The following is a 144,179-nucleotide window of genomic DNA, read 5'->3' on the forward strand; positions in this document are numbered from 1 at the left end:
GACATTTGCGTTATTGAATTAATTTCCTTTATCGAAATATTCAAATATTTCCCCGATGGTATAATGAATGTCATCGCCCTTTTTATGTCTATTTTATTTAGCCCGAGCGTAATCTGAAAAGGCATATATCACATTTAAAGGTTAAATTCCCGTAGAAACAGCCATGTCAAGTTTTGCAAACACAACGGTTTTTGTGTTTTATTTGTTTGTTTTGTCTTTGCCTTTTGAAAAAGATTCATTGAGTGTCGAAAGCGCTTAGGCTAGTTAGATACTAGTTTTGCACTGTTTGTTGTCAGTTTATTGCACACACACACACACACACACACACACACACACACACACATATATATATATATATATATGTAGGTAGGTATGTATGTATGTCACTAGACACCACATCCATCAAAAGACCCATGTACGATACAAGATTTCTGAACGGAGTAGGAAGCACAACTGTTGGAGCATCTGAAAAGTTATAGGAAACCTTGGTGTATGCAGATTAAACTTTAGCTTTTAATTCCTCGTAAAGCAATGAACAACTTGACGTCCATCTGGCTGCACAAGTGGGTTGGAAACTCCTCTCTTTAAATATATAAAACGATTTCGACACAAATAAAGTGGAATCGTGTTGTGTATTAATTTTTATGCCATATGATAATGTGCGGCATACTGAAGAAGATTATCCTGAGAAATCTGAGGACGTCAGCCCTGATGATGAAACAGAAAATGTAGTAGGCATGCTTGGTAAAACATCTGTGTTGAAAGGCTGACGGCAGCGTCCCAAAGATGGTGGGTGATGTCTGTAAACAAAAAATCTTGTGTGGTGCAGGCTGGGTCATGTTTGTGAGTTCCTGTTTGCTTCTGGTGCAGTCTTCACCACTGAAAGCAAAATAAAGAATCAGAAATTCCATTATTTAACACCTGACCTGGCACACACAACATAACTGTCAGTCATAGCACGTAGTGTGAGTCTTGTTGAACCAACCTTGTTAATTATCGCAACCGTATCCCAATTATCACAGTTAAATATAACAGTAGGTATTTGTCCTCTGCAATGCCAAAGGAATGGTTGTATAAATATCAAAAGGGGAAAGAGAAAATGGACCTAAAAGATAACTTCTCTCGAACTCTGTCTTCAAAAATTCAGACACCATACTTCGTTGTTCTTTCCAACAGAATTTATATACATAAGTACATAAAATTGAACAAGAGATATAGAGTATTTAGCATCAAGCATAAGCTTTTAATATTTACTTTTAAAATGTATCAGGTGTGATTAATGAAAGCATAATATTGTTAATATTCAAACGTGATAATGAGCTATGCTAAGAAAATTATACATACAAAATTGTAATGATGTCAGACGGCAACTAATATGCGTGCTCATTATAAACAATATACTGTATATTTGCAAATCAAAACCAAATGAGACAAAAGTGAAAAAGAATACTGATGTTGGCAATGATGGAATGGCGTGGATAATGGAGTGGTTTGGGGTAGATAATGGACTTCTGAACTTCAGCTGGTATATATTTAAATTAATACAAATACGCACCGGAGATATAATAGCTATAGTGAACACGTAAGAAGTTATCAGGCATATCTCTTAGTTGTAATTATGTCATTATGGACCACATTGAAGATCTCGTTGACCTCAATCGATTGCATGGGGTTACCCATCAATAACTGAGATTTATATGTAATATTGGCAACATTCATTAATAACTGAGACTTATATGTAATATTAGCAACATTCATTAATAACTGAGACTTAATGTAATATTGGCAACATTCATTAATAACTGAGACTTATATGTAATATTGGCAACATTAATTAATAACTGAGACTTATATGTAATATTGGCAACATTCATTAATAACTGAGACTTATATGTAATATTGGCAACATTAATTAATAACTGAGACTTATATGTAATACTGGCAACATTCATTAATAACTGAGACTTATATGTAATATTGGCAACATTCATTAATAACTGAAACTTATATGTAATATTGGCAACATTCATTAATAACTGAGACTTATATGTAATATTGGCAACATTCATTAATAACTGAGACTTATATGTAATATCGGCAACATTCATTAATAACTGAGACATATGTAATAATATCGGCAACATTCATCAATAACTGAGACCTATGTAATATCGGCAACATTCATCAATAACTGAGACTTATATGTAATATTGGGAACATTCATTAATAACTGAGACTTATATGTAATATCGGCAACATTCATTAATAACTGAGACATATGTAATATTGGCAACGTTCATTAATAACTGAGACTTATATGTAATATCGGCAACATTCATCAATAACTGAGACTTATATGTAATATCGGCAACATTCATTAATAACTGAGACTTATATGTAATATCGGCAACATTCATTAATAACTGAGACTTAAATGTAATATCGGCAACATTCATTAATAACTGAGACATATGTAATAATATCGGCAACATTCATTAATAACTGAGACTTATATGTAATATCGGCAACATTCATTAATAACTGAGACTTATATGTAATACTGGCAACATTCCTATTGTTCGTTTTCTGCGAGTAACATAGTACATTCTAAGAGAAAATGGGTTGTGGTTTCTGGTTCAAAGCATGCACGTATACTGCTAGATTATAGATGGTTTTTGAAAAGATTGTCGTTTAATAAACAACAACCAACCGGAAGTCTTGCGTGCATAAGTGATGGATTGGGACTTTCCCTAGATTGTTATTTAGGTGTGATTTCAAAGAGTAGAAGGACTGGCTGTCTCGAATTTCAACAGAGAGAAGAGTCCAGTCTGCAAAGGTCTTTGCTAAAAATTAACCTTGGTATAGATTTGTCCTAGCGTTTGGAGGTTTCTTCCATCACGACATTGTTTATTACTAACATGTTGGAAGCGTGTTGGAATCCACACCCGCATGTATCACGGAGCCATGCCATGATATATTTTAAAACATGGTATTATTCTTTGTTTGTAGTGCATTGTTGAAGGTCTTTCCCATTACGTCTCCTCCAAAATTCTACAATCTAATGTAGATTTTGTTGCCGCACAAACAAATCTACCTGTTTCAGTTTATATTGTATCTATTTCATCTTTATCATACTGGGTGCAGTTATCCTAGATAATGTATCCATACTCCAATGAGCTTATAGAAAAGTGAAATAAAGAAGTTCCATTGACTTTCGATCAAGTTTAAATTTCAAACCTTACAATATGTCTAACCTTTTCCATGCTTTGTGCAATTTCCTTTATATGTATATGCCAAGATAAGGGTTATTTTAAAGTTAGGACCAAGTGTTGTTGAGAAATGACAACAGTGTCGTTCATTAAAAGTTGTGGGTCTTGGGCCCTTGGGCCCTTTTCTGGACATGGTCAATGATTTGGTTTTCTTCTGATTAAATCAACTAAGCATTGTTTACCATGTAAATTGATTTTACCTAGGTCTTCGTTCAAAACACCAGCAGCTAGGATTAGGTCCTTAACGACGTATCTTCAGTGAATAGTCTTTTACTAGACCGAATATCAGTCACAGCATCAATAATGTAAGTTAAACATAAAAGTGGTCAAGATTCCCTGGGACACACCAGCCATGCCATGTTGCTGGTCTGAAGAGCAACCTTCTATTACGACATTTTGAGAGATATTTTTCAAACCATTCCGAAAGTCCACCACCAGTTCTGATTTTCTGTTTTGCTTTAACTCGGTTTCTAATATCTCTGAATTTGGCACGATTTAAATAATGATTTGTTCTTTTAGGCAAGCAGTGGATTCTTCTCCGTTGCCGAATTAATTTTCTAATAATATTGTCATCCAGGGAGGAGATCCCCAACGAATTGTTATTTTTGTTTATAATTGGGAATACCAGAATGGACAGCCTTTAATACATTGCAAGAGATCTTGCACGCTAGTTGGTCCACTGTATCCCTTTACTGTGTCGGTACATCCGTAGTTTAGGTCATTAAGGAATGTAAGAAAATTCCGGAGTAACTGTATTACGAATTTAAAGATATTAATAACATGTTTTCAATTTCCCCCAAATAGAAAATTAATTTTTAATATTACAAATATAATTAGGTTCATAATCTTTTATTAACATATTGGACGCGCACCACATTAGGACGATAAATCAGCCCTTCACCCGTGATGATTTTAATTTTCGGGTAAGGGGCTGATATTAGGCTGATAAATCAGCCCTTTATCCGTGTTGATATTGATTTTCGGGAGAGGTGCTGATATTACCTATTCATTAAAAGATGCAATTATCTGCATACAAAGCTGGCTGCTAACATCAGTGTATATTTTATACACTTACCGGTATTTCTCGTAGCTGTGCAGCTACCGTCGCCTGTAGGGTTCTTTTGGTGACATGTAGATTATATTTTCTGAGCAAATCATATGTTTGGTGACTTGTAAATCCACATGGAATAGCACAACCATCTGTCCTGTGGCCATTTTGAATTTCGCGCTTGATACGGCTGTTACCAATTACCGGTTTGTTCCGGAATCATTTGCATGCAGCAAAATCTCATATTTTAATGAACATGTGACATCGTACCCACAACATAGTCCATCAGTATCAACAAAGATTTGTGGGTTGATTTATCGGACTAGGCTGATATCACCTATTCATTAAAAGCTGCAATTATCTGCATTCGAATTTGGCTGCAGACATCGGTCGGTGTACATGTTATACACTTACCGGTATTTCTCGTGGCTGTGCAGCTACCGTCGGCTGAGGTATTCTTTTGGTGACATGTAGATTATATTCCTGAGCAAATCATATGTTTGGTGATTTGTAAGTCTACCTGGAATAGCACAACCATATGTCATGTGTTCAGTTTGAATTTCGCGCTTGATATGGCTGTTGCCAATTACCGGTATGTGTCTAAAATGTATGCGGGTTTGTTCCGGAATCATTTGCATGCAGCAAAATTGCACATTTTAATGAACAGGTGACATCAGATCCATAACATCGTCCATCAGTATCAACAAAGATTTGTAGGGTTGATTTATTGGACTAGCACCACATATGCCTATGTGATGGCGAAATGGGATGATGTTCTACCCAAATCAAACTTCTAGAATAATTTGGGATTAAAAAAAACAAACAAGCAAAAACCACGGTATTTTTTAGTTATCTGCTAGGGTTTGTTAATGAGCTAAGTACATGTATTCCTTTGTAAGACTGAACCATCCTAAGATTTTTAGGAGAGTAATTATTTTCTGTTTGAAAGTTACATAATTTGTCTAGTCCACTCGAAATTTTCTCTTTTGTTGACTACGTGTGTTTTATGTTTAACGACCCTCTCATAAATATCTTGACCAGATGTTGGCATCTCACTCAAAGTTACCCTGTCTGTTGCATTAATGAAGTGGCTAGTAAATAATAGGCTTCATTGTGAACATTTTCTATTTTTATCAACAAGCTCTCTCTCTTGTCAGCAAAATGTCTTTCACATGGTGTCAGCTGAAGTGTATGCTTGATCAACCCACTTTAGTTATAGTTTTAAATTACCACTTATACAATAATTAACATAAAAATAGCAAATTCATCTACTATGAGGCACGGAGCTTTAAATGTTCGGGGATGGAGGCCTGCAGTTTTCTTTTGAGCTGAGATATGTTATTTTCTTTTATCTCAAGATAATTATTTTCTTTCAAAAAATATCATGAATATAATATGGTTATAGATCAGAGCAAGACATCTATCCAGTTATTGACAGACGGAGATTTGAAAAAGAAAACGTGTCAGGCCCATGACCCATACTATTGACTAGATGGTCCCTAATACAATGGTGGTATGTTCAGAAATATAGATGTAAACCGTGGACCCAGCTCTAGCCGCTTGATAGCCTCATGCTTTCAGTTTAAAACTATACTGCCGATCATTCAAAACTTTGTTGAACTTTAGACAGTGCTATGATCGCTACAAAAGTATCCAAGACCCTTGTTTCTTAACAATTTCATGTACGAGTCATAAGTATTAAATTCATTATTGTGTAGCTATGATTAGTAATTCTTGTTGTTTTAACGATCTTTTGATTTAAATTAGGTGCATTTATAATATTTGTAATATTTATACGTCTACTGGATACCGGGAGGTCTTCTGTGAAGTCTCTAAGATGGACCCGAGATCGGGTGAAAGTTCAACCAAAGTCCAATCATCGAATCATGGATGTATATTAAAGTTTTAATTAAAAGTTTTCATCAGAAGCCGAAGTATAGTATTTTGAGTCATTTGGGCTTCAAGGTTTGGTATTAATAAAGCCTTCTTTTCAATAAAGGGGATTCCTGTTTTGAAGTAAATAGTTACGGCATCTTCATTTCTGTTTCTATCGACACAGACTTGTGTTAGGAAATTCTGTACTAACATATTTACTGTTAGAATTGATCTAACAAAGTCTCACTCGGTATTAATATTGAACTCGGTATTTATATCATGAGTCCTATGATACATATTTTGACTATTAACGTGATTATGATACATATTTTGACTATTAACGTGATTATGATACATATTTTGACTATTAACGTGATTATGATACATATTTTGACTATTAACGTGATTATGATACATATTTTGACTATTAACGTGATTATGATACATATTTTGACTATTAACGTGATTATGATACATATTTTGACTATTAACGTGATTATGATACATATTTTGACTATTAACGTGATTATGATACATATTTTGACTATTAACGTGATTATGATACATATTTTGACTATTAACGTGATTATGATACATATTTTGACTATTAACGTGATTATGATACATATTTTGACTATTAACGTGATTATGATACATATTTTGACTATTAACGTGATTATGATACATATTTTGACTATTAACGTGATTATGATACATATTTTGACTATTAACGTGATTATGATACATATTTTGACTATTAACGTGATTATGATACATATTCTGACTATTAACGTGATTATGATACATATTCAGACTATTAACGTGATTATGATACATATTCTGACTATTAACGTGATTATGATACATATTTTGACTATTAACGTGATTATGATACATATTTTGACTATTAACGTGATTATGATACATATTTTGACTATTAACGTGATTATGATACATATTTTGACTATTAACGTGATTATGATACATATTTTGACTATTAACGTGATTATGATACATATTTTGACTATTAACGTGATTATGATACATATTTTGACTATTAACGTGATTATGATACATATTTTGACTATTAACGTGATTATGATACATATTCAGACTATTAACGTGATTATGATACATATTCAGACTATTAACGTGATTATGATACATATTTTGACTATTAACGTGATTATGATACATATTTTGACTATTAACGTGATTATGATACAAATTTTGACTATTAACGTGATATGATAAATATTTTGACTATTAACGTGATGATGATGCGTATTTCAACTATTAACGTGACAAACTGACAGGTCGCTTTGCGAATTAGAGTTGATGTGTGGACCCGGATTAGTCCCAATGTCATGAGCAAGTTAGAGCATTAAGCGGACAAAAGGTGACACTCCCCTTAATTCTCTTATTTTTCCACAGTCACCGTCGTGATTTATTGATTATAAAAGTTCCGACAATAACATTTTGCTCAATGGCAATATATAGGAAAAGGACGAATCCCCTATGATAAAAGTGATATGTTAGTAACACACCAATTATTTGAAAGTATCCAATCATCTTTTTTCTTGCAGGTCTGGTACCCCTTAATAGTAACACACAACCAGACCCCTGTACTGCTCAAGATCAATATTCATGGGGTTAGGTAACACAGCTGAAAATTATCGTTGGCTTGGTTGTTTGCGAGGAGTAAGATTGTTTTTACAACCCAGACTTTGAAGTGTATGACCATGCAAGTCAACAAGGAACTCAACGTGTCTATATTTAGGTTGAAACCTCTGCTATCATACAGTGACTCGTCTATGCTAGTCTCAGAATTACGGTGATTGAACTGATGTAAAATATATAGCAACGTGCATGGTGTATATATATATATATATATATATATATATATATATATATATATATATATATATATATATATATATATAAAGACCATTCTTTCTTTCTTTATGGATATTTTTCTTGTCCTTTTTGTATAATGTGTAAATGGACTGTTTTATTCATAAAGTGCGGAATATTTTATAGGTCGTGAAAATTGCTTTTAGTTTCAGACATAGCGTTTGCTTCACTAGCAAGTTTTCTTTGCCTCTACAATTGATTAATATTCGTAAAAGCAACCGAACGTAGGGTCTTAGTAGGTATCGTCAACCTTAGAGCGTGCTTTTCCAAAGAGTCACCATAGGCACACGTGCCATAGGTTGTTGACACCTGGTATATACTATCTAGACGTAGATCAGAAGACGACTGGTCATAACCTGTTAATCACATGGACGGTTAGTTACAATAACTATGGATTACAGGAAGTTTGATCATATCTCATGAACCTTTTATTTTAAATTCAACCTCCTTTTTTGATTGATGCAAAAGACGCAATTATTGACATAGTACAAAACAGGTAATCTTTTAACTGAGTATAAAGATGCAACAAATATTTCCGCAATTCGTACATCATAACACAGCTGACAATAAGATTCTCACAGACATATCTTTTTATATAGTTTTAACCTTTATCTTTTTATATAGTTTTCACCTTTATCTTTTTATATATAGTATCGAAGAGAGGAACGATGCGCTGATACATGATTCTAATTCTGGTAGCACCGCGCCAATATCGAGGGACATGATATATGGCTTTGTAGTAAATATCGACTATATAGGTGCAGAGCTTCAGTTATACCTGACGGACTGGCAACTCAGAGCAGTCACAACGAGAACGTGCCATCAACGCTCGCTAGGCTGTTCTTTGTTAACACTGTTCTGTTAATGCATGTCGATAAGTATAATTAGTGCATGTCAATAATTATAAAACTTTAATGATTATATTCGTGTTACTTTGAAAATGTATTAAAAATGACTAAGTTATATAAGGTGTTACGCATGCGTCTTATCGATCGATATGTCGCCTTGTCTTTCATTACGAGAATTAAGCGCTCCTGACGAACTTGATTTATCCACGTATACAGAATACGTGCATACACGACTGGGCGGGATTATTTCATTGGCCAACCATGATTTATCCGAATTTAAATTGTACAAACTCAGACCACTCGGCTGCCAGGGGCCACGAAATAAGAAGAAAACATATTCCGCATTTCTGTGTTCTTTGCACTGAAATTTGTACTAATTATAAAATAAATTGAAAAAATTACAAGTATTAGCAAGTACAAATTTATGTACATTTCTGCTTTTTGACAAAAAGTAGCCATCTTTCTCTCTCTCTCTCTCTTTTATACACACACACACACACACGTACACACTTCAGGTTTCTACTGCAAAAGATTGGCAACTGCGTGAAATAATAATAATAATAATAATAATAATAATAATAATGATGATGATAATAATAATAACAACAATAATAATAATAATAAAATATTATTATTATTATTACTGTTGCTGTTTCTGATGTTATCCTTTTCAATATCAAATAATATTACAGAGGCGTCGATCCAATGGGTGACAATTTATTAGACCACCAGTACGAGTAGCTTACTTGATGTTTTCTAATTGTGGTTTATAAAGTTGATTCCTGTATAGGTTAAACATAGTTTATAATGATCAATTTGCGTGTGCAAAACGTGTGAAACAGGTATGAATCCAAACAAATTAAATGTCTATGGATAAATTATTTTAATACTTACATTAATTCATGAATGTTCAATACAATCATTTATGGTAAGCATTAAAAAGTTGTCTACCAGGATTTAACATCAGTTCTGGTTGTGTAGCTTTAGTGGGATATGATAGTGCTCGTTTTTTTTTTAAATATTATTTTCGTTTCGTTTCTTTTAGTTTGACAGTTGGTCAGTCTACCCAACGTGCTGTCACTTCCGGGTGAGAGTCGCCGGTTGCGAGTTAGGAACCTGTAAAGAAGCATAGTCAACACTATGTTTTCGGCAGCCTTGGGAAATTTATGTCGCATTGGACGATACTGTGCAATCAAGCAACATCATCTTTTCAGCATATTCTTCTCGCTGTCACTGTTAGGTCAGTCCTTTGGGATTGGGGAAGTTGTCTGGGCGGTGAACTGTGGAGGAGAGGCGCACACGGATATCCATGGCATACGCTTTGAAGCGGACCCATTACAGAGCGAGGGAATATCATCCGACTACGGAAAGAACTTGATGATACAGAGGGTTGTACCCCAGGATCAGATTCTGTACCAAACGGAGCGGTATCACGTGTCAAAGTTTGGTTATGATATTCCTCTTAAAGGGGACGGGGACTACGTCCTAGTGCTCAAGTTCTGTGAGGTCTGGTTCACAGCACCTAATCAGAAGGTAAAGACGGTTCAAAACCTTATCATGGTTCAGGGTGCATTGCTAGAATTTAGGATTTTTTTTCCCTCCATATCCCCACCGGCACACTAAACAAAAATTTGTTTCATTGATGCTGCCTAAATTTTACTGATCATGCTAAAACTTAGCCCTAAAACGTAAGACACATCACCCAATATTTTTGTTGGGGAGGGGAGGGGTAGGTGACAGGTTTTGCCGCCTAACTAACGGAGCGTGTTAAGCGTGTTTTGATGTCGACTAACAGTGTAACGAAAGTAAAAGTTTCAGGAATATCACACACAACTGGCAACCAGTAACGACGCTTTTCTACAAAGTAAAGTTATAATGTTTTTGTCAGACTTGACTTACCATCTCTAATAAATTCAGTTTCTCACAAAAGAAATGGACCTGTTTTCAAGTAATGTTGGCCTACATTTCAGTTGGCTGGAAAGCCAATAATGCTGAAATCAGGTTAAGTTGAAATATTCTTTAACGGAATGAATAAAAATATATTGGAACTGTAAGCAACGTTTCTTTTCATTCAAGAAACATATCCACCAGATGAACCTACTTAAACATACTTCATCATACCTTGACTACCATCACATTGCATCAAATTCAAATGTATGTCAATGGAACATGAAAATACGTCCATTTGCTAGTGTCATATTTTCATTCCGCCAGATAAAGACAGCACAGTAAGTATATTAATTACACATAAATTAGTGGAAGAGTGTTGATATAAGCAGCCAAGTGTTTGAGATATTCCTGAAACTTTGACTACTCATTCCGATGTCAGTTGACATTGGAACAGGCTATTCAAGTTTGTTATTTGGATGGTAAGGCATATCACTAAAACAAAAACAACAACATGTGCTATGTCTTACATTGTAGGACTAGCTAAAACTAGTCATACAGTGTAAAACATTGACCCTGATATTTGTTTTGGGGGTTGAGGTCTTACTGCATAAATAATGGTGCAATGTAGCGTGTTCCAACTCATCTAACATTGGAACAAGAAGTAAAAAAAAATCATAAATCTCACACACTTGGTAGCCCATATTGAAGCTTTTCATCAAATTGAAGTAATAATGTTTTTGTCAGACTTTGCTTACTCAGATGTCCTTTTTCTGAATTCAGATTCTTACACAAGCAAATGGATGTATTTTCAAGTTTTGTTGGCCCATATTAAAGTTGGCTGGAATGCTATAGAATCCGTGAATACTTAAGTAGGATTAAGTTGAAGTATGTTTTTTTATGAAACTATAAAGATATATTAATATTAAAGAACATGTTCAGATCACTTCATTTTGTTCAAGATGATTATCATCCTTTTTAACCAGTTTCTGCATTCCCGGCTTTGATCACATTCAGGTCAGTATGACTTTCAGTTGTAGAAAAGCATCGATATGGGTTGCCAAGTGTGAGCTGTTTTGAAAATTTGAATACTTGTTCTGATGTTAGTTGACATGGAACATCAGCACTATTATTTAGGCAGTAAGACCTTGACCCCCAAAACATAAATATCAGGGTTGCTGTCTTACATTATAGGGCTAGGCGAAATCAAACAGCAGCCATTACTATACATATTGTACATTACCAAGGCTTGTGAATGAAGTTACCACTGCTCTTTTGTGTTTTCTCTGAAAACTTAGTGCATAAAGTACACAACATACTGGGTCATAACTTGGACATTTGTATTAATTTTCCCAGCATTCTGCTGGCACTAAGTATATTCTTTACATGCAGGAGTCAAGCAAGACTTAAATTTTAGAGAAAGAGTGACTTTGGACTGATTAGGGAGAACTGGCAGCAGTGTATATGTGTGTGTATTTTTTCTTTATATTATTTGAATTTTGTCCTCTATTTCTCAGTACCCATTTAACTTTGGTTTAAGCAATACTTTATTTTCAAGTTGAAAAATCTTTGTTATATGTTTATTATAAACATATTTAGTACATGCATACAAATTATTATGTTCATGCCCATTGTATTCATATCTGAAAGTATATATTTTGATTCAGATATCTGCAGTGTATTTTGGCCATATGACTTTAAAAGAGCACATGTAATTAATATTTACTAAAAGGAGTAAGGAGATTATTGTCTTACAATTGGAAAAATGCATTAAAAAAACTACCACTTAAATGTTTTTTTTTTACTATCTGAAAGTTCTGTATAAAATGGCAGTCAAAATGGTTTCTAAATTATTTTGAAACAATAGCATTTATTTATGCAAAGGATTTGTATAATGCAATCAGGATTTATTTAATATCCAATGCTTAGGATGAGGGATGGCATCGTGTATACTTAGAGCATAGGCATTGTTATTACAGAGTAGTTCCCCTAATCTCACGAGCTCTTATGCAGTCTCCATCGAGCTCAGCAAGATGTCATCCAGATGTTGAACCTCAGTGCTTGTTGCACTAGAAAGTGATCTCCAGATTAAAATGGCATGCACTAATAATCACTTGCCAAGAAGGGAAAGAAGCAGAACACAGAAGAGTAACTATGGATCTAACTTTAATGAAAAATGGAGAAAATAATTCCCTTGACTGGAGTATGCACATCCATTGGGATTACCTTTGTGATTTTTGATCGCATGATTGCGAAGACTACAAAAGTGAATAATCCTTTCATGACAGGATTTAAGATTATTAAAAAATTTACCCTTGCTCGCTACAAGGTATCTAGAAAACACATTATCACCCAAGGCATTCATTCACAACAAAGACCAGTGAGCTTGCAGAGTCAGATGTGTTATTTGGATTACAAAGTCAGAGAGTTATTGCAGATTTTGTTGGTTTTTAACTTTGCTATAATAAAAGAAAGTTTTAAAAAGTTCAAGTGTAACTTACTAAAAAGAAGATGAATCATTAGCCTCTTTGATTTTTGGATAAATGTGTTCTAGGATGAAGTACAATGAAACCAATGATAGTACACATTTTACAACAGGCAGTAAATTAACTGCCATTTGGTTAAAAAGATTTATTTGGGTTTTTGTATTGGCTTATATGTAGTGTGTTGGTCTATAATATTGCTGCAAAATTGATTATAAGGAGACTGTTAAAAGTACAACTTTCAACTAAAAGGAAAATGAACTAATACAGTTATTTTTTTTAATGGACAATGCATTTGTTAATTGTGCATGTTGGTTTATTTGTATTTTTAGAGAGAGAAAGTATGTTGTGCAAGTTGAAATATCCTATTTCTAGCTGGAAAAGTACGGGTCAGAAGAAAATTTGTCAGTACATTTTTGACCCCCTGTTCTGACACCAAGTTTTTTTTTTAAACCCTCAATTTTACAACACTGGGGGATACACTGAAAGGCGCAAGTAACTGCTTACTATACTGTTCATGCTGTTGTCGATTAAACATTATGACAAGATAACGAAGCATTCATGTCAAAATATAACTGAAATAGACCCTTCTTTCCAACTGAATCATACAACCAAAGTATATTCTTAAAACAATGACTATTTACATAATTGATGTTTAAGTATCGCAACAGAAGTTAGTGTGTTTTCATCCAGTGGTGGGCCTAAGTTGCTGAAGTCATGCACATCTGTGAATGTGCAAGAGTTTGTCAGCGCAATTGGTATCGACACTGCATACAATACATTTTGCCTTGGGCCATAACACTACACTGGCATAACTTCCTGGTTACAGAGAGGGAGCATCTAAAAGATTATAAACTACTGTAACTTATTATACATTTGTAAAAAAAAACCTAGGGTGAATTCGTTTTCACTTTCCTAACGGAAAAAGATAAAGTTTACATTCTTTAGACAACTTAGTTGCCCACTTCACCTGGTAGCTCAACCCCTGACATATTTGTGACCATGCTTGCTCTTGTCATCTACTAATTTCTGCCATTTCGATGGTGGCTGCATACTTTGTGCAAAAAGACTTTCATATGCTTACAATCTTCAGTATATAGTGCATTGAATGTTTATGGACAATGATAAAAATTATTAAAGCTCTTTGTTCTGCATTATTCATTGAGTTGATTAAAGCAGCATTTTCCAAAAGGTCAGTACATGTACTAGTCAGATACTCTGTTATCATCAGTGCTTGTTGACGTTACACTGTTTTGACAATGATCACTGTAATGTACACCAGGAATGGTTTAACACCTGTTAATTTGCACTCTGGAGCATTTTATTATACATCATGAAATGTGTAGGATGTTAGAAAATTCTCAATTAACAGTAAACAGATCAATTAACCATTAGAGGAATTAACCATATATGACCACTTGTTTACTGTTCTGATAGTGACATTAGACAGAAGTCTTTTGAACAGATGAACTTCCCCATCTAGCTGACAGGAACCAGGCTGGAAAACTCAACGTTAGGGAAAACCCCAAAATGCAAAAACAAGATTTAAATAAATGTTTGTTACAAATTCTTTTTTATTGCAATACAGCACAAACAAACCTTTTGGGGACACTCTTACACATTAAAACCTTTTTCTATTTTTTGGCCATCAGGGGTGTGTGGGCACCTGTATGGTATGATAGTGACGGCAGTCCCTTTCAGTGTTCCAGAGGATTAGTTACAGCAGGGTTTTAGTGATACATAAGTAATTTCATTAACTTCAGGATAGTAGATTAGCATCAGTTTTGATCCCTGGTGGTAGTTTGTAGATTTCCATGCAAAAAATAATTATGCACATTAATTATTAAGACCTTTTTAGCACTTTTAACTCACTATTAATTCATTCTTAAATGTTCAGTAAACTACAAGGTTAACACTTTGTGTTCCTCCTTGGAATGTTAAGGCATTGCTTGACTACTTAGAAAACTAAACTGATTATTGACAGTATCGCTTAACACACTGCTTCTGTGTTAGTGCCAGTTGAACTGGACACAAATATTTATGGAAAATTGCCCTACAGCAGGGGTCACATTACTAGGCCAAGTTGAGCGGGGTGGGTGGGGTGTTAATGGAAATATTAATGAGTGATTTTGAGCATGAAATGGTGTTAAATACGAGTCGGATGTACATGCTGGATGGATAAAAAATAGACAGCATGATCCTTTCAATAATATTTCGAAGTTAAATGTACAAAGAGCAGATTACTGCGCCTAAGTAAAATAAAGACAATTTAAAAGTATAATGCAATTTTCATTTTTTTGAATTAATAAAATTTTGCCCTGCAGATCATATGGTACAAAATTATATGCATGTATTCATATCAGGGGTAAGATAAATTGAATAAAATAAGGGTTAAAAAATGAAGTTAAGAAGTCAAGATATTTATTTAATACCTCTGTCTGCACAAGCATTGATGGACTAAATACCCTTATACAGTATTATGGAACAGATAAGAAATTTGGCATGGTAGTCAGTAAACTACTGATTTGTGTTAGAGAAAAATACTCTTTTGGAGCAGATGTATCCAAAAGATAATATTTGCAAGCTCTGGAAAATTGTACATAACAGTCACAAAGATCAGTTTCCCAACATATTGAAGCTGACAAAGCTAGCTATTTATATGCCCCCTCAGGAAGAAGCACAAAACAATATTGGTACAAAGAAAAGGAACAGAGTATGCTCAGAATTAATTAACAGATTAATGCTTATACTAGAGGTGACATCTGTCAAAGATGTTGATTTCAGTAGAGCTCTAAGAAAGTGGAGCAGGAAGAAAGAGATATATATTGAAGTTTAGATAAATATTGACCTATGGCCGATTTTTTTCTCCCCCTTTTTTTTTTTATAAAGAGGGAGGTCTCCCTTAAGATAAAATGCTGTCACCATCTCTTCTTAAATTGTACACGGGGAACACATTTGAAATTTCTCTTTTTTTATGCTGAGATATTTAACCAGTGATGGAATAAATGAATTTATCATAGAATGAGCTATAATGCAGATTTCAAACTTAAGTTTATCATTTTGTGCAAGTTTTAAAAAAAAATTATAATAGGACTGGGTGTAGTCAATAGTTGTTGTTCTTCATTAACAAATACAACTACCTGTGGCTGCAGCAGTCTTTAGCATCTGCAGGAAGTAAAATGGGATAGTTGTTGTTGGTATTCAACCTTATTCACATGCCCGAATTTGTTCTAGGTGAGATTTTATTTGAATGAGGAAATTGCATTATTTCTTCTGTTTTGAAGATAACATTGTAATGTCTTCCACATGTAACTTAGACACAAAATTGGTAATAAGATGTTTTCAAATCATTCATGTTGTACAGAACAAAAGGAGTTAAATGGAGCCACTAATTAATGGCTTAAAACGTTAGACAAAACTCACTGCAACCAACAGGTAGTCTGTTTGAAAGTATTATTGTTATCTTCTCATAAATGAGAGTTGCATGTAAATATATGATAACTATATGTCTGTAATCTGCATACTGGAAATAGGACCAGAATGTCAGTATACATGAAAGGGCACCACCTACCTTCCAAAGATGGAAAAGCCATCAAGTTCCTATGTATTGATATGTATCGTATCACAGGCTGCATATCATGAATTGTATCGATATGCAGCACAGGTGTATTGTTTCGCTCCTAACCACATTTATATATTTGACTTTTGCCTCCCTTCACAAAATGTTCCTTGTTAAAGCATGGAGACAGTGCAAGGAGACAAAATATTGCCTAAGGTTAACTTAGTCTCAATTGTTTTCAGGTTTTTGATATCAGCGTAAATGGAGAGATAGTGATCAGTGAACTTGATATCTTCAGTAAAGTTGGTCGAGGTGTTGCTCATGATGAATATGTCCAATTCTCTATACATAAAGGAACGTTGAAGATGAATGGAGAAGTACATGATGTGAAAGATGGCAAGATAAGAGTTGAATTTCTAAAGGTAAGTGTTTGATTAAAAGTTTCTCTGGCACATGTACAATGACCCTGATGGACCAAAAGAGCTCATGGGATGGTCTGTTTGTCTATCTATCTGTTAGCACAAGTTATCTCTACACAGATTCATCCCATGGTCCGGTTTGTCCTAAATGAAAATGGTACCACTTGCAAATCCAATATGGCCACCACAGTGTCGAAAATGATATTGCCTTTCCTGATTGGATGGTCATATTAACGTGGGGTTTTCACTGAAAGATTTTTGTATGTTGTCCAGTTGCACCTAAATGAAAATGATGTCCATCTGATGTCATTCATCTTGAAAATATTGTTGTCACTACGCATATCAGTATTGCATTTCCACTGAAGACTGTCAAGTTAGTCCTGAATGAAAATGTTGCCAATGTGACATCCAGTATGGTGGCTACCTTGAAAATCATCTGATGGTTCCTTTTGAATGGATAGTTGTATCAACATGGGATTTTCAATGAAAGACATCTTATGATGGCCCTAGATAAAATATTGATGATCTGACATCCTATATGGCCACCATGAGAGTCATATTACTAATTTTGTTATTACTTGAACAGAAAGTCATATTGACATCAGGTATTCACCAATAGACTTTTTATGATCTCCAGTTGGTCTTAAATGAAAGTGGTGCCAATTTTACATTCTATATGGCCACCACAGCACCCATTTTCAAAGTCTTGTTATTGCTTTTCTTGATAAAAAGACGTCTTGAAAATGGTACTGTCTCTATTTCTCTGCAAATGAAATGCTTTATCAGCATGGGGTTTTCACTAATGCAGGGCTATTAATACACATATACCCTTGGGTTTTGATGGTTTGAATTTCAGTTTAACTTGTTTTTGAAACATGATAATTCCAGAATGTGCATTGTTATAACATGTTGATTTGGGCCAGAGTATCAGTCTTAATTGAACTTAATTTGCCGCTGGCACAATTCCCTACTAAATGAACACTGTCCTTAATAACATACTATGTACCAGTGACTGGCATTTACTGTAGACTACTGTTTACAATTTATTTGAGGGGCCCCGAATGGCCGAGTGGCCTAAGGCACTCTCCGTTATGGATCACTGCCATCTCACCTCTGTTTGCGTGGGTTCGAGTCTCAGATTCAGCCAATGTGGGTATGTGAGAAAGCTTGCCAGTAGCTTCTCGTGGGTCGGTGGTTCTTTCCGGGATTTTCCCGGGTTCTTCCTCCACCATTAATACAACGTATAGCCTATCGTGTGCTGAAAAATGGTGTTAAACCCTACAACAACAACAATTTATTTGCCAGTAATATTGCACCTATTCAAAATATATATAAACTGGGCAGAGCTAACATGTCACAGATGTCACACTTAGGTGGGCATAATTGAATCTAGGTTAGATTGTTCTGATGTTATCTTTGAAGTTTATGGTAATTAGAGGAAGAGGAATCAGTTATAACTGCACTAACGTTTGATCAAATATCAGCATTTGTTGGTCTGCCCATCAATATACATACTCTATTGATGATAGGGCAAAAATATTGTTTTAAAGTCTGACTGTGGCACATACTGTTCTGTAGTTGAAATCTACCCTACTGCTTTTGAAAATAATTACTATTATTATCATTATTATTATTAGTATTATTATAATTTTAATACACAATAATTGGTATATATGTGTGTTTAATGGTGGTTAATATGCTCAATTAATGTCAATTTGCCTGAACATACACTTTCTCCCAATGCTAAAAAAAATGCTGGCTAAGAAGTATGAAATAGGGAACATATCTCATGTTGAACTGGGAGGAATAATGGAAAGCAGTCTGCAACCTCAAATAAAACGATGATATTGCGAGTCTGTTAAGTACAGTTAATGTCCTCAGTGGTCACAAGTCAGTGATCTTTTAGAAGGACCCTAAAATTGTGGATTTTATTTACCAAAAAGTCTTTGCAGTAAACTATGAGATACACACCTATTCCTTTTTCAGCGAATTGTCATACACTGTCTCATATGAATGAATCATTGGATGTTGTAATTTCTTCTGTCTCAGAAATGACCTGCCAGTGATCATTCCAATCCTCAGACTAAAAGGAAACAGAAAGTTAGTAACAATTGTGAGGAGGAGAATAGATCTGAAATTGTAAGAAATCTTAATCATCTCTTTGCTCCACAAAACACAACAGTTCCAACTAAGCTGTCAAAAACAAAATTACTCTTGAAATTTCAGTTTTGACTCGTCAGACTTTGGTGTCACGGGTCGAATGACTGTTCCGTGGTAAAATTTATTGAGAACCCTGCCAATAGACATCTTATGATACCAGGTTGGTCCTAAAAGAAAATGTCAGTTTTTGCGTCCAGTAAGGCTGCCATAACAATTGTCATGAAAATCTTCTTATCACTACTACCCCTGAATGGATGATCATTATGACTTGGGGTTTTCACCAAAAAAATTCTAATGATGTCTGCTTGGTCATAAATGTAAATGTTGTCAAGCTGACATCCAGCGTATACAGTCAGCAGCCAATTTGAAAATCTTGTTTTCGCCAAAGAATATTCAAAATGGTTTCGGGCACTTCATTCATAATCCCTTTGTTTTGAGCATATCTTCCCAAGAACATAAACTGAAGATTACCTTGGTGGTGATCCTCATTCGCTTGGAGAGTCAGATCTTAGCTAGGGAATGTTGTTGCCCTTTAGGTCTTATCACTGCAGTTGTTAAGCATCTTGCCTTATGTTATGAGACCCTAGCAGATCATCATTCTAATCCATTGGGGGCCAAAACTTGCAAATTGTGTAAGTTCCAATCCGAGGATCAATCCATTTTGATGGTGGTTAGCTCCCAGCAGCAACCACCAAAAATCATAGCCTGCACAAATGCCAACATGCCTCGATACATTGCCCACATCTGGCTCTGCTTTCAAGTGAGCCACATTTGGAATGTTAAGGAATGCTTATGACATTTCAGGCCCCGGAAATGAAGGCCTTTGCAAACATTTCAGTCTGGACATGTCATCAATAAAAGATTCTCTCATTCTTCACAGCAACTGTACTGTCATCAATTATATAAGAACAGAAGAGAGAACCAAATACCCAGACATCTGCCTTCCCATTTGGACTTTTTCTCAGGCAGTGTTCTTGTCACCAGATCCATGATCAAGTCTGTCACATCCCTGGTTGTCTCAAGCTTCTGGTGGACTCACTCTCTTGATGGAATCAACTGGTCCTCACTGCATAGTCCTTTGGCAGATCTGCATCTGCTGGGATTGATCTCTTACAGACCTCATTGCAATGAGATTGAGTACCAGGCTCCTCCTGATCCTTGTCTCACCAAACCCAAAAGCCTGAGCAGCCTGTGCCTTTGCCCCAAAGTGAAAGTCTCAAGGCACATACTCTTATCCTTCTGATACCCAACATGTAACAGAAACTTACAGAATATGAATGCTGACTGTCTTCCTAAGTAAGAGAAAATATGAATCATTGGCCTCAATGCAGAGTCATGGGTTCTGAAAAGGGTGCTGCATTCTCCTTGTTGTTCAAACAAACTCCATGATTTCAGACACATTTTTGCTATAATTTAAGGGAGGCTATAGCTTCGAAGAAAGAACTTTTTAAGTGTCAGTGTGTGTGTGTAGATATGTATGTCTGCTTACATTACACATAATCCTTCTCATCCATCCCTGCAATGTGAACATCCTTTAAAGTCGCATTCAAGTAAAAACAACTGGTATAGCCACCTATCAGGTAGAAAGGGAAGATAACCCATAAGAGTTGTTTCCCTTTGTCAAAAAGACGGTATTGTAATGTGTTCAGGAAAGTTTTATAGAAGAAACATTTACTAAAAAATTTGCTTTCTTCTATTGTCATGGAATATTGATTGATTTGAAATGGATTTGCGCTAAACCTAATATAGAAAAAAGTGTAATCTTTTTCTTGATTCCTTCTAGTTGTATACAAAATTTAAAAATTTCACAGTAATGGCTTTGAGAATTATTATACATATATTTGTAGCATCACAAACAATTACAATTGTCATGGTTATCAACTACTTTATTTTTTAATTGATTTTTTTTATGAGACTACTTCACAATGAACAAGCATTAGAAATAAATATTTGTTACACAGCAGTATTCTCATTATGTTCTAAAACTCTGCAACAGAAAAAAGGTATCATTATTGGGATTGCGGTTTATTGCTGGGACTGTGACCTATTTCAAGAAAGCAGTCCTGTTATCCAACTATCCGAATCCTGCAGAGAACCCTCACTATATTCACAGATCTCCTCATTGATTATCTGTTTATTAACAGTATTGTACCTGATGCACAGTGTTGTTGTACAATGGCATTGCATACATGTATTTTTCAGTATTTGGTGGTACCGTAATGTTTGAACAGTTACATCAGTTCTGATGCATACAGTGTAGTGACATTTGCCATAACATATGATTGCTGTTGCTATGCCTGTAACTAACAACTAACTATTCTTCTTTAGATATGTTACCTTGGAAGTATGACCCCTACCTTGCAATATTGAACTTTAAAAAAAATCTGATAGAGTCAGGCAAGAGTGATCCCCACCATAGACAGGGATTTGCATCAAATCCCACACTGTGACAAGTTGGTTTGCAAAAGTTACTTGTCCCATCATTATACTCAACACAATAAAGTTCTTAAGTGAAACCTTTCAGAAACCTAAATGTCATAATTTTCCTTTCAAACAAGCTGTTACACATCTTTTACAGTTTGATATGGATAAAGTCAAGCCTCTGAGAATGTCAAACTTGTGTGATTTTTGTCTGGTCAGACATTGTTGTACATGCAGCAGATCACTGGTATTTTTAAGACTGAACCTTTATTAATACACTTTCACATAAAATTAAGACTCCTGTGGATATTTATATAAGTACATAATTACTTTTCACAAGAAAATGGCAGTAACTTACATTTGAATGAAGAATTTTAACCATTTGAATTTCTACAACTTTCATACTAAATGATCCATTTTGGTTAAACTCTGTTCTAGGGAGCTACACATAAAAGAGGATTACCAAATGGCCATACAAATTAAAACATTACAAGGTCATTATACCAACTAGATTTTCACCAATTACATTGTCAGCTTTATACATATAAATAGATAATAACAGAACATATTGTGTGAAAGTTGGTGGTAATTGGCTGAGATAATTAAAATACTCATTCAGATGTAGTATGGCAACATTTGTCTTGTGAAAAGTAATTACATATTTTGAGAAATATCTGCTTCCGCCTTACCTTTGGCATCACAATGTGTCAGTCAGTCCTGAAAATATCTGTGACCTTGGACAACAGTAGAATTGCCAGATCAGGTGAAAAATTGCAACAATTTTGAAATTCTCTGTCTCCTGTCAGATTCTGATTCATATAGATAAAAGTGTGTGATAGCTCATCAAAAGGGAAGCTTTATCCACATGAACATGCCTAAATTGCTGAAAGTGTCACAGTAAATGTGAACATCATTAGGAAACATCAATTTAAGTATCACAGTAAATGTGAACATCATTAGGAAATCTCAGTTTAAGTGTCACAGTAAATGTGAACATCACTAGGAAATCTCAGTTTAAGTGTCACGGTAAATGTGAACATCATTAGGAAATCTCAGTTTAAGTATCACAGTAAATGTGAACATCATTAGGAAATCTCAGTTTAAGTGTCACAGTAAATGTGAACATCATTAGGAAATCTCAGCTTAAGTGTCACAGTAAATGTGAATATCATTAGGAAATCTCAGTTTAAGTGTCACAGTAAATGTGAACGTCATTAGGAAATCTCAGTTTAAGTCTGAAACTGGAACATACTGTTCTCAATATTTACCCATCTCAGTGTGAAGCTTATACGAGTTATCCATGTAAACATGTTGTAGACTGACAAGTAGTCAAATTAAGCAGAGGTTATTTCTAACTGATGCATGCCAAATGTTAAGTGATGTGGAACTTTCAGCACTTGTTAAGGGTAGAAAATGCACTCAGATTTGTTCTCAAGGTGTGAATCGGCATCTAATCAATCTAGGATGAGTGGGCAATTTCCTTAAAAGAAGAGTTGTCTCCAGTGAGCAGTCTTAACCAAGGCCCTGACCATATATGAGATAATATGTGATATATATATATACTAGATATATATGACCATATATGAGATAATATGTGTGATATATATACTAGATATATATGACCATATATGAGATAATATGTGTGATATATATACTAGATATATATGACCATATATGAGATGATACGTGTGATATATATACTAGATATATATGACCGTGTATGAGATAATATGTGTGACATATATATGAGATAATATGTGTGATATATATACTAGATCTGTATGATGATATATGAGATAATATGTGTGATATATATATATATATGAGATAATGTGTGATATATATACTAGATATATATGACCGTGTATGAGATAATATGTGTGATATATATATGAGATAATATGTGTGATATATATACTAAATATGTATGATGATATATGAGATAATATGTGTGATATATATATATGAGATAATGTGTGATATGTATACTAGATATATATGACCATATATGAGATAATCTGTAATCATTTCAAGTTAGAATATTATACTCTGGACAGACATTGCATCCAGTCTGCAGGCTTTGCAGGATAACTAGAAAAGACCAGGCCTTCATGCATTGATTGACAGAAGTTCTTTTTTGCTACTGGCGGTGTTTTGCCCACCATCTCCAGAGGTGTACAGAATCACAGCATCTGTTGAATTCCTTGTGAAAATAGACCAGCCCATATTCAAGTGGTTAACAGTCTGGTCAAATGGTGGGTTTATTGCATTGGCAATTACTAGACCTGAATCAGTTTCACAGATGGTGGATGCAATGAACAACATCACTCAAAACACTTGCCAGTGCCGTGACAGTAGCCAAGAATCTACAGCTCACAGCAAAAGATGTGTGGCTCTTAACTTCCATTTTCCTCAAAGTGCATCACAAAGCTACACTAAGATCACAGCCATTACCATCAGACCTGCTCTGGTCAGATGGAGGAAGTCTGTAAGTAGGCCCCTGCCTCCAAAGCCATGTCCAGTTGGAAAGCTGCCTTTCTGGCCCTACATGCATTCATGTTATTGAGGGCCAGTGATGACAAGAAATGTGTAGGTAGGGGTCATTTTCACCAGTTTTTCTCCCTGCCAGCATCTTTCTTGAAAGAAATTACACCATGTTCATGCTGTGGTTATCACATAGTATGGAAATGAGCTGGTTATACTGACATTGTTATGGAATAGGAAAGACTTGGCTCTACAATCCATGGATTCTGCAGATCACATTCAGTACCCCTCCTACATTGTCAGGGCCTTTGTTACTACATATGTTCCAAATGATCCATTATAGCCTTTATTCTGCAGGAGAAAATAAACTGTCTTATCACAAAACACAGATTCTCCAAATTTCTTTTTTCAAGACTGTTCTTTATTGACAAAGGGTAGTGGCACACTTTGGCCAGTCATTGACCTGAGCTCTTTCAGCCTCGCCATATAGGCACTGTACTTAAGAATGGAAATGCCAAGACTGGTTCCAAATGATGTTTAGAAGGGAGACAATCAGTCTAGAATGGCAGTATTTGTACTTCCATATTCCAGTCCACAAATCCTTTGGGAAATAGCTGACATGTGCTTTAGGGAATACAGTATTCTGGTTAAGAACACCATGGACAAAGTAGGGCCTAACTTTAGGTCCATCTCCATAGCCATGACACCCAGCTATCTGGGAACATGCTACAGATCCACCAGGTGAGTTGTGTTTTTTTTTATTCGATCATGCTACAAAACTATCAGGCGAGTTGTATTTTAATTTGAGAGATGAATTCCCAGGTTTCACTTCTACTGCGTTTTTTGTCAGCTAGAACAGAAGCAGTAATTGTCCTGTTTCAACATTTCACCCAATTGGGGATGGAGTTAAAACACTTGTGCTTATCTCCCTTAGGAACATGCTTTGAAGATCCTCAGGATGGTGTCATCATTCCTCACAAAGAATTGTATCTCAACCCCAGAGCTCCTCTGTCTCTTCGATGCGTCAGGAAATCTTAATGGCCTGGGACACCTGTTTACAAGACCATTGCAAATGATTTGTTTTGTTGTCCTGGTGGTCACATGTCAGCCTCTGTGAGAAAGTCACTTGGCTTATGGTAGGTATTCCCTCATACATAGATCAGGCCTCTCAGAATCACAGTTTGTTTTCATGGCAGCACAGCAGTCTGTGTTGCTTACCTCCAGCCAGTTTTTCAATTACAAGCAGGTTGTTGTATATCTGTCTCCTGGAGAGGAAAGCCAGCATTAATATATTTAATTGATGGAAAGACATGCTAGATGGAAAGGGCATACTTGTTAATTCATCGTTTACAAGAGTTATAGCTCCTGATAGGCCAGCAGGTCCAAAATTCGATTTTCCAACAGACATTCTCCTGCTCTGCCAAACAAGATGTAGAAAGTTCTCCCACTGTGATGCTCCCATCGTTATGAGCAGTATTTGGGTTTTGTTTGTGATGTGGTATTTTATCATTTTTTACATACTTGCTTACAAGCTGCACAGAACCAGATCTGCAATCTTATAATGTGTAGGCAGATCTCAGTCATGCAGTTTTTTAGGAGTAATCAGTAGAAAAATACTGTAGACTCTGATCCGCTAACACATTTGTATGACAGCAAATCAGTTTCTTTGTTGTTGTTATTGTTGTAGGGTTTAACACCATTTTTCAGCACAAGATAGGCTATACATGGCGGCCAGTATTAATGGTGGAGGAAGAACATTGGAAATCCTCGGAAAGAACCACCGACCCTCGAGAAGCTACTGGCTCAGTTTCTTTGTTGTTTGCATTTAAACATCCTTGTAAGTGAGTATATACAGTATTTGTTATCATCCAGTTGGAGCATTTGTTACATCTGAAAATCCATAACGGTGTTTTTATCTAACCTGGATTAGCAGTTGACAAGACTAAAGGAATCCACCATATAGTCCAGAATTGGGAAATCCCGCCCAAGGGTAAGAATTTGTAGGTAGGAATCGATTTTTTTCTTTTCTTCAACATGTGGATTATTTTTCCTTCTTTGATAAAGTGTGAATAAGAATTGCTTACCCAGCAAGGACAAGACTGAGTGCATATATTTTGTTTTTGATAGTTCAGTATAGCATAGATACAGCATAGTTTAGAATAGACATTTTGTCATAGTCACATTTGTTAAGGCCCAGATATGTTATGTTTCTTTCAGGGAGACTTGGACAATCCAAAAATCAATGCATTGTATTTGATGCGAGGAACTCTAGATGGTATGTATTTGTAGTGTTTGAGGTGCATGTAATTTACCTTCATTAATTATCCTTGAGATGGGGAATTGTTGAGTACCTGAATTTATTATCAATGAGCATTAGAATTGTTGTGTATAGTTTCACCTGCATTAATTATTATTTAGTAGTAGAATTGTTGAGCTTGATTTTATGTGTATTCATTATCTTTGAGTAGTAGAATGTGGAGTACCTGCATTTGTTATCCATGAGCAGTACTTGTTGAGTACTGTAGTGACTTATATATTGAGGCTAAGTGCAAACTGAAAAGATATAGATTTGCTATTGCATACAGCATTGACAGATATGGCTTTATGCAGTTTGTTAGGAGTAATCATTAGAACAAAAAACATAGACACCGAGCTGCTGATGTATGATGTGATGGCAGAACTCTGTTTATGTTGTTTGCAGTTGGACTCAGCATATAAGAAAGCATATACACTAGGTTCTGATCAGGTATGGGGTCATTTACAATTGTAATCAAAATTGATTGCAATTGATTACAGTGTTGCGGTCTGAGGTTTATGGTCTCCATGCTGTATGATGCACTGGCAGTCCAAGTTCCAGTTGATGGAGCTGTAACAATTCATTGATGCACACTGGTATCATGATATTTCTTTCCACCTATGCATGTATTAGTTGAAGTCAGTAAGTTCTGGTTCATTGCAGGTTAATACATTTGAAGTAAGACAGTTCATAAAATATCATACATCATAATATGCATCCTAAGAAAATGAGAAATATAAATTATCCTCAAAACAGCCATTTTTTACATTTCTTTCAAAAGAAGCAGAGCATATTACCAATAATTAGAAAGGTGGTCAGCTTGATCTTTGTACAGCTATTCTTATTCATCTAAACATTGATATATAATGATGCATATCACATTGCAAGCTCAGTGTGTCAGAAACTACAAAGCAGTACTATTACAACTCTATGGTCATAAACAAAGTAATGTAAAAGAGCAAAATGCAACAAGTTTTGTAAAATTCAAGAAATAATTTATTTCCCTACAATGCAAGAAAAATTTAAAAGTGTGATAGTACTGCAGATTAAATCCCAAATAGTCCTAGAATGTCTAACACAAGTCCAATGAATAAAGTTGTGGATATACTTGAGTGATCTTTCAAATAAAATTTAATGCCAAAGATGTTGGCATGCCTGAAATGGCTTGTTGTCTCAAATGTACTGAAATACTGAACACAACAATGAGACTGACTGATTCTATTAAAGGATCTTACAGTACAAATAAATAATTTTCCAGTAAACAATATAATATGAAAGACAAAAATAATAACCTTTTTGAGGGCCAAATGTTAATTTCTAGAACATTTAATTATAATTAGGTCTTGTACTAAGATAATACTGTTTAACATACACTTGCAGAATAAAATAAACTGTTTTGTTTGCAGAATAAAAAAAATCAATGATTCTGGTCAGGTAGACAATGAACTTGATTTTGGACAAGGTCAGCTACAAAATACAATTTTACAAAGCTCACAGCATATAATGAATAATGCAAATTGAATATTTATAATATTTTTCGTGATACATATTATTTGATTCACTGTAATTTGGGATTTATATTTTGACAGTGAACAGGTCTAGAAAATAAACATTAAATCGTACATAGAATTAACAGCATGAAATATAATCTGTTAGCATGTCATGTTGCAACAGATTTTCTCATTGGAGTGCACCTTACATGTCAAGGTTATATACTGACAAGGACAAGTACTTTATAATTTTTAAATCAGTCAACCCAGTGGTTAAGGTACTGGACTGGTCACCAGAATCATGCAGGTTTTATTGGATGAGTTGCGATCATGTACATAGTATGACCATTTTGCTCTGCTTGACTCATTAATCTTTAAAGTGATGCAGTGCTATAAACACCAAGCAAAAACCAAATCCACTTTACCCTTCACCAGTGTCTTTATTGGTTTATGTAGCACCATTGCTATATCTATGTTTGCAGATGTGCCAAAGTTACCTGCCCTGCCTGGCCAAGACATTATTGAAAAAGATGATGAGGAGGAGGAAGAAGAAGTAACAGAGACAAAACCAGCGAAATCTCACCGTCCTTCTGGGCCCAAGGTCAAGGACCCTTATGCAGCAGACGACACCAGCACCATGTTGCTTCCTGTTTTTATAGCTGTTGGGGCTTTCATTCCCCTTCTATTTTGTCTATGTAAATTGTGAATAGGTATGCATAGATAAATAAGCTGAGACATTTGTATCCTGTATCAGATAAAGAAAATTTTCAATTTTTTTATTACAAACCTACCTTTCTAAATTGAAATAAGAATATTTCGTCTTGTTCATTTGTATGCTTGTATTGATATCTCAGCAGATTCGCAATATTTCTTTCAAGAACATAAATGAAATTCTTCTGTTTGATTTTATGATTTTTTTAATATTCCAATATGCTATTGTTGAAATGTTTTCTAAAAAAATACATGTCTCCAAACCCATTTTGTGTTTACTGATGTGCCTGGGTTTGAATTTGTTCTCTGGTCCAGAAAGGCCATATTTGGAAGTGTTATATTTTTATATGACATTATGATACTTTGTTATCTTATCACAGAAAATGTGTATTGACTACATAATACAGAAAATGTGTATTGACTACATAATACAGAAAATGTGTATTGACTACATAACACAGAAAATGTGTATTGACTACATAATACAGCTTAACCTCATTATAACAGTGTAGTCTGAGTCCATTACCACCAGCCATGTTATATAACAAACCACGATTTATATGGATTCGTGATCAATTGAAAATAGTGTAGTATATAGAACCGTGGTATAGCAGGCACAATCAAGTTTTCTTTCATCCCTTATTATAAATTAGTCATGGGGTCCATAGTTGTTCTGCATTATATCTGGAATTACATTATAATAAGGTGCATTACATTGGGGGAAAGCTGTACATCAAGTCCTGGTATAGTGTATGCAAAATATGTGCTTGACAGATCATTAGGTAACAGATAATCTTCATCTCATTAAAAATCTCTTATTTTACTTGATGCTGAATATATGTTGGCTGTAAATTATAAGCACAGATAGGGTGAATAAAACTTGTAGAAATGTGGGACCATAATTTCCTTTTTGTTAATAAAATTTCCGCTTCACACCCCTTCCCTGAAATAAGTCTAAAGATGATATTCCAGCTTGTACTTTTTAGAATAGTATGGTTGGTGTATTTTTAATTTAAGGGTTTTTGTCTTTATCTTTGTTTAGTATGCCTATTGTGTCATACCTTAACTTGCACAGCACTATATAGCCTTGATTGTAATGATGTGCTGTTAACCCACTGACCCCATCCCCCAATACATACATACATACATACATACATACATACATACATACATACATACATACATACATTTTGGAAATGAAGTCATGTAGATTCATTATAAAACAGCCGTTGCACATGTTGCATTTTACATGTTAGAATTTCCTTTGTGGAGTAAACTTAATGATTTAGTTCTTGATGTGTAATCAGCTAGGCATGATTTCAGGATAAAAATGTCCAATAGTAAAAGCTGCTTTAATTAATCTTTATTTAGAAACATTTTAACTAGTCTAAAGACAAAGATTGCTGTCGAAGTTTTCAATAATTCATTATTTCTGATATTTGTTTTCTATGTGTTCACAAATAATCAAACTTCTGAAAGTTCTTATTTAACACCAAAATGAGCTTAGTCTTGAAAAATAAAGTTAGAAAATACTTGAGTTTCATTAAGATTTTAAACATAAGTGCTAAATCTACCTTTTATTAGACATTTTCAAATTTCCATCATTTTTTCTCTAAAACTTCATATGCCTCCATGTTAGGGACATTTACTATAATTTTGAATGTTTGTTGTTGGTTAAAGTTTATGTCACTTTTTAAAATTTAAGTTACCTTTTACCTTTACCCAATTCACTTTGTATATATAACATGTTAGAGTCACTTGCTTTCATTTGTTATTGACCCTGTGTCATGAACATTGATTTGTGAAAATTATGCAAACAGTTTTGACTGTACATCATGTCTTGTTTAAAACACAGTTCATTTTGTTAATTTAAGCTGTGAAATGATTTTAATGAAACATGCTTGTATTGAGATTTTGAATGAATTTGATAATGAGAAACAACCATGCATATCATTAAGGTGAACCATGCTTGTAAGCTTGCAAGTCCATGTGTCCATGCGTCCATATGTCCATTCTGAAAAGCTTGTTAAGAAGATGCTGCAAAACCACACAAAGTTATCAAATGAAATTTGATAGGTGTGCTTTTGTTGATATTTGCTTGACACAATTAAATTTTAGAACATTACAGGAGTTTTTTGGTTTGTTCGCTTTACTGGAAAATGGTAGAGTTTAGGGGATGGCCTGTTCTTTTTCTCACATTTCTGAGCCATAAATGAGCATCTAAGCCAAAATGATGTGGATACTGACGTAACTTTAAAAAATCAAAATGCCTATCAATATTTCCTTACCTTTAGATAGAGTATAAGTTTGATTTACATGCAAAAAATAATAATGAGTAAAGTAAGATTGTTTAAACAGAAAAATAATGTTTTAAGAAATTGCTTTCAAAGAACAAGAGTTGAAACAGCTATGGTAATGGCAATACACAGCATCTGAACTGTGTTGTACAGAAAGCTTGAGCAATGAACAAGTCAGAAAATAAGTTCATATCTTGCCCATAAGAATATTCAAGACGGGCCAAAAAATAATGAAATCATCCTCAATTCAGCTTTGATTTACTCTTCATAACTAAATGAAAAAATGAGATTATGAATTTAATTACAATTATAGAGACAGCTTTTGTAACTTGAAATTAGACTGGCATGGTCAGTCGGGGCGTATGTTTTCAGAACATTTCTACCACTACATCTTTTAGAACATGCACGTTTTGCAATTAATGTTTTCCTGATTATTGTTAAAGAATGCTCAAGTGATGGCAGAAATTTTGAAATTTTTGCAACTTTTTGCACATTGCATGCAGTATAAGGTCAAGAAAGTTCCACAAGTCAGAATAAAGGTCACATGTTATGATAGAGCTATTCTGCACTAGTTTTGCACACTAGAAGACATGATCATGTATGAGAAATAATGTTTGTTCACAGTAATTCTTTTGTTGGTGACGAATTTTGCAGGAAACCAGATGATAAACCTGTCTTCTATGATAAGCTTCAAAGAAAATTTTAATGCTATATGTCACTGTTGCTAAGTGCATATGAAGAATAAGCACAAATTACCTAAATTAATTTTTATTTTATTAAAAAAGGATATTTTATTCACTTGTTAATAAGTTTTGTCAGTAGTGTAAAAGTGTAAAAGAAAATTTTATTAATCATTTGCCAACAAATCCTGTGAAACACTAGGATTCAGGCATCGTTTTATTTTATTTCTGATAGTCCAATTAAAAGTGTAGCTACTCTGATGTTGAAAGTAACTTTTCATATATTTCTTCGTCATCTTGTCTTGCTTTGCCTGGAGTTACATGCAGTGGTTTCCAGTATTTTATCTGGGTCCCCGAGTGGCCGAGTGGTCTAATGCGCTCACCATTCCAAATCACTGCCATCTCACCTCTGTCTGCGTGGGTTCAAGTCCAAGGCTCGGCTAGCGTGGGTACGTGGGAAAGCCTGCCAGTAGCTTCTCGTGGGTCAGTGGTTCTTCCCTGGGTTTTCCAGGGTTCTTCCTCCACCAGTTATACTGGCCGCCATGTATAGCCTATCTTGTGCTGAAAAATGGCATTAAACCCTAGAACAAGTACAAGTATTTTACCCAAATGCAGTGTGCAACCAGTTGCAGAAACCTTTCTTATTATGGGTGATCTGTATGTACATTATATGATCGCATGTTGAAGATGTTAAAACCGACTTTAGTCAGATATTGATTTTCCTATCAGCCAGTTAGAAGCATGCTTTTAGAAAGTATCATTGTTTTGTGATTGGTTAAACCAGAGTCTCAAGCTCAAGATTTATGATTTCCAAGCCCGGAAAGTACAGCATTATGCTTTCGAATTCTACAGATTCATCCAGTGGCAAGGCAGATACTGGTAAGCTAGTATTGTTGTGGTGATGACGAGTATCATTTTCCTTCATTTTATGTGAATGGTTAAGTTGGATCGCAGTATACTTCTTGATTAACGTGACACTGGGACTAGGACTGTTGCATTTTTTTTTATATAAATCTGTCTTGTAAACTTATTTAAAAAATCAATATTCTGTTTAAAATGTATTAAAAATTTTTTATACCTAAAGCGTGAAAACAGTTTTGGAAAATTGATAAAATCAAAATAAGCTTCATGTGTCATTTATTTTTACATTTATGGGGGTCTCCAGGTGGCTGAGTTTTTTAAGATCACTGACAGCTCACTTCTCCCCACGTGGGTTCAAGTCTCAGGCTTGGCCATTGTGGGTATATGAGAAAGCTTGCCAGTATCATATCTTCTCATGTGAAAGTGGCTCTTCCGGCTGGTTTTCCCAGCTTCTTCCTTCACCAGATATTCTGGCTATTGTGTGCAAAAAAACGTCATGAAACCCACAACAACATTTATAGTCCACTATTCTTTAAATAACCTAGATAATATCAGATATACTTTGTACCATATGGTATGCATATACATGTCAGAACTGTAAGCAGAGAAATTATATTAGTCAAATTTATATTTAAAGTAAAACATTTGTTTACAAAATGATGTGTTTAGTCTTGTTACTATAATAATTTTATTGATAAACTGCTTAATCTTTAGATACCAAGTGAAAATGTGCAAAGTAATGTACAAATGGTCAGGTTCATTTAGAAGTATTTCAGTGTCACTGACATCTGTTAAACTTGTGGATAAAATCTAACAAACTTATGGAGTTTCTTTTCAACAATATAATTGCATACTTTAGCAATATTTCTTCTTCAACATCAGTAATAAAGGGACTGGTTATTACTTTGACTTTTCATGCTAGAGAAAACCACTATGGTTGGCTGTGACAGTTTAAGATGATGTGTAAACAGAATAGTTTCGTCTCTTCAGAAACTTATTGACATTTACAATTTGTGAATATGACTGCCTTATTTGTAGTGCAGCAGCACAACGCTGTCTTTGCAATTCCCAATTTATAATGTGCAGCCACTGGCAGGGTTGATGTGTGTTTATAGATGTTTGGTGTTTGCCTCTTTAAACCAGAAGCTTTCTGTTGTTGGATGAAAAATTTAGGTACTTTATCTTGGAACTGGATTTCGAACTTCTGTTCAAAACTTTGCCAGCAGAAGTCTTTAAGTTGATATAATTAGGTCAAATGTGTGCTAAACGCAACTTCCTTCTTTACTGCAGTTTATTGTAGAAATGTGCACTGCAGCCACCAGTTGTAGGAAGCAGACGGATAAATAAGATTTTATGTCTAAAGATATAAGTATTTAAATATTTCACAGTTGCGGGCTTTTAAAGCCATGGAATCAAAATAAAGTATTTTGGTAGAGTATTTGAGTTTGTTATTATTTTGTACATAACTATGTATATTTTTCCATAGTTGATGTAGGTTTGTTTTGTTTTTTAATGCTTTGTTATTGTGTAAGTGTATCAGTATTTGTTTTAGGAAACCTTCTGCTTATTATTTAACTTAGCAATAAGCATACACTTTCATTTGTATAATTGCATTTGTGAAATTTGTTTATATAGTCAATTTTGTTATTTTATTGCTCTGTTGCTTGTCATTAAAAAACAAAAAAGTGTTAGCATGTAGGCATCATATCAAAAACCCAGGTTTAATGAAATTTCAAAGGTTTCTTTCTCATTTGAGATTTGTATCACTGTCACCACCACACTACATTTCCTCTACCCCAAGTGCATGTATATCTCATCTGCTTGGCTGTGTATCATGTATTTCTCAAAACACAGTTCTCAGTATTAAGTTGTGACCTATTTTAGATGTTAGAATTTTTGCTGATACAGAATTATTTGAAAGATGAAAAAAATATCTCTCTAGTTATGCAATTTTAACAGGAATATTTTTGTTCTTGGAAAGGAAGATTCTCCTGACAGAACAAGCTGAAGCTGTTTTTCAAATGAAAAATCAAAATATTGTGACTGTATTTTATAGTCCTATGTGCCTGTTGGGTATTCATTTCATTATTGTCAGTCGTGCAGTTGGAAAGATTCTAAAATATCTGAATTTGAGGAAGATAATTTGAGATGTTTAGTGAACCTGGGGTCTGGGATGTGTCATATATATTATATATATATATATATTGGATCAGATGCCATGAATGTAGTGTACCGTAAGACATGCTTACTTCTTAAACATTCCATGTTTTGAAGTCCCACTTTACTTCAGTTGCCTCAGCATTGAATACCTTGCTTACGTCACTCTGCTGTAAAACAAATAAAAAATGTCCAGTCTAAAAAGCTTGTTAGGAAGATTAAGAAAAAACGTTGACACTTAGTAGTAAAATGAAATTTGGTATAAATTTTTAGATATCTATATGAGGTGATTAAATTTTTAGACCATGGGGAACATCCTAATTTGCACATGTTTATCTTGCAGTCCATAATAATGCAAAAAGCAACTGTTACTGCAGACTTGAGAAATTTGATAGTTAAGTTTATATCCATATATGAATATGTAAATGACTTTTTTTTAGATTCTATTCCATTTAAGTAATTTGTCAGTTTTATTGTACTTTTGGGGATTTAGTCATAAATAACAATTAGTAGTCATTTAAATATGTGTATGTCAATGACATCGGATTTTTTGCAGTATATAAGTACATATACCATTTTATTTATTTTGGAGTTATTTTTCTTTTTTTTTGAATTTTTAAATGCAATACACAACTGTTTCCATGGCAACATAAACAGCACCATTATCAGCAATTGTGTAGTGGTTTGGGTTAAATTTTTCATTTGGGCCAAACATAAAGGCCCTTTTCTTTATTATTCACCTTTTTTACTTGATCACAAAACTGACCTGCAAGACTTGTTTGCCAAAAAAATAAAATGTTACATTAACACAAACATTGGTGTAAAAAAATGTTAGAAACTTACCCCTTGTGAATTAGGGTTGATTTTTTAGTGCATTCTGAAAACTTCATTAAAATATTTTGATGTTGTGATCATTTGAATTTGTATATGATATATAATGGCAGTCAGGTGATACAAGTCCAGAATGCCTGACAGTCATGTGATGCATCCAGGTGATATAAGTCCAGAATGCCTGACAGTCAGGTGATATAAGTCCAGAATGCCTGACAGGTGATACAAGTCCAGAATGCCTGACAGTCAGGTGATACAAGTCCAGAATGCCTGACAGTCATGTGATGCATCACACTGTTGCTGTCTATAGTATTTCCTGGTAGTCAATAGGTATTGACGTGAATCAGAAACCGACTGGAAGATGGTGGTATATTAATTATGGCATCAGTCCTAAGCTTCTTTTAAATATTCTCTTTATCATATGATACCATCGATGTAATGGTGTGATGCATTGCTGATGTTTTTCATGTTAATGTATGAAGTATTGCATATAACCCTACACTAGGTAATTGTCTCATTAATGATGGTATTTTCTGATAAGAGTTATTGAAAATTTTGACATTTTTTTAATTTGAGAAATTTACTATTTCTTTTGTTTGTTTTTTTTTATAAATGGAATTTAAGCTTGTAAGAATATAAATTGTTAATTTTGAGTCAGAAATTTCATTTTAAATGAGCCTTTGTACAAAAAATCTGTAATTGTATGTAGGTTGATGAATATCAGAATCATGTGTAATGTCTTTGAAGTAGATTCATTAAAGTAGATTGCCTAGTGTTAAAGATAAAGAAAGGTTTTGTATGATTGGCAGCTGTTTAGGCATTTCTGGGGTGTTTTTACAGGTTTTTTTCTTACAATTCATGAAGGAAGCCATTACTGCTTTGGGAATATTCAGTTATCAGCTTTATTATTTTAATTATTTACATTACCAGTGTGTAATGTTGATTACTTGTTTGACTGATAATCATTGAAATATTTATTATGAAAACACCATGACATAAAATGAGGTATAAAACGACTGAAATAAGTAATGCATATGAAAGAAACATTGTTGCAGCTTATACCCTTTTCAGGCATATTAAAGAAACATTGTTGCAGCTTATACCCTTTTCAGGCATATTAAAGAAACATTGTTGAAGCTTATACCCTTTTCAGGCAATGGATGAAAATTAATGGGGTTATCAAGAAATTGTATGCTTCTTCAGCTTCTTTCAACCTCTGATACTACTGTCTAGAAGAAATGGAACAAGTTATCAAAATGTGTGTGTCAAAGACATGTAGATGTTAAATAAGTATATAGATGTTGATAAATTTATTCCCATTAAGTTTTTTTTTAAATAACTAAACTGGTAATGTGAATTAGTTTATCATTTATTTTTGTGAGTGTCAGTGGTAGTGATTTTATGTAAAATTATGATTTTGTTGGTTGCTAATGTCATGGATTGGGGAAGGGTCCTATTGTTTACGCAGAAGAATTATTGTTCATTGTCTTTAAATTTATGGTTTCCAGCAACCACGAAATCCAGGAAAATTGGTAACCCAAAATATAGATGAAAATTACTATCCCACAAAGTCCAAGATAATTGCTGTCCCAAAAATCCATGAAAACTTGCTGTCCCCATGAAAATTACTATCCCATGAAAAATAGCAAATTCATAATGTATCTGTTGAAAATGATTGTGATTAATAATTTTGAAATTTAGAAGCATTCATGAGATTCAGTTTAAAAGTTGTGGTTGATATTTTGGATGGAGATAGTTACATAGACTAAAGTCTTTTGAGATCATGGAAAATTTCAATATTGAAAACTGGCACCATCACGTGAAACGCATAAATCTTGAACAGTCATTTAAAAATTGAACAATGCTGTAGATAACATTAGTAACAAGTACCGCTATGTGATAATTCTGAATATCTGTAAAAATATCCCAGTATATTCAAGATTTTTTTAAATGTATGTTGTGTGTTCAGTTGTTTGAAATAAATGGTCATGAAATATAGATTTTTCTCTGTAATTGTTTATTGTTTGCATTTTTTATGAACACCTGTTTGATTATACCCCTCTGTGTTGATGGAGTTAATACATTGTTGGGAGGAGGAATAAACTTATTTAGCTTTGATTTTATCGATTAGACTTATATTTTGGTTTCATTTTCTGGTTCTTAAAGAACCAGGCTGTTGTGTAATTTTTATTTTGAATCAGGTGAACATCATTAAAGACTAGACTTAGTGGTCCCAATATCATGTGTTCTGTCTGTCATATGTAGTTTCTTCTTGCAATCTTTCTTAAGAGGAATTTTGTCTTGTTTCTACAAGAAGAGTATCATCAGATTGTTATATAACTGCAACTGGAGGGAAGGAGAACATGCCTAAAAATTGAAGGGAGATGCATACCTTGAAACTGAAGTCCAAGACGTCACAGGTTTTAATCAAATAGAAACATTTTGTCGCCTCAACAACAGGAAGGTGGCAGAGTATATAGCAGTTTTCAATTCTTGGTTCTTTCCTTGATTCATTCCGTCATTACATGTTCATCAGACTTATAACTCAAGGTCTTGAGATATGGATGGAAGTAACCAAAATTTTTAGTACAATTCAATAGTTTTCCGAGAATACAGAGTAAGAATTCAAGGACAGTATTGTGAATTAAGTTCCAAATGATTGTAGCCATCGTATCACAAGTCCGAAAGTATAGAAAATTCTAAAATTTGTTCCAGTAGTCTTATATGTCCTGATATTCCAATGGTCTTGAATGTCCTGATATACTAAGGATGCAATCCTGAATGTCTTTGAATGAATTCTTAAAACTTCCAAGTGATGTGTTAAGCCAGTCAATGAGCACTTAGTAATTCCAATGAATGATTTAAATAAATAATTATTTTAGAATTCTATCTTAACACAACTATACACTATAATCACAAATAGATTCCAGAGACTGATCTTAAGAATGAACTATTTGTTGATCAACCCCTATATATAATATACAGTTTTTAATTTGGCCTACGACACAATAGACTTTTCTGGAAAACTAATCATTTCAAATTGAAAACCCTCTAACTCGTAAACAAGATTACACTTTAAACTCAAATTTTAGCAGACATATTGTTAACTACTTACAATCTTGGCAAACGTGAGGGATGCAAAATCTCCATCCACAACCCTTAGCCATGGACAAAAAACTGAAGCACATGATATAGAACATCATTGATACCTTGGACACCTTTTCACATACACTCCTCAGAATTGGTGAATGCATCTAAAAAATATACCTCACCATGCCAAAACTAGGTCACTGTTATATTTTTCATGCTTCAGTGACTTTCAGAGGTTCATTATATCTGTATATTGGACCTTACAAAATCTGCATTGATGTAGATTGATTTGTGAATTAATCTCGAGGAGGCTTATTAGAACGATTATTGGTCAGCATAAGACATCTGATAATGCAATGACCCATGTTAGCTCTACTGGTCATAGACAAGAGTTTTTGGGACAGTTTGCTGTCAATCCTGCGTCAGTCTGTCGTCTGTCCATTCGTTAGCACAACTTTGTTATCACTGCTTCTCCTAAAATACTTGCAGGATTGCCATGACACTTTGCAGACACATTCATGTCATGGTCTAGTTGGTACATGAAAATGGATTCCACTCAGGTATCCAGCATGGGCACCACAGTAGCCATCTTGAAAGTATTGTTATCACTACTCTTCCTGAATGAATGGTCATATCAACATGTCAGCCTGATCGTAAATGAAATGTGACTGATCTGATGTCCATTGTGTCTACCACAGTGGTCATCTTGAAAATCTTGTTATTGCCATACTTCCACCAGTAGACCTCTTATGAGTTGGTCCAAAATGAAAATGGTGCACATCTGATATCCAATATGTCTGCCACAATGTCCATCTTGAAAAGTTTACCATCGTTACTATTTTAAAATGGTGATATGAAGATGGCATTTTTACTAAGACTTCTTATGAAGTCTAGTTGGTCCCAAATGTAAACGAGACTGATCTAATGTCAACAGATCAAGTTATTGCTACTCCACCAAATGGGTGTCATATTGACCTTTTATGTACCCAGCTGGTCATGACTGAGAAAAAATGATGCTGATTCGTTGATCAATATGACCTCCAGAGCTTGAAGATCTTGTTATCACTACTCCTCCTGAAAGAGTGGTAAATATCAAATATGTTGTTTTCACTAAAAATACTTTTTTTTATGAGGTTTAGTTGGTCCTAAATGGAAATGGTGCAGTCTTTTATCCAACATGGACACCAGAACGGTCATTTTGAAAACTTGGTTTTGTTCACCCTGCTGAATGGAAAATTAATTTTGCCTTGTGTTTTTCACCAATAGACTTTAATGATGTATAGTTGGTCGAAGATGGTTTCAATCTGATGTTCAATATGGCCACAATAGTGGCCATCTCATATACTGATATTACTACTCTGCCAGAATGGATGGTTGATGTACAAGTTTTACTGAAAAACAAATATGCTGATAAAACGAGGCCATTAATGACTGATAAAACGAGGCCGTTAATGACTGATTAAACAAGGCAGTTAATGACTGATAAAACAAGGCCATTAATGACTGATAAAACAAGGCCGTTAATGACTGATAAAACGAGACCGTTAATGACTGATATAACGAGGCCATTAATGACTGATAAAACGAGGCCGTTAATGACTGATAAAACGAGACCGTTAATGACTGATAAAACGAGACCGTTAATGACTGATATAACGAGGCCATTAATGACTGATAAAACGAGGCCGTTAATGACTGGTACTAATCTTTTCAGTATTGATGTTGAGACGTAAAAGATGTATCGTGGCATGAAGAATGAATTAAAAACATTTCACCAACAGTGGCAACCAAAATGCAAACTATCAAGTGTAACGCATATTAATAAAATCGGTACTTTCTAATGATGAGTGGAACGTTGTATCAGTTCAAGAGTTTTGTTTCATAAAATAAAAGCTTCATTCACAAGAGAAAGACGAAACAAGTCTGCCGAAGTTTGCAAGATATGTGCAATTAACAGAATTTAAAATATACAAAAGTACAAATTGTTTTTTTTTTTAATCACAACCAGTGGCGTCACTCGGGTTGGTGTCACCCAGTGCGGTAGCTCATGGTGTCACCCCCATGGTCCTCCTTCCGTAACAGACCATACAGAATCCTTAGTAATGTCATTTTGGTGTCACCCCCTTTGATGGTGTCACCCGGTGCAGTCCGCACCCCCCGCATCCCCCTAGCGACGCCACTGCTGTGCCTGCTAGTCATGTATTTAACTATGATCGGTTATCCGCTTATGAAATCCGACTAGACCCAGCAGTGTGTGCTCTGTAAAATTTGCAATTTTTCATTTTGGTGTCACCCCTCTGAGATGGTGTCACCTGGTGCGGTCCGCACCCCCCTAGCGACGCCACTGATCACAACCAAAATTATAAGGTAATGAATTTGGTTAGATGTAAAAGTCATAAAAACGCATAATATTAAAAAAGTACCACTGTCCGTATATGACAATAATCCTTCATCGTTGACATGGTAAATATATGTTAAATGCATACACCTGACCATAGCTTTCTCAGTTTATCATTCATGATACTTTATTAAGTATGCCTTGTCTTAACTGAATCGGATAATCACAAATCTTTGTATGTTATGAAGTTATTGTAATTGTTCAACTTGAAAAGACCCTAGCTTCTATAGGACGAGGTAATATACCTCACAAGAACTTGAAAAGACCCTAGCTTCCATAGGACGAGGTAATATACCTCACAAGAACTTGAAAAGACCATAGCTTCCATAGGATGAGGTAATATACCTCACAAGAACTTGAAAAGACCATAGCTTCCATAGGATGAGGTAATATACCTCACAAGAACTTGAAAAGACCATAGCTTCCATAGGATGAGGTAATATACCTCACAAGAACTTGAAAAGACCCAGCTTCCATAGGATGAGGTAATATACCTCACAAGAACTTTCCATTCACTTTTAGCATCTTACGTTACCTTCATATCAAACAGTGCGAGAAAGACTATATTGTACATCAATATATGTGGACATAGCTTATAGAAGGAATGCTTATCTGTAAGGTTTGCCTAGGTTGAATGTTTCTCTGTTGTTTGTGTGATATAATTATGTGTTGGACTCGAGTATTTAACTCCTTGCGGGTTATCTCTGCTTTTGAGGAGTCGTGTATTTTCCGTGCATTTATATATGTACTGTTTGTTGTATGATAAAACATACCTTCCCTTCTGCACAATCTTCCACAAAACGACCCTACATATGGTCTGTCTTTTTATACAGACTTGTTAGCAACAACACTCTAATACTCATCGCACTTATAATCGATATATAACCGTAGTTTACCTCTTCATCAGTAGATTAGTGGAAATCATTCAGTTTGGCTATCATGTTTTTTTCATATAAAGTTTTCTCCTATTTGCAGTAAAATTAGATGCATCAGTGTCTTTAGTACTGATTTTCGATGTAATCATTTAAATCCTTTCTCATTTAATTTTTCTTTATTTGTGTGTCTAATGTACAAACACTGCCTTCTACCACACCGATGCTGTTAACCAGTTGTCGATCAACATATTCTTTCTTGTATAATTTTGATTTTTCAACTACAGCATGTAGCTTCTTGTCAAATACAATCAAAATAACATCTTTTTTATTGTTTGGATCTTACCATTCAAATATGTTATAGATAAATATTAAGTTGTTTTGCTTTATTCATACTTATTTTTACATATTTTGTTTTCGAAATTTTTTAAAATAATTTTTTTACCTCTGTTATATTAGTCTCGTTATAGAACTCTGACAGTGTGTTAATGTTTCCAGGCATAATATTGTTCATGTCAGTAATTTATTAATTAAGTTAAATATCATAATTAGCTTTTTAGTTGTTCTGCTGGATTTCATTATTCAGATCTCTCCGTTACTCCAGTTTTTATGTAAAGTGTTAGAGTCGTTAACAGGTGTTTTTAAACAACTTCTTCATATGTCTCCACAGAATCTGTGTCTGTTCATCCGCTGCCGTATTGTTTGTAACTATGGTTGGATGTTAGGCATGGACCCTTGTGCATTGCACGCACTTCCTATGCAACCTGCCATATTTGTACAGCAGTAATTAAAGTCTGCGTGTCCGTGTAAAATATCCCAAACATAAACTATGTTTCTGTTCTTATCAATATGTTCGTGTTAATTTGAGTTTTTTAAAGTCTTTTTCATTGCCACTCTGTTAAATAGCTGTTATTTATTATCAGCTTGTTTTCTTCGCGTCTCAGTATATTCAAATGGTTTTCCTACAAAATCTTTAGTATTGTAGTGTTGTTGTTGAGTTGAATTATAGTGGCGTGCGCACAATTGTGCATGTGCCACTATTTGTAGTGTTAACACGTCCCTGAACAAACTGTATATCAGTTTATTTTACTGGATTCATGCAAATTTGGGAAATCACAGTCTATTCCTTGACGAAATGATATATATATATATATATATATATATATATATATATATATATATATATATATATATATATATATATATATATTACTTTAAATGCTCAGAAAAGAACCTATGTCATTCGGACCTCTCAGAGGTGTTCTACCTTTGATATAGATAGTCCTACAACATAAGACACATCACCCGATATTTTTCTTGGGAGGCGTGTGTGCTAGCACTAAAACAAAACAATAGGTGCTATGTCTTACATTGTAGGACTACCTTTGATACTCCATGCTTTAGCACGAGTTCTGTGAACATTAAATTATTAACTTAACGTGGAAAATACACGTCGCAGGCTTACCGTAAAAATCTATTTCGTTTCCTTCTCCATCTGTTATGTTAATGATATTATATAAGTAAAACGTACCTCTCTGTAATTGCTTGCTAAGGTCATTAAATAATATGATACAGGGTCTCCCTGAAGAAAGAAGAAACTGGTTGAGAGTCTAGCAAATACAAATATTTGCTATGAAAATAATGGTATTATAGATCTGACTGTGATAACTATACATTTTTAGGTGTCGGCAACACATAAACCGTATCCCATTCTTTGAATTTCTTTATAGAACTGACTTCTAAATTGTAACAGATGTATTGGATTATGTGCACTTCATAACTATTGCTCGGATTGTCTAAATTATCGCTCGGGGAAAAAATTGCTAATTAATAAAGTTACAAAAAATTCAGTTTTGGAGGAACGAGTTCGAAAGTTTATTAGCTGTACCATTTGCGGAGATCTCATGTGATCTTGATTTGTCTCTCGTCCATTGTCTTCAAGGTTTTGTTTCAGTAAATTTTTACTATTTGTCTCTTTGCATCTTCGAGTTGCAGTAATCTATGTTCCATTCATATTTGTAGTTTTCAAGTTCCATTGTTAAATGTTTTGTTTGAGGTTCTTTGAAGACAACCAAACATCCTAGATGATTTTACAGTTTTTGTCTTATTTATTCATCGATAATAAAATCGTCACTATTAAAAGAACCTAAACAAACGGCAGAAGATATAGAAGATTTTGTAAAGAAATAATACGAATACCCTTAGCAGGAAGATGATGATTACAAATATATTGAAGATATTCCAATCGCATCAACGACACTGTCAATCTTGCTACTGATTTTGATGAAAGCCATCTAGGGTAATTTGATGCTGGACAACAATACAAATAGAAAAAAGAAACTAAAATATAGGAATTCTCTCAAGAAACTTTGATTGCAAAAAGACATGGACTTTGTAAGCAAATGTGCAAGATTATTTTATGGGTGATGTGCACATCAATTCCATATGCAATGTCCGGTAATTTCGTTTATTTAAAGATCACCAAAATATTATTGTAAAACTTATGCGCCTTTCATTAAAGAAAATACTGCAAGTTTATGAAAGAATTAAATACAGGGGATTTATAAGATAGACAAACTATTACTATTCTGTCAATAATATGAATTTCGTGGTAAATTACATGGACTTGGAGATGCTGATGATACATCCGAATTATCCGTTAGAACCTACTGTTATATATATAAAAAATCCAAACATGTCCCTGAGGACTTTAAGATGCAAATAATAGACACGAATGAGCCGTTTGATCAACAGGTACTTGATGTAGAAAATTTAAGGATAAAAACCAAATTAGTGAACAGACACCTGCATTGAAGTTTTCATTATTCAAGAGAAAGGAAGATTAAGGGGTTATGTAAATGTTGTAGCAGTTGTCGATCGGAAGTTATAATATACGAAAAATGATGTTGAAACGTATGACGAAAGGCTGCAGAGTTTTTTTCTTTTCTTTGGTGAGTGTGTTTTATTTTCCTTTATATTACCCCATGCCATGTGGGGTGCCAAGTTGGGGGGGGGGGGGGGGGCTTTGGTCTCATAGTTTACAATTTCGAGGAAATATGAGTATGAGATATCACAGTAGTGGATTCAAAATTAGCGAATTAGACTATTTCTGGTATAACTGTGTCAGAGGTTTTTACTGAGAGAGAGAGAGAGAAATAGATAGAGAGAGAAAGAGAGAGAGAGAGAGAGAGAGAGAGAGAAAGAGAGATAGAGGGAGAGAGAAAGAGAGAGAGAGATAGAGAGAGAGAGAAAGAGAAAGAGAGAGAGAGATAGATAGAGAGAGAGATATAGAGAGAATATGCATAAATTATTACATATAGTATTTTTATATTCTTACATTTCCATTTCTGTTTTTTGGGATCATCCACCATTCCATCCATTTATGCAGACACATGTTTATTCATAAATCTATACAAAAATACCTTACATATTTAATTGTAACACTCTAAACACTTATACATACATACATACATACATACATACATACATACATACATACATACATACATACATACATACGTACGTACATACATGCATGCATAGAATGGCAAATGTCGATAAATTTAAGTATTTAATTTAAGAGCAACATTTTGTAAAGTTGCAATGATGATTTTAAAAAATTCCCCATATGCAGCAGAAGACTGTAATTTCAGTTCTTTCTTAATATGCAGTTACATATACCTACCCAAGGTGTATGCAGTTACATATACCTACCCAAGGTGTATGTAGTATGTAGTTACATATACCTACCCAAAGTGTATGTAGTTATATATACCTACCCAAGGTGTATGTAGTTACATATACCTACCCAAGGTGTATGTAGTTACATATACCTACCCAAGGTGTATGTAGTTACACATACCTACCCAGGGTGTATGTAGTTACACATACCTACCCAGGGTGTATGCAGTTACATATACCTACCCAAGTATGGACTAAATTACATTTGATTGATACAGCAGCATCTGTTTTTTAAATTTAACTCTGTTTCCGTATTAACTACATGGTTTCTTGAAAGTTTTGCTATTAAAAAAAGAAAGTAAAACCTCAATTTTATCCAAATTCCACAAGTAACCGTTTTATTTCTCTTCTATCCCCATTCATGATGTTCAGTGTAATATATATATATATATATATATATATATATATATATATATATATATATATATATATATATATATATATATATATATATATATATATATATATATATATATATATATCTGATATTAATGGAAAGCTACGTAGCTGACCTTACTGAAAAACATGCCGCTTTTGTATCTTGTCAGGTTAATTACAATTTTGACATATTTTGACGAGATATTCTATTTTACCTACAACCAAACGAAAAACAAACGTGGGAGGTGGGGGGGGGGGTTTGCATTACAATATTAGCGTACTGACATATTATTTTATAGGCGAAAGGAATCCAATTAAGCAACCTGGCGAACCAATTTGTTTTAATTCGATCTGAAATGATCTGATAGAATGGAGTCTCAGTGGTGAAATTTAATCAGGTTTCAAGAAAGTATCTGAGATAAAATCAATATCTGTTCTACTTATATTTGGAAGAATTTTCGCGCAGTCTAAATTTCGCGGGTTTCTCTCTGGTTAAAAAGACCTAATTGAAAAATATATCATGCACGGTGTTATAGTCATTTTGTATCGATCTAAACGTTTAGTTAATATTGGAGATTGAAGGGATATCGGACCAATTAAACAGGCGCCATAGTCAATAAAAGAAGTGGGCACAAAATTTGCAAGCAAACTGACAATTCAAACATTTGATTGTTAAGAACTTTACTATTGAAGCACAATTACGAAAAATTCTGAATTTTCCTAATTTGGCTTCGAATTTAGGCATCTCATATAAGAAAGCAATGTAAAACTGTTTTTGTTCTTATTTTATTTTTAATGTTAGGCGGCTTAGTCACCCAGGTCCAAGTTTAACTGAAGTAATATTTTTTACATACCACTCCGGTGGCCAAGTGGTTAGCGCGTCCGCCTCGGATTGAGGGGGTCGTTGGTTCGAACCCCTGCTGAGTCATACCAAAGACATACAAATAGTACTAAAAGCTGCCTCGCTAGTCGCTCAGCATTAAGAGGTTAGCGTTAGGACTGGTCGGCCCGGTGCCAGGATAATGTGACTGGGTGGGACATCATGCTACATGTCTGCAGCATGATGCCCCAGTGCTAGACATCACTAAACTGCGACACTGCAGACATCGTGGCGATATGACTGGAAATTGTTAAAGCTACATTAGAAAACAAAATCAAAATATTCTTTAAATTTTGTTCTCAGCATTTGTAAATAAGCATACCCGTATTGCGAAAACCGACTTTAAATGAAATTTATATATTTTATCCCATTCTGTTGAAAGCGGCATATTATTTTAGTTGCTAACTCCTAATTTGATGTAGGGCTCGGATAGCAAAATTTAATCTTTTCATGATAATGGACTTGTACGCTGTTCAACAAGCGACAGTGGTCAGTACACTTAGGATTCAACCACCACAGCATCATAATCTGTACGCCTGTATCACTGATCTGGCAATAGCTGCTTCCCACGAGAAAATATCTCGAAATAAAATAACTCACGTGCCGGATAAATATTTTAATACGTGTTTAGCAGAAATCGATGATAATCTAAACAATAAGGTTTAGTTAACAAAAAAATGAAAATTATCCGTTTAGATTGATGAGAAATATTTCGTTGCAGACGAACAAGCGAACCTGCTCTATCAATTTTGTTTTATTTCGGTAGACAGTGGTGCGTCTGGTCTGTTTTATGTTGGTACAACACGCGCATGACCTTGTATGATTTTGGTACACTGTGTGACTGATTTTGTCTTAATTTGGTACACGTTGCGATTGGTGTTCTATATTTGGTACGCTGTGTGACTGATTTTGTGTTATTTTGGTACACATTGCGATTGATGTTGTTGTATTGGGTACATCGTGCCACTAATATCTGTGACCGCCCCGGTGGCCTAGTGGTAAGTGCGTCCGCCTCGGATATGGGAGGTCGTGGGTTAGAACCCCGGCTGAGTCATACCAAAGACTTTTAAAAATGGTACTAACAGCTGCCGCGATAGGCGCTCAGCTTTAAGAGGTTAGTGTTAGGATCGGCCTGGTGTAAGGATAATGCACTGCATGGGAAATCATGATTGATACATGTTTGCCACACTACATAGATTGTAGTGACATGACAGAAAAATTGTTAGAGCTACGTTAAAAATCCAATCAAACACACACACACACACACACACACACACACCCCCCACTGATATCTGATTTCGATACACTGCAACTGTCTGAGTTTGGTACATTGTGTAACTGTTGTTGTCTTATTTAAGTACGCGGTACACCTAATTTGTCTTATTTAAGTACGCGGTACACCTAATTTGTCTTATTTAAGTACGCGGTACACCTAATTTGTCTTATTTAAGTACGCGGTACACCTAATTTGTCTTATTTAAGTACGCGGTACACCTAATTTGTCTTATTTATGTTAATATTTTGCAAATACTTGTTTAGCTCCTCCCCCCCCCCCCTTACACAGGAGAACAGCCTTGCAGATCAATCTGAAGAAAGAGGATATCGGCATAAACGTTCTGATACCGTGACCTTAAAATACCACCATCTCAGTAATATCTGTGTCGCCTTTTGCTTAAATGTGACGATTTATGTTTCAGCACAGCAACCCACACTCCACCCAGCTCTACATTTTACTACAGTCGTCATACATAAAGACACATCATCCCTCATTGGATAAAGTGCTGGAACGCTGTGGTGGTGGTTTGGGGTGGGGGCGAGCGCATTCAATTCATACGGGTTCAAAATGTGTATAATTTGCGTGTACGGATTACTTCTTTGTGCCTGGCACAGGGTTAAATTAATACTGAAACGTATTCTGTCGTGGTAGTAGAACATCTTTTTACAAGGCAGTGGAACAACTTTTCATCTGGTGAATTTAAGTCGGAAATATAAAAAAAAAAAATCCAATTCGAATAGGATACTTATGATTGCGATATTAATTTCACTGTTAAAGATAAAGACTAAACAAGAGGCAATATGCCTTACATTTTGCATACACATGGGAACTTATGTACATCGCGTGTGTCAAACCTTCCAGTAATCTTGATTTTCTTCAGTGTCAATATGAATAATAAATATTACATGCATATATGTAACTCGATCGATATCAGAGTTGCTTTTTAACAAAAATTAGTTGTGGATGGTACTGTTAATAGCGAAGAAATTCCGAAACGTGTCAAATATATATTGTCTTCTGAGTTATTTCTTTGTTTGCTTTTCACTTACTTGTCCTCTGTCGTTACACCCGTATATAGTTACGGAAATATTAATCCGCCGAACTTTATATCATTGGATATTATTAGTAGTTCTTTCTAAATTAGCTAAAAATCATAAATATGTATTATGTTTCTACATAAACTGTACATATATTGATTTTGCTTGAAACTATTAGCACTATGGGGAGTATGTTTCTTCTTGTGTGAGAAGGCACTTCCAGCGAGATAAGAGTGCGATTCGATAGAAGAAGATCGGCAATTATATGATAGCCTCGCGGGTTCTTTAGTATCGCGGTACTCGAGGTTATCGGTCATTTTCTGCATAGAGCCACCTATCGTGTGATTATCTTATATACCACACTGGATGACCATACGTTATTAGCTCTGCATCACCAGTTTTATCTCGGGGAAATGTCGGTACTGCTGGCGAGTTCACTGTTGTAAAAATACACCCGTGAATTTAACTTTTGCAAAACGTGGCCGTACTCCATGTTCTCAAACAAATCTATATCTTCTTAAAATATACGTCACCGTAATGAATCGGTTAACCGGTTTGTCGTCTGATAATATCCAATGATTTTATGTAAGAGTCAGATCACAGGATTACAATTTTTGTGAATAAGCAGGAGATCGAATATATGGTAGTAAATAAAGTCAAAATATGAAGGATGTTAATGTTGTTGTTTTCTGGTGGCTTTCACAACTGACGTGTGTTGATTTAAGAAGTTTGTTGTACATGATTTATTACTTTTCATTGTATGTAACACCCGGTTTTGTTTAAACAGTCTGTGGTTAACATGTACTTTCATGCTCATGTTGGTGTGCCCATTCTTACCGACTATTCTGACACCACTCCCCGTCACAGGTAGTTACATATGCCCTGTTTAATCATCTGACTTAAACTCGAAATTAAATGTATGTTAATATGGAGCTCAGATTACCAAATAGACACATATAATATCTTGAAGGTCAGTGTCATTACTTACTTATTCGCCGATCGCTAACTTTAAGACCCACGATACCAAAGCACTCCAGTATTATCTATAAAAATTAAGAATTGATTAGGCAAGATATACTAGAAAATGCATACTTTAGAACAGGGTTCTCAAATTCGAACTACCCCGAGGGCCGCATGAAGGCATTTGCGATGGACCAAAGGCCTCACCACCTTGGTATCTCTCATGACACCTTGTGACGACAATCATTTTGCGGGCCACAGCATACGGCTTGGCGGGCCGTAATTCGGCCCGCGCTTTGCGTGTTTGAGACTTCTACTTTGGTGGCGCTATACAGTTTCGCATTTTGCATAGGTTTAGGATTTTAAAGAAAAAGAATTTTCCCGGCTCTCCTCACTGGTTATACTGGCTATTTAAAAAAGACCTTGTATATCTTAGGTATAATGCAAAGAACCTTTAATTCTCTTTATTTTGGTGTGAGATTGATGGGTGTACTATGGGTTATAGAGTATACAGCTTGGCCTTACTTCAAATGTGCATCTTTCAAAAAGTGCTAGCTCTACTTGGTCATTTTCACTTCCTGAACTTCAGAGGTCAATTGTATAAAAAAGAGCCGATAACTTTTTTTTACATTTTATATATTTGGTAATTCATTCATTGCGCTTTCAGAAGCTGGTATTGTCTAGTCTGGCAAAATTCATTTTCCCTATTTTAATAGCTGCTATGTATAGTGCACTTTAGACTAATTCAGACTGATTTTTTAACACAAGGGAGCAGTCATTTTAGTTAGCAGTATACTTAAATCATGTAAAATTTCCAAAAGTACAATATCCAAAGAAATATCATCCACATTACATTAATGTAACATAGAGGTATGCCAACATTCTCTCCACTGTGCATGTTTTAAATGCGAACTACTTCACCTTACATATGTCACTCTCTCAAAAGTACATATTATGTGGTGAGCGCCACCTTTAGAAGAAGGTAGTCTCTTCAGCTCTTCTGGATGTTACGATTCTCACCAATCGTAAATTGTAAACATAGTGTAGCGTAACACGGTTAGAGTGGTTGGGTTTTCTGTGATTAATGCCATTTTTCAGCACATGATAGGCTATTCAAGGCATACAGTTATTTGGTGGAAGACCCCGTGAAGAATAACCGATCAACGAGAAGCTACTAGTAAGCTGTAGCGTACTGACCGGGGGGGGGGGGGGACAAGGTTTCCCATGGCGCAAAAAATGTGGCATCCAATATATTGGATAAACTAGTTAACAAGTATCTAAACGCATGAACCAACATAAATCAAACATAAAAAGAATTACATCGATCATTCATTTTAATCTCATGTTGCTGCACATGTTAACGACAGTTCCCATACTTTGCAAGATTTTTCCATTCAATCTGTCGTTATAGCTGATTCTAAGATGGAACGTCTGTTAAAGAAAACATATGGGATTCACCGTCTTAATACGGTATATCCAAAAGGTCTAAATTCCAAACTCCAGACGACCGTAATAGATCATTTGTTTAATATGATGTGTTATGTTTCTTAAACTATGTCAAGGATTGGTTTTTGAATTGTGTCCCCTTTTTACAATTATTTAAGATATTTTTATATTAATCTAATTTACAGAATAACTTAAGTAGTGAAAGTGTAAAGTAATAACATCAAAATAAGTTTAATAATTAATTTAAAAAGAATAGGCATTATGAGGTAAATTTTCGATACCTTATGAGTAATTATTTATAGAATACTTATCTATTTATATTATTGTAATTATTATACAGATCATAATTTTTATTATATAATTTGAAGTCTGATGGAATAATGAACATTCTTCAATATTTTATCAAGATAAAATATTTTTAAAAAAAAATACATTCTACATAATATATGGAACAGTATCTTTGTGCCAGGAGGATATCTGCTGGAGATAAAGTTACCAATATTGTTGTGTACTGCGTTTATATTCAGCATAGCAGGAAGTTGCGTGATTTTAGTCGTCATAGTAGAAAATAGTCCGTAGACATTTTGGATGGTTACAAAATTGTTATAAAATGATAAACCTATAGCTGAAGTAGTGCGTAATTGACATCTGAACTCACTCTGCTTTAGCTGAGGGAGACCGGAAGACACCGAGAATGGTGACAGTCTTGTAACTTTGCATGCTGAAGACTCGTTTTAATGTTGTAAAGCGTTAATAATTTTTGCGTCTGTCTTCTAGTCTGCAGACTTCCCCACCCTGTTTCAAAATAAAGAGACTGTCTACTAGAGCATTTTGGACGAACTATTCTTGATGCTTCAACTGGAGTTTTTCCAGCTTTCCTGAATCGATCAACGAACATCCATCAAAGATTACACTGGCTTATTCCAGGATGGGCCGGATACAAGTTGTATATAGTTTTGATAAAATTTGCCTGAAAAGTTTATATTTTAGGTTTCGAAAATTGGTTATTCGAGATGATGATGCTTTTTAAATTCTATCAATACGAAAAGTCCATTTGATATTTGATGAAAGTTGCAATCCATGATGGTGATGATAATTCAGATACATAAAATCAATATTTTCAAAAACAAGCTCAGGAAGATATGTTACGTTTGTTTGTGCAAAACCTAGCCACTGCTTTTGTCTGGATTAAACTTTAAGAGCCATTTGTTAGACTATTTATACAACTTTATTAGATAATTATTCATGACAAGCTCTATCGCAGCGCAATAAGGAGATGAATGATGCAGAGGTGAATCGCGTGCAACCAATGTGTGAGAAAGCTCATACCATCGGCAATATCGTTTACGTAAATTCGAAACAAGAGGGGCCTAAGTACAGATCCTTGTTGCGCAACAGCATTTGTAATCGTTTTATTTTATTTTGTGTGGAAAAAGTATCGTGCAAAAGGACCGTTTGTTTTCCATTACTTAGACAATTTTCAAACCATTGTATCAGTTTGACTTAAACACAATATTTGTTTAATTAAAAAAAATAAGCCTCTTTGCTAGACCCGAACAAAAGAAGCTTCCGGTAGATCGCAAAATACAGTATAAAAATGTTGCGATTACTCCAGTGAACTGCATGTACTATGATATATTTTAATAAGCTGAAAAACAGTGGAGTGGCCAGGAACGAATCCCAACTGACACTTATAAAATGAAAGTAATTATACACATGTTTATAACTGCGTCTTTCAAAAATGTTTGCGACACAGCTAAGAAGATTGGTCTATAATTGGCAACATCGAATACATCACCTTTTTAGGAATGGGAAGAATGTGCGCAAGATCTGCAAAACTTGTTTTCCTTTGTTTGAATTTATTCCAGTCGATTGGTCTCCCACAACTGAGGGCAAATTTGCATGATCAGTCCCTTTTCCTTATCGATTTGCTTAACTGGGAATCAAACCGTGGCTTATCGGTTAGGAAAATTGTTACCGTTTTACAATGAATACACGAAGCTGTGAATTAGAATAATTTAGTTACGAATATATTAGTTGCAACATAAATATACCTTGGTGTTAATAATAGATATGCCCAGTTAGTTTCTGTTATTATAGCGTTTAATTAGTAAAATCCACTTTGCTGTAAATCCACACTCGGCGCAGATAGGCCGCATGGAGGTGCACGTTAACTCTGATTTCTATATTAGAAGCATCGTGGTTACTATATTCTCTATCAATTTTTAAAACGTATGTGTGAAGTATATTTGTACCAATACTTACAAAGATTGGATCAAGCAAGGTTTTGGTAGTAGAAGTAGAATTATTCGTGCATGATTTATTATCCCATTTCGTAGAATATATCTTAACATCGAAGCAACTAAATCTGCAGAAATAGAAAGTACAAGTAAAATTTATAGGAGACTACTTTGATCTATACTCTACCCCTACGGCTAATTTATTCGAGGGTAACGTAATCTCAACACACGTTAGTTCAACGTTAAGACAGCCGAAGTTCGAATCGTTAAAATGGTTGCAAAATAGCTTGTCAGAAACTTATACCACGACGTCGCCTTCGTGACAGACTGTCTTTTCACCGAGTTTTAAACCATCCCTATAAATGCAAGACTTTAAATGGGATTCACTAAAGCATGAAATTGAAAACTCCCCAGTTATACTTTCCGAATTTCTGAACTTTGTAATCTCAATATTCTTATAATTTTGTGTTTGTACCTATATGTTTGCAATGTATGTTTTGTGTTGTTTCTTCTTATACATTTTTATTTTTTATTTTTTGCAAAATAGTTCTTACTTGTGCGTTTATTTACTTTATAGCAAATTATGTAATTGTCTATGGGTAATTTACATAAATAATTTTTCTTTTTATTATTATTATTTACCGCATATATTGCGCTGATTAAAGACTTGTCTTTTATCTATGATTCAATGAAACGTTTTCCCTAGCGACCATTGTTTTGTGCAGTGATTTTTTAAAAATATTTATTTATTTATTTTACGGTTTTACTGGCTGTATGCTCTGCAAGAACTGTGGTTCAGACTTTTTAAAAAAGTATGCCTTGGGGGTCGGGAGAAATATATTGAATACTAGATTCTTATAATTGCTCTTGGTACAGTAATTCAATTATGTTGGGGGAAAACAACTTCCAGGGTCCTACATGCTCGGTCACAATTCAACAGCAGGAAATGACGGCTAATGAGCTCGGTATCACCACAGACTTCGCATCAATATTTAATTAGATTTCTCAAATACTAATATCTGTCATTAGGCTCAGCTCTGTAAAACGTGCCTCCATGGACCCACGCGACATGTCCACCCGGCACTATACCTACCGCAGTTATAGATTTCGCGAAGACGAAGAGACTGCGGCGTTCCAAGAATTTAGTGTAATGTAATTCTCTACCGCTCTCAGATAAAATACAGTAAATATTGCCAGCTGCTCATTTAGAAATCTACGAAAGGAAATTAACTGGTTTTACAACATATCCCCAAGAGAACACATAGGCAATTAAGTCAGTCTGGGACACACTCATATTATACTCCTTGACGCAGTGTGCAATCATTTATGTACAAAAAAGCACTGACATAAATCGTCAAAAACAGTTGCCAGGGAGAATTTATGCGATTATCTGGCTAAGACGAAATGTAGGAAGCTTTAGCGCGTAGTACGGTTTAAGTTTTCGATACGTCTGCAACGCATGATATTTTCGTCAGAGGTTCTGTCAGGATGTGTTTCATACATTGGGTATACACTGATCCCACACTCTAAATGGGATATTGGGATGATTCTACATCACGCAGCAGCTCTCATCCGTGAAACGTTTCTTTCGTGTTGGTTATATGTTGTCGTTTTGTTGTTTTTTTGCGATGACAGCCCAGCTCCAAATAGAAGAGAAGAAAAAAACAACAGCTGTAGGTAATGGCACAGACGTTAAAACTGACCAGGTTGTTGGAACGTTGGATGTTCAAATAATACGTGTTCAGTCAATTGATTGAAGTGCTGGCTTCGGGGTATCATCAGCATTAAGTAGCACGGGGCAGACATACAAAACGATGCATACAAAAATCTCATGGAAGAAAATGCTGCTGGTTGTTACAAATATTTTACGATTCACTAAATCACTTTCGAACTGATGCTTTCTATTGACACAAAACGACAATTAGGAAAGAACGAATTTTAAAATTTCGGAACCGAGTGCTACAGTTCATCTGATACTAGAAATTATCACTGTATTATTCCCACAAATGTACACAGCTGCCCCCCACCCCAGAATGAAGTATGGTACAAATATGTGACTACAGCAGCCTAATATTCGCTGGCAACATAACAGTCCTTTTGATTCTTGCGCTCGCTACTGATTACTGGGAATACCGAAGTTTTGACAAGGATAAACTCATCCAAGAAGTGTCAGAAATGAACGATACATCTATTTTAGAACCTACGGACACTAAATCCTACTTTCAAATTAGGTATGTCTGCTCAAGAAAGGCGGATAACGGACAGCGATCGGTATTGACACTTACTGAATCATTTTACCATCCCCCTATATTTGTCAAAATCTACCGCGAGTCTGTTAATATTACATCAGACCCGCCCAAGGGCGAGGGATGGTCTTTGCCTTACGTGCAGTACGAGATGGAAATATTCCTCCAGTATGGGAATTTATTTCGAGACTGCGATGACTTAGAGTCAGATGTGATGTTTAGAATTGGTCTTCAAAAAAAGCGAAAGAACAAATGTGTTTACTTCCATCTTACCGCAGATAAATCGGATGTTTACCGTTATGCACCAGCTCTGCATCATTTGGAAGGAGCGGCGTGCGCATGTGCACTTCTCTGCATCGTTGCTATGGTAATAGGCTTACTTTTGGGTGGATATGGCCTTTTTTCTTATAACTCTTGTCTTAAATCGTTCCAGATGGCGTCTTGTTTGTCATTGACAGCTGGATATCTCTTGACGCTTGGAATAGCATTGTTTCATGGAAAATGTTCGGTTCTGAAGAAAATTGAGATTTTACCGGGGCTTGACCTTCCATTAAAAAGGGCATTGAATGATTCCCGTATATACAGTTACGGTTGGTCATTTTCGCTAGCCTGGATCTGTGTTTTCTTCTGCTATACGTCTTCCTACGTCTGGTTGTGCAAGTCTCAAGGGTCCAGGCGTCTACGAATCGTTGCGAGAAACAAAAGACAAAGACGCCAGAAGAATTTGGGAAAGCGAGGCTACACACAGTGTGTAGACAAGGACACAACCGCTGTGTAATGCATTTCCTTGACGATAATTTCTTTCTTTCTTTCAGGACAAAAAATGATTTTACAATGTTTGCAACTTATGCTATTCTTTAGTACATGTAGAGCTTCTCTTTGACGGAGTTTTAGTTTATTGGCAGAAAATGTAAACATCACGAAATTTAAGCACCGCCAATAGTACATTAACATTTGTGTGCATATAAAGATAAATAGACTTTCAGTTAACGTAGAAAGAAAGTTAATCCACGAGATCTCTTATTCTGAGAAAGCGGCTAAGTGTGTGATAATGAGAGCTTTACGGTTTATAGAAAATATTACATTTAATATGGGGAAAACATTTTTATGTGTGATTATAAATGACATCAGGATAGCCGCCGCCGAATTTCTTTTGGTTCGGACGTTCCCTACATAGACAATTAGATGGAAGTTGGAGAAATGTTCATTGGTACACAATAAAGAACCAACTATTTTGGCCTTTGTGCAGAACTGTACATTTTGTTTGCAGGCGATACCCGGAAGGAGATTGGCTTAAAAGCTGATAATTCATACATATATGCTTGTAAATATTTGTCTTCCAAAATTTGGGGTGACCATGACCGTATTGCCCACTGCGGCCTCAACATGAAAAAGGGCCGTTTTTGTTTCATTATACTTCCACAAAAATAGTGGTCGAATAAATAAAAGCAAATAAAATGGGACACCGTAAATTCATTTTGGAATACAATATTTGTTGGCAATGCGGAAATATTCTTGCTTAGTAAATATCATGACATAACAAAATTCGTTACAGTTTACGATTCATTGAATTCCTCTCAGGTAAAATCTAAGAATTTCCGATTTTTTAAGGATAAAAAAGTATTCAAGAAGAAATCAAACATCAATGAATGCTCCCAATCCCACCCTCCCCATACCTCATGAAAAGCGTAGGGGGGTGGGGGGGGTGGGGGTGGGGATATCTGCATGAACAGGTTCCTCATGACCATTGTGTCATTAATTATTGTATATGGTTGGCTCAGTTGGAAATATCTATTGAAACTGTGTAATAGCTTATAATCATTACTTGAATTATAAAGACGATTATGACAATAACTTTCGCACAAATATTTATTTCATATCAACAGTCACGAATCAACGTTGAGTGATCTCAATTTACAAGTTGTCATGAAAATTTTACTTGTTCATGTGAACTCACTCTGAGTACAGTCGATATCTACTTATGCTAGGTACATCTGACATGCACCAATCAAGAGTCTGATCGTAAGAATTCCCAGTCCATTTATATTTAGTAACCTGTCTAATAAAGCATTGCATTTTGAATTGTTCAGAATCACTTTTTACACATTCATATAATGTGAAAGTTCTAATTTGATCGGTGATCCTGTAAGGTCCACAGAACATGACATCGTATCGGTATCTGTCAGTTCGTTGCTATAATGGAGATCTCGATTTTTTTAAAATCAGACTGATAATGAACTATCAGTGCGTTTTAATGATAAATTCACTATCAGCTATATATATATATATATATATATATATATATATATATATATATATATATATATATATATATATATATATATATATATATATATATATATATATTCTGTTAATTGAGCATGTAGTTGTAAATTTGTACGTGATGTTTGGGTATCGGTTGTTGTAAATTTTAATTTATACTGTGAAACGACCAGTTCATTTTAAATTCTGGTGCGTGGTATGTAATTGATCTGACAGATAACAGATTTGATAATTACTGTTATTAATGATCATATACATTTTCTATTTTAAAAAAAAAAATCTTCAAGTGTTACTTTTACTACCCTCCCTATCAGTTTTACCGTTCTTCCAGTGTGTAAATTCTTGCAACATGCTATCCATTAAATGCCGCGTAACATTTTGCGATGGAATTATGTTTTTTGTTTCCGTCCATACCTAAATACATACATACGTAGATAGCAGCAAAACTGATCAGGGACATTATTATATAACTTCCAAACAAGCATCATTTTGATAATACTGAGCCGTGTAAACCATAGTAATCTATATCAACGGTAGGCGCACCAGGTTTGCGATGGAAAGGGTCCGGTTTCGAATCCGACCAATGGATCAATCTAGGTCGGCTACCGTGGCATGTCCTTGTGCACGGGACTTAAGTCCAGTGGCCCCAGTTGTAAATATCATACCTGTGTTGCCGTACCGTAAAACAAAACAAAAATCAAACCAAAATAATCTTCATCCAATTTTTAATGATGCTAGGTTGAACAATTGCTCTAATAACTTCGCGGACTATTTTTGCCGTATGTGTAGCACGAGATTCCTGGTTTGACTAAGGAAGAAAGAAAAACCTATATACTTTAAATCAGTGTCAGTGGCATAGCCCCGCTTTATTTTTGGCATGTACATACAAGCACGGAATGCCTACAAGCACGGAATGCCTACTAGAAATTTTTGCACTGTAGATAAACTTGACAGTGCGCTATGAATTTAAATAAAAATGGACCAGACAGGATCCTGTGAATATTTTGTCTAGCAGAGAAAGGTCAGCAATAAATCTGAGTGCCTCAATCCTCTTTTATTTATGTTCTCTTCTTTCTAGACGATCATTTGAGCATGCTCCTGGGGCTCACTCATATGTCTGGTAAAAAAACAACAACTAATTCGTTTTCGTTGTCCGGTTGGTTTAGGTAAATAATGTGAATTACATAAAATCTGAAACAAAACAAAAGAAAAAATAATTATAAGACGCATAAAATAAAAAGATGTTTGAAAGTCTTAACTCGTTCTCCATACCATCCCCTTAGTTCTCTCCTTAGTTCTAACTCTAACATAAGATCATTCACCGTGTCAGCTCCCTCGTTCCGTCCCTTGCTCTGACCCTTGGGGAAGGAATTTAAAAAACGAACTATTGTATACATATTTAAACCATATGCAATCGCATTCCAGCATTAGCTTCCGTGCATGAAATGGTTCAAGAGATGTCTTGCCACATTACATCACAAAGACGCATAAATGCAAGCATGCATGGACATTAAAATCCTTTCTTCTTCTTTTGATAAACGCTTGGCCAATAGCGATTTCAGCTGCAGTGTTCACCAGACGATTGAATATATGGGGTCCCGTCTGACTGTTTATTATGTATTTTATAGTCTCATATATTCATTTTATTATTCCAGTTTGTTTATGACCATTGTTTGGTTGAATTTCGTGCTATATAATTGAATTTATATTATACATTCAGTTGGATATCATATATTCAAATTTATGATATCATGCCACGATAAAGGAGACAAAGGTCACAATTCACTTAAAAAAATTTCGTATGGGAGAGGTTTGACTGTATTAAAAAAAGAGATATACTATGAAAAAAATCATTGTAACATCAGCATTTCATAGGTATTTCCAAATTATATAACAGTGTTTACGACCTCACTTGAATGACGTGAAAACTCGGCTTTTATCCTTCATGCAGGGAACACTTTTATGACGTTTATTTGTCTATATTGACCATTTTATACTTAACTAATATTTTTATACTTAACTAATATGTAAAGGGTACTGTTGAATGTCTTCCCTTCAAATAGTTTTTACACGTTTATCGATACTGATAAAGTATAGCTACTTAATTATTTTTCAAAATCGTGGTGCGTGTAGCGAGTCAGTTCCTTCATCGAATGAGGCAGTCTTCGTACCGGGGACAAATGAACAATAATAGTACATTACATAACAAACATAATGTTGTTGTTTTTTTCGTCTATCCACTACAAACTTAAAATCCAGTGGGGTTCTTGGCAAGCAAAGATATAAGTGGATATCATTGTGATGACTGTCATTTCCACAGATTGTCCAGGTAACATCCGTTCCTTATTGGTATACAAATGAGGGCGCTCAGTACCTTTGGATCAAATAGGAGTATGATTGACCTTCTAGTTATAAAATGTTAAATCGGTTGGGGACTGAATCAACACTCTGTTAGTTCCATGTCAGTAGGAGTTTTAGTTGTCAACATTTGAATAAACGGTATATTTTGTCTAAAAAATGATAAATTTATGATATCATAAATTCATATCATGCATTACATATTATAAAATAAAATATATCGAATCACACATTCGAATTGTGCATTTTAATTAGATGTTAATATTAAATGTTTCATTTTTATATAAGAAACTTCAGAATATCATACAATGAAATTTGTTAAAATCTTTCAACGAATGACAGCTCCGCATAATCAAAACGCCGTCTAATTAACCACCATATTGCGTTCTGCCACAGTGGGTTGTTTCTAATGGGTAAGATAATTCCTCTAACACAGTTGCTCTCAAACAATTTTGGTGGGCCATTTTAACATTTTAACATTGCTGAAGAACTCTGTCTACCACTAAATGATCTTCACTAATGTTGATTTTTACTGTTAGGTAACTATTACAACTATTCCACGGACCACCTGAAAGGAGTTCAGTGATCACCAGTGGTCTGCGCACTACAGCTGGAGAGCGACTGTACTAGCACAACAATGCAAATTTGATGATAAAATGCCAGTTGAAGAAACCTGTACTCTTTGAAAACTCCATCAAGCTCAAATTAGATTGCGTTTGCTGCGACCTTTTCTCCACAGTGACTTTATTGCATGATGGGAAGATTTGGCAAATCGTAAGAAAAAAGCCCTCTGGTATTCTTTACTTGCAGCGATGGAGCACAGGACTGACAAAGTTACAAGGTGGCCATCTTCGCTAGACAAGGTTTCGATAGGGTTACTGGAACGTTGGCTAGCGAAAATGCAAGGTGGCATTTACATCACAGTGCAGCCTGTCTGGTCCGCCATGTACAGTCTGGCTCCTTTTTTTAGTTTTATTTCTTCTTTTAATTTTAATTTCAAATTGTGCTAGGAGAAGTAAGGTAGGACCAGTCAAAGTGCTCGTGTGCTAATACGCCTACTCGATGTACTAAGACAGCAAATGTTTATTATGATAGTAAATCATTGTACACTGTCTGAAACTGCTGTTCTTTTCTCTGTGATTCCTGTCCTTTTAGGAAAGTCGCGGTAGCTCCGTTTGTAAACTTTTGACCAAAACGTTTTAATGCCGATACTAAATAAATTGCTGATATTATAAATTCGATTGTTGTATATCAACTACTATATTTTTTTGGTTTTGGATATAAAACAGATTACAATGAGCAAAACCATTATATAGAAGCCGCGTGTATAATATTCCTCTATGGGGAGGACTGCTGATTTTGCGCAGATACCATTTTTCTTCTTCCACTCTTTCACTCACCGTTAGCTTTGTCACTTGTGTGTAGACCTAATGTTATTGAGAGGAAATACATTTTTTAAAATTCGTTCTGCCACAGAGACCTTGATATTTGATACAAAAATAAACAGTATTATTCAGTATACCAGTTGCATATCAGCCACAATGTTCGGAAACCGTTGTTGATGAAAAACTCTATTTTATTGTGTGAAAACCATTTTGACTCATTTCAGTCAGCGTGACCTTGATCTCTTATGTTTTAAGTCCATGATAACGGGATTCGTTCTTACCCGACGATGATATCGTAAAATTGATTTATTATCTCGTAGGAATCAAAACAAAATTTATAATCTCATACGGAACATTTTGTTATATATACAAAGTTAATGAATAAATGGTAAAACAGCGCATCATATTCGTCATCTTCGTAGTTTCCAGACGACGTTAGCCCACAACAAAACGTAAATGGTGTGAATCCTCCATCCTCATCCCACAATTTTTGCTTCAGTTCTTGAAATGTGCAAACATGGAAGCAATAATCAAACAAATAATCTTTTGGATGAATTAATAGGAATTAGAAACGGATCAAAGAGGACGTGGAGGTGTGGGGCTTCGGCGCTCCAGTTTCACAAGCTGGGCGCTGGAACATCATCTTCGCTAGCCTAGGTTCTGAAAGATAGGGATATCTGAACCCTGGCAAGCGAAGATAGAACATCATTTTAATAAAATTTTTTTCGATATATTTGAATTACGGGAGGAGAATACTCAATATGGAAAAATGGTTGGGGTTCTGTGGAGATTTTGGACTCCTACGCTGTTCTTGGAAGGTTCTGACATCTTATTACAGACAGACGCTTTGATTTCGAATACCCCGAGTTAGAAAGGCGTGGTCCAAACCGGCAGGAACACCTAGGAATATTAATAGGGGAATTCATATTGTCGCCACATGTGTCTTGTTTCGTTTTATTTCATCTCCTTCAATCCTGGATTAAATTTACCTTGTGTAAAGGCGTCCCGCTATTTAATTAAGCCGTGCTAAACACAGCTAAATCGGAACCCCTATCTAAACTTCTGGTTGTAAAATCCCGTTTGAGGCAGATCTTGAACCCCAAGTCAAAACTGTCGAGGATGCAGATCATCCACATTATCCATTACCATGGTAAGTAGCCTTCACCCAAATCCCACTAATTGGACTTCCCCACGTCCAACCAATTAGACTTCCATTTTTTTCATAAAAAAGTCCTATTTAAGAAAGCATGCTGGAGCTGTAAACTATTCTTTGAAAAATGGAGTCCCTTAAGCCAAACTTTGTCTGGGCCCGTGGCTTGGAATAATTGGACTTTTGTCTAAATACTTAAAAACACAAAACTCTTTTTCCCTGACCCTATCACACCCTCTTACTTTCCTTCCCATTAGTGGCTAGCGAGTTTTGTTCAAGACGTATGTGGTGTTCCATATTTGTGAAAGTTCATGTCAAAGAAGGTTGCTATTTATTAGCAATAATACAGCGGGGAGCTATTAAGGAGCAAAAATTTGCGATCGCATTTTCTTTTCAGACAATAGTAGGACTCTCCAGAGAGAAGGCTACATGGAAGAGAAAGAAAACGCTCAAATTTATTGAAGTTTTTTGTATGGTTTTAACAGCACTTTTATTTGCTGTATTATGTCGAGGAAATGGGAGCTATGTGATTTTCCCAACTGACCTACTTAGCAAGCCGATACGAGCTGGCCTGGTCTGGCATCAAACCCGCGACTCTAACAATTGAGCTACCGTGGCGTTCTCGAATTTATTGAATACTTGGGTACCATAGTGATACATTGGCTGAAACACCAATAATACAATTTCTTTATTTCGACCAATACAAAATGTTCACATGTATGACATCACAGATGACACCAAGGGACACGGCCTTTGAGGCAGCACACGACACGCAACGTCAAAAAATGGCTGAAAAATGAACGAATGAACTTATGAATGTATTAGTGAATATGAGGCCACTGAAAATATTATCATCACTTATTTCTTGACTTTTTACTTTACCTCACCATATGTCCGAGGGTTCTGCAAGAAGGATCTGAAACCTTCGGTGCCATTTACATGTCACCGGAAGTATCTGTTTAGACTGAGCGCAGGTTACAAGGAGAACTGGCTGCAATACGTATGGACGGACATACGTACAGAGAGACGCAGTGATTAATCACAATTTATCCGCGAAAGTACGAAGATACTGATGGACTGACATAAATGCCGTAGCGTGCCGACTATATCTTTTCCAAGCTATTTTTTTAAATATCCATTTGCAAATGTTAAAAATCGAGACTTTGGATTACTCTGATTGGTAGAGAAGTTAATGGGATTATTATATCAAACATCTGATTAACCACATAAGATTCCGTCAGTATATATATATATATATATATATATATATATATATATATATATATATATATATATATATATATATATATAAGTAGTAGCGATTCAGAATGATATTAAGCGACGTGTAAATAATATAGAAAAATAGATAAATATATAACATACTGATTAATATATTATAAAGCTAACAAATTGATCGCTCAGTTCTTCTGAAAATAAAGCATGGTCAATAGTACCGGAAAGAGGAATATATTGCAATGACATGTTTCAGTCGTCGTCACGTAACTTACCAATCCAGCGTTTTCTCCGTAAGACGCAGCTTAGGCGGAACTAAAGGCGGCGGAGGTATTATCGTGTCCTCCATCTACAGTAGCTGAAAAGAGCAGTTTTGTATACTAGAACTGAATATCGTATTCGCCATCTTCGCCGTCGTCATAGATTTCATTATCATCATTTAATAAAATAAACTTAATTAAAAATTACGTTCAATAAGATAAACAAGTAAATAGAAATATAGTAGAAAGAAATTTGCAATAAGCATAAGTTACTATAATTAATTCATTTAATTAAAAATGCGATATAGATGTGTGTGTGTGTGTGTTTGCAAAATAGGTGATATTTAAATTATGTTAAGTATATATACCTTCCTACCGTAATCTAGTAAAAAAAATGAAAGTGGGGGTGGGGAAAGTCCATTCCATTTGCATTGTCTGAGTTTGTATAGTGAATGCTTTAAAAGGTGTACACGGTTTGAAACGCAGATTAAAATACGGTAGGGTACATAGGTTTTTATTTGATCCACAAAGTGGAAAAAAGACTAATGCATAAAATACATTCTGTATTTCAGATTATTGTATAAAATAATTTTAGGCAAACATTTGCAGGAAAATGTTGATAATCCATGTATCTTATCAAGTTCTATATATGTCCAACCCACCTTTTGGCTTGCCTGGCGTATTTCCGGTCTGAGAGGGTCCGATTAGACCAACACTGGGTGGAGAGGGAGGCTCGACTGAGTTAAGAGGAAAAAAGTGCATTAGATTTATGATTTGCTTAATAGTATGGCATATTATATCGATGGAGAAATACTGAACAAATGTAATCGATATATATCAGCAAAACGAAACTATATATATATATATATATATATATATATATATATATATATATATATATATATATATATATATATATATATATATATATAAACTCTTGTTTCAGAAAGAAGAGCGCATAGGCCGAAGAACCTGAATTGAGGCCGAAAGTACAACTTAAAGTATATAGATGTAATTCATCGAAGTGACTGAAGAATTACAGAATTACCTTTGACGCGATTGCTATTTCCGGACACCGTGAAACTAAATGACTGCGTATTGTTTCCTCCTAGAAGAAAAGAAAAGAAAGGAATTTACGGAAGCCCATGAAATGTGTAGGTGTTTTCATGAACGTAGATGACTGTAATGTTAGGTAACGGAGAGGACGAGAAATCGGGAAAGGGCAGAGTATTACACTTCATACGAATTCAGCGAAATTATGGTAAACAAGTCAATAAAACTATTTGATTACTGCTCATAAATGCATCAAATTCATTCCATGTACAAAAATCTTTTATCACATGCAAAAATCCGTGAATGATTTTTAGTTTTGCAGCTGCCATTTTATGACAAGCATAAAAACATCATAATTCTTAAATATTGTTAATATTATGCTAAAATCAAAGGGTTGAAATAAAATACCGAATAGCAAAGTTTACATTACTTACCTTTAGGAGCCGAATCAGCTGCCTGACTTACACCCAACCCTTCGACAGTATTTTGGGAAGCTGAATCAACTTGCTGTAGTCGGACTGTGAAAACAAGGGAAACAGATGAAATACGCCTCGAGAAAACTTCGGAATCAATAAAATGTGCTAGAATAACATTTTTAACGCTAGGACCTTCAAGCTCTAACTTTACACAATCATGCAATTCCTACAGTGACTTGTAGAAGGAAGAGCATGTCATCAGAATCAAATTTCAAGTTCTCAGTACTGGTATCGTGCTCGATAAATTTAACGATCCCTCGTCTTAATTTCATTAGTATGTCTTCATTTCATAAGCTAACTACTTATTACTTTTTGCATCGGCAGAGCCGTAGAGGGCGATCACAGGCCCTGGGATAAGAAACACCCGAGCCTCTCCTAGTTCTTGTTCAAATAAAAATGTTCTTTTATAAAATAAAAAAGTGTTGTTTGGCCTGGGCCCCCTTACGGGCCCGGGCCCCGGGGATACATCCCTGGTATCCCCCCCACCTTCTTTTCGGCCCCGTGCATCGCACACTGCTCCCCAATTGGCCCTCTCAGTTCACTCAAAACAATTTACGCAAATTACAAAAAAGGAAATACATTGGGTCTGAAGCTAAAAGATTTCTTTATCAACTTTGATTGAAAAAAAAAGCACGCAAGGCTCAATTGACGGTAATGATTACTATTTAGACATACTTTAAGAATTGTCCTATCTTTTGTTTTGTTGTTGAACTCACGTGTAGGCTTTATTGGTTATTGACAACGGAATTTATAGCGCAAGAAACTACCTGAACCAGTTCCAACCATCAATTTCAGTACAAAATATAATACGCCATTTTGAAATATAGAAACTATTATATGGATCACATATTAAAACAGAACCGTTTTATTGTAAATATATTGCAAACAAGGAAAAACGGCAATTATTTAGTTTCCTTTTTAAAAAAAGCTGTTGCGATAAGTATCCCATCATCTTAGATATTAGTTACCAGGAAGCGTTGTTTGTCACACATACAACTGATCTTTGTCTTACTTAATTCCAGTTTTTGCAACCATTATTTTGTGGTCTTTTATTCCTTATAAGGCAATCCTAAATTACTGAACAAAATAATTTATTCCTTGAAACTGTGAAAGAGAGCTTATGAAGAATTATTTAGTACGTTGATAATGATAATGAAATCGAATAAAGAACAAAGATCATTAGTAAAGAAAAAAGCATTCTGAACTTGCGGTACTAGTTTGTGGTTGTAACGTCATTTTTCAGCACATGATAGGCTATCCATGGCGGACAGTATATCTGGCGGAGGAAGAACCCGAAGAAATAAAACCCAGGAAGAAAACCGTCCCATGGGAAGTTACCGGCAAGCTTTCACGCATACCCACGATATTCGAACCCAAGTGTACATAGGTAAAATGTCAGTGAATATGTAAAGGCGAACGCACATGACCATTGAGTCCTTCAGGGCCCATTGAAATTTCGGATGACAATTTAGACCAAACAACACCATTAAGGCTGTTAGAAGATATGTGAGAGAGAAATGGCTGCTAAAATAAGAATGGAACTATCCTCAGTGAGCCAGCCGTGGATCTAAATCAGACGGGAATGATCTATTATGTAGATTGTAAGGCAATGTTAACTTTACCAGGGCCTAACAGATCTATTATGTAGAGGGCTTAACAGATCTATTATGTAGATTGTAAGGCAATGTTAACTTTACCAGGGCTTAACAGATCTATTATGTAGATTGTAAGGCAATGTTAACTTTACCAGGGCTTAACAGATCTATTATGTAGATTGTAAGGCAATGTTAACTTTTCCAGGACTTAACAGATCTATTATGTAGATTGTAAGGCAATGTTAACTTTACCAGGGCTTAACAGATCTATTATGTAGATTGTAAGGCAATGTTAACTTTACCAGGGCTTAACAGATCTATTATGTAGATTGTAAGGCAATGTTAACTTTTCCAGGACTTAACAGATCTATTATGTAGATTGTAAGGCAATGTTAACTTTACCAGGGCTTAACAGATCTATTATGTAGATTGTAAGGCAATGTTAACTTTACCAGGACTTAACAGATCTATTATGTAGATTGTAAGGCAATGTTAACTTTACCAGGGCTTAACAGATCTATTATGTAGATTGTAAGGCAATGTTAACTTTACCAGGGCTTAACAGATCTATTATGTAGATTGTAAGGCAATGTTAACTTTACCAGGGCTTAACAGATCTATTATGTAGATTGTATTATGTAGATTGTAAGGCAATGTTAACTTTACCAGGACTTAACAGATCTATTATGTAGATTGTAAGGCAATGTTAACTTTTCCAGGACTTAACAGATCTATTATGTAGATTGTAAGGCAATGTTAACTTTACCAGGGCTTAACAGATCTATTATGTAGATTGTAAGGCAATGTTAACTTTTCCAGGGCCTAACAGATCTATTATGTAGATTGTAAGGCAATGTTAACTTTACCAGGACTTAACAGATCTATTATGTAGATTGTAAGGCAATGTTAACTTTACCAGGGCTTAACAGATCTATTATGTAGATTGTAAGGCAATGTTAACTTTACCAGGGCTTAACAGATCTATTATGTAGATTGTAAGGCAATGTTAACTTTTCCAGGACTTAACAGATCTATTATGTAGATTGTAAGGCAATGTTAACTTTACCAGGGCTTAACAGATCTATTATGTAGATTGTAAGGCAATGTTAACTTTACCAGGGCTTAACAGATCTATTATGTAGATTGTAAGGCAATGTTAACTTTTCCAGGACTTAACAGATCTATTATGTAGATTGTAAGGCAATGTTAACTTTACCAGGGCTTAACAGATCTATTATGTAGATTGTAAGGCAATGTTAACTTTACCAGGACTTAACAGATCTATTATGTAGATTGTAAGGCAATGTTAACTTTACCAGGGCTTAACAGATCTATTATGTAGATTGTAAGGCAATGTTAACTTTTCCAGGACTTAACAGATCTATTATGTAGATTGTAAGGCAATGTTAACTTTACCAGGGCTTAACAGATCTATTATGTAGATTGTAAGGCAATGTTAACTTTTCCAGGGCTTAACAGATCTATTATGTAGATTGTAAGGCAATGTTAACTTTTCCAGGACTTAACAGATCTATTATGTAGATTGTAAGGCAATGTTAACTTTACCAGGGCTTAACAGATCTATTATGTAGATTGTAAGGCAATGTTAACTTTACCAGGACTTAACAGATCTATTATGTAGATTGTAAGGCAATGTTAACTTTACCAGGGCTTAACAGATCTATTATGTAGATTGTAAGGCAATGTTAACTTTACCAGGGCTTAACAGATCTATTATGTAGATTGTAAGGCAATGTTAACTTTACCAGGGCTTAACAGATCTATTATGTAGATTGTAAGGCAATGTTAACTTTACCAGGGCTTAACAGGTCTATTATGTAGATTGTAAGGCAATGTTAACTTTACCAGGGCTTAACAGATCTATTATGTAGATTGTAAGGCAATGTTAACTTTACCAGGGCTTAACAGATCTATTATGTAGATTGTAAGGCAATGTTAACTTTACCAGGACTTAACAGATCTATTATGTAGATTGTAAGGCAATGTTAACTTTACCAGGGCTTAACAGATCTATTATGTAGATTGTAAGGCAATGTTAACTTTACCAGGGCTTAACAGATCTATTATGTAGATTGTAAGGCAATGTTAACTTTTCCAGGGCTTAACAGATCTATTATGTAGATTGTAAGGCAATGTTAACTTTACCAGGACTTAACAGATCTATTATGTAGATTGTAAGGCAATGTTAACTTTACCAGGGCTTAACAGATCTATTATGTAGATTGTAAGGCAATGTTAACTTTTCCAGGACTTAACAGATCTATTATGTAGATTGTAAGGCAATGTTAACTTTTCCAGGGCTTAACAGATCTATTATGTAGATTGTAAGGCAATGTTAACTTTACCAGGACTTAACAGATCTATTATGTAGATTGTAAGGCAATGTTAACTTTACCAGGGCTTAACAGATCTATTATGTAGATTGTAAGGCAATGTTAACTTTACCAGGACTTAACAGATCTATTATGTAGATTGTAAGGCAATGTTAACTTTACCAGGGCTTAACAGATCTATTATGTAGATTGTAAGGCAATGTTAACTTTTCCAGGGCTTAACAGATCTATTATGTAGATTGTAAGGCAATGTTAACTTTTCCAGGACTTAACAGATCTATTATGTAGATTGTAAGGCAATGTTAACTTTACCAGGGCTTAACAGATCTATTATGTAGATTGTAAGGCAATGTTAACTTTACCAGGACTTAACAGATCTATTATGTAGATTGTAAGGCAATGTTAACTTTTCCAGGGCTTAACAGATCTATTATGTAGATTGTAAGGCAATGTTAACTTTACCAGGACTTAACAGATCTATTATGTAGATTGTAAGGCAATGTTAACTTTACCAGGGCTTAACAGATCTATTATGTAGATTGTAAGGCAATGTTAACTTTTCCAGGACTTAACAGATCTATTATGTAGATTGTAAGGCAATGTTAACTTTACCAGGACTTAACAGATCTATTATGTAGATTGTAAGGCAATGTTAACTTTACCAGGACTTAACAGATCTATTATGTAGATTATATGGTATAATGAACTTTACTCGGGGTTAAAACAGTCAACTATATTAAGTATTATCGATTTTATAAAACTTCATATTTAAACTGATAAAGACATTTATTTGATTAAAACCACAATTTAAATTTCTATACCAGCTGGTCCCTTGGAATCCATGGAGAAAATGACCCTTTGGTTGGGATCTATTGATTGGCTGTCCACCAAATTGGTATTCGTTTTTGAATCTGAAAAAAAAACCCAACAAAATAAATATGTAAAACAATTGGCGAGGACATATAAGTACACATTTACAAGAGTAACTAATCATACTTAATTAAATATTTGGACAAGTTGTTAAAACATGCTTTGGTTACGTAAGAAAAGGGTATAAAGAATTGCTTTCGGGATTCTCGTAAATGACATGATGCGAGGACAGAGAAAAACGGACACCAGAAATGATGACAGAGTAGCATTCATACATACATACATGCATACATGCATATATACATACATTCGTACGTACGTACGTACGTACATACATACATACATACGTACATACATACACTTGGCTATTTATCTATCTATCTTTCTATACATACATACATGCATACATACATACATACATACATACATACATACATACATACATACATACATACATACATTGGTATGAAACGTACCTTTACGAGATTGATCTGCAAAGAAGGAGAAGTCACTCGGGTTGGACAATAGATTAATAAAGTTGTGAGTCGGAGCGGATTGTGACATATCTGGCATCCGATTACTAGCGTCAAGGGGAGGAGCGACTGGAGCTGTGGCAACGTTCGTCGCCGCCCGGAACTGTTCTACTGGAAGACTCTTCAGGTCAGTCAACCCGGAACCTTGACTTGGAACGGATGGCTGTAGTCCACTTTGGATGACACTGTTCGATGGAACCTGGGAATTAACCTGCTGCGAGGGAATTTGGTTGTTCATATGATTGACATTTGACAAATCTTGAAGTCCAAATACGGGTTGCACATTGAATGTAGCCTGAGACTGTGAAGAGGTTAGGTCAGTAAATTGGAATTGGTTGGAAAAAGCCTGTCCCATTGGTGCATTCATGCTGGTATTAAAACCCTGGACAACCCTGTTCGCAACCTGACTAGATTCAGCTGGTACAGCTCGAACGGGTTCGTTATTCTGGAATTGAATGCTGAAAGTTGGTTGATCAGAAGGAACCCTGGGAAAGGCAGTATCAACACCTGTACCGGCTCGACCAGTCTGAAGCTGCTGCCTGAAGTTTTCCACATTCTGAGGAAGCGGCTGGAATCTGGTCATGAAACTCTCAGTTATAGATGGTCCCATGATCGATGCCTGGTTCTGGGTTGGAAATCCAGTCATTCCCTGTTGGAACTGGCCATTCGTATCAGCAATACTATCTTGGAATTGGTCCCGTTGACCAAACATACTAGAGCTTGGTCCAAATCCAGATGTAGGTGTTAGTGGTATGCCCGATGGTTGAGCGCTTAAACCCGGTTGCTGCTGAGGAATGATGATGGTGCCAGAGAAACCCCTGGGAGGCAAGATAGGGGCGGGTGCCAGCATCGGAGAGGTGGGAACTGAGGAACTGGCGCCGTTCGATCCGCTATTTTGAGCAGGTATCGTTGGGAAACTGTCAACTGAGTTGGATAAATCATATAAAAATAATATGTATGTATGTATGTATGTATGTATATGTGTGTGTGTGTATGTACGCACGCACGCACGTACGTACGCGTGTGTGTATGTATGTATGTTTGTATGGATGTATGTATCTATGTATGTATGTAGGTAGGTAGGTATATATGCGGTTTGAAGGCACATCATCACAATATTGACTATATAGCATCGAGTGAAAATCAGTTTGTAAAAATATTAAGGTATGAAAAACGAAGTGAAATATATGAACGGGTAAACACTAAGGCAATATAGATTTTTTAACAGATTACAAAAGAGAGACACAAGAATTGACTGATTCTGTTATGTACATACAGATGTTACTATAAAAACTGGGCATATTTTCTGGCAGTACCATTATTTCATTTATTTGTATGCTTTATTTAGTAATAAAGTGTGTGGCTACAAACTTAATGTAGAGACTCCGTCTCGTTCATTTTACCATTTCATTTTAAATTACATAATTAGGATTTTGTTCGGGAAAACTATGAAACAAGAATTCTGATTATATTAAATAAATATATATATTTAAAAAAAAGGGCTATAAAATCGACAATAGTGAAGTCGTAACACACAATACCTAGATACACATAAGCATATCACGATCAACATGCATATACGTTTTGAAAACAGTCACGTCCGTAATTATATTTCGTGGGTGTTACCTTACAGCTGACAATATGAAAGCCTAATACACACCTTGATTAAATCGATTGGTTAACTTGTCCAGATATAGATATGGCATTACCTTGTGGAAATTGTGGGATGGTTGGAGCCTGTCGAATCGACGTATCTGAGAATGAATCAATTTAGCGTCAATCAGTTAAGCAATCATAAATCAAAATAAATTGCCATTTACATGCACGTGATTTTAAAAAAACGCACAAAACTTTCATAGCGCAAGCAACAATCAAAGTTATGATTTGTGGGCAATATTTACTGTTTTTATAAAAGAACGCAGGCAAAGAAAACGATCCGTACCGAAGATGATGTCTGGTATACCAATTTAGTTATGATCTCTGGTATGTAAATTTAGTTATGATGTCTGGTATACAAATTTGGTTATGATTATATTGGCATGGTAAAGATACATAAAGCTCGTGCTGAGCGATAATACAAGTAGATGATACACCTGTAGAAAATCAACATAAACAATTGAAACACATTATCTATGGTACGCGGCCGATACAAACAGAACATCTTGTATTTAATATCAGACATATACATGTAATAATCATCACCCATATTACAAGAAGATGATTAAGGCGATATTTCGGTTTGTCGCTTGGGATGGGAATAGCTTCATCGCTAACTAGAATGAAAATACAACTGTCGAACTCATCTAACACCCATGTCTGCTGCTAAATAGCCCCCATTATACTTTGGGCTTTACCAGTATAATTCAGGTATAACAAAGTGAAATAAGTTATCATTTTTTTCTGCTTTTTGGTTCTCAAAAACGACCTACCCTGTCCTCCATTGCCTTGTGTCAGCCGCTGCCTCTGCCACTGCTGTGCAACAGCTCTGTCTAGCACCACTACAAAGCGATGTCGAAAGCAGAATATATGTGGCGGAAAGCTAATTAAGTCCCATTGCTGGCTAATTAAGCAACATTGCTAGCTAAGTAAGTCCCATTGCTAATCACCAAAGATTTGAGTGACGTAGAATTTGATTTATGCGCTTAAAAGACATCACAAAGTTCAGAGCTGTAAGAACTCATACTGCACAGAACATATAATATAGTATAAATTGTTAGCATAACAGATCTTCATTGTGATTTTTAGACATACGTCGATGATTATTCCTTTCTTTTGCTCTGTTAAAATCATTTATGGACTATAGTGGATAATAGTTGATAGGATTGATATCTTTAAAAACGTTAAGAATTATCTTAAATAGTTCCGAACATCACTTTTCTACACACAAATTATGAAAATGTAAAATTTATATAAAGAAATTGTTGACGTCTTCAAAAGTTTTAACGAATCGTCCATATCTTTGTAAACTATGAAAACTATAAAGCAAATCTTAAAAGAAAATCTTCAAAAAACTAACTCACACATAATTATTAATTACATGAGGATGATAATTCTTAAAACTGTACTTTTTAAGTAGCCAGAGATCTTAACGGCAAGCCAACGTTGCGTTGATGAATAGATAAAAAAGTGTTTCACCTCCACTATCAGGCTGGTTTCTGCGCCGCGGCTGGAAGGGCATACGTACCCGTCGCACATCTAGAAGCAGTGTATAGGCAGCATTAAGCAAAAATACGTGAAAATAGGCCTGGGGATTACAGAACTCTGAGCGTGAGTCTGAGAATGAGTTCTTATTCTCAGACAATCGAAAGCGACTTTTAAAAATAAATATCTTTGTGATTGATAGATGAAAATTCTAACGCTCAAGTTTGTTTTAATCTCCAGGCCAGTACGAGCGAAGCAGTGCAGTAAAAGAAAAGATACAGGAATAATTAAGCATGCTATCAAAAGTGTTCGTGTAAGCAGTAAGCCGTGTTTTGAGTGAACAATAAAACAATTTTGTGCGAGCAATAAGCCGTGTTTTGTGTGCGCAATAAGCCGTGTTTTGTGCGAGCAATCAGTCGTGTTTCGTGAAAATTGTAACATTCCAAACTATTTGTTTAATTTATTGTAAACTTTTTTTCCCAAGACCTATACATGTAACACAATACTCGAGCTTTTTGACTTGTTCTTCTAAATAATTCGAAGGTAATTGTTTGGCAGAGTAAAGTTGAACTAAATTCTTTAGTTTTAATTTCAGCATTCACAGTGTCTTAAAACTAAATACAAAGACCTGAAGAATTCATTCTTTTGGAATTTGAGTTGTTGTTACTGGTTTAACGCCACGTTTTTGCACATACACGGTGGCTAGTATATTTGGCGGAGGCAGAACCCCAAAAAAGAATTTGTGTACACTGGTCGCCGAGAATTGACAGGAGACAGTGATATTTCAAAGTTTATGGGTCCAAATGTAATATAAGTTATCTACTGGATTTTTTTTAAAAGGTAAACAGTTATTTATAGAACATAAAAAGAGTGAGATAGAAAGATCAAATATGTTCTTTGCGGTACTTGCAGCTTATTTTGCTAGCACTAATGCCTCAGTTAGATTCCGCATTTGGTTTGGTGTTTTACGGAACAACATCACAAGTAGGTTAATGCCAAGGTAATTGGAGTCAAGCATTCTGCCTGGATATAAATCATTATCTCTTGAGCCTGAACCTCGTGTTCGCAGTCTGTATCAAGTCGGAAGCCACATGCAACTACTTCAATTTTTTTTTTGTAAGACCCATGCTATTTTATTGACCATCAATAAAATAAACACCTTCAAAAACTAGTATAGCTATAATAATCAATCCAGTAAAAAATTTATCTGATATACAATGGAGGATAAGAACAGAGAGGTGAAAACAGGTAAATGTCTAGAAACTAGTGGTACGAAAAAAAAAAATAACAGGTGACACATTTATGTGCAGACGACGATTGCCCCCAATAAGTATGGGACATAAAACCTCACTATATATATATATATATATATATATATATATATATATATATATATATATATATATATATATATATATATATATATATATATATATATATATATATATATATATATATATATATATATATTGTGTGTGTGTGTGTGTGTGTGTGTGTGTTTGTCAGGGTGTGTTAATGAGTCAATGGGCTTTGGAAATAGCCTAATTGTAAATGTATTACGTTTAGCTTACAAAAATGGAAATCGACAATATAAGCTGTCTCTACAGTTTGAGTGAAAAATCAATGTGTTTAATGTCTGACTTGTTCTTTTTCTCTTCGAGATCTTTGTATTCTTGGCCAAACGACAAGATAAGTTTCGTTATCACTATAGACGCAACAAAAGAGGAAAACTTAAGACGATTTGATAAAGTTTGGCGATTGTCATTTTGGCATTGGCTTGTATATGCTAGGTGAGTAATTTCATGTCGCTTTAAGACTTCTGTGTTCACATATGTTGCTATGGTAAAACGATACAAACTGATGAAATATATCCTCTTTTAATAATAACAATTTTCTAAGACAAAGCGTTTTGAAAGCCGTAAAATTATCGTATAATCCAGTGCTGAGGATGCCAATTGAAAGTTTACAAATATATCGGTGTGCACATATTTAAACATTTTCATCACTATATTTAATGTGATTTAGAGAAAAAAAGGAATTCTAAGTAATTTAGATTTTTCATGGAGATATAATTTTTATACGATTTGAGAAGACAGCCGACATTTTTCGAATGGCTTATTGCTGGTCAAAGTTTCATTATATATACAATATATGTTGATTAACCAAAATGAAAGAGCGCTGAGTTCGCAGTAGTGACGAAACCTTTGATCTTTTGAAATAATCAACTGTTTTGGATATAAGGCCTTTAAAAAATATACCATGATTGATAAGTTCTTTGCTCTTCGGATTAGATTATTAATGAATATACAATCGACACGAATGTGCCTCAATGTATGAACAATGCTCGTCACACTTGACTTAAGGTAGTTTTCGTTCAACTTTTAGACAGGTGTCTAGGCCAATCTCACGATAAGGGGACAGCAAGTATAGCTTGTCAATGAAACTGACAAAACAGTTATTAATTTTGTCAATTTTCATAAGGTATATGTTACACAAAGTGTAGTGGACACAGCATTTATCACACAAGAATATTCGCACATGAAGGTTAGGGCTTACCTCTATTAGCTATAGTACCAGTTAAAAGTGACGCAGTCCTATGTCTATATATCGCTGCTAAGATATAGCAGATTTTTAATATTATACAGTATAGAAGAGTTCTTCCTTCGTTTGGGTCAGTTTCGTTTTACCCATCACATTAAACTTTACACTAGTGTGAAGCGTGAAATTCGCTAGCAGTATAAAAAGAAATAAAGTCATGTTGCAACAGAGATCTATCTATCTATCTACCCATCCATCCATCTATCTATGTATCTATCTATGTATCTATCTATCTATCTATCTATCTATCTATCTATCTATCTCCCTCTCTCTCTCTCTCTCTCTCTCTCTCTCTCTCTCTCTCTCTCTAACTTTATTATTATAATTATTATTAATATTATTATTATTATTATTATTGTCGTACCTTTGACAGAGTTAGAACTAGTCCAGACAAATTTCCAACTATTATATATATATAATGCTTTAACATAATGGAAAAATGTATTCAATGAGTACTTTATCTTGCATCATTACCTGCCATTGTGCCGCCAGGAGAACCGAAGAGAGACGCAGCGCCGTTGAACTGTGGTGGTGGGATGCCTAAATTTGTCATGCCGTTAACTTGGCCGCTGCCTGGGAAAGACGATCCTGCTATTCGTTGGACAAGACGAACAAATCAATTAGATCATGTCTAGCTATAGTTCTTACTTTGATGTCTTAATTTATGTCGAGTGATGAAATAAACATAGATAATTCTAAATTATGTCATAGGTTTAGTAGATGTATTATACTTGTGCTATGTTTAGGGTTCGGCTCGTATGTCGAAGAAGTTGAAATTTAGCTTACAATCATGCGGCAGATGCTATCTGTTGTCAATATTTATAAAAAACGACAACAACAAAACTAAAAACAAGCAAACATCTGACAAAACGAACTCAATAGACAACATAAATGGGCTGGGCAAATGCACTGCGATAAAAATAAGGCACGCTTAAATTTGATCCAGTGACATCGAATGATTTCATGCATTCGACCATATCGTATAGTGCCTATGATATAACTGAAAGTTTAGGTGAAGAAATACACCCACCCCCTCCCTATTCCATTTGGAAAAAAAGTGACGGCTTTTTCTGAATATAAAATTGTTTTTTAATTAAGAATTATAGAAAATGTGCGATTTTATATATAACAAACGCGCAACCCGCGATCGTACATCATATATAACTAATGACCTAGAATCTGATAGGCACTGGATTCCAAACGAGTTCATATCAAAATAAACAAAATAGGAATCCAAATCCATCAATAACAAATATTTAATAACACAAAAGCTGGAAAATGGAGATGTGAAAATAATAATGTTTCCCAACGCTTCTATCAAAAGCAAGGTCTTGCTCAGGGACAATAAAAGACACACACACAGACAAATACACGTGTAACTTTTTGTGATTGTTTTTATCGTCCAAATTATTCTGCTTTTGGCGAATATATTGAATTGGAAGGGAAGCTAGTCTAATATTTGTATAAGATATACAAAAATTATGCCAGCAAAAAATTGTTTAGTGCACTAATTCCATATATCTGTTAGTCAATACCAATGATCAAAGTTTCTACCAATAATTAGACAATATTAGAAAAACTGGTTCTCAAAAAAGATTTGATCTGAAATTTAGAAATAAATGCATTTAAAGCTTTTGTTACAGAACATGATGACTGTACATCTTTGCCCATGCAAGATAAACGTTTCAGTATTAGGAATAATGTAAAAGCTGATTATGCATGTTTAATTAAAAACATTTTTTATTATCAAGAACTTAACATTTTACGGGATTCGTTAAGTAATGAAGCATGAAAATGAAATATACACTGTATGAGCGGCCACGCCAAAGCAAAAGCTGTTCACAAATAGTTTAATAGTTTACAATTGATTTTAAAGCTTCATGGCGTATGAATAGTATATAACTGATTTTCAAATTTCACAACTTTATAATTAGTGTATGTGTGTGTGATTAGGATTTTTAACGTAGCTTTTAAAAAAAATTCAGTCATATCGCTACGATGTCTGCAGTGTGGCAGTTTACAGTGATGTCTAGCACTGGGGCATCATGCCGTAGACATGTAGCATGATGTCCCACCCAGTCACATTATCCTGACACCAGGTCAACAAGTTCTAACAATGAATAGTGTATAATTGATTTTCAAATTTCATAACTTCATGAATAGTGTATAATTGATTTTCAAATTTCATAACCTTGTGAATAGTGTATAATTGATTTGAAAATTTCATAACCTTGTGAATAGTGTATAACTGATTTTAAAATTTCACAACTTCATGACTAGTTTATAATCGATTTTAAAATTGCCCAACTTCATGAATAGTGTATAATTGATTTTCAAATTTCACAACTTCATGAATAGTGTATAATCGATTTTCAAATTTCACAACTTCATGAACAGTGTATAATTGATTTTCAAATTTCATAACTTCATGAATAGTGTATAATTGATTTTCAAATTTCATAACTTCATGAATAGTGTATAATCGATTTTCAAATTTCACAACTTCATGAATAGTGTATAATTGGTTTGAAAATTTCATAACCTTGTGAATAGTGTATAACTGATTTTAAAATTTCACAACTTCATGACTAGTTTATAATCGATTTTAAATTGCCCAACTTCATGAATAGTGTATAATTGATTTTCAAGCATCTGGATTTCATGAATCCTGTAATATATATATATATATATAAAGTTAAATTTTAATATATTTTAATAGTTAAAGCAACAGTAATGAATTTAAAGAAATAATTAAAAAGAACTATATTTTAACTATTGTTGATTAATATTATCCAAGCGCATGAATACGTAAGTAGTTCCGTTCAGTTTGTTATGAAACAGTAACTTCAGTTTAGTGCGATCTTAATCAGTCCAAATAGCTGTCAACAAAGGCTTTGTACCAAACAATTTAATTGTATTAAAATCACGTTGAAGGGAAACAGAAAAGGCTGATGTATAAGACAACCTTAGCAGCTAAACAAACACAAAACAAATAATCTATAAACTGAAAAAAAGTCCTGACGGTATTTCGAAAAAAAGCAATCTCGACGACGATATGAAAAGTACACAAATTAGTAATCTCCGGTCATTGTGACGATATGAAAAGTACACAAATTAGTAATCTCCGGTCATTGTGACGATATAAAATTGATTGCTTACCATATTTGGACTAAGAGGAACGTTTTACTTTGTGTTAAGAAGCTATTTGGTAACAACAGCTTCTTTATGGTGCTAGATCAATTAACAATTTCCCAATCACACACTTGTCAGTAATGTCATGTTGTATCATTAAAAATGTTATATATATATATATATATATATATATATATATATATATATATATATATATATATATATATATATATATATATATATATATATATATATATATATATGAGAATTTAAACTTAACTTCAAACATGCACAACATATATACTAATTTAAAAATAAAACCTTCACATACTTGTGAACTTTAATACAGATATAAAAATTTGATTTGCAAAAATAGTGCTGGCCATAAAAATATACTGGACAAAAGCTTTAATTAAAAGTTATTTATGTAAGATACCAAACCATTTGAATATTCGGGAAATACACACATACATATGGTATATGTAATGAACAAAAGCTAAATGTATTCACAGCTACTTGCAAAGCATGTACATACTAAACTTTGGACAAACTATGAAGCAAATAATTTTAATAAAAAGCCAAAGGACCACGTCCAAAACAGTAAAGCATGTGGTCATCGGATAATTTTAAATCATGTAAAACTTCATTGATTTATTTCTTTATTCAGTTTGTTCATGCATGAAGCTGCTTTATAATGGAATCTGATAACTTCTACAATTTAGAAAGAAATAAAGAAAGATAGGCAGATAGGTACAAAGACAGAAAGAAAGAGAGATAAAAGAAGAAAACGCAAATTAGTCAATAAAACAAAAACGAAAAAAAAGACTTAAAAAATAAGACAATACTGAAAACCGTTCGACACTATAATGATCGGTTTTTGTGTGTATTTACAGTATGGTGGCCTTTACCTCATGCTTAGTGTAAAGGTTGGAAAACATACGATTCCAAGAACTACAATGTGCCTAAAAAGACACCATAAATGGATGATACGAAGAAGCATACCATTTTACCGCCCTGGAAGCTAAAGTTAAAAAACGGTTGAAATTCAAATTTGCATGCAAGTGATAAGTAGCACTAACTTAGATGAGATCAGTTATTACATAAACCCTTGCAAGAATTATATGAATGGAAATGTGTACCTTTTCCAGTAAGCCCCATTAAAATCTCGGAATATTATGCTATCGCATAAAATTGTTTCACTATGAAAATAATTCTATTGCTAACAACATACACTTTTAGACTAATTTGTATTGTTTTTAACCTTTTTTTATTTAACGAAATTAGCCTTTAATATCTGGCACTTTCCCCATTACAAATTCATGTGGACTGACACATTTTCTGTTTCTCTAATACACGTTTACAAAGACGTATTAATTTCAATATATTTTCCTAGTTTCCAAGCCTGTATTCTTCGCAATAGGAAATCTGCGCTTGAAAAAAGAAAATAGGACAAAGAACTTCGCTCTCTTTAGATAGCAGAAAATAATTATTTGGGAAAGTGGCCGATGTAATTAAAAGCCATATTGAACAAAACTTCCATATAACTGTTACATATCAAACCCGTTTGTTTATTAGGCCTTTAACTGCATGATAGATCTTTAGTTGCGGACATAAAGTGTACCATAAATTCTTGAATGTGCAAAATATAACCCACACCCTTTCCGCATATAACATCAAAATCTATCCAAAGCCGCATATACTAGTTTATACGTGGAGTACAACTGCAAATAACGTAGACCATGATCTGATATCACATCAGCAGATCAGGATCTGTGTTGTCTCTTTCTCGGACTAGTCCTAATAATTTAGACAGACTCAAATCTGTTGGCGCATTATACGACGGCAAAATCTGGATCTACGCGGTTTGCATCTGAACTCAACTTATAGGCGAATATATCAGTAGTTTATTTTTTGCTTTTTGCATTCCATGTTCACCCTGAACTTAAAGGTGAAGTTCTGTCAGACATATACCGCTCCGGTGGCCTAGTGGTTAGAGCGTCCGCCTCGGATGCGGGAGGTCGTGGGTTCGATCCCCGGCCGAGTCATACCAGAGACTTAAAAAATGGTACTAACGGCTGCCTCGCTTGGCGTTCAGCATTAAGAGGTTAGTGTTAGGACTTGTCGGCCTGGTGTCAGGATAATATGATTGGGTGGGACATCATGCTACATGTCTGCGGCATGATGCCCCAGTGCTAGACATCACCATAAACTGCCACATTGCAGACATCGTAGCGATATGACTGACAAATTGTTAAAGCTAAGTTAAAAATCAAAAATCACATCACATCACATCACTGTCAGACATATGCCCGGTTACACAACTTTATTCCACTGCTTTAAACTTGTTTTTACCAAAACCTAATAATCATTTCCTTTAGAATTCTGAATGATTGATGTTAGTCCTGTTGTGCTGCTTGTAACACGTACTATATTATTGAGCTTCCAGCTAAGTTCTAAGAACTGGAAGTGAAATCCGTTTCGCTTGGCAAATGAGTTATGCTTAAATCAAGCCGGCCTAACGAAATTTATCAATATTTAATAAGGTGTTCCCTGCAAGTTTATAATTACACATTACTGAACTTCCATGTGATATTTGTATATATTCTAGTCGAAACAGATGTCATGTATTGTAATTAATTTGGCTCTATTTGCTGTCTATATCACATGGTTTACGGCACAACTAGCGCCTGATTTATCGCCCATCCGCCACCCTTTTCCATCCAAACCCCCATCCCCCTCTCCAACCAATCATGTGTCAGCAGTGGGTGGGGATAATAATAATAATAATAATAATAATAATATTAGTAATATCTGCGAATAATACATCTGATTCTGAATCAATCAACCAGTCTTACATGCAGTCCTCAAACATAAAAATATTTAACTATAAAAGCAAAGTGTATATATAGAAATAAAAGTCTACTTACTAATTATCTCACACAGACACACAAATACATTAGATTTAACCATGTGTTATATATATATATATATATATATATATATATATATATATATATATATATATATATATATATATATATATATATATATATATATATATATATATATATATATCTGTGAGATAAGAAGGTGGCGAGGGTATCCAGGTTAAGTATTAGTTTTAACCATATATATATATATATATATATATATATATATATATATATATATATATATATATATATATATATATATATATATATATATATATATATATATATATATATATATATATATATATATATATATATATATATATTTGAGAGATAAGAAGGTGGCGAGGGTATCCAGATTAAGTGTCTCAATAGTGGCGGCGCGAGGGTTGGAGACATACGGGGATAATGTTCTTTAGTGGGGTCCCTACTGTGTCACAGAGATCAGTTTTCATATAAGTTATCAGCCTCAATCTCCTTTTCCCATCAAAATATAAGGTTGTTTTTGTAGAAATATCCCAGTGACACTAACGTGTTGTGAAATACTATGAAAAACCTAGCTGCAATAAAAAAAATCACGGCGGTGACCCCTTCGTCTGGCGCCCGGAGGCAATTTACCTACACCCCGGCCCTTCTCCAACCGCGCCGCCACTGTATCTCATTTTTAAAAAATACTTTTGGCAAAATCAGAAAGAATAAATTTGTAAAGCATGCTCCTAAATGAATAGTGTTGTAATTTCGCATACATTTACATGTGTGCTGCTATCATAGTGTAGAGTGTATTATGACAATAAACAAAGTGATTACGTATGTTCTAAGATTTTATAGGAAAATAAAGTGAAATAAAATAGAATAAAATCCGGCTTACCCATGGATCCAGGTGGTACCATTTGGAACCCAGGGACCGCCGGACCCCTTTGCATCATTGGCCCTTGGAAACCTGGCTGTGTTCCGGGTAGCCCCAGGAAACCTGGCTGCATTCCGGGTGCTGAGAATATATATAAGGTGTTCTCATTGTGGTGTATGCATTGGTTTGATAAATCAAACTTTAAAAACTTTACAAAATAAAAATAAGCAACAAATGTCTTTTCGTCGGAACTTAAATATGAGTGTTATATGCATAAGATTTTTAAAGTCTCAGGATGTCTTTATCTTTTTGTGTCTTTACATATATATCAATTATGTCCATACATACCTCCACCAAAGCCGGAATGGAAAGGGCCAAAACGTGGAGCTGCAAGGACGAAAATGTTTTAAGCTTTTAATTTGTTAGCAAACACGTTCATATTGAAGCTATTAATATTACTGTATCTTTTAACAGTGAAGTAGTTAAATGCGGCTCTAAGATTTTTTAATTCCTGATCCTGGTTCGAGCCTTCCACCCTCACCAACACTCTTTAGCATTAGCACACGTACATTCCCTAGCGCGGTTTTGAGCATCGCCCGTGTGTGCCTTCCAGTGGAAGTTAGTGCTGCTGTTGGTTGCCAATTTTTTGCAGTTGCATTGGTATGCTTTTGGCCGGCTTGTACCGGAAAATTAATCTGACAAATCTATGACTCTACATGCCTATATTTCTACGATAAAAATCGTAAAAATTTCTTAGATTAAAATCCCTAGCTATCAAAGTTAGCCACCGCTGTTGTGAAAATTAATCGAATTACTGTTGGTGAACGCGACAATTTAATAATTTGAGAAACATAATTGTCATACTTAGACGTGTGCGCACGTATTTGATCTATATAATTATTTCCAAAATAGGCACTGCACTCAAAGAACCATTATGCTCAAAGAGTTATTGTACCAGAATTGTTCCATTCATAACAACAGATGATGAATGACAGTTCCAAAATGGATTCGTCTTCACATGAGCACAAGGAGTGGGATGCATTACCTATTTTTGCCAGGGCTGTTAAGTTCAATTATGAGCTCTATTCTGCATTGCCTAATCAGTTAGTCCGTCATACTCGTGATAGACACATTGCATGTTTGAATCACGTTCGCGGAAAATGATATCTTTCTTATTAATTGACGCAACGTCCAACACATATTTTGATGCACACGAAAATGAAAGTCATATTTAATGATGTATTCATGATGTCAGTTGCACTACCTACCAAGCATGCATATTTGTTTTAGAGTTAGTCCGGTCTGAAACAACACTGTGCTTTCCAGGACCTCGTTTGGCACCCCAGGAGCTCATCTGGGGTTGAATATCCACATCACCGACCAGTGACATATCTGTTTACTATACGAAATCAGTGTGCAACGGCTTAAGACAGCAGCGTGCCGATAAAAATCTAAATGAAAAAACTAGCTTAAAAAACAACCGTTGAGACGATAGTTTTCTTTATTTGTAAGAACAAATTATATTAAACAACCACAGCAAACAATATATACTATTAAAGTACACCTGATTGACACCTATAGCATTTTGAAAGAATTCATGAGCGTAGCTAAACCGGAATTTAAATTACCAGATCAATTGCATGTGTATGCCGTCACAGAAGAGATCAAATCACTGTTGATCCTAAATGCTCTACACAGAACATAAGTTCCAGCGTTTATGGCTCGACCATTACGTATCTGAACCCGAATTGTAATTGCAGTACGTGATTGTGTGCGACACTGCACACACTAAAAAGGCATGTTGATATTGTATGCAACAATCATTATACAACATGTCATCAACGCAAAGGGGAAAAAGATCCGCTTTTAACGTCATTGACTTCTCCCGTCTGTGAGGCTTTGCCTCTCAAGCAGAGCGACTTATTTATGAAATCAGTCTGCATGCTGAATTTGGGAAAACTAAACTGTTGCTGAATCTGAGTATATGATGGTTAATGTGGAATCGGTTGAACATGGTTACATCATCTGCAGTCGTGTTACGATTTACTCAGAAATTTCCAACAGAAAAAGAACTTGGTCATATTGTTAAGACAGCCAGTCTTTGAACAGCCACCAACGCATACCGTGAAAGTCAAATAACACCTAGATGCGACCGAACACGACATCGTAAAAGGGGAAGAAGGTGTCGAAGAGACTATAGTTCAACCTCCACTAGCATCCAAAGACAAGTCAAATAAACCACGCTCTGAAATAATTAACCAACTAGGCTGCCAACAGTCATACGATACGAAAATATGGGCGCAAAAATATGGGCGAGAACGGGGTCAACATATGCTCATATTTTCTCAATTATAATCTCGTCATGAGTCAACCAGAAATCGACAGTTGGGACCACCCTGATGTACCAATAGTCAACTTGGAGTCATCGCATTAGCACGTGAAAATGCGCGGTCGCAGACTACGTCAAAGTCATGCGCAAAAGCATCGAGAGACTGTTTCTACAATGTTAGCTAGAGCGGCCAAAAAACAGTCCAGACTGACATTCACCACGCGATTGTCCGTACAACCGTTCTTGGACAAAGACAATCGTTGAGCATACAAGGAAAAGGTGCAATCGGTGTAGTTCTAAATAAACATGAATGCGTGCAAGAAATTGATGGAGACATAAATATTCTCCAAGAAAAATATTTCTATAACTTTATCTTTATCTCAGTTATATCATTGAGGGAAACTAAACAGACTGTTGTACAGCAAAATACAAAAAGTTGCGTAGATGCTATTTGCGGATTCGTCTCCGAGACCACCGTTGGCCTCGGTGTTGCTGTAAGCCTCTGTTGTATATGGCGATTTACCATCCAGTTTGGGACATGATCCCTACGCCGACCAGCTTAGTATACACGTGTGTATGTTAAGAGTCTAACAAAACAGTTCCAAAATTCGGCTCCATTGCGTATTTAATTGATATCGCATGCTGAAGTCAAGCTAATATATGTCTTGATTCTTTTTTTGAAATAAGTAAAAAAAAATCGTAAAAAATGTGTTGACATGTTTTTTTTTTGTTGTGTTTTTTGTGTGCAAAAGTTGAGCTGACCAAGCTTATTATACCACGTCCATTGTAAAATCTTCAAATTTCGTAGCACTTCATTGTAAAATCTTAAATTTTCGTAGCACTTCATTGTAAAATCTTAAATTTCGTAGCACTTCATTGTCAAGTCTTAAATTTCGGAGATACGTAACCTTGCACGTTGACAAGATGTTCAGACTGGGTGACCAGTAAATATTGCATACAATTCACAATCCCATAAATCCTAAATAGAAGTGATCGGTTTTGAAAAATACCGGAATTTATAAAGTTTGTACCGTAACTATCATATGTACATCAGTCGGATATGCTATCGGAGTTATATCGACAGCAACTGGTGACACTGTCAGACTTGGTAAAATGACTTCTTTGCGGCTGCACAAATGAATAGGCGTCTATTCTAAAACTGTCGATGACGCCTAAAGCAGTGTCAGCACAATTACCAAGCTGTTCTCAGTGGCCAGATAAAACGATTACCACGGCAGAGTTCGAGACAGTATTGACAGAAATGGACAACTTCCGACGACTCCGCGCATAGGTTACATCATCAGGTACGTTCGCGGAAAAGTAGCAGTTGTCTGTTAAAACGTTGAAAAGCATATAGATCACCAACAAAAAAAAAAAAAAAAAAAAGACAAGCAGAATTCAAACTGCAAATAACTGAGGAAATACAACACAATATTAAGTCGATGTCTTGCAATGTCGTATTCTCTCAAAGTTAGTGCTCAATCTTAAAATTTCATACATGTTTTTTTCTGTTTAACTTTAAACTGATACATGATTTAGGGTCCAAAAATGGTGTTTGCAATTAAGAAATAATGCTTTAGGCAAATGAAATAAATAGCTGAGATGGGATGTGGGTGTGGTGCGGATGGGTTCAAGCGCCATGAAGTTGTTTCCATTTACTTAATTAATTTTTAATGCATTGGAGTACTTTGCTTAGGTTTAAACATTGTTTGGAACACAAGAAGATTTGTCTTTAGAGTTGTTTTTTTTAAAAAAAAATAAGTGCATCTCTGTTTGTGACTTCCAGAAAGAATCAAGATGATTTTAAATTTCTTATACTGTATCAATTTTATTTTCATGTTTTGAGCACACATATGTATTGACATTATGTCTTAAATTAGATGAATACTGGCAGTATGTTATGGCAAGCATTAAAGTGTAAACGCGACTGCGTTGGTGCTGGAGGTGATTAATAGTTTTATAACACGTGCACACAAATGTTAGTATCGATGCATAAATCATGTTATGTATATTTGATTAAATTTATATTTAATTTAATTTAATTGTTTATTTGTAAGTTTTAATTTTTTTAAATTCCATTACATGCTATTGTAATGTAACTTTATTTACTGAAAAATGGTTCAGTTCTGACTGATTTTTTCATTTTTGACGTAAACAACCTTATAGAAACATTGTATCTAATGCTGACCTAGTTCCTGACCTTGATTCAGAACCAGTGGTAGTTTGTAGTAAAAAACTTTTAAAAATTCTTATTCTTTCTCAGAGTAAGATTCATAAAGTAGAAACAACGCCATATTTGGACTACGTGTTAAATAACATGTATCAATTAGGTTTTTCCAGAGGATTGACCCACATCCGGGCATATGTTTTGCGTTGTAACTAGATTTATCGTTGATGTTTTGAGAAATAATAGTCATACTTGCCTTATTACTGGAGACGTCCAGCTGTTTTATGTTGTGAATAGTCTTGGGCTAATTTTTTTATTTTCTTCAATTTATTTGGATTTCAATTTTTTTTTTCTGGAAATACTAGTGCTCTAAATTAATTCTTGGACAAAGATTTTTATCGAAATTTATGTAGAATTAAATAAACTGGAATATTATTTTCTGGGATTCAACAAAGAACTGTTGACAGATCATTACGACTCTGACCAGAGCATACGTCATAACCTTCCATTTGGATTTCGTCAGGATTCGAACTCAGTTTCATTAGGACTGTTTATTACTAGGACTTCTATTTTTTTTTAATTCTTGGATTATTTTTGGATTTGATTCGTAAAACCGTAAGTTCTTTGTCTCATTTTACCTTGTTTTTCTAGGGAATTAAATTATCTGTTAAATTGTACAAAGCTTGTTTTCTTCACTCTTCTTGTTACTTTTGTAAAAGCGTAAACACGTAGCAAGCGCACAAATGTGGACATTTATCAAAGCGCTTTTCTTTTGGGGTCTTCCTCCGCAAATGGCTGACAAGTGTCATTTGTTAATGGCACTTGTCTGCACCGTTTATGCATTATGGGCGGCAGTGCGTCTGACATTGTATTCTTTGATCATGATTATATTTTTTGTTCATGTATACTATTAAAAGTTGTCAAAATTACGTTGTCTGTATACATATTCCGCTTAAAGCAGAATTTCTTGAAACAGAAAACTACTAAATTGTCTCAACAACATTTATAATCAATTTGCCCAAATTCAAAGCATAGTTTAGTAACCGAAACGAAAAACTTTAAATTTCATTTACGCACAACTTACGATCTATTTTTCTATTTGTAATGACAGCAAAATTAATTAAATCATCTAGTTGATACTGGCTATGAGAAAAAGATTTTGAATACGCATAACTTACCGAAACCATTGACGGGGAATCTGCCAGGTACCATTGCTGCTTAAATGAAAAGTGGAAGCAAAGCTAGTTTTCAGTGACTTAAGCGTGATGTTACAAGAGAAAACCGATACCAACGGGATGAAAAATTTGCACCATAGTGATACGACACTCACACTTTGATGGTCATAACAGAGAATTAGAAATATACCGGTAGATCATCTTCGTTTGCCAAGGGTAGTTGATCCATTTCACATTGACGCTTTTACATAGGTAACTAGTCAAAAAAGTATTTTGCCGCTCCGCTACATGACTGGATGCAGCTACAAGAAATTATTTGATTAAGTCTGATTGCTGGTTACATCTACCTAGGAAGATAATTGGGAATAATCAGAGCGGCAACCGTACACAGTAACAAATATCGTGAGTAAGTTCGTCTAATCTAATCTTTTACAAACGTTTTTTTTTTTCTTTCTCTTTTTTTTTCTCTCGAGTCAAGGAATGTGCATATCATGTCAAGAAACAAGGAGTTCTCTCATTGTCCAATTGATTTCGCTTTCTGCAGACATTAATTTTTTCATTCACAAAAGGGAACTTGTTGAAAACCAAACCAGATAGCTGTGCCCTCTACCTCAATATAACAACGGCCGATATCATATGAAGCGGATGGACGACCCTTGGATAACGAAGATGGCTGGTAGAAATGCATGTAAACATGAAAATGATACCCTAAGAAGCACAAGCACAAATGACGTCCAGTTCGGCCACCTAATCGCCACAGTGAAACGGTTACAGTGTGTCTCGATGTCTAGGAGATGACTCTTCAATAACAACACAATGAATCGAGTCCATCTTACACATAAACAGGAAACACCTTGATCATAACAAATCAATAAAATGAAATACAAAGAACTTATAATACGTTGATCATAACAAAATCAATAAAATGAATTACAGATAACTTATAACACGTTGATCATAACAAATCAATAAAATAATTACAGATAACTTATAAGAATCTTAACCTCGCTGTACGGTAGTGACCAAAATATATTGAGATATTTGATCTTTTAAAATTCAAGAAATGTGGGCAACCATTATGTTTTCTGAACAATGATTTTAAAGGGAAATGCTGTAATGGATAGATTTCCTTCTTATTTTGTTTAAAATGAGGATTTTCGAAGTTAAACGAGTGTCTTAAATTATGATTTGTTTTGTTGAAGCATTATAAGAGTAATTAATCGCATAAATATAGCCCCGGTCATTAGACCATTTATAATTTTGCAGAAAGTTTTAATTTATTAAATTATTGCCTCTCATTAATTTTGTTCAACCAATTTCTTTATACAGATTTTCTATGCTAACACATATAGTTAATCTGTGTGATAATTCGAGCTAAAACAAATAGTTAATCAGTGGCATAATTTGAGCTGGCACATATATTTTATCCATGTGATAATTCGAGTTGCATATAATTGTTGTTTTAACATGTCTGAAGTTTCTTCAGAACTATTAATCCAGACAACAACTGTATCCTCTGAACGCAAACTGACAAATAATATTGGCATCTTCTACACGTAACCATCACACGTGACACAGGCGTCACTAAACGTAACTTCACAGTCATCTAAACGTAACTTCAGAGATAATACCGTCATCCACTAAACGCAACCTCACAGATAACATCTGCATCCTTTAAACGTAGCCTCAGAGATAACATAAGCATAAGCACCATCTAAAGGTTTCAAAGGTTGTCGTATGAAAGATATACATAGTTTTTATGCAGTGTTAAATGTGCCATGTGTGTGATATGACCATTTTCTATCACTACCTAAGTTTATCCCATGTGTATATCAAATTGACTGGAACTAAGGGTTTCGTTGTCAAACATAAAATGTGGAAAGGGAAGGGTGGGTGCCAGTCTTGCAGAAAAGAGCTTCACGTCATTTTGCTAGAATTTCACTTCACTAGCCATTTATTAAAATCGACTCTAAAGGTTTCATTGTCAGAATTTAAGATATTATATTTTCTTTTCTTCTGATGAATGTGCAAGGGTACTATTATAAGCAAATATTGTATAACTAATCATATTTACGTACAAATATTAATAGACCTAAAACTATATACAGTGTTTATATTCGTCAGAATGGCAAAGTTGATGGTGAAAAAATGTTTTGTGAGATGTTAAGAAGTGTCACATCGATCATAATATAAACTGGGAGTAAAAATTATGTTTTTAGTGAATTCGATAGAATGGTCTCGAAAACTAGTATATCTTATTTTAAGCAAGCAATGGCCTGAATAAAAAAAAACATGCAGAATGTTTAAACTGTATACTTACGTCCAGGAATACCTCGAAACAACACTGAAATAATAATAATAATAATAATAATAATAATAATATTGTCACACTAACAACATAGTAGCAATAGCCCCCATGGCAGATCAACAGACATGTGACTTGACTGAATTAAGCTTGAAAGAAAACATAAAAGTCTTGATTAAATCATTTGTTTATTCAAAAACCGACATATTAGGAACAAATAATGTACAAATCGGTCATATAGTCAGAATTTCAAAATACAATATTTTTGAGAGGGCTCTCTTAGAACATCAAAGAGGTATATTTTCAAATCAGGCAAGTTAATTGTAAGCAATCCAGTTGTTTACAAGCTGAACGACTTGAATGAGGAGGATACAATGAGCATATTTTACTAAGAAGAGTTATCTATGTCTGACAAACAATATGACAAATATAAAGTTGAAAAGATTCCGAAGACAAACGGATGAATTGTAAAGTGTATGAACTACTCTTAAAAAATAAAGAATATAGCGTATCATTTAACCGATGAGAACTAGCTGAAAACATTGCGCACCTTCGTCTAAAACAAACAAAACGAACAAAGACAGAGTTATTAAGGGGAATGAAAACATTTGGCCTTTGACGATTTCGAGTCTCTAAATTGATGTGGAAAAGAAACAGTAGCAGCAGAGGGGGCGAATCGGACATTTTGTCCAATCGTTATTTTGCTTAATTATTACTTTCTGCACTCAACGATCTAGTGTCGTCAGCGCCTGGTAAAAAAAAAACGACGACGTCGTTGGGGGATCGTCCAAACGTCATTTGGTTTAATTAACACCTTCTGCGCGTTGATCCCCAGCGTCGTCAGCGTCCGGTAAGCACATCGACGACCGCGTGGATGTCATCGCCCCCTCTGCTGCTAAGTGGTTATTTACAATGAAAGTCTTTATGATCTTACAAACAGAGTGATCACTAACTCCTCCTCTTGCAGATCAATTAGGTTATTTGACTGATCGGTAATTCTAAAATTAATTCTCGTTAAAAACCGATCATGGCATCGCATATAGACCGGATTAATCGGACTCTCAACGATTAAAAATCCCGGAGGGGCTGTTGGTGAAAACGAATAAAGGATATATCCCTGTTGAGCCTGATTTGATTGCTTGGTATCTACCTGGTAACTTCCTTCGATAGCATCACACACTAGATTAATCGCTATCACCGATGCAATATTTACGTTGTATGGAGCAATATGCCTACCACCATCTCCGTTATCGTGTCTGAGGATAGTTGATGGGGGGGTGTCCGCGGGTGGATTCTCAGGCCATCCTAGTATGGTTCTTATTGAACTGTTATAAATATCAACCATATACCCCGGTGTGCTTATTTCAATCGTCGACGATAACGTCGGTTCATGAACCGTAATAGCGATTTTTGATTCCTTTCCTGTGATCGATTTTATCCTGCGTTGAAATTCTTTATTGATTTGTTCTATTTGGTATGACCCAGTTGGTATTGTAACCTCCTCCCAGTCTGGGGTCCCATCGGGTTTATTTGTCCGTGCAAAAACCAGCGAGTTATTAGGTTGTTGTCCGTTAAATGCGTCCGCTCGGATATTAGGCCAACTGTGATATACTCGCAATTTTGCCAGTGCTATTTCCTTTACTGGAACCGGTGATGGAAAGTTTACACTGAATTCGGGTTTCGTTGACGTTATTGATATCATATTTGTTTGTACCGGAGTGGTGTTCTCCGCGATCCGCTGAAGTAATTGAAACCCTTCGGGGTTCAGCGACATTATTATTATTCGTTGTCTTTAGTGTCTAATTTCAACAACCAGGTGGTTTCGGCTTCCAGTTGAAAATCCTCGATTTTTGACATCGCGGAGCTATACAACTGGACCATCGTGGAGAATTCAACATCGGATACGAACAAATTATCAATCGATAACGAGATCAACCCGGATAATTTCGAGTACGCGTCGGATACTATTTGATGTTTTGCTGTATACTCGTTGAGTTTTTTCTGAAAACACGATGATATCTTCCTAGTGATTGCGTTGGCGACTCCAGCAATTGTTGTCATCGCGGAGACAGCGATTGGAACAGCGATCGGGGCTATCGTGGTCACCGTGGATAAAATAACACCGGCGCCAGCTACTATACCCGACACCGAGTACACGACCGCGTCGATGGCGGTTATTTTACGACGGTATTTTTTTATTTTTGCACGGTATTGTTCGGAAAGCGTTTTCAAATTCGCGGAAAATTCTTTTGCGGTATCGAATCGATATTGATGTGACGTCGGTGATACCTCTGATTCAATTTCCTTGGTGGTCATTTTTATTTTAAAAGAGCTAGTGTTTTTAATTACTTAGATTCGCTACAAATTCCACATACCATGTAATGTCTGCCCTAAATATACTGCTATCAACGGCCTTAATCACAAACCGTTCAGTTGCGTCCTTGTCTATAATTGTTGATATTGTATTGTTAAACCCGGATGAACTCGACGATGATATACTAAACTGCATCGCCGAAATCAATGTCAATCGATAAATACCCTTAACAGTTGCGGTGATATCTACTGTATTCTGTGTAGGAGTCCAATCGAATGATCCATGCTGAATTGTGTATACTGTGTTGATGATATTCTCATGAGGGATTTTTATTCTTTCGGATTGCCCTGTTTTCAATAGTGATTGTCTAAACGCTTCAACAATAATTTTGATTTTTTCTATTTCCTGTCCATACGCAGTGATATCATTTATAGTTATTGTGATTTCATCCGGTTTGATATTTTTTTTACCAAAGAATTTATCAACGGCGTTATCAATCTTGTTAACATTTTTTCGTAACGAGGATAAATTGGCTGACATCGCCGTAAACTCCAAAATAGCATTTCTTATTGTTTCAAGATTTGGTTCGGTTATCGTCGTGGTTCCAAAAAAACTATTGATAATTAATTGCATGCCGGTGACAGATACTTGTACCCCCTCGAACTGAATTGCTTGTATGTTAAATTTATTATACAAATTTTTTAACGAATCCGACATGGTTATATAATTGTCGCCAAGTGTACTTATTTTTCCATTTATCGTCAAGATGGATTCACCCGGTTTGATTCGTCCGTCGCTGGTATACAGCGCGATAGTGTCCTCGGCGGCATCACGCTGTCGTATTAAAACGTCATTCAGTGACACATTACTGGATTTCAATTTACCCTGGCGGTCTTGAAATACAACTATTTCGTCCGGGTCAACACTGGTTAAATTCAACGTATCAGCGATTTCATCCTCAATTAGTTTTTTTATGTCATCGGTGGCGGGCGTTTCCGTGGGTTTTTTCAGCGCCGAAACCGGTCGTCCCCAAATATCAATCATTATTATTGTAAATGTTATTCTCTAAAATCCGTTGAGCTTCTACGACCCCACTAGTGTATTCGTTTACAACCATATGAGGTGGTTTTCGCGATGATGAAATCGCCGCAAGTACGTTCAATACCTCACGGCCACATATCGGTGGGTCGCTTAATCGCTGTGTTGGCAGCGTGGAATAAAAAACCCGGGCTGAACACGCCCGGATATACCGCATGAACTCTTTCGGCGGGGCTAACCCGTATGAATCAAAATAGACGATCGCACGTGGATCAATCGCGTATGCAACCCAATGAGTTCCCGCTCCGGAGGACCCATCGAGGTTAATTATGCCGGTTTCAGTATTCCTTGGGGCCGCCGGTAATTGATCCCTCATAAAAACACCTCTGAAGTTTTTTATCGCTAACGCGTTTGCGGCATCTATTAAATCAAAATTAGACATTGGAGTCATTGACTCAGGAGTCATTGACTCCCGAGTTAATAAACGGTTCCCGGTAGTCTTAGACCCTTTCCCGAGTACCATGAATACGGGGTTCCCGGTAGTCTTAGACCCTTTCCGGCCACGGGTCGTTTTTTTTTGTAGCCTTTCCCGGTTGCCTTCTTCAATGCCATCCCCGCCGCGGTACCAACGGCTCCTAACGCCGCCGCCTTAGCCACTGCTGGTGCGGCCGCGGCAATCAATGCCGGAATCGCAGCTAACAGCGGAAATATCCCACCGGTCTTTTCCATGTTTTTAATTGCTGCGGCCGAGAAATCTATTTGAACACCCTTTTTATTCTTTATCGCATCATTGAAATGTTTTATTTGACGCGCCGTCAACGATATCTTATGATTACCACCCGCCATCTGTGACGGCTTCAGCGTTATTGTGGTTCCACATTGTTTAGCCGACTTTGATCGTAATTTCTTGACTTGACCATCAGTCAACTAACTCTACACTGACGACACTATACGACATTTTATTGTAAACGTGTTTGTGCTTTCAATTACATGTTTTCCACTGGTGCATCAACGATTCTCATTCGTCCACCAACGCCTTCTAGCAGCATTGATTTATCGCTGAGAATGACAGCAACCGCTCTATAATTAACACCAGCCGGGGCTATACGAGCTCGGAAGTGTATATCAACGACGGATTGTCTCGTTAAATCAAGATGTTCCAACGAAAAATAATAAATCGGATACAGCTTTTTAAAATCAAGTTGTGATATTTGCAAACCGGTGTCGACGTTTTGATCACGACCCATGTATGACAGCAATCGATGATACACACGTGCGACATGGTTGTCGCCGTAATTAAGCTGTATATCCTCGGATGGTTCCTGTTGTCCGTTTATTCTCAGCGAAACATCCCTGACTCCTAATTGATCAAATATCATATGGCTGCGTTCTTGACTACCCAATCGTTCCCTATTCTGCAGCGCTATGAATATATGACGCGGGGCTGAAACACCCTGTTTTGATGCCAAGTGCCATGTAAACGTATCGGCGACGTTATCCTCTTTAGCATCAGTGGTTACCGCTAGCCAACTCAACAACGATTTTCCTCCCTGTTCCATAAATGCTAACAATCGTGCTTCCGTGGTAACTGATGGAGTCAGCACCGGCATCCACAATGCCATTTTAGTTAAAATGACTTTACCGGCAGCGACGCCAGCAGCATGCCATATTGCATTGTTATCATCGCCCCTTCGCGTCAGCGCGATTGTATGCTTAGCCCCATAGACAACTTTTCTGACATTTCTGCAGAATCCGAATATGTGATGGAGTGGAATCGCGCATGAAAACTGTCGGCGTGGTCCTTGCAACATTCCTACTCGTGCTGCGAATCCTAGATTGTAATCATTGTTGGTGCTTTTTATAATATTGAAATTAGCGACTGGTTTTACTCTGCGGTCTGGGTTATTTGCTTCAACCTGGTCAATTGCGGTATCTTTTTCCACTAGCACGTTGATGTACTGAATATGGTCAGCGTTATTGGTGGTGTCCTTCGAAAACATCATAGATGGACCCGCCGATCTTGTATAATCATCCGAGTATCTCGCCAACCCAATTATCGTCGTTGCAACATCAACCTCGCGTTCTATTGATTCAATTTCTCGCCCGTCAATAAGATATCTGGCGCTCTCAAATAACGCCATAATACCGTTGTTGACGAAGCCAACTCGAACACGATGGTCATCTGCGTATGGTGCATTATCGGCGGCATTTGTCACGAGTTCTCCCTCAATTTCGATAAACGCTTCACACGGCAAAAAATATTTACTGGTATCTTGGACTTGAAGTTCAATTCGCGATCGTAGGTCAGGTTGCGCTGCATAATAAGAATAATATTGATAATCACGGACAGAATCATCCCTGCGCACTGGGGCGTCCATATCAAACGCGGGGTCAGCGGTTCGCGCAAACATTTTATTATTATTCATGTCGGTGTTTTCAATTGAAATCCATCAACGTCGTTTTCGTCGTAGACCACTCCCCGCTATCGCGTTCATGAGCGCGTTGGTTGCCGCATCGGCTGATGGCGAAGTCGCCAACGACGGAGTCGTCGCCAACGACTGAGTCGCCGCCAACGACTCTAGTTTTTCTTCCACGGCATTATTTATTACTTTACTGACATTTGCAGGCATCACCGTCGTTGATGGCATCACCGGTGGTTTCTGTTTTTTTCTCCTGAATTTCACCAATGACATTAGTTTGTCTCGCGCGGCTGAAAGCGCCTTTCCGGCAACATCTCCAATAGCACTAATTCCCTTATCACGAATAACATCAATAGCCTTCATCCCTAATTGTTTGGCTAACGGCGCTACTTTTGGAGCCATTCTTGTAAATAACCCCGCAATGGTGCTACCGAGACCATCTCCATAGTACGCGCGGTAAACAGGCAATCGCGAGTTTACCACGTAGACGAGTACTGGTTTATCATGGTTGTAGTGTATGATCATCCTTATTAAAAACACCAGTTTTCCAATTAGTGATTGTGATCACCAGTGATTGTGATCACCAGTGATTGATTACCCCCCCCCACCGAATCAAAAACCGGAATAAATTTTATCAAAATTTCCTTGGGTTTTTACCCTCGATAAAAATCCGGTTTTTTTCTGGTTTTTTCTTGATTTTTAGTCATTTTTGGTCGTTTTTTGTTGCCTATAGTCGTTTTTTCCTCGATTTTTCAGAAAAACATCGATTTTCTCTAAATGATTTCCTTGGGTTTTTGCCCTCAAAAAATGACCAAAAACAGTCAAAAAATGGCCAAAAACAGTCAAAAAATGGCCAAAAACAGTCAAAAAACGGTTAAAAATTAACAAAAACCATAATTTTATAATTTTTTTTAATCATCCACGAGTTCGTCTATGAGCGTTCGATATGCATTAATGTCCATAATACCGCCTGCAAATAACCGCTTGCAAATATCAGCGGCTTCATTGATTATTTCCGGAGAGTTATTTCCGGCTCGTTTTCCTCCAATTAGTACCTCTAGCCGTGATATATCACTGAGAACACTACCAGGACAGGTAACGCCGTAGGATTCTTTACCAACAGAGTATCCTTTTCCTTTTTTTGGTGTTATACTCTTAACTTCCTTGTGGAATTCATCGTAATCGGGATCACCACGATGTGGTAATGCTTCTTTATGTTTACTCGCTAAATACACTATTCTTGCCCAGTCCTTTAACGACTTTATATTTTTCTCGTAACCGCTATTGATATGCTTCTTATCTCGTATGCTCTTAGCAAAATTGTTGGCAGCAAAATTAATTAATTCTTCCCTGTTGCTGAAGCCTCTAATTTGATCTATTGTGCTCTTCTTGAGTACAATACGGGGTATATTCCCCTCTTTTTCTTCCGGTGTTTCTTCGGGTATTTCTTCTTCCGGTATTTCTTCTTCTGGTTCTCTTGCGGTGGCGCCTAGTTCTTCTTCATCGGCCATTGTAACATAAGGTTCTTGTGGTTCGGTTATAGCGAGTGGCGGTGGCCTCCGTGTTGTAGCAGCCGCTATTTTTGCAGGGAGTGTTTCTAAAGACCTTTTTGTTTGTTCGGTCTGAGCCGCTATCTTTTCAAGCGCACCAAGAACGGGTACAGTTGCCGCCGTAACATCTTTGGTCGCTTTAGTTACCGGGGCAAAGAGTTGTTCGCTTCCAACAGTAAAATCAGTTTGCATTTGCTGCCGCGTTTGAAGTTGTTCTCGGACCCTGTCTCGTAACGGTATGAACTTTCTAAGCGCTGCTAGCCGCTCTCTGGCTAGCCGAGTAGTAAGTGATTCGCCTACCATTATTGCAATTGCGAAGCAATTTCTAATTTCTCGCCGGAGACTCCGTCTATAATTCTTCTAATGTTTTTGATTTTACTAGAAATCTCCCTGCGTCGTTCATAAACACGTCCAAGTTTTTTTCGTATTATTTCAACGGCAGTGAATAGTCCAATGAATGCATTTGCGTCATTGTGGTACAAGTTTTCATTGATCGTATGTTGTAATCGTTTTATAAAAAAATACTCGCGGGCCAGGGTAAAACGCCCCCGTTTCGATTGTTCGTTAATAATTTCATAATCGGATAATATTTTTTCACTGTCGAGACCATCAGATAATTCAATTCCTTGATTTTTTAATTTTGAAATCTCGGCTAATATATTATTGATGTCTTCGATATTCATTATTCTTATAAAACATCTTGTTTTTAAATTAAAAAAATGAACCCCGTGTATCAATCCCGAGGTGTTTAATAATTCGTTAGACGTGACCTCGTCAGCGCCATAGGCGCCGGTGACTTCGTATCTACATATGAAAATCGAATTCTATGCCCGGTCTTTTTTGAGATTGCTGTTTGATATACTCGTTCTGCTACTTTTCGTATTGAGGCGATACAAATGTCAAAGTATCTACTGGCTTCATTCATCGACTGAAATATTTTTTCCTCGTGAGTTGTTGTATCAAATGACTTTACGGGTTTTACTTTCTTTGGGTATTTACCGGTTTGGCCTTTTTTACTATTTTCACTCTGAGAGATGGCTTGCAAGTTTGTAAGAGAATTATCAGTCTTATTATTATTAATATGATCAATAACAAGCCCATTCTCGATTAATCCGTGAAAACATTCATAGATGATTCTGTGACAGAGATATTTCTTCTTTCCGGCACCAAACATTAAATACCCGTGATTATTTACGGTACCAACCGGCTTCTTCAGTTTGCGGTTTCTAACAATGCCGTCGCGAGACGCCTCGTAACTGACGAACACAGGATGCGGCTGAAATTCTTGGTCCATTTGTATAATAATACTATTTGTCTAATTTATTATTTGGTTTAATTATGAATCTTTCAACGTAGTCTTGGGGGGTTTTGATGACGAAGTCTGCGGTGGGATCAATGACGGCGTTTTTAATTCGCTTGTCATAATAGCGTTTTAGTTCCCTGTATCGCTTTCCGCCACAATTAATACACAACTGCGATTTTCCTCTTACACCGACGTGACAAACCAAGCACGGGAGGGGGCCAAGAGAACCATTACGAACGCTTTGTAAATGATACCCGCAGAATTCTCCTCTACATGATTTATTGCACGGGGTTGTCGACCCAATCATCAACCATTTGCAGTGATTCATTATACTATATTCTTTCATTTAAATACTTGTTTTAATTATATGGATGAGTTTGAGAGATTGGCAGCAATTAAGCCCCGGAAAAATATTAAATTCAATCTCGATAGAGTCCTCAAGGACACACCAAAAGCGTTAATAAACGATAAAACCCTGTTGAATAAAATACGCGATTGTATCAATGAATTCAAGCGTGATGGCGCATCTCACAGTTGGTCAACATTTCGAATTGATGGCATTGTTGATGCTACCATGAACGACAACCGCGCAGCAACGATAATATCACAACTTGACGGTAAAAGATATTTCTTCAGAGTAAAATTCATTGTCCGGGTGAAATCAGGCGATTGGATCATACGTGATAAATTTGAACCGGTTCTCAGCGACAAGAAAACAGTCATTGTCAGCCGCGACTCCAAGCCGGGGTTGTTAACCGGAATTGACAGACCATACTATGAACGAGCGTATCCTGAAACAGCAGTTGTTTATGGAATATACCCGTTAAATAAGAAACCTGATATCGGAAAACTGAAACCGATGAAACAGTCAACCGGGATAAATTGTGTAGCAGAACGAATAATAGAGCATTTTACAAATGCGTGTCGAGGAAACAAATTGACTGATTTACGACGTAGCAAAATCAACCAGTGGGAACTAACCGTAAAAGAGCGTGGAGCAACCATCAGCGACATAGCGAGATTAGAAACATCGCTGAGATTTCCAATAACCGTTACAACGATAACCGGTGAAGTATTATACGAATCGAAGTATAAATCGAAGGGAGCCCCAATCAAAATTATTGATCATAACGAACACGCATGGACGCCCGTGATCACAATATTTCCACGGGATAGAACAGTAAAGTATATACCCGAAGAATTTTTAGGAGAAGAATTCTTCCGGGATGGTTTTCTCGCGGAGAGGAAACTATTTGATGCTATTGCCTACTTGTGTAAAAACGACCCTGTATCAGTGTGGTTACTTCGCAGCGCTGAAAACGATGCGGATACCTTTGATCAGTTTGTAAGACCAAACGGCGAATTATATCGCACTGAAGCATTTCACAACAGGATGAAAAAAACCGCCATAGAATTTGAGGAGCATGATGAACAACTGCTAACAAATTGTTTTACAATTCCATCGGTTGTAGCTCATGTTGCAGCAAGGAAAAATGCGTGGAGACCAACGCGCAAGGAATTTCTGCCGGATGTACAATCCAGTTGTTTGGAATACTATCACGGTGGACTATGGAACACTGAATACAACCGCGACGCTATGATCTCGGTTGATATGGTTGCCTGTTATCCAGCGAGTTTTCTCGGGTATGGATCCGCCGCTGAGTATTTCAAACGATTTGGACACCCCAGTCATGAAATGACTCGTGTTGCTATTAATGGACCACTGCCTGATTTTGATTTAACCGGATTCGCTCGCATAGTATCATTTGAATTCGCGGCAGGACTCCATCGCTGTTGTTATATTTGGATCGGTAGACACATGGCTGAAAAGAAGTGGCTGCCAATAGCGCTGCTACGGTATATGATTGATTGTAGCATGCTTGTATCGTTGATTGTCAGTGACGCGATTATATCATACCGGGCGCAGACTGAAGTCTGGTTACCAGAACCAGAGCGTCTAGATAGCATAATTGACGAATCCAGAAAAAACATTGATGCCGACGAGGAATATATCATCGAATGGTCCAGGAGGATATTTAACCAACGAAACCGCGAGGCAAAAGATCTCGGTAGAAGAATAATTGGTAAGTTCACACAAGGTGGAAAAAACCACGACTACAAACGATATTGCTCACGGCTGATTATAGATGACGCAGAATATGATTTCGTAATCAAGGACGCAGTGGCAAAAAATAGATACGTGAACTGCAAAACAGCTTTCTTGTCCAATGGAACGAGGTTGGGTACAGTTGTTACCTACAGCGATGGAGACAGCCCGGCGTATCCACATTTGAGGGCGTCTATGCTGGGTTATGCCGCTATCAATTTATTCTCGATGATAAATAGATTTCCCGATACCGCGGTTAGAGTAGCCGTTGATTCATTTTATATTGACGTAGCGTATAAGGGAAACGTAGCCGAGTTTACTAGTCCGGACGAGAGTTGGGGTACATGGAGAATTAAAAATGAAATACGACGCGATTATTCCCCGTCAGCAGATGTCACCGTTGAGAACAACTACTTACGCGGTGATAAATTGTCAGAATGGTCTAATGCACCATCGTGTTCTGATCCAATTTGTAGACACAAGACGGTTTATTTAAGCGGCTGTGGCGGGTCAGGAAAGACGACTCGGGCAATTGAATTATTTCGAACGCGGGCAAGTATAATCGTGCTTACACCGACTCATAGACTAGCGCGAGAGATAAAACAACGAAATGTTGACGCCGTTACTTATCACAGCTTCTTTCGATACAGCGGCGGTGAGTGGAATCCTGATCGAATGGGTGAAAAATTTATTCCCGACATTATCATCTGGGATGAGATATGTACTGTTTCGTTAGATACTTTACAAATGTTTCTTGAGTGGTTGCTGCGCGCGAATACAGCGGTAATCATGTGTGGGGATCATGGCCAACCACCACCATTTGTCGGCGAGGGTCCACATGATTGGTTGAGCGGGTTCGTAGACTATTATGAAGAAACCGATACTGATTACCGAGCACTTGATGAACAACTGCGCGAGGTTAAAAAACTAATCAGATTACAGCCGGATAGAGTTCAGTGTGAAATAATCCGCGAGGTGATTCCGGAAACGCCGTTGAATAAATTCTGGGAAACATGGAGACCAAACGATTTGATTGTAGCGAGTAGAAAGATAGTCAGAGACACACTTCAGCGGAAGTTGTTTACGTTGCATAAGGAAAAGTTTCCAACGCGTCCAGTGCCGTTATGTTATAGACCCGCGGACACACGGCGGCAGAACATTGAAGTTGAAATTCCAGGCCCGACAGCGTCGGGGACAAAAAAACAAATTCTCGTGCTGAATGATATTGTGCTCGTTGATATCAGCGTCGTCGAGGACGCGCTACGTGCTGATAAATCCCCGTGGACGCTAGGATACGCAACAACAATACATTCCTCGCAGGGACTAACCATCACGGACACAATTGTTTGGATAGTTGATAATCGCATCGAATGGTCGAATCTAGTCTATCTTGCAGTGTCCAGAGTACGAAGGATAAATCAGCTTCGAAGAATTGTTATTGACGGAGCCGGTGACGGAGTCACTGACGAAGCCGGCGACAAAGTCACCATCGATGCAAGCGTCATTGATAGAAAACTCTCGGGTTACCGCCAACAGGATAAAAAAAAACAGCGGCGTTTTGATATTGATGCCGAATTAATAATCTCGCTACGACAACAACAGAATAATCACTGCGCGAGTTGTAATTGTGTAATGCGCTGGCGTTATTCGGATAAAGACGCTCGCCAATTTACCGTGGACAGGATCGATAACAGTCTCGGTCATGTCAAAACCAATGTGAAGTTGACCTGTCTTGAGTGCAATAGACGCAACGGCGCTAGTTAAGACCACGTGGGGGCAATTGAGTATCGTTAGGTATCACCTGTAGTTGCTCGCGTGTAAATCCGCGCTGAGGAGCAGTTGAATCCAGTCTGTAGATCGGTGGTCTACCAGTTGATCGTGTTATCGTTGATATGTTATGTGTGGTAACACTCCAAATAGGATCAGTAGCTCTTTTTTTACCGCCTTCAAGCTCTCCTGGTTCATATAGATATCTAACAGTGACATCGCCAAGAATCGGCTTGGAAACGCTATTTATTTTTGATTTTCCGGGTATATACTCGTATTTAATCGCGTCGCTGGGCTTCATGTTGATTGCTCGGGTAATCTCGTTATTTAACGCTGCAATTACACCTGGCAACCTTTTAACCCATTCACGAGATCGTTTTTCTTGGATGAATTCCTTCGCGTATTGGTATCCAAATAACCGTTCAGCGAGAGTCCGATTGAATCGTTCAACAATTGCCTGATCACGATGTAGCGCAGTATGACCTCGTCGTATCGCGACGCTATGATGTTTCAGCGTTGATAAAACAGCGCCGCGAAATTCACTACCGGGATCAACTTGTAATAGATTTGGCCAGCGCAGAGGACCTCTTCGATAAATTCTTTCAAACGCAGCGGCTACTTCAGTTGCCGACTTTGTTTTTAACGGCTCCGCTTGTTTGTATCGACTCGCAACATCAACTACGGTTAGCGCGTATTTGTAACCGTTGTCATGCGGCAGAAATAGTATATCAGCCTGATGAACTTCATTAGGTACGCTGACATCAAAGCGCGAGAAGTTGATTTGTTTAGGCGGTGGTAGATAGATTTGCCATATAGCCTGTTTGGATAACCAATTAGCCGCGGTGGTCTTTGTTACCTTTGCAGCGCTTGCAAGCTTACCAATTGCGGCCTTCCCCTTCCAGTATCCTCTCGGAGAATAATAGATGGAATCCATGTTGTTATTATAAACGCTATCGTTTTCAATTACCAGCGCGAGAAGCTCCGCTTCCAATCATTAATTTACCTTTCATAGCCGATTTTACCAACCATGAGGCCAATTTTTCTTTGACGGATTTATCGGGAATAGCATTTAATGCGTGAATTAATTTTACATCCGCGATATGACGCTGTTGCAGATCGCTACTTTTGTAAGCAACATCATGAACATGACACGCCTTATCGATAGCGTTTATTGGATACTCACCGGGTTTGGGCTGATTTTGATCATCGAGTCTGATATCTAATCGTGTTCCGGGGCCACAGTAGTTATATCCTGGGAGGTGTTTTTCTCCTGGATACTTTGCCCACGGTGTTCCGGGGAGTTTTGCCAATTTGGCTGCAATATCACCTCCTCGCTTTTTTTTAAAGCGTCCCCGGGTTTAATAGAAATAAATCTAAATTTCTTTGTACCGCATTGTACACACTTACCAGTAAGCGCCGATCTGTTATTTCTTGTTGTAGCGGTTGTCATATCATTTGTGCCAGTACGCACTCTACACTTCACACAATATAGATCCATAATTTATGTATAGAGATATGAATATAATTGATTTTTCGGCGACTAAAACAAGAGAACCAGTTAAGCATGTTGCAGCGTTACCAAACTCAATCCGGATGATTATCATCGGACCATCTGGATCCGGCAAGACGCAATTGTTACTCAATTTAATAATGAGATGGATGAAGTGGGATAAGTTGTATTTGGTTGCTCCTAGCGTAGATGATCAACGATGCTACGAGGTGTTGAAAGATTTCAACGAGAATGCATCAGCGATCGCTAAAAAAAATGTCATCGAGTTTATTACAGATATCAATGATGCACCGGGTATTGATGATATTGATGGCGACGTTAACAATCTAGTCGTGTACGATGATGTTATGTTAGACAATCAAAAAAACCCAGCTAGGATATTTTCCAGAGGCAGGCATAAAAACACTGACGTGATATATGTCACTCAACGATACACTCAGATTCCAAAAGTAATTAGAGACAACTGTAATATTCTTGCTGTGTTCAACGGCGTTGATACACACACGCTACGAAATATTTGGCAGACATGGTGCGGCGGTGACATGGACTTTAATGTTTTTCGAAACTTTTTTAGTCATGCTCAGTCGACCCCACATGGATTCGTAACGATAAATTTACATGATCCTCGGACACGATATCGTATCGGACTTGACCAAATATTCGGTTAGTTGTAAATAATTTTCATTGTAAATAACCACTTAGCAGCAGAGGGGGCGATGACATCGACGCGGTCGTCGATGTGCTTACCGGACGCTGACGACGCTGGGGATCGACGCGCAGAAGGTGTTAATTAAACCAAATGACGACGCGACGATCCCCCAACGACGTCGTCGTTTTTTTTTTACCAGGCGCTGACGACACTAGATCGTTGAGTGCAGAAAGTAATAATTAAGCAAAATAACGATTGGACAAAATGTCCGATTCGCCCCCTCTGCTGCTACAGTGTATTAGAACATAAAGGAGTTTAAACTTGTACGGCGTACAAATAAAAAGAAGAAGGAAGAAGAAAGAAAAATACATTAAAATCGTCACATGAAGATAACAAAATGGTAGACATGAAAATCATGATAGTGCGACTGCAATGTAGGCTATACCCAATTAGGGTATTAAATTGTATTTCAAAAAAGCAGAGCGGGAGCATTAAAACTATAAAGTTGAGTGCACAATATCTCACAAAACGCTGGTAAACAGACAGCGTAAAAGATTACAGTTCGGTGTATGAAATTTTAAACAAAATAAGGGACAAAGAAAATTACATAAATGTTGATGTAATTACTTGTACATAGGAACATCTATCTAAATGTATACAGAAGTGTTAAGTGCTGATGCAATTATTTGTACATATGAAAATCTCTCTAAATATATGCAAAGAGGGTATAGCAATGATGAATAAACTACACAGACAACGCTGCATTTTCCCCTGAAAATAGTTTTACTCTGTACGTAATTGACAGCTTCGACATAGCTACAATATGTTTTTGTTCTAAAACATTGGAACATTATCCAATCTTTTGATATGGGAACGGTTTTATACATATTGGATGAAGTAAAATCCATTAGACTTTTTTTTACAGTGTGTAGATATACAGATTTTAAGATATGAATGCTTTCAGTACTTTTAATAAACATTGAGGAGTAACATCATCTAAAATAACAAGTGCAATTAACAATGTATGTTACAGCCGGAGTCCATTCAGAGAAAAAAGTGATAGAGGACTTCAGATTCTGAAAAATAAGAAATACAGCACGTCCATCTTATCATGCGAAGCAATTTAATGCTGTAAGCTGGTTAACTCGCAAAGACTTGAACTTGGCAGACAATTTTAAAAAACGTTCACAACAATTAAAATGTGTCACCTTAGAAAACGTTCACAAAAATTAAAAAATGTTTCAGTTAAGGGATTCAAATTTATAAAAAGAGCTATCTAAAGCATTGCAACATTTCAATGAGACTTTGTTTCATAAATTGCTATCAGTCATTGCAAGCAATTAAATTGGGGCAAAATTAAAAAATGAATATCAGCAAAAAAGATGAAGAAAAAGAAGTAATAGATTTTCACAGTATGCTTGTATCACCGTTTTTCACGTAGGCACGATGAAATAATATATTTAAGAGAGCCTAATAAAATGTTGTTATGTTTACTTTTCAACACTGAGATGAAAACAAAGGAGAGATATGTAACTTTAGGCCAAGCAATTAACCAAAAACCAAGCCTCAGCAATAATTGTACCTCACATTTAGTAATCCTGTTAAATTAAATGAAACAGATAAAAACCTGCTTGAACAAAGATAAGCTGACAATTATTTTATCTAAATGTGGAAGTTACAATTGCCAATAAGGTTACAGCTGGTGATTTCGTTATAATTTTCAATGTACATACTAGTTTTGATTCAGTTTGCTTTAGTACATATGCAACCATTTTATTAAATCTATCAGCAGAAAGATAAATCATCATTATCCGGAATTAGCATCCCTTGGTAGAATTAGTACATCTTGGTGGAATGAGTATCCCTTGGTAGAATTAGTACCCCTTGGTGGAATGAGTATCCCTTGGTAGAATTAGTACCCCTTGGTGGAATGAGTATCCCTTGGTAGAATTAGTACCCCTTGGTGGAATGAGTATCCCTTGGTAGAATTAGTACCCCTTGATGGAATTAGCATCCCTTGGTAGAATTAGTACTCCTTGGTGGAATGAGTATCCCTTGCTGGAGCTATTCTATTAGTCCTAAAAATATTCGCACAAGTGTACTGTAATCTCCAAATCCATTTCTAAAATGCAACAAGCATCATAAATATTTTGAATAAAATTTGTTACCGATCTGATTCGTTCATCAGATGCGTATTATATTTGTTTATCGGTATGTATTGAGCCCTGTTATAATCAAGATGATATATAATGAATGATCAAGACCATTCTGCTTCGAAAGTATGACAAGTGTTTAATAAATGGGAACTATAATAGTTTAATTTCTGCAGACAAGCATTACGAATATATATATATATATATATATATATATATATATATATATATATATATATATATATATATATATATATATATATATATATATATATATATATATATATGTGTGTGTGTGTGTGTGTGTGTGTGTGTGTGTGTGTAAAAAAGTAAAATGACTTGAAAATAAAGGGCAGTATTGCTTCAGACCAGAATTAACATTAAACTATTTGGTATTAAAGCCATTTTATCCTTATGTAAACATTGCATAAGAGAGATTTGCTGGTGCTAAAATATATCTCCAGAGATACCAGTTTCTACGAGTCTTTTCCAAAATTTGCTTTTGTCAGTAAAACTATACGCTTTACGAATGAAAAAGTAAATAATTTATATGTTGCTTCCTGTCACAAATGGCACTAATTGAAGAAAGCACACCAGCAGTGTTACGCTTTCTGTGATCACCAACAAATCTTTGAAGTTGATATATTAACGACTAGAAGTATTATTGATGACTAGTGGTTTATTGATGACTAGTGGTTTATTGATGACTAGTGGATTATTGATGACTAGTGGATTGTTGATCACTAGTGGATTATTGATGACTAATGAATTGGTAAATTATTCTGCACTCTTTTTAATTCTACAATGAATGCATTTACTTATAACGGTCGTCAACGGCCATCAAAGGAAAAACTGGATGGTGGATGGTTGTTCTTTTAGCGGCATTTTAACACGATATTGGCTATATCAGTGCCGAGAAATGGGAGATACGTGCCTTTTTTGAGGACACACCTGGGCATAAGAGGTGGGCTGACCTAGGCGGGTACTGAACCCTTAACCCTTGGATTACGAGTCCGACGCTCAACCAACTGAACTACTGATAATCCAAGAAAGAAAGGACATTTGAAGTAGTCATTGATAGTATTCAAACAAATGTTATACCATTTACGGTGATAGTGCCAGGAATAAGTAGCATGATCATTTTCTGGGTTAAAAAAAAAATGATGACATTTTACAGAAGAAGGTCAAAATTAGGCACAATGTAATGACAAGGTGATGGGACTTGGTCATTTATACTTGGTAAATAAATATCAGGAACTGAAAAGTGATTTTACGGATCGCGTGTGTATAAGACGTGTTTCACATAAAATATAATAAAACATTAGTTTTTATTAGAATATCTATTCCAAGTGGCAGTTATATAAGAAGGTGAAGAAAATAGTAGCATCAACTAAGAAGAAGTGAAATTAAGTAGGAAGAATTAAAGCTGACATTAGCACTTTTGGAAACCGTGCTTCTTTGTATTGTTGTAAAAAGAAGTATCATATAGCGATACGTAGAAGTTATGCATGATAACAGGAGATAATTCAAAATCATTATTGGACTAGTGAACTTACGCGTAGCCATCTTAATATCTATGCAAATTCTACTTTCCTGCACAGCAGAGCAGTATTGGAATTTTCGTCCACTCTATTGTTATGTGAGTATATAGAATGAAATGTTTACTTAAAACGAAATCAGCTGACTTACCTATTCATTTGCAAACAGCGATTTGTATTATTGTAGGAGCAACTGAAAACACAATACTGCTTCTATGCTTATCTATATAATTGATCTTACTTAGAGATCGTTATTTAACTAAGAGGAGGGCAAGACAATGTACAACACCCTAAACATTTTTACGTGATTTTGGATTCATTGGACCTTTTACTGACTAAAAATACAATTTAAAAAAAGTGAATCGTTCTTTCTTTCAACAATCGATCATTATTAAATGTCTGTGGTGATACTTTAAAAACCAATCTATGTCGGTTATACCTAAACCAGAAGCATGAATAGTTTGGGTTGCAGACCATTCTTGGTTAATTGGATTTTAGAGCATAGTTTATATTCAATAACAGTTTTAATCACTTTGAATGTGTATAAAATTTTAATATAATTTGCTCAAATTGTGCAAAAATTGGTGAGCTATTCTTAAAAGTGTCTAAATTGCAAATTCTTTTATTATTATTAATTATTATTATTACTATTACTATTATTATTATTATTATTGTTGTTATTGTTATTAGCATTAATAGTAGTAGTATTGTTGTTGTTGTTTTTTATACTGTTGTTGTTGTTCTTGTTGTTACCAAAACTGTCCGAGGCTCAGAATCTTCTGTAAGTTAAATATTCGTGATACGAAAGGTCTTGATGTTTAAAAGTCACTAAAAGTTGCCATGATAGAAAACAAGAGGAGGTCAGCTGGTGGCGCACGAAGGACAATGGTCGATGATGGACGAATCTATGGCCATAAAGTACCAGCTGAACACACACACACACACACACACACACACACGCGCGCGCGCGCACACACACTGGGTGCAGGAGACGTAATACGATATACATGATTCAAAGATATTATAAGGAGAGCACTAATGTACAAACGGTTGATATTTTCATAATGAAGGCACGTGCCACGCTGTACAAACCGGTTAGTTATCTGAATTATAGTTTCCTCTGTAAACACCATTTTTCGGGTGCTACTTATTTGTTCATAATTTTCACGAAGATTACGTCCACAAAATGAAATAGTTCTTAATATACATTTCCAGAAATTAGATATTGGACAGTAGACATTTCAATGCAATCCAATTTCTCGAACTTTAGTATACGTTGAGAACTTGCGAAGGTTGTTGCCTCTAGAAAGAAAGAAAGAAAGAACTGGTTTACAGAATATTCCTCTCAGAGTAAAATGGAGCTAACATTTAACACTTAACCAATCAATTAGATATATAATCACCAATAATTTAACGACTTCGTATCCTTCTTCTTAGTTCAAAAACTCAAAAAAAAATTATTTCGCGTCAAACTACAGTAAATGTTTTGTCACCACAAACAAATTATTGTCAGTATTACATAATAGGGCATGTCCATCTGGTAACATAGTTCCCATGATATATGGTCAGTCAGGGACAGGTGTGTAACATATAGGTATAGAGGACACAACTAAGATTATGAAAAGGATATTAAATAATGCGGCCATGAAACTGACACATCATACCAAATACGGATGAAAGAAAGTGAAATATAACCAAATAGCCCAAACATTCAGTCGTTTTCTGAAGTCCAGAATATTCAAACAGGCATCCTTGATGTACTCAAACTTGTTCAGAAAACCAATAATGAAGGTTGGATGTTTTCACATTTTTCTGTAAACTGAAAAGGTCAGCTCTCTTGTAGACGAGCATATTGATTTTACCATTTACAGCGAAGGCCAACAAAGTAGAGTGCGGTGTCTATAATTTTGCCATGATGCTGAAAAATGAATGATTCGGAGGGATTTACGTGGTTATTGAATGACACTGTCATCCGCATATCGGATTAAACAAAAGATTATATAGAATCCATGTCTAGATATTATACTAATAATATGAATTTAAATTATTTTGATACATTATTTTATGGGTTTATTCTTAACCGTGCGTTGCACATCTATATCCATAATGCTACGGGGTAATCCGCAATAAGGTTTGTAGACAGACGTTTGAAAATAATCCCGACAACTTTCGAAATTATGAGTTTTGGCAGGATAGAAAATGACTGAAGATGAAACCACAGTACCGAATGACGGCTTATACGTAGAATACGCGAACTTAACAGAAGGATCGTGGCGACACACAAATCGCGATTAAAAATGGTCGACTTGACAGTTTTGACAAGGATGACCCATTTAGATGGACATTCGACCTAAGACAAGGTGTGATTTATAACGCCCTGCCCATCGGCATTGTAATCCCAAAACACCTGGACAAGTTAATGGGGAGGGGGTCACTATTACTATGATGATTGTCTTCACGGAGTCAGTTTACTATTACTATCCAGCCACATATTTTTTTTATTGTGACAAATAGTTATTGGTGCTTTAGGCGTGGAGACGAGCTTGCCAGATCGAAAATTACTTCTCAAATCTAATGTATCTCGATATTAACTTCCATGCCATCGCCTTTATTAGCATGCCATATTTTCTATAAACAAAAGTTGTCTTAAGTCGACTTGAAACGAATACCTAATTTTCGTATTCGAAATATTCGTTGAAAATAAAGTATTCGAATATGATTCGATTTTAATAAAGAGATAAGACCCATTCTTTTTCTTTTTATAAATTGTTGGGAATTTTTACCGCCTCCATCGAAGTCCCATTGAAAACACTATGAGCTAATTCGTCTAATTCTAAATAAATTAACATTGCAGGGCTTTTGAGCGCATTGCTTCTTTTAGGATTCAAACTAAAAATTCAAATAGATGTCTGTTATTTTCCATTTTGTCATTAGCTGATTATAACCATAAACATTACTCTAGTGATTCTGTGCTTTTTTTTTACACACATTTTATTGTCATGAAGATTGGAAGTATGTGTATACGAGGCAAAAGGATTGGAAACAAGTTTTTCAGTTCACAAATTCCTCTAGATTATTAACACAATTAATTAATTAACGATCATGAAGGCAAACTTTCTGGAATAAGTAAAGAAAGGTGACGTACGTGCATATGATGAATGGTGGGGGGATATAATAATAAGAACGGATGGATAGTGTTTGGTATGGTCTGGTAACTGTTGTTATAATGGAACAAAAAAGTAAGCATATTATTTGTGATTCCTTTTGTGTTAATAATAAATTTCGGTTTTTCCTTTTGTAGCAAAATGTTGTTTTTCTACTGTGTCTAGTTCGATGCCAAATAAAACTATCAGAAAAAAATATTAACACAGGTTACTGATAATCTGCGATAAATCTTGCTTCTTGCGTTATTAAACAGTCGGCATTCAAAAGAAAATTATTGTCGTATTCTATTAGAAATCCACAGGAAGAGGAAGGATTGGTGATAAGATTAAATCTAAATAATTCAGCAAACTGTATTTGTGGCATTAGCACATAAGCCCGCCTTTTACGAACTGCTAAATAAATTGGAGAAGAAATTTTACCCATGGTGAATTCTTTCTTGAAGGTTAGTATAGACTGATTTTTTCTTGTGGATTGTGGCAGGTTGTTCCACTAGTTTATAGGTTTTGGTATATACGATTTTGATTAACAACAAGATTCTACATTGTTTTTGTTCGAGTTTCTCAGAGTATAAGGCATGGTGTCTCGCAAACAAGGTGGGAATAGATCAGTTATATAATCTAGAGACAGATTGTTGATAATTTCATGAAAGTGCAGAGATTATTTTTATGTCTCAACTTTCTGCTAGAGTAAGCTATCCAGTTACAAAATAAAGTGTTTCCTTGCTATAAAAAAAAATGTTGGTATTCCAAAATCGTTCTGGTTGCTTCAAGCTGTAATTGTTACATTTTTAGAATCTGATTTAGTATTGGAAGAACAAATTGCAGATGTATATTCCAGTATTGGTCGAATGCATGTTAAATAAAGTTTATTCAGCTTATGTTTTGATAATACATATTTAAACTTTCTAAGTCGTCCAATTCGTATTGATCCAGAATGTTTGTAGATTCATTATGGTACTACTTGTGACATTGGTTTATAAAATAATTCCCATATGTCGATGTGATCAAGGTCTCCCGCAGAATTGCTTTTGTGGGGGGGGGGGGATACAAATGTAGTGGTCAGCTATTAAGTTAAAAAAAAAAAATAGAAACTAGCAGACTTTATTGAAATAGGAAACTCTTGACCCCTACAAGAAAAATGAATAACTCTTGACCCTTATAACATAAATGGATCTGTTCCAAAACTTATGTCATCTGGCCAATATACATTTTACTGATATGAACCTGACAACTGCACTACTGACATTTAATAAAATAATTAAAAAATCTGTTACATGTTTGGTAATTCCAAAACAGAATTATGACTTCAAAGCTTAAATGGAATAACGAATGCGGAAATATCTTTTAGTTTACTTTCTACGCTAACTTGTTTGCTGGTTTGGGTGTAGTATTGGTTTGCAGAACTGACAAATGTTTCTAAGAGTACGAATATCCGACAAACTTTTTGAAACGCTGGTAGATGTACACGTATGTTGACTTTGAGATGTTGACCTTCTTATGACCTCTATTCTACATCACGTACTTCATAAATTTGAAGTATTAAACGTGATCTTTTCAAGAGTATAAATAAAAATGGCGACGATGATCTGATCATTTCGAACTTGCAAGTTATGAATAGCTTGTGAAAAAGAGTTTTTTTCTTCACGTGATTTAGAAGGTTTTAAGTTATTTCCTTGAGACTGATCAAATGTAACCTGGTTTACATTTCGCCCTGTTTATGTATTTTACAAAATAATACCAAACTTGTTAGGTATATAAACAAATATTCTAATAACAATTTTCTTTTTGAATATATATATATATATATATATATATATATATATATATATATATATATATATATATATATATATATATATATATATATATATATATATATATATATATATATATATATATATATATATATATATATATATATATATGTGTGTGTGTGTGTGTGTGTGTGTGTGTGTGTTCGAATTCGAGTGTTCGGATATTCGTTTCAGCTGTAGTCTTACGTAGCATGGTCAACAGCGGTACTTGCAAAAGTTAGCTATAATACCAGCTTATCTCTCACTCTAAGAGAATGCCACATTCGGTGAACAATAAAACCGGTTTTTCAACTCCGATTTTCGCAAACTGCTTCACTTGTTAGCTTTACTACTGGACAAGATGCAAGATTATTGCAGAAAGATATTGGGAAAGAGATTCGTTTGCAAACCTTTTTTTCTTCAGCCACACATCTGAAAGAATGCGTTATGATAGGACAGAAAATAGCTGAAAATGGGGCCATTGTAGGGTGAGGGCTTACTCACCCTACAATGGTCCCAGTGTATAAATGACACTGAATAGACGGAACTTCGCGACACGTGAATCAAAAAGATTAATTGAAGGCAAATACTCACTCATCGGGCCTCTTTGCGAGAAGACATCGCCTGCAAAACAAGATGAAACTTGTAAAAATCAGAGGAAATACAGAAGGCATCTGCATAAGGTTTTAGCACGTATGTATAAAAGGCCAAAAAAAGCTCAAAGCATATTTATTTTTTTTTGTTTTCTTCTTCTTCTTCTGTCTTTTATCAGATGACTTGCACTACGTTAAGACAAAATAAAATAAAAATTAAATTATACAACGATAGAATAAGTAGTTAATTTATTCATCTATCTAAGATTCAACATAGAAAGACGTGGGCATTTGTGAGAGATGTTTTATATTTGTCTGATTTCATAACAACATATATGAAGAACTAGAACGAGGTTGCTGAGGTTTGGTAAGGCCCGCATGCAAGCCTGCTATTCTTCAAATTATAAACTGATCTCGGTAAGATCTCGGTAAAGAAATCGACTGACTTTTTTATTTTTGTTTTAAGTTGTTCAATATGGAACATTTTAAATGTATAAATAAGAGTTTCTGATAAACTTCGTCTTCAGAGATTTTGAACTGCTCAAATATTTTAAATGGTTTGGATGTATAATAGTCCCTGTCTATCAACGTGACACAGGAATGCATTAAATCGAACGAAGTGAATCACGCAACAGCTTAACAGCCATTACCGGTATTTGACGCTTTCTAAATTCTATATTTAGTTTTGGAATGTCTTACGTCAATGAAAATCTATGCAAGGGCTTCGAGAGCTTTATATGCAATAAACAACGTCGCGACAGTTTTCAAAAGTAACATAAATGGAATGGTGTCCTAATGTAATAAATGTTTTCAAATATCAGGTTTGAACAGAACTGCTCCTTTTTAATAGAAGTGCGTTCTCCCCCCCCCCCCAAAAAAAAATCCTACATTAAAAAACAAAATACGGATTTTGGTTTGAAGGTAGGAAGATTCGCTGCTAAGACTACTTGCATTGTACGTCAAAAATACATCTCATTTCCATTTTCTAATTCTAATAATTTTTGTCTTGCAATCAGTTGTTTTCAAGATAATTTTATTGTATCTTACGACCGCGACGTATGCATTGTAGTGCATTTTTTTGTCTATAAAACTAATTGTTATGAATTGATTCTGAATCATGATAGGACTGTAATCGATGACAGTCGTGCAGATAAAGATCGATCACTTATTTGAGCACTTGATCGATAGAGACAGGGAAGGATGATCGATCCAAACAAACTACTAGATGAGATGGAGTAGATCAGGATTTGAACTGTTTTCTCCAAATGGATAATAAGAAAAGTAAAGCCCGATGACATAATAAAAACAAAAGTAATATTTCATGGTGGGCTACTACAACTACTACGACTAATAATAATAATAATAATAATAATAATAATAACAACAACAATAACCACAATACAAATACTGTTTGTACTACTACTACTACTACTACTACTACTAATAATAATAATAATAATTATGCCGACAATGATGGCGAAGATGTGATATCAATGATAAAATTAATAAACCTTTACAAATTTAAATATTGTTTCTTCTCATCACAAACAAGAACATAATTTCTATTATGGCATGTTTAAAATATAAAGATTAAAATCTCTGCAAACATTGTTTCAACTATCTTAGACCAATAAGCTGATTGATTGCCTCAATGAAGACGGGAAAATGTCGTTTATCAATTTCGCCTTTCTGACACCCGTGACGCAGATGATTAAAAACCCGAGGAATCAGTACACTCTAAAATGTATGAAATACTTCACAATTTAACCCCCACTGACATATGAGCCAAAAGTTTGTTATTTCAGGAATATACTCGCTAATTTAACGGATGCTTAATAGTTTAGAAATGGGTATGGAGTTGATTTAGTAAACAGTGTTGGCATCATGCAAGGAGTTGCACTAATTCATCTCGCTTTCATTTCCCAAATCTCGGTCATCCAGCTAATTAAAGCAACATATTAATGTATTACTAAGTCATAAAATATGATGCATATATGTCTAGGTATATCTGGTCATAGATTTTTCTCTACTGCCTTGGGGTATAGCGTGAGTATCAATATATGACCCGAATAGTAAGAGCCAAATATTTTCTACACAAAAAATAACTCGATATTTTAGATCTTTCAGTAGAAAAGAAAGAATATTTATCCACTCACTCATCGCCATGTCTTCCTTTTCCTCTAAATAAAACCACACACACACACACGCACGCACGCACACGCACACACATACACATACATATATATATTGGAAGATGCTGCTGATGTTAATGAGAAAAGAAAGAACAGAGATGATTCACATAGCTTCCGTTATTTAACAAACCGTGAAGGTAACACAACAAAATTCTACTTACCTACGAACGAAAGAAAGAGCATAAACAAGAAGTTAATCCTCATTCTGATTTAGATCCCCAGGTGTTCGAAAGTTTGTTTGTATGGAAATGGCCACATCATAATGAGTGCACAGGTATATAACTCGTCTACATATCCACCTATCATGCTTCGCTCATTAGGATATATCAATCAAACACACCTCATTGACAAGTGTGTTAATCTATCATACCAGGGCTGAGAGTTTAACATCATGAAGTAGATGTTACGTACAAAAGAGACAAATATAAACGACAGGACAAACTGAAGCTACACCCCTTAATTGTTTACGTAGGTGTGATTCTGTTTCTCTGTTATTAATTATATTTTGTTTCTAATCAATACAATTTTGAATACATAATGCGTACAACAGATTGTCATTAAAAAAAACACGTGCGAAAATTATAAATATAGGCTTTAGCACCTTAATGAGTACATACAGGTATTTTTAATTTAAATAATAATAATAATAACAATAACAATGACGATGATGATGATGTTAATAATAATAATAATAATAATAATACTAACAATGACGATGATGATGATGTGACGTGATTATGTGTTTGTGTGAATAGGATTTTTAACGTAGCTTTAACAATTTTTCAGTCATATTGCTACGATGTCTGCAGTGTGGCAGTTTATAGTGATGTCTATCACTGGGGCATCATGCCGCAGACATGTAGCATGATGTCCCACCCAGTCATATTATCCTGACACCAGGCCGACCAGTCCTGACACTAACCTCTTAATGCTGAGCGTCTAGCGAGGAAGCTGTTAGTGCCATTTTTGTAAGTCTTTGGTACGACTCGGCCGGGGTTCGAACCCACGACCTCCCGCTTCCGAGGCGGACGCTCTAACCACTAGGTCTCCGGAGCGGTAATGATGATGATGTTAATAATAATAATAATAATAATAATAATAATAATAATAACAACAATGACGATGATGATGTTGTTAATAATAATAATAATAACAATAACAACAATGATAATAACAATAATAATAATAACAATAATAATAATAATAATGACGATGGTGATGATGTTAATAATAATAATAATAATAATGACGATGATGTTGATGTTAACAACAACAACAACAACAACAATAATAATAATAATAATAATAATAATAATAATGATGATGATAATAATAATAATAATAGTCACAACACAAGTAGGGGCAGCATATATACATAAGGCGAGGAAGTATTATACAAGTATTATATTATTATTATCAGTTATCAGGTATACATCCTGCACCGTGGACAGGACCAAAATTCAATTCCAGTAAGTGGACAGAAAAAGTAAAACTCAGATGTCTGTCAAGGGTGTATCTTATCCAAGAACGAATGGAGATGCATTACACCTTTCAAAGAAAAGTAAAGAAAGATGTTTGAGTAGCATGTTTTCCTCAGGCAATGAAAGTCATCCCGTGCATATACATTAGGAAGGATGAAGAAGAATTTCTTGTCTTGAAACAATAAGTCATTCTCAAAAGCAGCGAAGTGTTACGACTGAATTTGCTACATTTTTATAAAGTAGATTTATATGTGGACTTTCTTTAGGTCAGTAAGGAACAAATACTAACTGTTTGCATAGAGATAAGTCGATCCCCCTTCTCTCTATTCTGTTCTCAATATTAGCCAGGAATATTGAACATTGTTTAGCCTAAAGAAAATCAGTCAATCGACTTTCATCTGTTTCCATTTATTAAATATACACATAACATTCAATAACGTAAAGAGAAACGCGAGTCATGTCGCAAGATAAGTTGCATATTTCTAAGACTTAGGAACGTGCTAAATAAAGACATCTTGTCTGGTTACCAAGGTTTCCGCCAGTTACCCTTTCGCTATGTATCTTATTGGCAAAGATCGGTAATGTTCCGGACTGGCAACTAAATAAGTGGCTCACGGGATGCCTAATTGTGTCACGAATCCTGAGAGTTCTGTTCTCTCAAAAACTGTATGAAAACATCTTATTCTTTTGTAAATTCAAGATTTTGCCGTTTTCTTCTTTGTACATTTCAAATTCTTTTCTCATATGCTCTATCGGCATGATGAACAAAGTGTCTAAAAGCATTGACTGTAGTTGTCAGTTAAATTGTATTTATGAAATTCTCAATAATTGTAATTCTCTTTTATTTTTATTGTGTGAATCCGTGGTATACAAAGTCTAATGGCGTTTTACCTTATATATATATATATATATATATATATATATATATATATATATATATATATATATATATATATATATATATATATATATATATATATATATATAAATAAAAGGAAAATGTAATAATTATAGACATTGATTCCTATTATCTTGTCATTCTTTGTTTTTGTAACAATAATTTTGTTATTGCAAAAAACATTCGTTGCTAATTTCATGACCTACGATAATTTTGTATTAACAAAAATTATTTTACACTTTTAATTTTATTTGATCATTTGAATTCTTCATTAACAATGATCTGAGTGTTATTCATAACTATCGGTTACCTGCTAAATCTCTAGAATATTTTTGCTACGTTTTAAAGGACTGATTTTTTAAAAATTATTTACAGAATTTTATATAGATATATCAAGTACAGGAATTCTTTGAAAATACGAAGTTAGTGGTCTTTAAGTAAAATAATTGTCTTTTTGTTTCATTTGTAAAATTAGGTATATAATGATGGTTTTATTTGATAAAGCGTTATTGTGCCTGCAGTCCAAGAACTCTCTTCTCTTTGCTACAGGTAGTAAAGAAACCTGACACCTCCTGCATCCCTCAATAATGTATCTTAATATTCCAAATTCCCTCAATGTGGCGACACGTCTCAAGTCAAACTTTCTTTGGAATCGTGGTGAGAAGATAACTTTCATGTTTTATCGAAGAAGGGACATACTCTCCATAAAGAAATGTCCCCACAGAAGGATCAAATGAGTGCCAACGCATAAGGCACGAATTTACAGTATGAGTGTGATGCTAAAGCGATTCAAGGACAATTTATACACACAAAAAACAAAACAGCAACAGAAGAACAGGTCATTGAAGGCACGTGGAAATGGTTTTACCTTGGACAGTGTAAGAGAGAAACAGAAAGACTGCTAATGGTAAATAAAAACCAGACAGTTGTTGTCAAACGAAGTGAAACCTATATAGGGAAATCGCATCCACAAGTATGCGTAATTAGTTTCTATCAGTATATTGCGTACATTGTAATTTATATTAATATATTTTTGTATTTTCTATTTGTGTTCGAATTATTTGTAAGCTGAATGTCATCTGCTACTGACAATATATCTGACGGAATTTTTTAGTGACTTACTACAATACTGCAGTTTTTTAGCCTTCTGATATTGCACGTGAGTGATTTTATCTGCATATTGTAATATTGCACGTCCTTACTTGCGTATATTCAACTCTAACATGTCATGTAAATGCAATATACGCTAAATTACGGCGGTGATTCCGTGTACATAATATCTCATCATTGTACAGAATATGCCTTCAATTCTCAGTGCAGCAAGCTAGCACAGCACAGTGAAAGCCCACACAAATCTTCACGGCAAACTAGCCTTTACGGGACGCACACAACTACCTAGCTGTCATGATTAGTAACTACATTACGTACATTTTTCTACGTGGGAAAAGGTGTGGATGTCTTCTTTATGGTTGTGCACGTTATAAGTGTAGATGCGTGCCTACATTCTAAGAATATTTGCACGGAATCGTGAAAATTTCGTGAAGATTTCGACCCGCCTGAGTTAGTCACCTCATGTTAATTGCTTAAAGAGTTGCTTCTTTGTGGGGGCTGGGGTGTTTTTTAAAAATAATTTTATACGGAGGTGGCATGGAATAGTTTCCTAAATCGGCTCCCATCAGATTTCTTAGCCTAAGATTATGATGTAACTTTTTCAGATATTATTGTTTAATAATTAAAGATATGGATATCTTTGTGAATAAGGTGTTTCGGGCTTGCCTTGTTCTTTAAATTGATATGAAGCATGTACACATCCCATAGTTGCCTTGCAGTATGTGGACAGTTAAATACCAACATCTAGGAAGAAGAGCTTGTTACCCACAACAGTTCAAGGCAAGTAGAATATTTCAATAACGGCATGCATGGCAACTATTTGGAATTACATCAAACTGTTTCGTATACAATGTTTGGCAGACTTATCACCTAGGGAAAGGGCTTGTATTTGCACAGTGAGCATCACATGGTGTGAACAATTACCTTTGGGCTTGAAAAATAATGGTATCAATTTGGGGTTGGGGTACATAAACTTCTTTTGCTATGAACTGCTATTGACTTCTCAGGTCAAGTGAATAATATTCTTCTTCTTTTTTTAATGCAGGTTTCCAAAACGTTGACCTCACTTGTGTATTTTTAAATGACATTTTATATTAGGCTGTTGGATGCGGCATTAAATTTGTGCATAAACATTGCCCTTGAAACCGAACAGAAACGAGTGCCTGTGAATGGAGGGTACCATCTTTAAAAGAACGCCATTGAGATCATTTATCTGCTGCTACAAAATCCATACGTCTTGAGGCAGGCAATGCGCTTTATGAAAATAGGAATAGTAAATTCATAAACGAGTACGTTCAAAGTGCAAAAAAGTATTGTGCACAAAGTTATTCTACATGCAGTTAATGTCTGGGCAGTCTCCTGGATGGGCATCTCCTGTCTGGGCAGTCTCCTGGATGGGCATCTCCAGTGTGAGTTAGATGACATGGGTAGACAGCTCACAATTACCAGCAGAAGAAGCGCACAGAGAGAACATCAGAACAGAGACAGAAGCAATTCGTGAACGATTTTCAACGGGAAAATAATCAACAAGCCAGCGAAGACACTGGGAGGTGGCTTCAGCGTGGCTGAGGCTACCATCTAATCCTTTTCCTTAAACAGAGCAAATAAAAATATTGATAAAAACGAAGAGGTGACTGTAGTTACAATCTACTCCATAGAGTTATGTTTTTCATGAAATTTAGCTAACGATAAAGTTATTAAGCATATATCAGGTAAATTATATTGGTATGTTTACGCTAATGTACTTTGTCCACCATGACAGATAACGAGAGATTCTCGCGGTAATTCGGTTTCCAAGTGAAACTTGCTATGCCATATTTGGATATTCTGTGATACATCATTCAATGCATACCATATTTATTATCTTCTTTTTACATTTCAAAAAAGGCAGCGATGTCTTTATATGGTACACGAAAATAAAAGCTGAAAACGAAGGCAGTTATCAGTTGAACTAATATGGCGGCCAATCCAAAGTAAAATATAGGATAAAGAAGGTAAACGAAAATTTTCAGATATTTCTTCAATTCTGGTATTAAATAAGAAGGCTATTTAATTTCTTTCATAATATGCAAAGAACATATTAAAAATGTATGCCAGTAGGCTGAAAAAGAGCTAGGTGTGAATTACACCCGGTTGCTAAGTTGATATGCATAGACTTATGTTATTATCCCGTCCACGAAGTTGATATGCATAGACTTATGTTATTATCCCGTCCACGAAGTTGATATGCATAGACTTATGTTATTATCCCGTCCACGAAGTTGATATGCATAGACTTATGTTATTATCCCGTCCACGAAGTTGATATGCATAGACTTATGTTATTATCCCGTCCACGAAGTTGATATGCATAGACTTATGTTATTATCCCGTCCACGAAGTTGATATGCATAGACTTATGTTATTATCCCGTCCACGAAGTAGGGGTTATAATAGTAGTGCTAGCTCCGGCTGAGAGAAATAAAGAACGAAATAAAAGGATTGGCAATAACATCACAGTCCCCAACATTCATGGTAAACAAGGTGGAATTGAGTGTAAAAACCATAACGTCTCACCTTTGCTGAAAGCATGCAGGAGGAAAGATGAGACAGCCGATTACATAACCAGTGAGTGCAGCAGGCTAGTGCAGTATGAGTTTAAAAATAGGCACGACAGGGTGACTCTATCCCTACACTGGCAGCTCTCCAAGAAATTTGTAATTGAAATCCTTCGAAGACAAGGCAGAGAAAGTGGTTGAGAACGGCAAGTCGAAATCCCACAAGGATTTCAACAACCAGACTGACCACAGGATGCAGCACAGAATGGTAGACATAGTACCGGATAATAAAGAGAGGAACCCAATTTACGTTCATAGACATAATAGCACCAGAGAGATCTCAAGATGCTTGTATGAAACATGGAAAAGCATAGTGATCTGGCTCAAGAACTTGGAAATTCTGGAAAACATAGAAGGTGGTGGGATCACTTGCTTTAATACGTCATGAGTTAGGTGACACATAGAGACACTTTGAATAGCACTAAAGCCATATATATATATATATATATATATATATATATATATATATATATATATATATATATATATATATATATATATATATATATATATAGATATATATAGATATAGTACTAATGTTTTGTGATTACATGTATTAATATTATTATTTGGCCACTTACGCTTCTGCTCCGAGAAGTCGAATTTTTGCAGCGAGGTTGGAAAATATTACGAAGATCCTATTTTCGTCTATGGACAGGACTGGTGGTAATCAAAACCAACATTTAAAAAAAAGTCCGAAAGAGTCAAATATGTATTTAGGATTAAAATTATAAAGGCGCGCATGACTTCATCCGGAACGTGATTAAGTTGTAGCGTTTACCGGGAACTGCCACACTGCTATAGAACAAAAAAAAAAAAAAAAAAAAAAAAATACGCAAGCGTAAAATCTAGCCTAATGACTGAGCAGATAATCGTGGACGACAACCTAATATTTGTGGTGAAAAGAAAGGTGACATGCATACAGGGAGCACGCAGAAATATTTTCGGATGGGGTGGGGGTCGACAAACATGTACTGGTCAGCCTAAAATATGTTTAGAGGTGAAATGGGGAGGGGGCAAGTGCCCCCTTGACCCTATGTGCAAGCGCCCATACATACATACATACATACATACATACATATATGCATTGCTTAATATTTAAAAATTATTTTGAAAAATCTGAATTTCTAGACAAGCTAGTCCTAAATAACCACGGTTTCCAAGGTGATGTAAACAAGCAACTGTATGGCCATTTGAATAAGACTATTTTCATGTAGGAGAGTAGTGAAGGGGGACACTTTACGGACAATGGGAATTAGCATTAAAAACACCCTTGGGACACTTTACGGACAATGGAAATTTAACATGGAGAAAAATCGTGGGACACTTTACGGACAAGGGGAATTAACATGGGAATAAAATCGTGGGACACTCTACGGACAAGGGGAATTAACATGGGAATAAATCGTGGGATACTATACGTACAAGGGGAATTTAACATGGGATTTTTTTTTTTTTAAAAAGTTTTTTTTTTAAAATTTAAATTTAAATTTAAATTTAAAAAAGGGGTAGGCAATTCAAAGACTATCTCTTTTCGAGAAATATGGCTGGCCCTGAAAAGGGCCTTTGGGTTTTCTTCTTCTTCTACTTCTAATTTCTCCTTTTCCTCCACCAACTTCTTATTTTATCTCCAACACTCTTTCTCTTCTTTTTTTTCTCCTCCTCTTCTTCTTTCTTCTCTTCTTTCTTCCTCTTCTCATTTTCTTCTTCTTTTTCAATTTTTTCGTTCCATGTTCTTATTCTTATCTTTTCCTCTTCATCCTCCTTCTCCTCCTTTATTTCCTTCATCACACCACTAATCATGTCCTTTGCTTTTCTTAAGTTGTTAATTTCCATTTTTACTCTATGCGGACTATAAGAATAGTGGTCTTCAACGAGTCGTACGAGCATTTGTTCTATCATGCCCAAATTGTCAAGGACGTCTTGCAATGATTGAAACTTATCCAGGTGGTTTGAAGCCATCTTCTATGTAGAATGGTTTGAACGACGAATACTGTGGGTTCTTATACTTAAAGCGCGTACGTGAAGGAAAACATCCCCCTAAAAACATACAATGGATCTTACCTAGATCATGACCAAACAACGCGCGGACGTGAAGGAAAACATCCCCCTACTTTTTCATTTCATATAATATAACCCAAACTATACTCTTCACATTTGCTAAGAAACAATAAAGAAACCCATAATCTACTATTCTCACAAACATACCTTTACTCTTACTAACACTAACACACAAACACATACTCTCACATTTTTATAAAAGAGTTAGTGTTTATATTCACACTACTCTACCTACACATTGGCAAATTGATGGTTATTTCTTTTCTTGAGTATTGGGTAGCCCTGAAAAGGGCTGTTTTTTTAAACTTCAGAGACCCCTGGTTAATGGTGGCACCTTCCGGGTCTGGCACCACAGACACAACGTCTACTCCAATCATTAGTCCAATTCACATGACTTGTTTGAAGAGCAGACGGTGGGTGAGTGGCTTCACTATCCCACTCCTCCGTTTGCGGAATAGTGAACACTTCTTCTTCCCTCTGTCTTCTTTGTCTTTGTCTTTGTTGTGATTGTGGTTCAGCTCTCTTTCTTTCATTCTCTTCTTTCATTTTTCTCTCCTTCTCCTCCTGTTCTATTCTCACTTCTTCCACAAGGGCCTCCGCAGTCAGCTCGTTCAGTAGGTATCTGGCATACTCCAGATGCATCTGAAGTTCCATCAATTTAGTCAGTCTTCTGCTCATTTTTACTGTTGATCAATCAACATGGGTAGCTGGACTGCCGAACAAGTTTCAATTTATACTGAAAGCGCGGACGTGATGGAAAACATCCCTAATAACATAAAATTGATCTTACCTAGATCATGAACAAAAAATAAAACAACAACGCGCGGACCTAAAAGAAACACTCACTCACTTTTTTATGCTACCCATCAATATTTTAAAATTTTTATAAATCACTTCAATAGACTATCCACATACGCAAAGCAATCCAATCTAACCCAAAATATATACCTCTAACAGCCAAAAAAAACTAACATCATTTTAATCTACTATCCACACCAACCTATTTTATCACTTACAAACACAAACACACAAACTCATACCCTCACATTTTTTTTAAGAAAGAGTTAGTGTTTATTTTCACACTACTCTACCTACACACATTGGCAAATGGATCGTTATTTCTTTTCTAGAGTATTGGGTAGCCCTGAAAAGGGCTGTTTTTTGTTTTGCTATGGCATTCTTTTTTAGTTTCTAAGAATGCGATGTCCTCTGAGGATACTTTCTGGCAATAGGTCTGCTTCTTCGGAAAGAGAAGAAGAATTCTTTGGTGTCGATACGACAATCGACAAAGCCTCTGTCAGCTTCAGGTTGTTGCTGCTGCTGTTGTTGTTGCTGCTGTTGCTGCTGTCTCTGAAGTCTGTACTTCTCTGTCCATTCTTCTTTCTCCTTGTTCATTTCTTCTCTGAAGAGCTCTTCTATCAGGTCTTCAGTGATTTTTAACATTCTCACATTCTCTATTTCTTCTGGCTTCGGTATCAGACTGTGTCTGACCCTATGCAAATTCACGTAGGCTTCGTTGAGCTTAGCTAGTTTGGAGCACATCTTCTTAGGATGATGAGTCGACAATGGATGGCTAGACTGGGAACAACCCGGTTCTTAAAGTTAAAGCGCGGACGTGAAGGAAAACATCCCCCACACGGTTTTCGAGCCGCAACGTTCATGAGTGGGATAGTAAGAAATGAAAGAGCATCAATCCAATATTCTTATAGCTAAACAAACCACAAAGGCATTTTTTTCAAAACACAACATTTTTATTCAAAAATCACTTAACACTAAACAACAACAACTCTAACATTTTTTAACATTAATCCAACACTATAACATCTAACAATTTTTTTCAAATCACAAACATTTTTTTCTTCAAATACAATCTACTTTAAACAAGGCTGACAACGTTGTGAATGAAATTGTGATTTCCACTGTTGGAAATCATTAGGCCATTGATGGACACTACGTTTCCTAGCTTGAGACAAAAGATAAGCATAATGGTCACAAAACCATCGATCTACTTTCACATCGTTTCTAGCAGAAGAACGAGGATCAAAATGAGTCACTAAATGTTCTAAGGAATAGCCCAGGCTGCGATGATGCAGAAAATACACACAGTACTGTCCACACACCAAGGAATCTGTGCCTTGTAATTTCACGTTATTGAATCGGGTGGTTTGAGCATTTCTTCTCATAAAGTCGATGATATCGTCTTCCAAAGGGGGCAATCCGTACGAATCGAAATATTCCACACATCCTTCTTGAGGAAAGTAGACGGCTACCCAGTGGGTTCCTGGGAGATGACTTTCGTCCGTGTTGATCACGTAAGCTTGATGGTCTTTAGGTTTGCGATGAGGGAGTTCATCTTTAGCACAGACGACAGGATTCCAAGAAGCCGTATACGAACTATGGTTCAAAAGGTAATAAAGTTCCCAGGTATCCATTGATTTGTGTTTTTTTTCTTCTTCACAGGTAATAATAAGTCGTCAATTCGATCCTGACTTTTTGCTTGAAAATGTCTGACGAATAAACGGTTATTCGTTCTGTTTCCTCACTCTGATTCAGGAGAGCTTCGATACGATGGATCTCTTGAGTGGTTAATGGTGGACAAGAATGTTCACGCAAGTCTTTATACCACTGGTGCAACACGTCTTTGTTTGAGATGAGACTCCAAGCTTCGTCCAGATACTCGTCCAATTTTTCTTCTTGACTCAACATCAGGCATTTATCGTGTTGAATTTGACTGGGATGATCGTTTTGACATCCATAACAATTTTTCTTGATCAATTCCGTCATTCTGTCGACCAAGTGTTTGGCAAAACAGGAGACTAAATGGGCTTCTTGTTCTGGCCATCTCGACTTCATCATGACAATTTCTTCGTCTTTGTCTTGGGATTCTCCTTCCACGGTCTCCTCACATTTCATGTCCAAAGTTTCTTCACTAGGTAAAGAGGGATAACAGTCTTCCATGGCTTCTAGTAATCTAGAATGACTTCTCTCAAACTGTTGATTTCTATCGTATTGTCAAATTCTGCATACAGGATCACGTTCAACGTTGGATCAGCAGGGTCTCGATTTGCAAACTGAATTTCCACACGAATCTGGCCAGATTTTATAGGGTGGAAATGTCCCTCGTCGCTGCCTTGGTCTGGAGTGAAATCGAAAGCCCACAAAGCGTAGCCTCCTGCATAATCTTCGTACGTAATACCGTGACTGGTATTGGTTCCTAACTGTCCGGTGGCTTCGTACAGGGACAAGTACGATCTCAAGTAATTGTTCTGGGCAAAGTTAGGCTCAAAGGGTCGTGTACACAAGGTCTTGCCGTCACGACTGACTTCGATTTTGGACACGCTAGAGTGTCGAAACTCAAAAGGATTTTCGTTGTGAAGTCCATTGAAAGCTGAATTCCTGACGATACCAACGATCAAACGCTTGGGTAACTGTCCTTGGAACAGATGATCTTCGATCATGGATCGCTGTCCAACAGGAATGGTGAACGTTTTCACTTCCACACGTCGTATGGGATACTTGGCGGTCGTTCTGCTCAACGTCTGACTGATGTCGTTTCCCACTTTAGGTAACACTTCCACACGGCGTACGTAAAGTCTGGCTTCTTGGATAACAGTTTTGTATTCGTTGGCATGGTCCATCAAATGGAAAGCGGCACTGCTACGATTCAGTCTCAGGCGAATATCAACTCCGTTCAGTAAATACTTTTCTTGTAACCACATGTCCAAATGCAAACGATCCATCAGTTCTAAACTACGTCCTTGCAAAATTTTAGTTCTACGTGTGTTAAACCCCACATTGTGAGGATTGTCATCTTCTGTCAGGGCTGTGTCGCTAAACGTGCCTGCACCTGCCGTGTCAGGTTTCCATACCACGCAAGCATCCAGATGAGTATTCTTGGCTTCTTTTCCGTAGGTCAAGAGATTTTCCAAGTAGGCACGATATGGGTAAGTATCCATGCTGCTGCTGACCAGTTTGTTATTCAAGTACAAGTCCACTTCGCTGAACAAGGAATGCATGAAATTGTTGACGGGCGCTACCCTATCATTGGCTCCAGGATTGGTGTTGTCAGTTTTGATCACTTTGACTTTCAAATACAGGTAACTGCTATTCAGATCGATGTAATCTTCGGGTTGTCCTTTGATTTCGAACTCGATGGGAGCGGAATCCGTCAAAGAGGAGACGGGATGAAATTCCACCCACTGGGATTCTTGCATCGTCATCATGGTGGGGGGCATGGCAAACATATCCAGTTCCGTCTTGGAACAAGCACATGACTCTCGGTGCATCATTTTTTTCTGTGTCTCAATAATCGAAAACGTCTAAGTCTCGAACGGTTCTTCTTTTCTTGGCTTTTCTAGCTTGAAGTCTGGTGAAAGGGTGTTTTCTTCGTCGTCTCTTTCTGCCTTGTCCTTGCTGAATGCCTGACTCGGTAGCGTGCAGGGCATTTATAGGTGTGTCTCGTCGGCCTAAAATGTCTTTACCCGTTTGCAGCAGGACATTTTTGCCTGCCCTCATGAAGGCTTCTTTAGGGTTTTGTTTGTCGATGATGACATTTTGGAGAAATTCTTTGCCTTGCGTCAGTGCCGCATCTTTCAAGGCGTGCAATCCGCGTGTCACCATCGGTTTCAACACCGGGGCCACCGAACGAAAGGCCGATTTTAACATGTCTCCTAAACCGTGTCCTCGCTGTCGTGCAACCCCTTGGTACACTGGATACATGACTTACTTACGAATCGTGAGAGAACCGTTTTCGAAAATGGAGTTTCACCGTGACTTTTCCTTTGGTAAATGGAATATTTTGTCCCAGATCTCCTTTTATAGTAATGTTGACCGTGTCCAAATACGACTTGCTGACTGGCAAATAGTGAGGATGGACAAATTCGCGGTGGACGTGGTAAGTGTTTCCACCTTCCTCGTCAGCGTTCGCGGCAGAATCCACTTTGAAAGGAATGACACGCAGTAACGGTACGGAGGTGTGTCCCACCACGTTATACTCCACCACATCGGAGTACACGAACATCAAATTCAGTCCTTGGTTCAGTTCTACTGGGGTACGAAATAACTTGCTAAAAGACTCGTTGTCGTAAACGATGGGTAATTCGTTGTTCTTGAGTATGTTCATTCTCAGGTTCATGTCTCCGCCCAACATGTCAAACAATTCAGGACAAAATAAAATGGACATGATTTTACTCCGCTCAAATTTCATCGAGAAGCGACGAGCTGTTTTGTGGTACTCCATGGTGACACTTTTGTTAACATGCTCCAAAGCTTTCAGAAACACGGCATTAAACCTGGAGGCTATGGTGCTGACCAAATGTTGACCACTAAAATAATAGCCTGGGGAAATGAAAAAGTGGTAGGTCCACTTTTGAGTTTTCTCATTATAGGTTTTATTGTCATATATGACTTTCTTATTCAACTCCTGTTGCAATGGCTCGTCATGAACTTCCACATGAAAAAAATTTTGATTGGGAAGGACATTGAGGACTTGGGTCGGGTGAATGATTTCCACTAAAGCCACTTCCCAATGGGCTTCGTGATCTAAGGGGATGGCCTGAGGTAATTTGGCCGTGTAACAGCACAACGTGTTGTGGGGAAACACCTCCATGGAACTGTCACTGGGTAAGGTTAAGTAAAATTGGTTTTGGTGACTCATAATTCCAGAGTTCTGTGGCTGTCCGAGGGGTTAGTGGATGTCAGAGGCGTGTCTCCGTCCAAAATGGGGTTCTGGTTGTGGTTGTGGTTGGAGTGGTGACTGGCACTGGCACTGGACACAACGTTCCCGTTCGAGGAGAATTTCAGGGAGGGATTGGGAAGCAGGTAACCGATGCAACTGCTCAATAAAATGGTCCACAATTGTTTGTCTCCTTGTTGCAAACTCAAATTGGCGATGGCTGCCCCGATGACACAATACACCACGAAGATTTGGCAGAAAAAGACGATTTGCGTTTTAGGCACACGTTCTCCACACCACACCCACAAGGGTTGTTTTTGTAAATCTTGCACAGAAGAACTAGGGGAAGAAGGAGTGGTCGACGTAGCTGCGTCTGCTGTGTGAAAGGGCATGATGGTCACTTCTTCTTTTTATAGTCGATGACTTGCGAAGCGTCGATCCAAGAATCGAAACTGGGTGGATATCCTTTCCAACGTACTTTGACTTCTTTGACACGTCGTTTGCCCACTTTACGGGTTCTGCGTTCGAGAATGCTTTCGATGTCGTACACGTCGTCTTCTTTTTTGGTGACACGTTGTAACTCGGGCAAATAAAACGTTCCTTTGAGTACTTCTCCGTTCATGTCTTCCAATTTATAGACGGCAGGATGACGGCCATGCACTCGTCCAGTGACGCGAAACAATTCGGTCGTCCAGTTAGGTAAGTAACCTTTGTCGAAAGTGCGTTTGGTTTTGCCAATGCGCACCCAATCTCCTACGGTCAACTCTCCACTTTTCTTGGGGACAGCCCTCGTCGGGGACGTACCAAACAGACGCTCAAACACCAGCACTTCGTTGTCGGGAGTCACTTCTTGCGGGGCACGTCCGATGCTTCGATGGTAAGATTGGTTGTACGCTTGCACCAGGTGCGGTAAGATGTCGATGTACTTCAGAGTGTGGTGATGCGTAAAATATTTCCACATGCGTTCTTTCAAAGTACGTTGAAAACGTTCCACGATGCTGGCTTTGGTTTCGGGATTCTCGGTGGTAAAAAAATGAATGTCACGTTTCTTTAATTCTTTTTGGAAAGCTTGGTTCAGAAATTCGGTGCCTTTGTCCGTTTGCCATCGAAGAGGGCGACGACCGCTTTGTTTCAACACCCGTTGCAGGGCTCGCACTAACTCGCTGCTCGATTTGGAAGTCAAGGGCACGACCCAGGCAAATTTGGAAAAGACGTCGATGACACAAAACAAATATTTGTAGCCGCGATTGTAGCTGGCCAAATGAGAGACATCGGCTAAATCGGCTTGCCATTGATGATCGATGCCTTCCACTCGGGTGCGACTTCTGGCAAACTTGCGTCGAATGGGTTTGTGTAAAGTGTAGGTAGCTTGTTCTTGTAACCATCGTTGCACTTGAGGTAAACGGAGACTTTTCAGTCGAGTTTTGGCAGCACGATACAATTTTTGAACTCCTGCGTAACCTGCAGGATGCGAGGGATCGTAGTAAATGCTGGCTAAGACTTTTTCCATTTTTTTGTGTTGGTTGATGTGTTAATAAGGCACCCACTCTTGGAAGAGGCTACTCTTTTTCTCTTGGGGTATTTTCTTGGATTGCAAGGCTTTGCGTGTGCGACCAGCAATAGGTGTCGAAGAGGAGGAGGATGTCTGTGCAGGGGATATGGGTTCTTGTTTCACTTCTGTCTTCACTTTCTTTTTCTCTTGTGATGAAGAAGGGGTGGCCATCATCTTTTTAATCCATCCAATTCTGGAGGTAGGTGGTGTTGTTAACTTGCGTACTTTTTCTGGTGGAGTTAGAAACCCTTCCTCTTCTTCTTCTCCTTTTTCTGTCTTGACCACTGGTACTGGTACTGGTACTGGTACTGGTGATGGTGCTGGACTTTTCATCAAGGTCTTAAAATCTTTCAGAGTGGGTAGAGCTGTTTCGTCTAAAGCTTTCTGGTGAAAGAGTTGCAATCGTTGCAAGAGTTGACCGTACTTTTGCGATTTTTCTGTTTCGGACAAATCTTGGCGATCCATCAAGGACTGCAATTCGTGTTGTAACTGGGACATTTCGCTCAAATTGGGATTGGGAGGTAAATGCGGGGTGCGTTGTTCTTGCCACCGATGGTATTCCATCCATCGTTTGTAAGGCACTAAAGCTAGTTTTCGTCCTTCCATGGGGTTGTCAGGGGTCGATTCTGAGATCTTGGGACTTCCGAGGGCCTTTTTATCTTGCTCCCACCAGTCCTCCCAACATGGTTCCCAAGACTCCTTTCAGTATGGGGCCTAACAAGAGAGGCAAAATGCCTCCACGTTGGACCAACATCTTCTTTTTTTGACGAATGGGAATTTTTTTTCGAACCATTTGGCGAAGAACGTGACGATGCTTGCTTAAGCATTGTTTCTGGTGTTTGGACAAAGGGATCGTGCCTTTCAAGACGTTCAAACAACATTCGCACACGGTATCGATGACCTCTCTGGAAGCCGTTTGAATGAGTTTTTTTCGTAGGGGTGGAGAAGCTTTGGACAGGACAGATAACAGGTCCCCATGTTTAGCTAAACGTGGTGGCAGTCCTTTCCTTTTCTTTCCTTGGGGTTTTCTGGAGGGTGACATTTTTGCTTGTGGGTTCCGGGACATTCACCGAACAGACACTAACGTCGATGACTTAACGCACACCCTTTTATCTTTTTTTTGGGGCTATCGCTTTGTCATAAAGGTGACAATGTTTTTCCCAAAATCGCCAAGGAATCCTCCCCTTTGTTGACGCCTCTTTTTCTTGGAACGAATGTGTCTTTTCTTAGGGTAATGTCGATGCTTGGCTAAGCGCTTTGTCGGATGACGCGTCTGCCTTTGTCTCTTTCTTTTGTGGCTTCTTGGAGGTGACATCTTTTACAAGTTCACTGATACCCCGACTTGGTCACAGGCTCTTTTTATACTGGAACGCGTCGCCACTGATTGTCTTTACGTTTTATCAGTTTGAGGACAGGCATGACACGTCGTGCAGGGGTACGCAACGGACTAAATCGAGCCAGTTCTTGCTTGGACAAATCCAGTAAACTTTGTAACATGCCCGATCTTTCTTGGACTTTGATTTTGGGAGAAGGTACTTTGTGAGCAGCAGCCACTGCCACTAAATTGGAGGGTCCTGCCACTGGGGAAGTTCTTTTGGGGGTCATCAACGGAGATGTTCTTGGTGTGATCAACGTCTCCAAGTACTCTTCAGTTCTGGGTGTCATCAACGGAGAAGTGGATGAACGTGAGGCTGCCGGAGACGCAGTCACTGCCGTGGCAGGTCGTGGTTTGCGAGTGTAAGGTTGCGTCCTGGCCGAAGTGCCTCTCTTGCGACTAGTTTTCTTCTGTGGACTTTTCTTTTTCTGGGGACTTTTTCTCTGTTTCTTTTTCTGGGGGCTTCTTTTCTTTTTCCGGGGTGATGGTGGTGGTGTCTGGTAAGAGGAGGGTCCTGCCACTGGAGAAGTTATTCTTCTTGGGGACCTGGTCTTTTTCTTTTTCTTCTTGGGGCTTCGTTGGACTTTTGTCTTGGGGATAACTTTGGGGGCATTAGGATCCCATTTTAAGAGTGAGCGAATGATGACCCCTCCTAGAGTACCGCTCCCTCCAGGTTTCAAAATGATTTGTTTTTTGGTTTGAGTGTCGATGCGGGGATCGGCCAGTTGGACCAAAGCGACTTTGTTTCGATCGAAAAAGCGTTTGGTTTGATGAGGAATCTGAATGATTCCTTGGAGTAATTGACGTGCCGTCACCGTGAACCATCGTAAGACTTCTTTGAGACTAGCTTCTAAGACACGGGCTCGTGTTTGTGGATCTTTTTCTCGACTGATGCCATACAAGGCACGAATCAATTTGACGGGAAGATGCGACTGAAGGGACGTCATGTTCGCACTGAGAGTGAGACAGACGAAAAAGGGTCTGAGGTTTTTATAGATTTTTTTCATGGAGAGTGAAATGAAGTCGAGGACGGAGACGTGTACAGGACAGGCCCTCCGTCTTGGCACCAGTGGTGAAACATGTGGGTACGAAATCGCAAATCCTCGGGGGTCGTAGGTTTCAAATCGACGAGTAAATAGGCGTGTGGCGTTTGAGTGGCATCGTCGTACGCCTGAGTCAGCCAAGGCGTTCCTAACTGTTTGGCTAAGACTTGCACTTGCGATTTATCTCGAGGACTTTTAAACAAGACCACGTAATGCGCATTGAGACTGATGGTGCGATGGGCTTTACTTTGTTGAAACAAATTTTGGGTGATGTAAACGACACTGGCATTACGGTGATGCCCTTTGCGCGTAAACCACAATTTAATTTCTTCTTCGTCTTCTCCTAACATGTCGTCGAAAATGACCAAATGGGTTAGACGGGAGTCAGAGACGATGCCATCGTCTTCTTTAGGAATGCCTTCCACAAACACGATGGAATCGCCTTGACTTTCTCGCAAGAGGCTGTACGCCGATTGCCACTCTTTGTAACACCACACGATCCGTTGAGGGGGTCGATCGATCAAATGATGTTTATGTTCGATCAAACGTTTGACGAATTCGGTTTTGCCTGAACCGCTAGGTCCAGCAATGAGCATGTTAAAGGGATGGCGAAGATACAAAGCCTCCCAACTGGCACGATCTAAGTGTTCGTCGATGACTTTGACAGTAGAGGAAGAGGGAGCAGAGACAGCAGAGGTAGCCATGGTGTGAGAAATGTCACTTGTGACACTAAAAACAAACAAGACAAGAGTTTATATACTTTTTCAGAACACGTTTATTGAATGTTTCAAATATGAACACGAAAGACAAAAATACATACAACCCAAATAGTGATGTACAGGAATATAAAACACAGCAAAACAATCAAAGTGAAATATAAACAAGTGTCTGTACAACATGTTTTGGGTAACGAAGATGTCCTAGGGACAGTGTGTAATGTTCTTACAGTCTCTACTTGAGGTATTGTCACACAAGTGTCCTCCCGGAATGACCTTTCAGGTATGTCCATGACAGTCCTGTCCTGAAGCGAGTGGTTGTTCTCGGTGACGGGTTCTTCTGGCACCGTCACTAACACAGGTTGAAAAGTAACTTTTTTCCTTGAACAACTCTTGTGCATACTGGGTCACTTCTTGGGTCCAAACCTCAAAACCCCCCTTTTTCCAATCACGAACATCTGTCCAATGAGGGTGTAAGTCACAAGCTACACACACATCGTCATACACGTCTTGGGTCGCTAAAAGTTGACGAATCTTTTTTTCCTGTTGAGGTCGAGAAGTATCCAGATGAAAACGCAAGGCTTTGAACAAAAGGAGTTTTTCGTGACCATTTAAGGCCATGGAGGTGGTAAGTACTGATCGTAAAGAGTCCACAAGGAATCGGCTGGTAAACGAAATCCCAGAAAACAAGTCACTAAGACACACACCACTTGTCGTCCAAAATTGAATGGATACAGTTCTTGTAATAATTGATGGTAATGATCCACGGTTTGAATATGGTCATTGAGTTCCTTCCACGGAATCTGTTGGATGACATGTGACATAAACCGTGGCATGGCAGCCTGTTTTTATATTCTCTTTTTTTCGGATGCAATAGACGTACTTTCTAGCCAGAGATCTTCGTTCTCCAGTAGGGAATCTAAATCTTGCATACTGTAACCGAGACGTTAGAGTTCGTTTAGGTGTTTCCTCTTCCTCTAAGTAGATTCCACGTAAAATATGTTGGTAATCCTTTAACTTGTCTTCCTCAATGCATTGCACTAGGTGAATCTCGAAGTAACCATAATCATGAACATGTCGATCATTAGCGACCTCAAAGTTTTGAACAATGTCTGACCATTGAAAGAATTTCTGACGAATCAGTTCTCTTATACCCTTCAGGTACCAGTGGTTAAAGATCTGGTGACGTATCGGATGCAATTGTTCTTTACGTTTCACTTGTATTTTGACCAGCTCTCGGTAAATGCGTTCTCTCAACTCCACAGGCAAAGCACGAATGTTCTCTTGTAAAGTATCCATGAATAGGTCATACTAAATCCTCTTTGGTCTGACACAAGAAATGTACTCTTTGCACAAACATGGTTTCACTTCAGTGTCGAATTTAAATCGTTGAGTCACTAATCTACACATTACAATTCGTTCAGAAGTTTCCTCTTTCACCAAGTTGACATTGTGTTCAAGATGTTGGTAATTCGTTAACTCTTCCTCTGGAATTCGATGCAGTACGTTTACAATGTAGTAGATAGAATCGTCAATACCAAACCATTCCTTTTTATAACCAGGAGGTCGTTGATCAATGTCTGTCCAATGGAACACTTTCAATTGAATCAGTCCTTGTATAGCCTTCAGGTACCAGTGGTTCAAACACCGGTGACGTATCGGATGCAATTGTTCTTTACGTTTCACTTGTATTTTGACCAGCTCTCGGTAAATGCGTTCTCTCAACTCCACAGGCAAAGCACGAATGTTCTCTTGTAAAGTATCCATGAACAGATGATTATGGTAAAAAGTTACTTCAATGTCTCGGTCCCACTAAGGGTAAGTAATGACAATTCGGTGACCATCGAGCATGTTCAACGAAGGCCGAATCTTGCGGTTCCCAGTGGTGAAGTGACACACCGCAACTGAAGCACTTGACTTTATCTCCTTCGCCCAAGTAGAAAAATCCGGCTCTGGCTAATTCTTCGGGGGTCGGTCCTCCCAGATACTTTGGCCATTTTCCTTTGAACGATTGAAGACGATTTTCAAAGTCGCAGTATTCCGACAAACGCACAGGAAACGAATATTCGTTTTTCACAGGTTCGTTTCGATGAGGGTTGGGTGACAGGAACAGGAGTTTGCTCAGGGCTGGATGACATCCGTAGGGGGGTAGACGTGAAGGTGAACATTCCCCTTTAAACCCGGTAAAATGTCTAAGAGGACGAGCGGCATCGCTTTCGCATCCCTCAGGTTTGACACGCACAGCATCACTTTCCATGACAGGGGTAGTGAGAACAAAGTTCCCATGATGCTTTACGGCATCGCTCAGGTCACAACGTACAGCATCGGTCCCATCGCAAGGCTCACAATCGCACTCGTCTGCAAACTCCGTTACGCAATTACAATGGTAACCACATGGACAATCGCAGTTTCCTTCCGGACATTTTCCGTCGCAATGCATGGGTCTTATCCATCCAGTATTAGTCACACTAGAGGAAGATACAACTTTTTTACAATCCCCAAACTGAAACGATGTCTTTTTCAAAGTATTCATCTTGTTCGCTCGGTCTTGGTAGTCACAATGAACTATCGATCTTGACCATAGCCCCTTTTTTATACTAGTCTCAATGCAGTCTCCAACTTGTACATCTTTCCTTTTTTACGTTTTTTATGTCCTGTTCTGGAAGGTACCGTCTCTAAGGTACCGTCAACATTGTACCGTAGTGCGATGGGTGGAAAGGCCATAGAAAGGTAAGGGCAGTTCAGAGACCATCGAGTATGCTCCAGAATAGCTGAATCTTTATAGATACATAGATCCATTCGTAACTTCAGTCCGCAAGCGAAACACTGTACCTCGTATCCCAATCCTGACTCAGGTCCCAAGTAGACAAATCCTGTTCTAGCTAAAACATGCGAAGAAGGTAATCCTTCCCTATCCGTAGGCCATTTCTGAAACGTGTCCAATCGACGGGCACAATCACAATAGTCAGGTAAGAAGACTGGAAAATGGTAGGGTTTGAACTTGGAGTTCTCATCGGGTTTCTCACTCGATTCTTGCTGTGGCGAAGTCATCTTTCTGGTGGGTGACTATCCTATTACAACCAATGTTTTATACCAACGTGTCCATACGGTAAGGTGAAATGATTGGGAAGTCGAACTCGCTTCTGGTACACGATTTGATAAACTTTTTCCAAAGGTCGACTGACGATGTGGTGAGTGGGTAAACGTACAATCTTGTTCGGTTGGTAAGTGGTCACTTTAAAGTTTCCATCCTCTCCCGATTGCAAGGCTTCTTTCAATACCCCAAAGTTGACCACACGACTGGTACGATAATTCAGAGTCAGTCCTTTCACTTTGCACGTCGTGTGCACTTCTCCTTGTTTGTCCCGGTATTCGTAGCCGTAATTTTTGGGACCGCCACTGACAAAACTTAGAATCTTGTCGTCGGGATGCTCGTCTGTCCAGGCTCCTAAACGGTCTCCTTCGATGTCAGGGTGATGTTGAATTGGGTGATGGATGTAAATGCAACTGTCCGTGTCAAAGTACAGGACGCGTTCTTCTAACAGTTCTAAAGCTTCGTACAATTTTAAGCGAGCATGGGCTGTCACGTAAGCCGCAATGATGACATTTCCAAAAGGGTCGTCTTGTACAAAGTCCAGATCTTCTTCGTAATTGACCAAGATCAAATTCTCTCGAACGACGTCCACGTGTTTCATGTATTTGGTTTTGTCGTGAATCATCTGGAAGTAGCGGGAAGGTTCTGTCAAATATTCCGTCTTGGGTAAACACGGTCGTTGTGCCATTTTACCCCACAAGCAATTTAACATCACTTTGGCAAACGATCGCCTGCCTTCGTTTTTCTCGATGTGGTCCAAAGTGATGCCTTCTTGTTCGTAGTATTTCTCTTTGAATTGTATTTGGTCTTCGGGAGTATGACACCAGGAAGGATAGCCGCTGGCTTCTTGCTTCAGTTTCAAAAAGGCATCCACGTAGTCGGCGAAAATGCCTTTCTGACTGGGATCACCCTTGCGGTACTGTTGTGTCTTGGGAAAGTGGCAAATCTCGTATACTTCTAACAGTTCGTATCCCATGTCCAGAGCTTTGAACAATTCTACGCTGACCCAGGTTCCCGTCAAGGCCCGTTCTTCCTGGCTGTGATGACAAGGTTGGTCTTGGTTGCACGTTTCGGCACAAGTACGGCACAATGGAAACATCAGTTTGCCTTGACAATGGTGAGGTAAGACGGGATGGTAGAGGTTCGTGGGAGGCAAAACTTTACACTTGATCAAGCCTTCGTATTGTCGAATGTTTTTCAGGTCGATGTGTTCCGTCAGCAATTGCGGGTGCCCTACAGGAAAGCGACAATATTTGCACACGTAGGGATACAGCGAACACACGTCCAAGTATTTGATTTCTTCTCCTTTCTCTTCGTCGGCTTGGTACAGCAAACAGGTGGCATTGGTCCTTCCTCCGTACAAACTATCCCTCGGGTTCAGCGGGTCCATGAACTGGTAACTTTCCACGAGGCGTTTAAACTCGGGATCGGTTTTGATACGGTGATCGTACTCGTGTTCCCACATTTCCACCACTTGGTATCCTTCCTGTTCTAACTTTAGGCGTCGCTGACAAGTGTCCTGGTACAAGTCTTCCATGGTTCGTTGCAAAAACTGATTTTTAGTGCCACGGTCAGGGTAACAAACAGGACATCCGTGAAATAAGCAACCGTTAAACTCGTACACGATCTTGGGGTTTTCTAAGTCCCAGCCATCGACCGAATACGTTCCGATGGTCTTTTCGCCCCCTCCGTTGCGAGCATGCTGAATCCACTTGTCTTCCTTGTCGCACAAGTAATGTAACCAACGTAGGGCTTTGACCGAGTATTGACGCTTGACAAAGTGGGTCGTTTGAGGACTGATGACAGCCACGGTGTTTTCAGGCATGAATCGTTGTCGATACACTAAGGAACACGCTTTGGCAATGGTGCAAGCTTCTTTCAAAGGATCGACCCCTCCGTGTTCCATGAACAGTTCTCGAAATTTTCCACAGCAACGTCGTAAAATGTCCACGTCGGAACGACAATACTTTAACATTTCTTCCTGAAAGTCGAAAGGGTCCGAGGCGTGAGCCTGGTACCAAGCGTAGAAAGCTTCTCGTTGTTCGGTACGCATGTTGTCGGGGTCGTAATAGTGAGCCTCGGGCAAATGGGGTAGAACGGCGTGTTGGTTGGCTTCCGTATTGAAAAAGTGTGGAAAGTACCCTTTAGCCATTTCTGTCATTCCAAACGTTTTAGGCATTCGACTCAAAGGCATAGCCAAGTAACTCATCGAATCTTTAAACTGCACTTGTCCCACTTGCATGAAAATGATTTTGGCTCCGTTCAAAGTCACTTTAGGACGCTCGGTGCCTTGTTCCGTATAGTACCTCAAAAGAAACTGTCCATCGTATCCGGAGAAATTGTGAGCCATCACCGTGGCATGACGATGACAATCTCCGTAACGTTCGATGTCCTCTTGGCTCCACGTCTTGTCGACGGGGTCTAAGACCCATTGGGCAAAATCGGCTAACGTGTTTGGTCCCCGAAAGATTTTTTCACGCCCTCCGGGAATCTTGCTGCAGTGAGGGCAATGACTGAAGATAGGTTCTTGAATGCACTTCTCGCACGCTCGATGAGCCACGCAGAAATTAGGAATGTGAATGCCAGTCTCTTGCATGCATTCGAAATCGAAAAAGATGAAATTGCCTTTCTTCTTGTGACCGTCCTCTTTCTCTGGTGGGGGTTGGTATTTCTGCACGTAACATTGGTGTTCCAAGTCCACGATGTGGTGACAAATGTGACATTTTTTCTTTCCTGAACATACGTGTGCCTTGGTATTATTGGTACGTATGACTTGTTCACACGTAGAGCACAATCTCAGCAGTTGACAAGCGCATTTCTTCTGTGAACCTTGCGTTTTCAGATGTTGTTGGTAACAGGCAGGGCTGACAAACGTGCGCAGACAAGTGGAACAAGGCACTGGTTCTTCGCTCAGACAGGGTGAAGAGGCCAAACATCCTGTGCATTTCGATCCACAATGCTTGTGTTGCTCTCGATTGTTATAACCATGGTCACATTTCTCACAGTAATAACCGTATTTCAGGAATCCGGTGATACTGGTAATGGTATCGAAATGTTCATCGTGATAATAGACATGAATGTATTTTCCGTCCTTAAAGTCTTGGCCTCGAAACAACAGAGGTCCGCGCACTTCTTGAGGGTGCACTTTCAAGGTGTAGCGTGGAGCTAGGGCATCTTGCAATTTTTGCATCTCAGGAATGCCACAGGGTGTGTCTTTGGACAGGCCAGCTTGTTGCAACAGGAGTTCTGCTTCGTTTCGTTGCTTGGCTCGATGGGAACGTTGAATAGTGTCCCAGGTTCTTTTCCATTCTACCGTGTCGTTCTTGTTGGCATAGGTTCGTCCCACCACGATGGCACGGGCTAAGCACATCTGGTCATGAGGGTTGTCAATTCGGACGAGACTCTTTTTGGTGTTGCGAAGGTCGTCCACCAATAACATCTTTTTGCGTCCTGTCCCTTGAGGAGGAGAGACGTGGGTCATGTCCAGTGTGGCTTTACCATCGGTGATGTCAAACTGATCATTAGATTGTTGTACGTGTTGAATCTTGTCCATGACTTTGGAAGCAGTCAATTCTGCAGGGGTGCTAAACTCGATCCAAACAGGGGATTTCAAACCGTCGTGTTGTATGGAAAGTCTCAAGCGATCGTCTTCTTTGGGTTGACATTGTCGCTTAAGTGCAGTGAGCAGAGAATCCCACACTCCGGTGATGAACCCTTCTGCTTTCTCTAACGGCACTTCGGCCTTGAAATCTTTAAACTTCACCGTGTATTTGTAAGCCGTGGTTCTAAATTTTCTAGAGGAGCGCTTTTCCGTCTCTCGAATGGAATAGTACTTTTCAGGGTTGACTAAGGGTGGTGAACTTGTTTTAGAGGGTTCGGATTCTGGTTCACTCATGTCCTCTTCAAAATCACTGGCATGAATTTGTGCCAAGATTTCAGCCCTGGTACGAGGCGATAGATCACGTTTCTGCCTCTTACTTTCTTCTTCTTTCTTCTCGAATGAATGGGATCGTTTCATCTTGAAAGCAAAAAGTCAAATGACTCAAGTTCAAACAC

General features: G+C 36.6%; 3 protein-coding genes across 12 annotated transcripts; 2 read left to right on the forward strand and 1 right to left on the reverse strand.

Moving 5' to 3' along the window:
- The first annotated feature begins 10,010 nt into the window (after positions 1 to 10,010).
- On the forward strand, positions 10,011 to 37,688 carry LOC149775315 (malectin-B-like). 5 transcript variants are annotated; one of them, XR_016416591.1, is made up of 6 exons: positions 10,011 to 10,487; positions 17,126 to 17,305; positions 26,585 to 26,642; positions 28,636 to 35,807; positions 35,852 to 35,909; positions 35,941 to 37,688. XR_016416591.1 is itself a non-coding variant. In XM_089944142.1 (4 exons), exons 1-4 carry the CDS (start codon positions 10,095 to 10,097, stop codon positions 28,857 to 28,859), a joined length of 855 nt encoding a protein of 284 aa, XP_089800268.1. In that variant the 5' UTR covers positions 10,011 to 10,094; the 3' UTR covers positions 28,860 to 37,688. The 5 variants fall into 5 exon arrangements, 1 of the variants encoding a protein (XP_089800268.1); XR_016416588.1 differs by having other exon boundaries at positions 28,636 to 35,909; XR_016416590.1 differs by having other exon boundaries at positions 28,636 to 35,851; positions 35,883 to 37,688.
- Positions 37,689 to 55,387: 17,699 nt separating this feature from the next.
- Positions 55,388 to 58,521, forward strand: LOC149775316 (uncharacterized). The gene has a single exon (XM_089943237.1). The coding sequence runs from the start codon at positions 56,049 to 56,051 to the stop codon at positions 57,030 to 57,032; it is 984 nt and encodes a 327-aa protein (XP_089799363.1). The 5' UTR covers positions 55,388 to 56,048; the 3' UTR covers positions 57,033 to 58,521.
- Positions 58,522 to 59,514: 993 nt separating this feature from the next.
- LOC149775317 (uncharacterized) lies at positions 59,515 to 118,786 on the reverse strand. 6 transcript variants are annotated; one of them, XM_089943180.1, is made up of 15 exons: positions 118,684 to 118,785; positions 116,332 to 116,361; positions 92,447 to 92,470; positions 90,130 to 90,168; positions 84,804 to 84,842; positions 84,477 to 84,596; positions 78,018 to 78,134; positions 73,514 to 73,558; positions 71,748 to 72,728; positions 71,223 to 71,312; positions 66,411 to 66,494; positions 65,972 to 66,031; positions 65,586 to 65,660; positions 64,939 to 65,021; positions 59,515 to 59,728 (listed from the first exon to the last, which is right to left on the reverse strand). In XM_089943180.1, the coding sequence occupies exons 1-14, from the start codon at positions 118,724 to 118,726 to the stop codon at positions 64,969 to 64,971; spliced, it is 1,800 nt and encodes a 599-aa protein (XP_089799306.1). In that variant the 5' UTR covers positions 118,727 to 118,785; the 3' UTR covers positions 59,515 to 59,728; positions 64,939 to 64,968. The 6 variants fall into 6 exon arrangements, with proteins under 6 accessions (XP_089799306.1, XP_089799308.1, XP_089799307.1 ...); XM_089943182.1 differs by lacking the exon at positions 59,515 to 59,728 and adding an exon at positions 64,106 to 64,219 and having other exon boundaries at positions 78,018 to 78,131; positions 118,684 to 118,786; XM_089943181.1 differs by lacking the exon at positions 59,515 to 59,728 and adding an exon at positions 64,106 to 64,219 and having other exon boundaries at positions 90,130 to 90,165.
- Between the last annotated feature and the right edge of the window lie 25,393 nt (positions 118,787 to 144,179).

Source organism: Sinohyriopsis cumingii, chromosome 19 (genome assembly GCF_028554795.1).
Source record: "Sinohyriopsis cumingii isolate HCF-2022 chromosome 19, ASM2855479v2, whole genome shotgun sequence".
Taxonomy (NCBI): Eukaryota; Metazoa; Mollusca; class Bivalvia; order Unionida; family Unionidae; genus Sinohyriopsis; species Sinohyriopsis cumingii.

Coding starts and splice junctions, on each gene's coding strand:
- LOC149775315 (XM_089944142.1), top strand. CDS start 10,095: ATGTTTTCGGCAGCCTTGGGAAATTTATGTCGCATTGGACGATACTGT. Junction 10,488..17,125: donor TCACAGCACCTAATCAGAAG/GTAAAGACGGTT, acceptor AATTGTTTTCAG/GTTTTTGATATCAGCGTAAA. Junction 17,306..26,584: donor TAAGAGTTGAATTTCTAAAG/GTAAGTGTTTGA, acceptor TGTTTCTTTCAG/GGAGACTTGGACAATCCAAA.
- LOC149775316 (XM_089943237.1), top strand. CDS start 56,049: ATGGTACAAATATGTGACTACAGCAGCCTAATATTCGCTGGCAACATA.
- LOC149775317 (XM_089943180.1), bottom strand. CDS start 118,726: ATGAGGATTAACTTCTTGTTTATGCTCTTTCTTTCGTTCGTAG. Junction 78,135..84,476: donor GGTACCACCTGGATCCATGG/GTAAGCCGGATT, acceptor TCCAACGAATAG/CAGGATCGTCTTTCCCAGGC. Junction 66,032..66,410: donor AGCTGATTCGGCTCCTAAAG/GTAAGTAATGTA, acceptor CTTTTCTTCTAG/GAGGAAACAATACGCAGTCA.